At 44.1% G+C, this 144,179-nt stretch overlaps 2 protein-coding genes across 2 annotated transcripts; both read left to right on the forward strand.

The window, feature by feature from the left end:
• The first annotated feature begins 7,361 nt into the window (after positions 1–7,361).
• SELP (selectin P) lies at positions 7,362–48,559 on the forward strand. Its single transcript, XM_032863027.1, has 18 exons — positions 7,362–7,574; positions 7,718–7,801; positions 20,396–20,486; positions 22,095–22,481; positions 25,907–26,014; positions 26,476–26,661; positions 27,374–27,559; positions 28,051–28,236; positions 29,740–29,925; positions 32,226–32,411; positions 35,619–35,804; positions 39,643–39,828; positions 41,156–41,365; positions 42,351–42,536; positions 43,542–43,661; positions 45,892–45,922; positions 46,937–46,992; positions 47,870–48,559. The coding sequence occupies exons 1-17, from the start codon at positions 7,434–7,436 to the stop codon at positions 46,989–46,991; spliced, it is 2,715 nt and encodes a 904-aa protein (XP_032718918.1). The 5' UTR covers positions 7,362–7,433; the 3' UTR covers position 46,992; positions 47,870–48,559.
• A 2,825-nt stretch (positions 48,560–51,384) lies between these two features.
• Positions 51,385–120,610, forward strand: F5 (coagulation factor V). The gene is made up of 25 exons (XM_032863028.1): positions 51,385–51,571; positions 54,653–54,735; positions 61,667–61,789; positions 74,427–74,639; positions 76,661–76,804; positions 80,450–80,671; positions 82,045–82,210; positions 91,179–91,356; positions 93,198–93,297; positions 93,599–93,810; positions 94,893–95,043; positions 96,854–97,066; positions 98,182–100,831; positions 103,867–104,029; positions 104,781–105,017; positions 105,876–106,089; positions 106,914–107,093; positions 108,794–108,910; positions 109,827–109,898; positions 110,798–110,901; positions 111,308–111,463; positions 113,644–113,788; positions 115,501–115,652; positions 118,588–118,770; positions 120,089–120,610. The coding sequence occupies exons 1-25, from the start codon at positions 51,423–51,425 to the stop codon at positions 120,233–120,235; spliced, it is 6,474 nt and encodes a 2,157-aa protein (XP_032718919.1). The 5' UTR covers positions 51,385–51,422; the 3' UTR covers positions 120,236–120,610.
• Positions 120,611–144,179: the final 23,569 nt, after the last annotated feature.

The following is a 144,179-nucleotide window of genomic DNA, read 5'->3' on the forward strand; positions in this document are numbered from 1 at the left end:
GGACTGGCTCAGATGCAGGGAGTCTGATGTGACCTGCACTGATTTTTAGCGAGTCCACAGAGAGTCAGAGGACACGGAGACAACTGAGGCATGGTTCCTGCACTGGAGAACTTTATTGCCACTGAGGGGGACCGAGGTCCAGGCGCAACCAGCAGAGGCAGTGGCTTAGGGCGCCCAGGGAACCCGGAGACAAAGGGACAGAGCCTGGGGCTTCCATATCCATGCCTTCTCTCACGAGACAGTCTCCTGCCTGCAGAGAATGGTTTCTCTTCCACACAGCAGCCCTTCAAGGACTCGAAGAGTCCCCACCCCAAACCCTTTGCTACGTTCTCCTTTCAGAATGAAGTAGATGAGGTTAGCCTGGGTGGCTCAGTGGGTTAAGCCTCTGCCTTTGGCTCAGGTCATGATCTCAGGGTTCTGGAATCGAGCCCCGAATCGGGCTCTCTGCTCAGCAGGGAGCCTGTTTCTCTCTCTCACTCTACCCCTCCCCTCTGCTTGTGCTCTCTCTCTCTCTTTCAAGTAAATAAATAAAATCAGAAAGAAAGAAGTAGATGGTGTTTGCCTTTTCTGATATTCATCCTGACCCTTCTAGAGCTTAAACCAGGCCGACTGAGAAAGAGTATGGGCTCCTCTCCGGTGTCCCAGCCTGTCCTCCCGCTGTCCCTTGGCCTCCTCTCCCTTTCAAAGACTCTCCTCTCTTACTCTTTGCCTTGATAGTGTCTGTGGCCTCAGGATTTTGACTCTCAGACCTCCTTAAGGTCCAGACCTGCCTAACTCCTCCCAACACCTCCCTCATTTGGTTCCTCAAGATTCTGCCCTAATCTTTAACTGGCCCAGACCCTGCCAGCATAGTTCCATAGAACTCCGACTCTTCCCGCCAGTATGGCGAGGATCTCAAAGGAGGTCGTACATTTTGACTCTGAATTTAGGAATTTAGGGGAAAACATCAAAAAAAAAAAAAAAGGACAAAAACAGTTTTACGTTCACCAGACTCATAAGAAATTTATGATAATTGAAAACAATAATTAAAAAAAATTATATGTGCAGTGTGTGTGTGTGTGTGTGTGTGTGTGTGTGTATGTGTGTGTGTGTGTTTTGGGAGGAATGGTAGAATGCATTTCTCCCCATAATACCTCTCTCTGCTTAATCTGAAACTGCTCTATTTCTTCCTTCCTTCCTTCCTTCCTTCCTTCCTTTCTTTTTTTTTTTTTTTCTTTGAGAGAGAGAGAGTAGGCACGAACAGGGCAGAGGAGCAAAGGGAGAAGGGGAGAGAGAATCCCTACAGGCTCCACCCTCAGTGCTCAGAACTCAGGGTGGAGCCTGACTCAGGACTCAATCCCATGACCCCAAGATCATGACCTGAGCTGTAATCGAGAACTGGATGCTTAACTGACTGAGCTACCCAGGCACCATGAAATCGCTCAATTTCTAAAACCTAATAAATATTAGCATTTTCAGAAATCATAGGATTGGCTATCTAGGAAGGTTCACAGCTATATGGGATGTTGTGGGAAGCTGATGTCCTCTAGACTTGTGTTGTTGAGGCAGAAATCACAAGCGGCACCGCCTGTGTAGCCCGGCTTCTCAGCTACCTCGCTGTCTTGCTGCACGCTGGCCACCTCCTGGCCTGCGTGGGGGTGCATGGACTCGTGTCATCATCTCTCCTTTCTTTGCAGGTGGCTTCCATCTCCAACTAGGCCAACAGCTCCTACAGGCAGCATTCCGTGCAGACTCAGCAAACTGACTCGAATATCTGTGTCAAGTCCAGGTTCTAGAAAAATGCCCCACTCATAACAGCCAGTCAAGAGATTCTTTTGTTACATAGATGGATGCTTGACTGAGAGGTCTTACTGTATAATTATCTTAGTTCTCAATGGAAAAAGAGTTAATTAACTGGAGGAGCACTTTTCTGAACTACAGGAGGGGTCTCTGAATGCCAAATTAGTATTGTAAATTCTGTATTTGGTTGTCCTGCCTCGAGAATGCTGGAGGTGTCAGTAACTGTGAGGTTGTTACTAGTTTCAATAGCAGTTTGGGTCATCAAACCAGCTTTGCTGGATAAAATTTTGTAATGAAAATGTGTTATGTATATTTCTCCCAGTTTGATATCTATTTGCTATTTCAGAGATATATGCCCCCCCCCCCAGAATGAATGACTTCAGAGAGCAGATGTCATTGCCATTAGAGGTAACACTTCCCTGTGTGCATCAAAAGAAAGCAAATTATGTGATGCGAAGACCAACAGTTCTTTCATTTTTTATTGTACTTGATCTTGGGAAAGAGCAAAGCAGGATGACTAGGAACGTTGTGGGAAACTGTAAGAACTCTGAACTGCATAATCTTAGTCTCGATGATTGGACAAAGGGTCAGAAATCCATCTGTTCCCCAGTGTTTCTAGCAGCAATGTCCACAATAGCCAAACTATGAAAGGAGCCCAGATGTCCACTGACAGGTGAATGGATAAAGAAGCTGTGATATAGAGATATATATGTGCAATGGACTATCATTCAGTCATTAAAAAGAATGAAGTATTGACATTTGCAATGATGTGTATAGAACTAGAGGATTTAGGCTAAGTGAAACAAGTCAGTCCGAGAAACACAAATACCATATGATTTCACTCATATGAGGAATTTACGAAACAAAACAAATGAACAAAGGGGAAGGGAAGGAAAAATAAAATACGATAAAAACAGAGAGAAAGGTAAACCATAGAGACTCTTAATCACAGGAACCTGGGCTGCTAGAGGGGAGGGGTGATGGGCATTAAGGAGAGCACGTGATGTGATGAGCACTGGGTGTTCTATGCGACTGATGAATCACTGAAGTCCACTGAAACTAATAATATACTATATGTTAATTACTTGAATTTAAACAAAAATTTTTAAAAATTAGCCTGTTCTATCTCCCACCCACTCTTGCCTTATTTCCTCTGGATTGAACTGGAGCATTTTTATGTTTGCCTCATATTTCAGACTAAAAACACATTCCCCAGCAAACTGGCAACAACTTCCAACTGTTATCAAGGCAATTTTAACCCAGGCAGGCTCAGTAAAGCAGATCCTGACCTGAGACGTGACCTTGTGTCCTGACTCGGATGTGAGAAGTAGTTCGGTTCAGTCTCACTGTCGATCCATCTTTCGGTGCCAGAGCTCCTGAGCATAGAATACCCACAAGCCTGCCAAGGGACGGGGGTCAGAGGAACCTCTCCTTCCCTTGCCAGGAAGTGCTTTGTACTGAGGTTAATAGAACAAAAAACAACAAAAAAACAGAGTTTAGTGTAGTATTGTTTCACTCCTGGACTTGAATTTGAATCCTGTCCTTCTCGTTTGTCAGCTCCGTCATCTTGAGCAAGGCGTTTAACCACCCCCAAGTCTCAATTTCCTTTTCAATAAAATGCCAATCATAATAATCTCTGAGTAGACAGACCCACTGCATGGCTGGGATCTGCCTCAAAAAGCCACTGTGAGGATTAAGTGAGATACTGGTATTTAAATGCTTCTCATAAAGTTGTCCCAAGAATGAGTGCTCAGCAACCGTAGCTCACAAACCAGACAATGTCTCTGCCTCACTTCCTCGGTGACTTCGAAATAGTCTGCTCATGGTGTTCGTTTACAGACAGGTCACCGTTGGATTATGTTTCTAGTGTTCTAGTGTAGGTGACAACCTTTCTGTGGTTATCACAGCCTTCTGGTAGTCAAAGGGCCCCAGACACAATACGCTTTTGGAGGAGTAAAAAAATTTTAATGTGAGAAACCACTTCCTAACTCATCTGCTGAGCTTTGAGTATCTTCTGTGTGTACATATCCAACCATTGTGCTTGCACAGAAGAATCCCGCATCTTCCTCTCAGCCGAAGGGCCGTTGGCTCCCAGCACCTCTTCTAGCCACGCTCCGGGGCCCCCAGCAGGTGTTAGCGGTGCTCTGTGCAGTCTTGCGAGAGCGGGTCCGCTGGCTGGCTCCCCCTGCACTGTTGGAATGACCTGTCTATGGGTCTGTCTGTCCACTGGTCTTCGAGCTCCTGCAAGGCAGGGACTGTCTTGTTCCTTTAGTTGAGAGCCCAGCGCATATCCTCATGGAAACACAGAAGATGGATAAATGAACCCCGGGGTGGGGCTGCGAGGACATGAACACGGTCACGTGGACTCCGTCCCAAGAATCCAATTTCTATTTAAGGTTACGTGTGTGGACACGTTTATTGTCTGAGACCTTGGCCCAGATGATGGATTCCACTGCCTTTCCTTCCCTTTCAAAAACTGGAGAGCAAAGATAGAGAAAAGAAGTGCTTAATCACAACACCACAGACCAGTTTAATTGAGTTTCAACAGGAAGATTTAGAAGCTTGAGAACCTTGTGTGTGGTATCTTCGGGAAGCCGTCTGGGGAAGGTTCACATCTTGGTTCGTGACTATGGGTCAGACGCTTCAGGCGAATAAGCCACAGTAAGCTCCCTTGGTCTGGTGAGTTTTTTTCCTTCTCCCATTTCCCCCTTTCTGGGAAGTTTTGATATAAAGTCCGTTCAAACCATGGGAAGAGTTAACTTTATCCTCCACTGTTCATCTTTATGTTGTATGTGCAGCTCTACTTCCAGCTCCTTATATATTGGGGGTTTTTTAAGTAATTTAAAAAATTTTTTTACAAACATCTAATGTATTATTAGCCCCAGGGGTACAGGTCTATGAATCGTCAGGCTTACACACTTCACAGCACTCACCATGGCACAGACCCTCCCCAATGTCCATAACCCCACCCCCCTCTCCCTGCCCCCCTCCCCCCAGCAACCCTCAGTTTGTTTTGTAACATTAAGAGTCTCTTATGATTTGTCTCCCTCCTGATCCCATCTTGTTTCATTTATTCTTTTCCTACATATTGGGGTTTTTTTTGGTTGTAACTACAGCAGAAATAGATTTTAAAGCATCACAAAGGTTTATGATATCTCTCACCAAACAAAACAAAACAAAAAAGCATTCTATCAAGTGTATGATGAGATTCTAATTCCATTTCAGTTCCACAGTATTAGAGGATATCTTTTTTTCCTCTTCTTCGTGTTTTTCCAAATTTTCCTGTCTTTTTTTTTTTTTTTAACAATGAACGTATTATATGAACAATAAGGGGGAAGAGCTATGTGTTCTTTTTTCCGAGTTCTAGCCTGTCATCCTACAGCTGGTTATGTGGAAACTTCCCTAGTGTTCTCCGAGGAGACGGACCAGCTATATTGGAGGAATTACCTGCCTTCTATTTCACATGATGACAGGTGGTACACAGGCCAACAGCCAAAACGTGGCCTGAGACTGGGCACGGTGCAGGTGCTTCCTACCTGTCCAGCCTCCTTACCACCTGCAGCCACTGTGGCTGTCCTGGGGGTCCCAGGCTGCTCTAGTCCGTGACTGGCCTAGACTGTTCTCCCCACCTGATGTGGTAATGCTTATTCAAAGTAAGTCCTCAGCTCTGAAATCCCTGTCTCTGGGGAGACATCAAGCTTCCATCATATCCTTTCACTGCAACACATTTTTTTCTTTCTGCATTTATTCAGGTGATTTCTATTAATATCTAATGCCTCCTCCCTAAAAAAACAAAAATAAGTGTGAGGTCTATTAAGGTTTTACTGAATCCCCAGTGTTAGCATGCTTTCTGGAGCCTTGAAGGAACGCCAATATTTGTTGCATGTATGAATGCATCCATGTAAGAGGACATGTGGAAATCCACGTGGAGATGGGAGAACATTTTCACTACGTCTGCCCAGAGTCATCAATCTGATTAATGAATCAGTATTTGCTGAGTGTCTGTGTGTCCTCTACTAGACACAGTAGGAGAGGAAGACTAACATAGGAGAGGAGCCCGTAGACTATGAAGAGATGAGAAAACATATGAAACACATAAATCACACTACTAATTAAACTACTACACTGGCATCATATTGTATTTTTAATGGCCACATAAATAGAAAAGACCTAAATTTTCTGTATAGACGATATCCATTCGAGCAAATGGTATTCATGTTTTCTGCCTGAACAGCCTTTCAACAAACTCAACTGTTTTCCCACCATTCTTCTCCCCAGAAATCCTTCTCTACTTCCCTCATACTCCCTAAAACTTAACATTATCCAACTTAAAACATAATAGCAATAGGGACCTATAGTCTACAGAGCACCTTCCCTCATACTCATCGGAGAAATTTTTTTAAAAGGAGGCAATGCCAAGAACATGGTCTGGAGAGTGAAAATAAGTCCAGAGGAAAAGGAGGCAAATCTCAGGGGAAAATAGCCCCCGTGCACACGCTCTGTGTGCGCAGGTGCGCTCCAATCCTTTCCTGTATAAACCCATTAGTGGTCCTATCACTTCCATGCAGCGACTGTGATCCCTGCTTATTATGAAGCTAGCTGAAGGAACTGAGTCACAAGGAGGGTAGTAAGTTGCCCAAGACACACCACCAGTGGCTGGCAGAGCCCAGCAGTCTGGCTCCTGGGGCTGGGTTCCCAGCCACTGCATCGTGACAGCTGTCCCTGCCTCTCCCCTCTGAGTCCCAGGTTCCCCTCCCGTCATTCTTTCCTTGCCACCTCCTTCCCCAGGCTTTCTACCCTACATAATTAATGCCTTCCTCTTGGGCCCAAATTCCTCCATGCAAATGCAGCCCCAAGCTCCTTAAGTCATCGTTATCTTTGGACTTCCTTCCAGATCTTTCCATTTTTAATCTTATTCCATTTTTATTCTCCCACGAGATGCCTTTTTATAAGCTGGGCCACTCATGGAGCAATGAAGAATGGCCTGTAGCACAGCACAAGTACGACCCCAGGAAAGCAAACGGGAGGTCGGGTTTCTGACTCGACACCAAGTGCGTGATCTGACGCCTCTGGTAACAGCTCTGAGAGCAGCCACCCCGGCCCCCTTCGCTTGAGTTTTGACTGTGGGCCAGTTAGTGTTTCCAGCGCTCTCCCATATTAACTCACTCAGCCGCACAAACACCTGTGAGGTGAGTCCTGGCACTGTCCTTCTGCTTCACCATTGGAGAAAAGAGGCACAGAGAGTTTAGGTCATTTGCCAAAAGGTGGGACAGACGTGCAGCCGACATGGGTCTCCGGGAACTCGCCACGGAGCCCTGGCCTTCAGCGCTGAGCCCACAGCCTCCTACTCCTACCCACTAAACTTCCAGTTTTACATCTTTTTCTTTCTGATACAAGAAGCAGAAGCTCTTTTCTAATAATGACCCATGTCTGTTATATTTCATTTCAAGACCGTTCCCAGCAGTCACCCTGCCCCCCATTGCCGGATTTTCTCAGTGGCTTTTTTCCTTTCCTACCTTATTATTTTGTGTTATTATTTTTGATCCCTAGTCTCAGAAGGCTCCTGGAATTGTTAACATTCGCTGCGATTGCACAATAACTGGAAAATTTACACAGGAACGTTACGATTAAGACAGAGCATATTTTCCAAACGTATGACCTTAAATTGGGGATCGTATCATAATAAGAGGAAATTCGACTCCCGGGCATGTGGGCACTATTCCTGCGCTGCTCAGCCCAGGATGTCCAGGAATGATTCACACATGCCCCTGTCTCCAGACCAGCCCCCCATGGAAGTAGGTAACCTCCTGCCCCCACCCCACCCCCGCTGACCACCGCTAAGTATTATCAACGGCTCCTGTATTATCAACATCTAAATTCATGGGAAGGGCTGTGGTGAGTTTCTGGAACTTGAATAGGAAGTTGCTTTTCTAAACAGCTTGACACTGAGGGGAGGCAGCGAGACTATAAGAAGTCCGGGCTGGGCGGGCGGCCGAGAGGAAGCCCAGGCACAGAGGAGATGGTAAGTTCATTTCTCTGTATCTGGGACGGGGGTGAGACGTGGCGTGGAGGCTGAGGCAGGTGGGTGGGGAAGGGCAGTAGTTATGGTGCTTTGGGGAGAACAGTCCATTAGAGTACGAGCATCTCCAAACCTGCTGTCCACTTTGGAGCCTCTAGCATTCTTGGGGGTTGAGGCTGCTCTTTCCATGCTACGAGTGAAGCCGCCGATCCTCACGGAGATCAGGAGTTTCAATCACGGCCGCACTACTAGGCTCGACAGTGCTGGGATCTGCAGTTCTGTCCTCTGGTTCCACGCTGCTGTTTTTCCTCTTAGAGCTTCCAGAAACTCTCATGGCACAGATTTTGGTAAAGCCTTGATCACCTTCTCCAGAACTGCTCTTCTCTCTGGCTTGAAGGCAAGGCAGAGCAGGTGCCCTGGGACGACCTGAGATTGGATGTGTTCTCATCCCAGCCCTCCCAGTTCCCTCTCTGAGCCCTAGGAGTGTGCCAGGACTTACGTGGAGACTCCGAATGGTTTCCATTTCTGCCTTAAGTCTCCATGCTGTTAGTGACTCAGTTTCTCCATCTGTAAAATAGATAAAATTCCAGCACTCTATAGCGTCCTGGGGAAGATTAAATAAGATTGCACTGAAAAGCATTTAAACCTGAGGCTGGCACATGGTAACTGATTTAGTAAATGCCAGCTAGTATTGTGAAAATGAAAATATGTGCAGTGGGGATTTTCTGTGCTGGGGATAATAGAGAAGGAGATTGTGAAGAAAGCAGGAATGAGTTTGAGTCTGTCCTGAGTTTGAACTCCAATGACATGAGAATGTGAATCGCCTTTGTCTCATCTCCTGCATATCACACATTCTCTGTGCTGGTCGACTTACACGAACAAGGAGTAAGTCATCTCCTCCTTCTACTCAGTCTGGGATCCTCCTCTATTTCAGAAGTATGTGGACACATTGGATTGTGGGGTTCCTTGGGGTTCTAGCAAAAATACAATTCTTCATCCCAGATGAAAATGCAAACGTCCTCATAAACACAAGCTTTCTGGACAAGGACAGTGGGTTCCCCAACCCACACATGGGTCTTAGGTTAAGAGCCCTACTCTATTGCCCCCTGTGCTTCAGGCTTAGAAGCACCTCCCTTAGCGTCTTGAAACTGGGCTGGAACTCTGCAATCTGGAGCTGTTTTCCATATTCCAAAAGTAAGCCCTCTTCCTTTGGCCCTGGGCACATTTGGCTCTTGGGATTCAGGAACCTCAACCCTCTGTGTATGAATTTGGCTTCAAGTTCAGAGTGACCTCAGTGAACCTCTAGGACCTGAGGAAGGAGGCTCAGGTTTATCTGGTGGAGGGTTCTCAATCAGAGGAGTTGGGGTGTTCTCAATTGGATAAGTCTTGGAGAGGGGAGATTGGGAACTCGCAGTTAAATTGTGCTGATGTTAGAGTTTTTGTGGGCTAAGGAACAGTTCTAGAGTCTCTTCCATTTATATACCTCAACCATCTGAGGTCTGTGGCTTTTAGTTCTTTCTCTTCTATTACCTCTTTTTCAAAATGTAGCTATGGGGTTCACCTTCTCCTGGGCTGGCCACCGGCTCTTAGAATAGGTAACTTCAGAATTAAGTAAGTGGAAACTTAATCAAATCTCCAAAAGTCAAAATGACCTACTGCTTAATGGGCAAGACTGAGAAAAGACCCTGGAAATTAGGCTCATGGTGGTTTCATGAACAACATTTATTACATTATCTTCTAGGTGTCTCACTTCTTTGATTGAAAAGCAGACAGAAACTTTATACAGTCAAATACAAAATGATTCCTTCGTACTTGTAGGGATATAGCTCTATCATGCTCTAATGGACTTTTAAAAATTAGGTATGCTACTTTATTTTTAATGCTAGTAATTCAACCTAAATAATGGTGATTGGTAGTCAAATTTAAAATACACACTTGGATTCTTGGTGTTAATGTCCTGGGCTCCTTCCTGTTTTTATTTCTAATTTGCTGTTGGCCTAGAGACCTCTTTTTATTTTTTTCACTGTGCTTCATTTTCTACCTTTAAGCTGCTGGGGCTACTAACATCTGGGCTACACCAGCACCACTGCGTCGGAAACTTCAGGGAAGTATTTTGGCAGTTGTGATGCCTTGTGAAACCTGGACTTTGCCACCAGCAATGTGTATAGCTAGACTTTGCCACCAGCAATGTGTATAGCTCTGCCCCCTCCACAACTTTCACATCTACCTCCCTGCTCTTCATTCCCATTGGCCCTGGCCCCAGCCAGACCCCCTTTCCCTCCCACTGGCACTAGTACGGTAGCTTCCCCTTTGCGAGGCCCAGCCTCTCTGTGGCTAATTCATCAAATTCATCAAAACCACTATACTCTGGGGTGCCTGGGTGGCTCAGTGGGTTAAAGCCTCTGCTTTCGGCTCAGGTCATGCTCCCAGGGTCCTGGGATCCAGCCCCGCATCAGGATCTCTGCTCAGCGGGGAGCCTGCTTCCCTTCCTCTTTCTCTGCCTGCCTCTCTGCCTGCTTGTGATCTCTGTCTGTCAAATAAATAGGAAAAAAAAAAATTAAAAAAAAATACACTATACTGAAGTCCCTCTGCTGAGGACGCTTCTCCGTTTAGAGTCCTGGCAATTAGGTCCCTTCTGGGCTATTACCTCAGACTCACGAGACCTGGCCCCAACCTGATGTGGTTTGGAGGGGGTTGGGGGGGTGGTTGGAGCCAGCAGCCATGAAAGAATTCTTGAGATGTTTTCAGTGCAAAAAGAAGGTTTTTATTATAGCATGGGGACAGGACCCGTGGGCAGAAAGACCTGCACTGTGACTGCGAGGAGTGACTGCTGATAGAAGCTTTTCTGTCCTATGGAAGGAAGGGTGATGTTAGGGTTCCAGGAAATTGAGTCTATAGTTTTCTGAAGAACTTTTCTTATTGCAAATCATTAAAACAGTTGCAAATGGATGGAGACCCCGATCCTGCTGACTGTGATCTTTATCAGTTAACCCTTTGTTTCCCCTTTCCTTTGACCTTGGGTGCCAGGAGTGCCTGAGGAATGTCACACACAGCCCTCCTGGCAGAGAGTGGGTTCCAGGGTGTTAGCTTGTGCTGTGCCCTCAGCTCCCTTTTCTCACCCTCATCAAAATTCCCTTTTCAATTACTCTCCAGGCTCTCCCAGTTTTCGACAGCAATCAGACGACATCATAGCCTCTATTAAAATCCACACCTCCCTCCCCAGGCCTCTGACTGCTCTTTGCATGTAGAACAAAATCTTATCCCCTTGTTTTAGTTCCCAAAGGCCCAGAATGATCTGTCACCAGCTTCGTGTCGTCCTCTCTTCCCACTGCTCGTTCCATTCCAGCTACGCGGATAACACAGTGTACGCTCTGCACTTTGCTGCCACTCACAGCCTTCACACCAGCTTTTCGTTCCATCTTTAATTCCCTTCTTCCTGCTTCTCCCTGACTGGCTTCTTCTGGCCCTTCTGCTTTCAGTTAAAAATGACCTCCTTAGGGGCTCCTGGGTGGCTCAGTCGTTAAGCGTCTGCCCTCAGCTCTGCTTCGTGCTCCCTGCTCAGCGAGAAGCCTGCTTCCCCCTCTCCCACTCCCCCTGCTTGTGTTCCCCTCTCTTGCTGTGTCTATCTCTGTCAAATAAATAAAATCCTTAAAAAAAAAAAAAAAGACCTCCTTAGAGAGATCTGCCCAAGGTAACCACCCAGTCCCTCTACCTCACTTTAATTCTCAACCTAGCGCTTACCACTAGCTTCCAGGTTTCACCTTTATCTGTTACGAACTGTTCTGTATTTATTGGCATGTCATTGTCCATCTTCCTCAATACATTGTATATTCCACGAGGACAGGAATGATGTCCGTTTCTACCAGTTTAGTGCCAGTGCCTCAAAACGTACCTGACACATTGTAGGCCTTTGATAAATTAATAGCTACTGAAATAAGCAATGGGAAAGAACAGGGAATAACAGGGAACACCTGTCTTAGTGGGGGTGGCGACTCTGGTGATAGAAAAGGCTCCTTTCAGGAGGAGATTTTTGGATTTATAGCGCTAGGCACACGGAGAAGGAGAGGGTGCTCTGGGTAATTAGGAGAACAGAGGCACATATAGTACATTCTGGAAACTACAAGATGTTTGTATAAATGCATAGTAAAATTGTGTGGATGGTGAGTAAACTGAAAGTTAACGGCAGGAGAGGAGACTAGACAAAACGAAGAGGCCATGTTTCGAAGGGTCTTACCTGAGTCATCTTGAAGAGTTTGTATTTGTTGCTCAAGGAATGGGAACAACGGATGGACTTTAGGTAGTAAAGTGATACGATCAGGTTTGTGTGTTAGGAATATGATTCTGACTCCATTATAGAGAAAGAATTGAAGATGGGTAACTTGAAGATAGTAACTTGAGGCAAGACCAGATAGAAGATGTGCAAGAAGGAAAGAATTATGTCTGCACTAGTACCTTAGCGGAAATGGGAAATCTGGAGAAAGCCCAGATATCTGGTCCGAAGGTAAGGTCAGTAGGATTTGACGACAGGTTGATGTGAAGGGTTTGGGCAAAGGAGAGAGAGCCTTCATCTTCCCTCTATGGCCCAAAGGACTTCAGGGTCACGGGGTTCATGTCGGGGAGACTGACTGCTAGTAAGAACCTATGTCTCTTCTAGGAGCCCCTTTGAGTACTAAAGTCTTCCTGAGAGCCACACTCACTCCAGAGTGTTGGGTGGAAATTTGCTTTCTCATCCCCAACTTCTATTTATTCAGATATTTTTAAATATTTTATTTATTTATTTGACAGAGATCACAAGTAGGCAGAGAGGCAGGCAGAGAGAGAAGGGGAAGCAGGCTCCCCACTGAACAGAGAGCCCGATGCGGGGCTCGATCCCAGGACCCTGAGATCATGACCGGAGCCGAAGGCAGAGGCCAAACCCACTGAGCCACCCCGGCGCCCCTCTCGTCCCCAACTTCTAAGAGCTGCTGCTATTTGATGCCCTTCCCGGCTTTCCTGAAACACACCACCCACTGTCACAATTGCAGGTTTCCCCACTTCTCCACACATCCTTCTGTCTTACCCGTACAGTGTTAAGAGAGTAAGTCCTGCTCATTGTTCCCTCACACAGGATGTGAGCCATCATGCCCCTTGCTTCTCTCACACCCAAATAGAGTGAGACAAAGTACCAAGATCACTTTTTTTTTTTTTTTTGCACAGCTTTCTTGGGCTCTTCTGCCTCATCATAATATACTTTTAAATTTGATACAACCACTGCTGTAGCCTTTCGATACTGAGTTATAATCATCACATATTTTTTTCAGTGTTTTCTTACTCAGCACCCACTTCTGTCTTACCTTCAGTCATTCCCCTGCCTTTGTTCTTCAATTTATTTGCTCAATTATTCATAAAATATTTATTAAGCATTAAGCGTCTGCTCTCTACTATCACTGAGATTCAGACCTAAGTCATCTTGGTCTTGAGAAGTGTCTGTCAGCAGCATCTTCTGACTGTGCACACACAGGCTTGCTTTGTGCTTGGACTGCCGATGTCACGCTCAGGAGGGAAGTCAGGGGTGGAGATGCTGCCTGTGGGCCATCTGGCACACGGATGACCAGAAGAAGACCTCAGGAAAGCAGAGGAGTGATAAGAGAATAGGGTCATGGAAGCAGGAACCTAGGGAAGTCTCTATCTCTACAAGGGCAAGCAGTGGGCTGACATACATTCAGAGAAAGACGCATCAAAATTGCTCAAGATGTCAGATAAGAGGCAAGAGAAACAACGGAAGCATTTTCAATAAAAGGAAGTATTCAGTAGTATTTATTGGTGCAGAAAGGTCAAGGAAGATACGAAGGGAGAGTGTTCCCTGGGTTTGGTAATTAGGGTTTCAGTGGTAAAGTTAGCAAGAGCAGTTTCAAGGGCTGGTGGTTGGAGGAGGCTGGAGAATAAAGGGAAAGTAGAAAGTCCAAGAACCTCAACCATAGAGGAAGAAGAGAGATCAGGATTGGGGCAGAAGGCAAACAGTCCCGGCAGGGGCGGGGGGGGGGGAGGGCATTGTCGATTCTGCCTTTAAAAGTGCAAAGCTGTGGTCTACAATGTAGACAGGGGAATAGAATTCCTTCCCATGGCACCATTTCTGCCCACTTTGTACACCACCCTCCACGTTGGCAGCCATGGGACTCCTGCTGGCATCCAATACCTCTTCCTAAGCAAAGTGAGGACAAGGAAAAAAACACTTGGTCTGGCACTTTGTCCCTGCCCCTCTCCTCATTCCATTTTTTCAGTTCTTAGGAAAAGTAAAATTAAAGAGAACTATAGTGTAAAGCAGCTTTAATAAAGGTTTACAAGGGTACAGGATATGCTTCTAATGACTTAGTCACAGACTGTTTCCCAGTGACTTCCAGTTTGACGCCGACAGCCAGAGAACATTACAGATTAGCAGACTCGTGTCCATTTCTCTTAGAGACATTTGCTCTTGTTTCAACACTTAACTGGCTCAGTAACACACAGAAACAGCCCTTAAATCTCCAGGATCTTAGAGCTGAAGATGACAGCGCAGACCAGGAACAGAGGTGAGAAAGCCTGCCCGCCCCAGAGAAATTTCAGAGGAAAATGACCAGTCAAAGGAAGATTCTCAGGCATCATCTGTTCTCTATGCTCAAAACACACAAAACCCTTGTCCGTTGCTGGCGACTTACTCTGTGGCCTTAAAGTTCACAGAGATTTGAACTCGCAGTCCACTAAACGTGGACATGAACTGTCCATGAACTGTCTGAAATTGTCTAAAAACAAATTACAGCTGTGCATTTTTTTAAGAATCCTGACCAGCGCTCTTATCAGTCTTTCAAAGGAATTCAAATGTTCTGTAAGAATAAGAATCACTGTGTTAACCCAACATCCACCTTGAAATCCTTAAAATGTTTAAAAACTCTCTTTCTCTCTCAGTTCTGTTTAAACCATATTTCAACGTTTAAACAAGCTAGTTAAAATGTGAAACAGCTCTTTTGGGATAGTGGCTGGAGTCAGGCACGGACAGTGAAGCAGCAGCCTCCCCTGATCAGCCTCCCACACACTCCCTTGAACGTTCCCTAAAGTCAGAGGACCCTCTAGAAATGCTCGACAGAGAAATGTACAGGGAAACAAACACTTCCAATGGGCCCATGGGGAGGACCACTAGATCACAAATACTATACTCCTCCAGTCTACTGGAGAAGGAACCCAGCGCATGTTCAAAGGTGAATATAGGGGGAACCCAGCACACGTTCAAAGGTGAATACTGGGGTCCCCTTCATGAAATGTGCATGATGGTGTTCTTCAGCAGTAATGCTTTTGCTGATTGTGCCTCTGAAAGAATTTTGGAAAGTTGTGTAAACTCTCACACCTTTTTAAGTAGAAAGCTAACTTCTTTGGTCATTAAGTTTTAAAACTAATAACGGAGGGGATGTCTAATACATTGTAAAGATTAGTCTTTTATAGTAAATAGATGTCACATCATTTCTTAATATCCATTTCAGTGAAAGTAAATACTGTAGTGATCTTATAACCCTCATCACTTGAAAAAAACATAAATTCCAGATAGTAAGAAATTTTATATTATTTCTTTTCTCTCCTCTCATAGCTATTTGTATTCCACTTTCTTTGCAGAATTTTAACCTAATAAAATACAATTTTAAGCTTAAAGTCTTTACTTGATCACTATGTCTTACTTCTTTTCTTTTCCATTATCTCATTTAATTTTTTCCAATTAACATATAATGTATTTTTTGTTTCAGGGGTACAGGTCTGTGATTCATCAGTCTTACATAATTCACAGCACTCACCATAGCACATACCCTCCCCAGTGTCCATCACCCAGTTACTCTATCCCTCCCACCGCCCTCCCCTCCAGCAACCCTCAGTTCATTTCCTGAAATTGAGAGTCTCATATGGATTGTCTCCCTCTCTAGTTTCATCTTGTTTCATTTTTCCCTCCTTTCCCCTATGATCCTCTGTCTTGTTTCTCAAATTACTCTTTTAATAATTTTTTAATTTTTTTAAACACATAATGTATTATTAGACACAGGGGTACAGGTCTGTGGATCGCCAGGTTTATACACTTCACAGCACTCACCACAGAATATACCCTCCCCAATGTCTATCACTCAGCTGCCCTATCCCTACCCCACTTCCCCCAGTCCCCCTCAGTTTGTTTTGTGACATTAAGAGTCCCTTATGGTTTCTCAAATCACCTTATCAGTGAGATCATATAATTGTTTTTCTCTGATTGACTTATTTCACTCAACAAAATACCCTCTAGTTCCATCCACGTAGTTGCAAAAGGCAAGATTTCATTTCTTTTGATGGCTGCATAGTATTCCATTGTGTATACATACCACGTCTTCTTTATCCCTTCATCTGTTGATGGACATCTAGGCTCTTTCCATAGTGTAGCTATTGTGGACACTGCTGCTATAAACATTTGGGTGCACGTGCCCCTTCTGATCACTATATTTGTATCTTTAGGGTAAATACCCAGTAGTGCAATTGCTGGGTCATAGGGTAGCTCTATTTTCGACTTTTTGAGAAACCTCCATGCTGCTTTCCAGAGTGCCTGCACCAGCTTGCATTCCCACCAACAGTGTAGGAGGGTTCCCCTTTCTCCACATCCTCACCAACACCTGTTGTTTCCTGACTTGCTAATTTTAGCCATTCTGACTAGTGTGAGGTGGGATCTCACTGTGGTTTTGATTTGTATTTCCCTGATGCTGAGTGATGTGGAGCACTTTTTCATGTGTTTGTTGGCCATCTGGATGTCTTCTTTGCAGAAATGTTTGTTCATGTCTTCTGCCCATTTCTTGACTGGATTATTTGTCCTTTGGGTGTTGAGTTTGATAAGTTCTTTATAGATTTTGGATACTAGCCCTTTATCGGATATGTCATTTGCACATATCTTCTCTCATTCTGTCGGTTGTCTTTTGGTTTTGTTGACTCTTTCCTTTGCTGTGCAAAAGCTTTTTATCTTGAAGTCCCAATAATTCATTTTGGTACCAGTTGAGACCTGATTTGTGACCCAGGATGTGATCTATTCTGGAGAATGTTCCATGTGCTCTAGGGAAGAATGTGTATTCTGTTGCTTTGGGATGGAATGCTCTGAATGGATCTGTGATGTCCATCTGGTTCAGTGTGTCATTTAAGGCCTTTATTTCCTTGTTGATCTTTTGCTTGGATGATCTGTCCATTTCAGTGAGGTGAGTGTTAAAGTCCCCTACTATTATTGTATTATTGTCGGTGTGTCTCTTTGATTTTGTTATTAATTGGTTTATAAAATTGGCTGCTCCCATGTTAGGGACATAGATATTTAAAATTGTTAGACCCTCTTCTTGGGCAGACCCTTTAAGTACGACATAGTGTCCTTCCTCATCTCTTCTTATAGTCTTGGCTTAAAATTGAATTTATCTGATTTAAAGATTGCCACCCCAGGCGCCTGGGTGGCTCAGTGGGTTAAAGCCTCTGCCTTAGGCTCGGGTCATGATCCCAGGGTCCTGGGATCAAGCCCTGCATCGGGCTCTCTGCTCAGCGGGGAGCCTGCTTCCCCCTCTCTCTCTGCCTGCTGCTCTGCCTACTTGTAATCTCTGTCAAATAAATAAATAAAATCTTAAAAAAAATAAAGATTGCCACCCCAGCTTTCTTTTGATGTCCATTAGCATGGTAAATTGTTTTCCACCCCCTCACTTTAAATCTGGAGGTGTCTTTGGGTCTAAAATGAGTTTCTTGCAGATAGTGTATCAATGGGTTTTTTTTTTTTTTTAATCTATTCTGATACCCTGTGTCTTTTGATTGGGGCATTTAGCCCATTTACATTCAGTAACTATTGAAAGATATGAATCTAGTGCCATTGTTATTTCCTGTAAGGAGACTGTTACTGTATATTGTCTCTATTCCTTTCTGATCTACTACTTTTAGGCTCTCTCTTTGTTTAGAGGACGCTTTCAGTATTTCCTATAGGGCTGGTTTGGTGTTTGCAAATTCTTTTAGCTTTTGTTTGTCCTGGAAGCTTTTTATCTCTCCTTCTATTTTCAATGACAGCCTAGCTGGATATCGTATTCTTGGCTGCATGTTTTTCTCATTTAGTGCTCTGAATATATCCTGCCAGTCCTTTCTGGCCTGCCAGGTCTCTGTGGATAAGTCTGCTGCCAGTTTAATATTTTTACCATTGTATACTACAGACCTATTGTTCTGAGCTGCTTTTAGGTTAGGGTTTTCATTCTGTCTCTGAGACTTGTAAGTTTTACTATTAGATGATGGGGTGTTGACCTATTTTTATTGATTTTGAGGGGGATTCTCTTTGTCCATATTGATTAGGTCTCAAGCATTAGGTACTGCCTCTTATTCTTTTTTTCGAGGTGAATTTTTCCACTTTGTCATTTTGTCCAGAGAAGAATAGATGAATGAGAGAACAAAATGTTAAAAGGGTAAGATCAACCCCAGAAAAATATATACTAGAAAAATCAGAAAAGACTCAAAACTGTGTGAAAAGAAAGGGAAAAATATATATGTGTGTGTGTGTGTGTGTGTGTGTGTGTATCTATCTATCTCAGGCTGGTGAATAGAACAGAGCCACACAGTTGATTGTGGGTATATTTTCGTATGTTAGAAGAAACTGCCCCCCCAAATTTTAAAGAAATATATATATATATATATATATATATATATATATATACACACATATATATATATATGAACTTATATATATACAAAAATAAAGATAAACATGATGAAGGGATAGAATGGATAGAATATGACTGTAAAGGTGAAAATTTAAATATATTTTTAAAAAAAGAATTGATGAGATAAGAAGTTGGTTGAAAAAAGAAAGAAAAATATATATATAAAAAAAAAGGAGAGAATGTGATCAGGCGGGAGATAGAACAAAGCCATATACTAGATTTTGGTCTCTAAGAATCTGTATCCCAAAATTTTAAGGAAAGAAATACACTCACACGTTTCATGTTTCTGTGATTCTCAAATATCTTTGCCGGAGGCAGAACTGCACCGCCCTTGCCAGGGGCCAGGCTAAGCAATCTGCTCAGGTTCGCATCGGAACTTTTGTTCCCTGAGCGCTTTCCATACCACTTTGGAGGACAGGAATGAAGATGGCGGCTGCCCAGTCTCCAGCCAGAGGAGCCAAGAGCTCCAGACCCCGCTCCTCAGTGCGCCCTCAGAGAAAAGCCATCAGTCCCTCCTGTCTCCCTGGTCTCCGGCCATGCTCCGAGCTCCCCCGGCCTGTGACCGAGCATCTCTATCTCTGGTGCATGGCCCTGTTTGGAGTCTCCAAACCCAGCAGATTCCTGCCGCGCTCCCCCACCACTTCTCCCAGAGAAGAAAGGGGGGGGGGTTTCCCTGGATCTACCATTTGTGAGGTCTCTGCTAGAAGACCAGTGATCCGACTGTGCCTCAAGTCAGGGTTTATGGCAACCCCGAGTTGAGAGCTCCTTCCTCAGTGTCTCTGCCCCCGGCTTCCCTGCTCCTATAACTGGGAGCTCTGCCGCACTCGGACACACTGGGTCTTCCTGTAACCCTGAGGGACCTGAGACCACACTGTCCCCATGAGGGTTCTACCCCCCGCTTAACCTCTGGAGCGATGTCCCTTTGTGGAGCAGACTTCTAAACGTTCCAATATCAGGCCCCGCTGCTCTCTCACCTGCCAGTAAGTGGCTGATGGAGGCCCCTCCCCCCATGGTCTGTCTTCCCATATATCTCCTCAGGTTCACTTCTCTGCACGTCCGATCTTCCAGAAAGTGGTCGTTTTTCTGTTCATGGAAACAGTGGTCGTTTCCAGAAAGTGGTCGTTTTTCTGTTCATCTTCTCATCAATCTCCCGTTGGGTTCGTAGGTGTTCAGGATGGTTTGGTAACTGTCTAGCTGAACTCCTGGGACCAGATGAAATGTAGGTTTCCAACTCCTCCGCCATCTTGCTCCTCCCCTTGCCTAAAAACATTTTGAAAATGTTAACAGATCTGATGAAATCCCAAAAGAAGGGAACTCATTAGAAATAACACTTGCTATTGATCCAAAGGGAGTAAGTTTATTATATGTATAAAATATATATGTGTTATGCATATATATTACATATTGAATAATACTGTGGACATAGGCTGAAATTGACAAGCGAGAAGATAAAACATAGATCAATAACACAGAGTAGATGGTGTAGCACAGGATAATTCACTGCTGCCCCAGGTATCAAAGCACAGGTCAGTCAGGGAGTCTGTGTGCAACTTCCTAGTACTTCGGGGTGTGGCATACTGGTTCTTAAAGGGAGGTTATTGCATAATAACAATGACAATCTTTTTCTTATGTGAATATTACAGAATGTTCCATAAACAAAAAATATTAGTTGCACAGAGTAGTTACTTGACAAATATCTTGAATGAAAGAAGAAACAAGTTCTGTCCTCGGCTATGGTGCAAGGTACAACTTGGAAGCAGAGCAGTGAGAAACAAGAAGGAGGCAGAGGGCTTGGACCTCCACCCTCACTGGAAACAGGGAGGATTATAACTCAATATACTGATTATGGACAAGAATTTTTTTTGGCTTCATTGATTTCACATCGATGTTATAAAGTTTTCTTTTCTTGTTTCAGGCCAGCTGCCTAAAAGACATATGGAACCGGAGATTTCACAGAGTGGTCCTCAGAACGGCCCAGCTCCTTTGGTTCAGTGCCCTGATCTTTGGTAAACTTTATGTTAACCCATCACCTAGCCCTGAGTTAGGAGGGGACCTTCTCCAAGTAGGAGAAGTTAAGGATGGTAGCCAGTTGTTGTGAGGCATGGGAATACTCTTCTCACCAAATGCCTGGGGAAAAAATGCAGCCAACACCATCATACTGCTGGAAAAACTCTGGAAAAACTGAAATGGACATCTCCAGGACCAATTATCCATTAGCAGGCACTGGTCCACAGCACCGTTAGGGACTCACAAAAATGTCTTAGTATACAGTATTCATAGATGCATTTACTTATACCACTGCAACTGTAAAACATAGTTTTGAATATGTTATTATGGAAGAAGGGGCTGATTGAGGTAAAACTGCCTAAACTCCATGGAGGTCAGTATTGCAGCCGTGGTGACACCAGAATAAAGTTTTAGGGAAAAGCACTGCAATAGAGGAGTCAGTGAGGGAGAGACCAGCATGACCATCATGCCAGCAGCAGAGGACAGGGTTGAGTAGGAACGAGCCTCTATAAACAGGAAAGACGGCCACTTCCCCGGGCTGATTGCCTGCCCTGTACACTTCTTCACGTGGGATCTGGCCTCTTCTGGCCCCGGTGAGTTCCCACTGGCTACAAAAACATTATCTTCCCTCAGAGTGCCCCTTACACTTTTGAAGGGCACACCCCTTACTTCATTTAATATCACGAACATGTCTTAAAAGGCTTGTTTTAACACGTGAGTGAGCGGAAATGGACACAGCGTAATTTATCAGAGAGAAACAGTCAAGAGCGGCGGAATGAGTGAGACTGTAGATCAGGAGACTTGACTTGTGACCTGCCTGGGCCAAAAACTCGTTGTGTTTCACTCAGCAAGTATTGCCGGGATACCTGTGAGGTGCCACGCGCTGTGCTTGGTGTGAGGGACCCAGAGATGAAAAGAGAGCACTACCAGGATTCCTAATCTTGCCGTCACAGGAAGAGACATCCCCACACCCAGTGATGAGGGCGGTAGAGGCAGAGATGAGGTGCGGCAGGAGCCTGGAGGGAGGGGCAGCGAGCCTACCTGGGCGAGTCCTGGAAAGTATGGGGAGGCCCATTCTGCAGGCACACGTGGGGAGGGCAGCCAGAATAGCAGGAAGAGCACTGCAAAGGCACAGAGTGGGAGTCTATCCGCTAAGAAGGTAAATGTGGGGGGTGATGAGGCTGGCCGGCAGACAGGCTCCAGGTCATACAACATCTTATTTCCCAGGTGAGGCGGTAGAACGTGCAGAGCAAAAGCAGCCACCGAGACATTTTGTGTGTCACTTAAACTGGGCAAATTACTTAATAGGTCTGCCCCACTTATAAAAGGAGGAGACAATTAGACGGCCCAAGTCTGTTATCACTGTGATCACAAATTTCTAATCCTAAGGATCCTCAGAATACAATTTCCTATTCTGACTTCATGGGTACACGTTTAGATGAAAGATGGACACTCCTGTTCTTCCTTAGAACAACTAGGTTAGACAGGGAAGAGTCCTGTTTGAGGTCTTGCGGTCAGAAGCTCTTCGGGACTACGTGGAACTGTCTTTATGCTCAGGAACTGTGCTGGGTGAGGGCGCTAACCTGGCAATCTCTCTCTTTGCGCAGTCTTAATAAAGCAGGAAGAAGTGGCGGCGTGGACCTACCACTACAGCACGAAAGCGTATTCCTGGAACTACTCCCGGGTGTTCTGCCAGAAGCACTACACGGACTTAGTGGCCATCCAGAATAAAAAGGAAATTGCTCACCTCAATGAGGTCATACCCTACTCCAGCTCGTACTACTGGATCGGGATCCGGAAGATCGGTGGTACATGGACGTGGGTGGGAACCAAACAGCCCCTCACAGACGAGGCGGAGAACTGGGCTGACCACGAGCCCAACAACAAGAAGAACAACCAGGACTGCGTGGAGATCTACATCAAGAGCGCCTCGGCCCCCGGCAAGTGGAACGACGAGCCGTGCGCGAAGCGGAAGCGGGCGCTGTGCTACGCAGGTGAGAGCCCTCGGCCCGGCTCGCTCGCCGCAGCTTCCCCCGGGTCGGTCACGCGGCCGCCGGGTCGGTGACGTGCGGTCGCGGAGTCGGGGCTGTGAGAGCAGAGAACGAGCCACAGCAGGCCCGGCACTGAGCGGCCTGAGGAACGGAAGATGGGGAGGAGAGAGACCGGGTTTTTGAGACTCGAATTTTACTGCCTCGTTTTGCAGCTGGTGCTCAGGCGGTTTCGTCTCCCCAAACCGATGTCCAGAGCTTTCTTGCCCCTCGCTGCCCGAGCAGACGCGGAGAGGCGGCTGGGCCACCGCCCGGAGCCGAGGCTGCACGCCCGCCCGCCCATCCGTGCGGCGCGGGCCCTGCGGTCGGTTCGGGGCTCGGCCGTCCGCCTCGTCCAGTCCTGGGGAGAACCTCGTCAGCCGGACCCTCTGGTCCCCCCATGTCGCTGACGAGACAAAGGCTCGGGCTAGTGAGGAGCGGGCGCGGGGTTCCGAGCCACACGGCGGCGGAGCCGGTTCCAAACTCTTGATCGAAAGCGGGTGTTGCGTAGCCACAAGTGCCACTGTCCCCTCCGCTCCCCGTTCTCACGAGACAGCACGAGGCCGTGACCGAGAACCGCAGTGTGTTACGGCTTCCCTTCAGCAGCAGCAGCAGCATCCAGGGTGCTGGACGCGGGCGGGGGGCGGTGCGGCGCGGGAAGCGGTGACTGGGAGGGTGTCTGCTTCCGGGTGAGCGCACGCGCCGCAGCTCGGCCTTCCGGGTCGTCCTCACAGACGAGCCCTGCGGCCTCACGCGCCTCACCAACGCTGCGGCTGCGCAGAACCACGGCCCCGGCAGCACGGTCCGGCGCGCTCCGAGGCTGCTGCTTGCAAAATAGCCGCTCTCCGCCGTGTACGTTCTAAAACCGACACGGACGGGACCGGAGGGGTTAGGCTGAGTGAAGTAAGCCACGCAGAGAAACAATTACCACGCAGTTTCACTCCTGCGTGGAATGTGAGGAACGGCGCGGAGGACCACGGGCGTGCGGGGGGGAGCTGAATGGGAGGAAATCACAGAGGGAGACGAACCATGAGAGATTCTGGGCTCCGGGAACCGAACTGAGGGTTGCAGAGGGGAGAGGGGGTGGGGGGATGGGGGCATCGGGGGATGGGTTTTAAGGAGGGCACGTGTGGCGATGAGCACGGGCTGTTACGGCAGCTAATGAGTCGTTGAACACTACATCAAGAGCTAATGATGTATTACATGTTGGCTAATTGAACTTAAACAGCAAAACAAAGTAATAAATATATAAATTCTGGGAATCATAAACACCTCCCCTCAGAACTCCTCCGTTCTCCTCTACTTTTTCTCTCTTCTCATGTCAATCTCCCATCCGAGGGAAAACATATCCATAAATGCATTGCCATGTAGTCGGGTCTCATTTGATAAATAATTTATCGACAAATTAACAAATTTATGAATTTAAACAATCATGACCTGTTCATTGTAGGCCAGGACGAGCAGGACCAGAATCTCCGTGCATCCTGCTGCCTCCCGGTCAGCTCCCTACACTCCCTGGGTCATGCCGCCCTGGAACGGTCCCTGTGAGGTTCTCTTGTTGCTTGTAGATGTTTCCAGTTCTCCACTGCCTCCCCTCCCTGCCCAACCTTCAACATCCGTCACTCCGGATCGCCTTCCCCAGTAAACTGCAAAAAAATCACAAGGAAGGAAAGCGATTAAAAGCTACGGGCATGCGTGATACCTCTCCTCTAACCTGCAGGAATGGGGGACATGGCTAATGGTTGCAGTTTCACTGCATAGTCAAGTTTCTGTCTCCACCAAACAACACTCTAGGCAGCCACTATCCTGAGTGGCATGTTTTTGTCACGCAAGCTGGAAAGGGTGTAGGGAACCATCAGCTCTCTGTAGGAAACAGATGAGAAACAGACATGTCATCTGCAACAAGAAATTAAGTTGGACCACTTCTCTAAATGTCAGGATTTGTTACATCTCAGAACAGCTTAGCAGGAGGAAAAAAAAAAAAAAGATTCATTCAGTGAATCATCATTATGTCCTTTCCTGAGGATTCAGAGATGTAGACAATTACTAACCTGCCTGATTCCCTGAAGTGGAGTAGAGTACAGACCTGGGACTGTTTTCTCATGTAGAACATTCTGAGGTCCTGAGGAAGCTACAATCGGAACAGAATGTGCGTGTGCTAAGAGCACAGGACAGGCAGGTATTGCTGCCAGGAGACGGGTGAGGTCGCGGCAATAGGAGGGAAGATGTGGACCAAACATCTGTCTAGTATCTAGCGGCTGTTGCTTCCCCTGCATCTGCCCGTTCCTTGGAACCCTTTCTAGTGCCCCCGCGCAGCTTCACCACACTTGCCGGCTGCCTCGGGAACGTTCTCCTGTGGAATCTGCACGACTTCTAGAATTTTCGCATCTCAGAGTTGTGAGGGAACGTAGAGGTCATCTAGTATAACCCTCTATGTGACATATGAATTTTCTCTTGTAATGGACCCCAAAGTGGACCACATATGGCCACGGCTCGGTGCAGAGGAAACACCACCAGAAAATAGTCTAGTCTCAGACCTTGCCTCCACCTGTGACCTCATCAGTAAAAACATTCTCCATGCTTTCAGAGTACTGATTCTAATGCCAACCCTCCAGCAGGTGCCTAGTGCAGGGTGCATATGTCTGTCCCCAAGAGCCCCTTGCAGGAAAGAAACTCCAGCCCCTCTCCGCTCAGACTTACTGAGACGGGCCTGGCTGGCCAGTCATGCTCTCCACACCTAAGCCTGGCATACTGGGACCTGGGAAACACCTCTTCACGAGACTGTCCTGTGCCACAAGGAGGTCTTAGCGTCTCATTTGTTCCTCTGCTCCTCCGCCATGTGATGCTGGCTGCAGATTTGAAAGGAACAAAAGGCTAGAAGGGCTTTGGCCCTGATCTTGGGCAGGTTGGCCTCAGAGAAGTAACTAGTCTGAGTCCCTTAATAGTAGGTGGCAGAGCCAGGATTCTGATCACGTGTGTGTGGCCGCCTACATCTGCTTCCTAACCTTTACGCTGCGCTGTCACAGGGGCTTCTGTAATACAACTCTAAGAATATTCTTGGTTAAAAACCACAACCTATTTCATACCACATAGAGGAGTGTCTCTGTCCACGCATCTATCGGTGGCTCTTTGTCTCTCTGCCTCACATAGCCATCCCTCCTTAGGAAACACTTAGCTCAGCCTAAAATGGAAGCCAGGCAATGCTCTGGTGGGTTCCTACAACGTCCTTCACAGGGGCCAGGCTGGCCCACCAGAGGACACAGTCATTTTCTATTGTTTGGCCGGCTCAGTCTTACCCGAGAGGGGCTGAGTCTGTGGCCTGGGGAATAACCCCGCTTTTCTTCACGCCTCCTGGGAATGCCCATGATTCTGGTCCTTCTGAATCCATGCAGCCTCCTGCCAGGACATGTCATGCAGCAAGCAAGGAGAGTGCATTGAGACCATCGGGAATTACACCTGCTCCTGCTTCCCCGGATTCTACGGGCCAGAATGTGAATATGGTGAGGCCACTCTTTTGTTGATATTATTGTGGTCATTGGTCTTGTGCTGGAGGTGGTGCCAGGGAAAGAATCATCTTGGAGACTCACCAGTGAGTAAAGGCTCGCCCTGGCCCCCTCCATGGTCTGTGAGTCTGCCCCACTCCAGCTGTCCCAAGACATACACTCTGGGTAAAACATTTCCTTCTTGGAACTTTGGCTCATAAAATCCTAAAGGGTAAAAGAGAAACATAAAGGAAGCAAAGCAAAGGCTGATATTGCTCATTTGATAAAAACCGGTGAAAGACTGATTATTTCCCAAGATGCAGCTACTACCAAAGCGCCAAGTAAAGATGACCAGTTTGGGTTAGAAGCCCAGAGAGATGGGGTTCGGAGGGTTATACAAACAGCTTTCAACGTCTAGCAAACCTGACATTGTCTTTAAACCTGCAGTGAAAAAGAAAATCAATATTTTGTCCCCACAGTCAGAGAGTGTGGGGATCTCGATCTCCCTCGGCAAGCATTCATGAACTGCAGCCACCCTCTGGGAAACTTCTCCTTCACTTCAGAGTGCAGGTTCCACTGCACGGAAGGGTACGATCTGAATGGGCCCAGCAAGCTGGAATGCTTGGCTTCTGGAGCCTGGACGAGTGAGCCACCGCAGTGTGTTGGTATGTGGACCCTATTCTTTCCATCCTCACTGACCACTAGAATTTCAGAGGAGGAAAACAAGCTTTCTCCATTAAAAAAAATATGAGAAATCATGAGGATCCACATTAGATGGGGAATTCTGACTTTTGCTATTGCCCGTCAATGAGAGTAACACTAATTTTGATTTTCATGATGTTTTGTATCGGTAGAGTGAGGTAATCGACATAATTCTTGATTCTCAGGCAAAAGCATCACAAAGAGAGACAGGCTCTGTCTTTGTCAGTTGCAAAGCAAATAGAGTATAATAATGAGGTCTTAGGGCTGAGTATTATTAATTTGGTAATTTTACCTTGCTTCTTTAAAAAGTAAATGAACCATGAGGATGTTTGGGTCTTTCAAAACCATTGCTGAAAGGTTTTTTTTTTTTTTTTGACAGAGATCACAAGTAGGCAGAGAGGCAGGCAGAGAGAGGGGGGAAGCAGGATCCCCGCTGAGCAGAGAGCCCGATGCGGGGCTTGATCCCAGGACCCTGGGATCATGACCTGAGCCGAAGGCAGACGCTTTAGCCCACTGAGCCACCCAGGCGCCCCTGAAAGTACCTTTGAACCAACCAGGTCTATCACCTCGCCCATCACTGAGGGAAGGTTTCGATAGCCGCTGTAGCATCCCAAGCTTTCCCTGGCACTGGGCATAACCCAAGGGCTCACACCATTGCTCTGGGGTTGTTTGTAGCTGCCCAGTGCCCACCCCTGAAGACTCCTGAGCGAGGAAGCATGACCTGTCCACACTTGGCCGAGGCCTTCCTATATGGGACCAGCTGCCACTTTAGCTGTGAAGAGGGATTTGCGTTAGTCGGATCGGAGGTGGTGCAGTGCGCGGCCTCAGGGGTGTGGACAGCCGCAGCCCCAGTGTGTGAAGGTGAGTTTCTGGGGATTGGGTTTAGATAATGTCCACCATGCCCCGTTCTTGCTGCGAGTACAGATGGCAGTGGCCAGCTATGGAGACGTTGGCCTGAACTGCCACAACCTGACCCTCCTTCCACCCTCCACTCAGAAGTCCTCCCTTCTCCCAAACCCACAGCCCTCGAACAGTTTTAGAACGGGCCCCATTCATAAATTTCACACAAGATCTGGTAGAAGATCTACCAGGACAGGTTCTTAGAGGTAAAGGGAATGGAGGACGTTAGGAAGAGCTTGGAGGACTCCTTTTGTGTTTTAAGACAGAGGTCACCCTGTGGACTGGTCCCCAAGTCTGGACAAACATCGTGAGGGTCTCTGACCCTCACAGATTCCTAGCTGCACCTGGATTTCCTGAGGTAGTTTGATCATTGTCTTCCAGCGGTGGGCCTGGTTTTTCCTTTCTTAGTATCTCTCTCTCTCTCTCTTTCTCTCCTTGGTGCTTCTCTCCAGTTGTGCAGTGTCCACTCCTGGAAGCCCCTGGCAAAGGAACCATGGACTGTGTCCACCCCCTCTCTGCATTTGCATATGGCTCCAGCTGCAAATTTGAATGCGAACCTGGCTACCAGGTGAGGGGCTGGGCCTCTCTCCGCTGCACGGGCTCTGGCCAGTGGACCGCACCCTCGCCAGCTTGTGAAGGTAGGAGTTTCCTTCAGTTGCCCCCTTCCACCCAGGAAGGGTCATGGCACAGTGGCAAGATCAAGGGCTCTTCACCTCAGGAAAGCCTCCTCTAGGCTCTGACAGTGGAACAGGTGTTTCAACCTCCAGGAAGCATGGTTTCTTCACCCATGAAATGAGCTAAGAGTTCCCGGGTGCTTTGTGAGCATGAAGGATGTAAAAAGTACACAATGAAATAGCATTGGTGAAGTAGCTGGCATTAGACCGGTCACTCAATTTCTATCTCTTTTTTTCCCCTTCCTCCCTCGCTGGCAATACAGCTGTGGGACAAGTCCTCTGCTTGAGAGGAAGTCAGAACGTGGCTATTAGGACAAAGAGGGGGATTCCCTGTTGAAGTTTTTGGAGGTGACTTTGATACTGGAGGGAGGCAGGCTGTCCTGGCTGAGGATGTGACACAACCTTCTACCCTTGCACAAGAGCACAAGGCTGAATTCCATGCAGTTGCCTCATACCCTCAGCTCATTAGGCAGAAAGAGGGATAGGGCAGCAGGAAATTGAAGATTGGATGAGCGAGTGCCCAAGAGACTTGATTACAAGCCTACCTTGGCTACTGTCCAGATAGCAGAACTTGGAAGTAACTTAACATTTCTGAACCTCACTTTCTCATCCGTAAAGGAAGAGAGAAGAAGCACTAGAGGTACTTTGGTTCTTAGAGGCCCTGATTCTGTAAAAACCAGAAGTCTAAGCCTAGGGTTGATGGGAGCTTTTGTCTGAAAACAAAAAACAAAACAAAAAACCAACCAGGAATAGCTTGGAGTCAAAATGCTTTATTAAGGAAGTGCATAAAGAAATCCAACTTCATCAGAACTGGGATCACTCAGGGATTAATTTCATGCAGGAACTCTCCTTGGGCTGCACTCACTTGGCATTCGAAGTCTGATGAAGATGACATCCTGTGTTTCAGAGATATGACCCACTCAGGATCATTTTATAAGCCCGGGTAATAGTGTATCAACAATGGGCTCTATTATCCCAGCTTTTTCTTTAAAAGTCCAGCCTGTTCCATGTCAACTCTTTCCAGATCCAATTCCACAAATACCACCAGTAAATATTTAAAGAGTACCTTTGATCTGCCCGTCACTGCCAGGCCCTTGGATCCAGCTCAGAATGACTGAGCCCAGCCTCAAGGAGCCTGTGGTCCAAGGGGTAGTGCTTGGACAGTGTCTGCGGGTGCAGGGGGCATGGGGAGTGCACTAAAGGAGTCATTACTCCTGAGCTGGGGTGGGCAGGGAAGGTTTCCTAAGGAGAGTGCAGTCTAAGCTGAAATCAAAGGGCAGGTGAGTGACCCAGGCAAAGAGGGCATAGGAAGGTGTTCTAGGCAGTTTCCATTTTGGAAAAGGAAGGATTCAGGGCTCTGAACATGTGGGTAATTTTGGTAGGAAAGATGCATCTCTTGAGAGGTCTTCCTGAGAAGGAACTGAGCCCTTCCACGACCCAGTTTCAACGACAACTTTCTCCATTTAGCCATTGCCTGTGGGCCACTGGAGAGTCCTCTTCATGGCAGCATGGATTGCTCCCCATCCTCAGGAGCATTCCAGGACAACACCAGCTGTAGCTTCCGTTGTGCTGAGGGTTTCAGGCTGGAAGGAGCTGACCTAGTCCAGTGTACTGAGTTGGGACAGTGGACAGCGCCAGCCCCGGTGTGTCAAGGTACTGTGACATTGGAACGTTCCTTCTGTGTCTCTCAGTTGATTAGGCATCACACCTGCATTTGAAGTAAGGCATTTATGCATCAAACATTCACCAAGGACCACTAGTACCAGACCCTTTGTGTCGGCTCTAGGGAGGAAACTGTGAGCAAAGCGCGTGTCCATTACAGCATATTGGAGCTCAAGGCGAGAGTTGCCCTGACTGATGGAATGTGTTGGCATGACGGAAAGGAGACAGAGGTTGGGAGGAAGGAATGATGCACAAGGAACAACGTAGGACCGTAGAAGACTAATGCACAAGGCATTTAGTCTAGTTCCATCATTTCCTGGCAACAAGACTTTGGTCTCTCTGAAGTTCGGTGTTTCCTGTAAAATGGAAGTATTATTATCTGCCTCACCTACGTGCCTCATTCATGGTTGTGAATTAATGTGTGCAAAGAGAGCTTAAAACTGCTGAATTTACAAATGTATGTCAAATAACAACATTACCTTATAAATCCTATGTCTGCAATCTGATTTTACAAAGTAATCTTCCTTCGATAGTTCATGTTTTCCATATTTTGCTCTTGCAGGAGAGCAGAGGCATAAGGAAGTCACGAGGATTATGATTTTTGCGAGGGTGCCCCCCACAGAAGTCACGCCCCAGAAATGCAACATTGGCATTTCGTGTTGCTCTTTACTGGGATCCTTGGGCAATTCATGTGACCCCCCCGGATCTAAGTATGTCCTGATTTAAAAATGAGACAGGCATAGGAAAGCAGGGTTGCAAACAGAGAAAAAGGTTTGTACACTCAAGTCCATAGCAGCATTATTCATAATAACTAAAACGTGGAAGCAACCCAAGTTTTCATGAATGGATGAATGGAGAAGACAACTGTGGTTGAGATATTACAATGAAATATTATTTAGCCTTTAAAAGGAAGGACATTCTGACATATGCTATACCATGGATGAAACGAGGGACATTGTGCTTAGTGACGTAAGAAGACAGATGAGGATAAGGGATGAGTGACCTCATATGAGGTCCCTGGAGTGGTTCAAATCATAGACAGAAAGCAGAATGGTGGTTGCCAGGGGCTGAGAGGAGGGGGACTGAGGGGTTCCTGTTTAATGAGTATGGAGTTTCAGTGCACGATGAGGACAGGTGCTCTGTCGCTGGTTGGTGGTGATGGCTGCCCAGCGAGATGAGTGTACTTTGTATCAGAGAACTGTGCACTTAAAAGTAGTTAAGTGGTAAATTTTATACCATGTGTATCCTACCACGATAAGAAAAATGGAAAAATGAACCCAAAAATGAGGCAGTGAGGGACTAGATGACCATACACCATGAGGGCGAGGGCAATGGGATGTGTCGTGAATGTGTCTGAGAGACAGACAAAAAAGGGAGCTTTGCTGTGCTTAAAAGGGAGGGAGAGATCTTAAGAGAATCCCTCTGGGGCCATTCTTGTCTCCAGGCACGTAAATGTCTTATCACACCCCAAGATAGTTGGCTACTCTCTTTAGCTTCCTGAGATGTGGTCTCAATAACTCTGCGGCCAGGCTTCCCAGGTGTTTTCTGCAGAGATGGTCAGGGTCTGCTTCCGGTGGTGTTACTGCCATCTATCAGCACGAGCTGCTGCTGCTTGCTGCTGCCCCCGGTAATATCTATCGACCACAGATAATATTTATTGAGCACTTTATAGTCTCCATAAGGTAGTTAGAATTATTGTTCACATTTTTACAATGAGAAGAGACTTAGCATATTACAGTGCACCTGTTCTCTCTGACCATCTATTTTACATGATTGAGATCATAGCACATATGTAATTTTTATTTGCTTTTCACTGAACATTGTACATTGAGATACCTCCCATATCTTTCCAAGATGAAATATATCATTTTTAGCGACCTTTAGTACTCCTTTCATCGATCCACCATAATTTATTATCAGCCTCTGATCAATGGCTTGCCGTTTATTTTCAGTATTTTGCTCTGACAAGTAATGTCTTCATTCAAAAAAAAATCTCTGAATTGATTTTTTGATATGCATCTTGATTATATTCTTAGCATACATTCTTGAGTCTAAAAAATATGATCTTTTGAAAATTGTTCATGCATATTGCCAAAATGCTTAACAACGGCTTAGAGTTTTCCGTATAAATTCCTCCATGTGCCATTGTGATGGAGGCTTTTCTCATCCTCCAGTTTAAACAATCCCCACTCAGAAACCCCCGTTCTTGGTGCTAGAAAGGATTAAGCGGTCAAAATTAATGTGTACTCGTGTATTACTCTGTCCTCACTCGCTCACTTCCTTACTCGCAGCTCTGCAGTGCCAGGATCTTCCGGCTCCAAACAAGGGGCAGGTGAACTGCTCCCACCCACTTGGTGCCTTCAGGTACGAATCAACCTGCCGCTTCACGTGCAATGAAGGCTCACACCTGGTGGGAGCAAGCGTGCTTCGGTGCTTGGGTTCTGGGAACTGGAGCTCTCCTCCTCCAGAATGCCACGGTAAGGTGAATTCTCCTCACCTTCTCAGAAATCCACTGTAGGCTGTATTTTAAAAGGCTGTATTTTAGCGGTGGTGACTGTCTAGGGGCCAGAAGTTTGAAATGGACTGGAAAAGTAATAAACACTTTCACCCGTAACCCATTGATTCCAAATGCAGTCGCCTTCAAGGCCCAGGCAGATAACATGAATAGCAGGATGTTTGGCAGTAGGAGATAGGGAAGGGCTCCTATCAGCCCCTGACCAGCATCTGGAGGCTTCTGTCATGAGCCAGGTACACTGTTCTCCTGGCTAAAAACAATGCCTTGAAAGAAGGCCACAAGGGAAAAAATAGCTTCAGGATGGTTGCCCCAAGGCTGACTGGCATTTTGCTCCTGGGAACCAGGTGGAAGGCGGGCACCCTATGGGTATCATGATGCAGTGGGAGGGGCACTTGGTGTACTTGGCCGAAAAGAGAGCCGGGGTAGTCTGCCAATATTTTATGAAATAGAATGGGTTCTAATCCTTTGTGTTTGGGAACTGAAGCACAGATGTATGCTTTTTATACCCTCCCCCCGTTCCTTTTGCCCACTTGGTGTATCCAGTTCTTTGGTTATATTTATGAAAATATCACTTTTACAAAGCAAGATTCTTATTTGTAAAACTACAGGAAAATAAGAACATAAAGAAACAAAAAAATCCTCTTAAATACTCCCAGCCTGAAATAGGCATTGTTAGCTTTCTTAATGAAATCTTCCAGTATTTTCCCCATTCACTTTCCCTCTATGCAATTAGTATTTTTATGATGCATATATAATTTTAATAAAATCAAATAGTAAAATAATAGATAATCCTGAATTGTTTGCCTTTGCCTTTCTTTCACTTTGTACAGACTTTTAACATCTGAGTGAAAGCAGGCAGACACAGGTTTTTAATGAAGAGGAAACCACTTGCTATTCAGGTCACACACGTACACACACACACACACACACACGTCAGGTCAACAGCGAATAAATGAATGGTTGAATGAATGAATGAATGAACTCAACAGAATTGGACATCCTTCATTTCCAGGCACCAGAGCATGGCAAACCCCTAGTGCTGGGGTTGAGAGTAGCTTCCAAGCAGGGTCTAGAAAGACCAGAATGAGGCTTCTGACCTTGCCTTCTCAGCTTTAATTCTGGCCACACCGGAGCCTGGGTATATTACAAAATCCGAAGTTCTGGGGAAGAACTCAGAGTCCCTGAGGAGGGCTGTCCCAGGGACTAGGATCCTTCCCCAGAATTCTATCACAGTCATCAGAGTTACTTCATTGCCCCATACTGTGCTGCCTGTGGGTGTTGCACTGCAGGGAGGTTGACACTCTCCATGGCTTCCTGTGACCTTCTAGTTCCCTCCTGCTTTTAGCTCTTTGTTGACTCTGACTGAACTTTCTCCTGTTGTTGTTGGGTGAGCTTCAAGTGAAATACCCAAATGTGGGCTGGGCAGGAAGGGACCAGAAGGCTTGCAACCCGCTCGCTGTTGTAAGACTCCTGACAGTGTTATCGGACAATTTCCCTTTTCTAGGTCCCCTTTGCCCTGTTGCCTTCTGACACACAGCTCTCAGAGCCCCCGCTATCAGAAGGCAAGGCCATAAAAGAGCTTGATATGGATTCCATGGCACCAAGACCCTCCCAGTTGGTCCTTCCAGGTTACAGCCTTCTTGACGTGTGTCCTCTCCTCTCTCCCACCACCCACACCTGCACACTGAAGACAGGAAGATGTTTCAAGTGGCAGAAAATGACTAGGTCTTTGGAGAAGTTGATCAGTTTGAGGAGGATATAGCTGGAGAGGGGAGGGGGGAAAGGGAAGAGAAAGGTATAAAAAATACTTTTGGAACTTCAAGCAGTTCAAGTCAGTGGCTGAAGAGTGGCCATGGGTTCAGACCTCCTGTCACTGACTCTGGTCCGAAGCCGTACGCTACTCAGTCAAACCAAATAGTGAAGAAGAAAGCCCTAAACCACGCATTCTCTTAGTCTTCATTTTTTAATGTGGACATGTTGAATCTGGACATTATAGCTTCACTAACTGGCAGAGGGACATCTCAACAGCTACTGACATTTAGTTAAGAGTGTTTTTTGCTTTGACCCTTGTAAAAATTTTGGGAGTTAGGCAGTGCCATTTTCCTCATTTTAGAAGTGAAGATACTGAGGCTCAGAGAGGTTTAAGTGATTTGCCCCATCCCTCAGAGCATGATCTCCAACCCAGGTCAGTCCCCCAGCATCTCCAGCTTTGTGTGTATGAACTGTGGTAGAGAACCACAAGCTGTAATTTACCTTGTCTGTAAGTGGACAAGTCAGTCACTGGGGCTGGTCACCGTATAGGATGACATTGGTGGGAAGAGCATCTGCAGATGGCCAGTTCTATTACGTGCTTACCATGTGTCTGTGATCTTTAAGATATTTTTAAATTTAATTTTTTACATCTGATTTAATCTATTATTCTGTATAACTGAGGGCCCCTGCAAGGTGGGGAGTATCATTTTTCCCATTTCACAGATGAAACAACTGAAGTTTGGAAAGGTCTAGAGACACTGTGCTGGTAAGGACACAACAAGGATTTGGACCCAGATTCTTTCTACCCGTTGGCTGGGGAAAGGAGCTTTTGTGGGAGGAGAAAGTATTTTACTTTGTTTTCCTGTTTCCTATCATTAGTCAGTGTGTTCTGGCAAGGTCAATAGTTCTTTATTTTTTTTTAAGATTTTATTTATTTATCTGATAGACAGAGATCACAAGTAGGCAGAGAGGCAGGCAGAGAGGAGGAAGCAGGCTCCCTCCTGAGCAGAGAGCCCGATGCGGGACTCGATTCCAGGACCCTGAGATCATGACCCGAGCCAAAGGCAGCGGCTTTAACCCACTGAGACACCCAGTCACCCTGAGGCCAACAGTTCTGTTTCTAAAGGTGTCAAAGCCACTTCCATGCCTGTCCAGGGACACTTGAAGCTATCTTTCCAAACCACCAGCTCCCTTTTTAAATGACGTCTAAAGCTCTTGATGGAGGGGTTTCAGGATGCCGAGCAGCCGTTAGCTGCTGCTGTTCTCCACTTGCCTGACCTCTAAGTGGTGAGGAAGCAGCGTGAAGCTCAGCGATCGTTCCAGCCAGATGCTGGGGGTGGATGAAGGGCGCGTGCACAGGCTGATTGCAGGTTGCTGTGTTCTAACGACCCCGCTCTGCTCTCTCTGCCCCTGGTAGCCAGTACATGCGCAGCTCTGGGAAGCCCTCGCAACGGGACAATGACCTGCGTCCAGCCTCTGGGGGATTCCAGTTACAGGGCCACGTGCCGATTCGCCTGTGATGAGGGATTCTCTCTATCCGGACCGCAAGTACTGGCTTGCACTGCATCTGGACACTGGACAGGCTCCGCACCAACTTGCGAAGGTAAGATCGTGGCTCTGTCCTTTCGTATGGCTTCTCAGGTAAGAGGCCAGAAGGAAGACTCACCAGGGATTCGTGTAAAACTGTTCCCGATCTAAAGCGAAGCCCCTCTCCGCAGAGCACGGTCACTCTGTCTTGCTGTCTGCATTTCCCTGTACCTTGAAACGCTTCACGGCCTGGTAAAGTGCTTTAGTATCACTGCGAGTTTCGACGTCTTCCCTGTTCTGAAATCGTGGGGAAGGGCGGTGTCCTCTCCGTTTCCCAACCGAGGAAGCAGAGGCTCAGGGGGTCTAAGCGACTGGTTGCGATTCACACCCCGAGTAAGAGCCGGAGCGCGGCTGCGCCCCCGGACTTTCACTTCCGTACGGACCTTCACTTCCGTACGGACTGTTTCCACTGGCGGCTCATGGCTTCCTACACCGCCTTCACCGAGCCCTGCTAAGCCCCGCACTGAGCCGACGCGGCGGTGGATGTGAGGTCATCCCCGCCCCTCAGGACCTCGCAGGCCGCTGGGCCCCTCTCTGCGGGCTCTGCCTCCACGTGGACTGAGAGGTCCTCCACGGCAGGACCCAGGCCTCCTTCAGCTCTGTCTCCCCCGCGGCGGCGAGGAAGGCGCCGTGTGGCAAACACTCGCCAGCCGCCGCCTTTCATTCACTGTTGAATTTACTCAAGCACGAGCCCTGTGGACAGTGAACTGTCCCTTCAAAACGGGAGCCGGAGCCCGTCTGTCTTGGTCTCCCCCCGAGCCTCTGGCTAACAGAGCCCCAGGCCCTGACGGCTGCAGTGCTCTAGAACAGAGGCTCCCCGAGGCCGCTCTCCCGTAGCTCACCCTTACTCTCCAAGGGCGTCACGGGCCCGGGCCCTTTTCAGGGTGCTCAGTCATGACGAGACCAGCACCAACAGCCGATGTTTAGTGCCCACGGGACAAGGACCGGCTCTGTCGCAGACAGAATCCCATCCGACCCGCACCACAACCGTGAGCGTGGTTATTCTGATCCCTTGTAAAGACGAGGAAATGGGGGCTTTGAGAGGATGCCTAGATGGCAAAGGCCAAGGAGCTGGACTCCAGCCAGGTCCGGCCGTGCTGTCGTCGTGACACGGCACTGCCCCCCAGCGGCGGTGTCCCTAAACCCTCGGTCTCGCGCGCGCGCGCGCTTTCGGGTGGCTGGCGGCCAGGCTGCTGCTCTACCGGCTGCCGTGAACTTCAGACGTGGCAATGCCTGCTGGTCAGACGAGACGCTGTGTTGGTAGAAATCTGTTAGTGTTGCATGAAAGGGAAGAAAGCTGAGACGTTGTTTATTCCTTTTTGAGGCGTGAGCGCTAGAATAATACCAGAAGACCTGCGCTGCTCTTCCCAAGCCCTGAGCCGTCTAAGGCACATGACAGCCTGTGGGGGGGGGGCAGTTTCCTAGATTCCGAAAGGAGAGGAGTAGACATGCTGATGTCTTCTGGTCAAGAAGTCTGAGGTTGAGGACATAGAAGGCTGCCATGTGCCGTGAGAGCTATACTGCAGGCACCGGAGGAATCTAGAACACTCCGGGGTTAACACTAAGGGCTCAGGCTTCCCCACTCATTTTTCATTCACTCAGTCATTTGTTCCACCGACATAAGCTGTTTTCCCACATTCTGCATTAAGGCTAAAGAATAAAAAATGCCTAAGAATGATCTCACTAAAATTTTAGATCATATATGCCACCAATGTGGTTGTTACAGCTGTAATCTCCAAAGCCCCTGTTTCCCCTTGTGCCCGCCAGCCCCCTCTTCTCTGGGAGAGGAGGCATTTGCCTCCCACGGTTCAGGACGGCCCTGCCCAGCGCCTGAAACTGGTCCTGCCACGGCCAGCTGTGGGCCTCAGAACCAGCAACGCCGTCTGAGCCTGATCTTCAGCTCTGGTTGTTGGGTCTGTGTTTTCACCTCACCCTCCAAATTAATCCTCTGGATTTAGGCAAATCATTCCTCTTCTTTTCCTACATGCTTGAATCTATAACGTTTTAATCATCAGCATTGATCCAGAACCCTGATTTTTGCATAGAGTTTTGTGGAATCTAGGCTCTGTATCAAAAGGGCTTGAGGACCACTGAGTTAGCCGGACGGGGTGGCCGGTGGCGCATTCGGCCTCCCACTTCAGAGTGCAATACGAGATCTCATTTTCCAGTGGCTCTGCAGATATTTAATTCCTTTTTAGTCAGAACACCAGTCCCTTGGCCCTTCGCGACTTGGGTGCTGCCGTATATCCCAGTCTCCTCGCTGCCTTCCTCCCCCAGGACCTGAAGTCCTTTCCCGAATTGCTTATCTCTGGTTGCTATGACCTTTATGTCCCCAACTGCCGGGCCATTATCTTCACTGATTTTACCGCTCTCCTAATCACTTTGTCACTGACCCTCTGGAGACCACGTTTGGCCACTGGACCCAACTCCTAGTGACCATTCCCAGTCCCGTCTCTGCTCCGCCAGGTCCCTGCTCATCCAAGTCCTATAACATAGCACCCCGCTGTCCTCCGAACCCTGGCCCGGCTCACGTCTCTGTTGTTTTCTCCACCCTCCAACATTTCTCTGACTCCCCAGAGGGACGCAGTCTTTATCTCTAAAGTTTGAGTTTAGGAATTTATTATTTATACTGTATCTTCCTTCCAAGAGTTTCTTGACAAAAATTATATCTAACTCAAGTAAAAAGAGATAATACAAAGATATGGGGGAGAATTTACTAAATCTATTTAAGATAATATAAGCCAATCTGCTGTCAGTTAATGACAGAGGGCCAGTGAACTCAACGGTTCATGGATTTACATACAATCGCATACACCTGCTTCGTGGGTTACAGAAAACATCAGTGAAGGTCATTGTGACAGTACTGCCGAGTACCAGCTCTTGAGACCCAGCAGTGTGAACTGTGAAACACACAAAGTTTTGTGATTCTTGGGATTTTTTTTTTATTTTTTTCTTTTTTTAAGTAATCCCTATACCCAGTGTGGGGCTCGAACTCATGACACCAAGATCACGAGCCACATGGTCTTCCAGCTGAGCCAGCTCAGCACCCCTGGCTCTTGGATTTTACAAGTTTTCCATCCAGTAGGTGAGGGAAGCTACAGCAGAGGTATGACGACATGTAAGCCCAAACAGAAAACTGATGTGTTCAGAAGAGAAGTCCAGGCTACAGAGATCAGCAAAGTCTCTGTGGTCAGAGCAAAGAGGCTGTGGTCAGTTGTTTCCTACGGGAGGGGTAGGATTTTTTTCAGTGAAAAGAGAAAGACATTCAGAGCAGCATGACCAAGAACCAGAGGCAAGTACACATAAGTCAGTTCAGGGAATTTCCAGGGACTAATCTAGCTTGACCAGGAGGTTTTCAGTTTTCCTGTGCTAGGGGACTGTGGTATTTAAAAAAGAGCCTGGGGATCCAAACGGAGGAAATAGTTTAGAACAGAAGATCATCCTTGCCTTTTTAGATACGTTGGGTTTGAGGAGTTGGAGGAAAGGCAGACGTGGAATCGGGGACGCACCCGTCCAGACAGGACAGCGAGAGCCATGGGAGGCAGGGTCTCCGAAGCACAGGGGCGTAGAGAAGGAGATGAAATTGTGGGTTCTTACGTGTGACTGCTTAAACCCTTGACTTCTTCGTTTCTGTAACTTCTCCCTACACCTTCAGCTGTGAGCCTGCCATCCCTTCCCCGCCACTGCATTAAACGATCTGTCCTATTAATTGTGGAATACCGGCTGCCTAGCAAAACACCTGACCTAGTAGATGCTTAGTAAATATTTGTTAGAGACATGAATGAATGAATTCGGTGCGTACCTGGCTTCTGAATAAACTTGAAGATTGTGACATAATTTGTTTAACTCTCCAGCCATCAAGTGCCCAGAATTATTCGCTCCAGAGCGGGGAAGCCTGGCTTGTTCTGACACGCATAAGGAACTTGGGGTTGGCTCCACCTGCCGTTTCTCCTGTAACAAGGGCTTGAAGCTGGAAGGATCCAGTAATGTTGAGTGCACAGCTTCTGGAAAATGGACGGCACCTCCACCGACCTGCAAAGGTAAAATACTATACACTCACTGAGACAGCTCTTCTCCCGGAAATTTTCTTCAAAAATAACAAACACTTATAAAAGCTCTTACTATGTGACAGATACGCGTTATAATACTATTACTGTGAAAGCTCTTTTTCTTAGTCTAAAATGGGTCATCTACTGGAATCGAAGAAACACAGCCCATGGATTTAAAAGTTTGTAAGGAGTGACAGGACTTCTTATTTCTGTGATTAAAAAATATATGGATTCTTTGAAGATTTGCACTTATTTATGAAAGAGAGAGAGAGAGAGAGAGAGAGACAGTGCACAAGTGGGGGGAGGGGCAGACAGAGGGGGAGAAGCAGGCTCCCCCCTGAGCAGAGAGCCTGATGCGGGGTTCGATCCCAGTACCCCGGGATCATGACCTGACCTGAAGCAGATGCTGACTGAGACACCCAGGTGCCCCAAGATCTATGGATTCTTAAGCAGAAATTTTCTTTCGTAATGTTGGCCTCTTTTTCTCAGAGACCTTTACTGAGTCGATTGAATGGTCTCCTTCGCTTCATCACCAGGAGGGTCTGAGGGATGGAGTCACTGGTCCCATTTCTCAAATCAAGGAACTGAGGTTTTAGGTCAACAAGCATCCTCCTGCTATGTAGAAAATCAGTGACAAAGCTGGTGACGTCATGCACACCTCACATTTCATGTGACCCTTCAGCCACCAGACGATGCCACCTCCCAATAAAGCAGCAAGGGCAGACAGTTAGCTTATGGATATCTGGTTTACGGCTGAATTTTTTACATTTCTGCACCAACTCTTCAATTTTTGTTTTTTTATTTTATTTTTAAATGTTGGTAACATTGACATCATGTCCCACCTTCCATTCTTCCTCTGGTCTAGAGAATTATCTATCCAAGGATAGATAGATAGATAGATAGATAGATGATAGATTTTTTTTTGTTTTTTTTTAATATTTTATTTATTTGTTTGACAGACAGAAATCACAAGCAGGCAGAGAGGCAGGCAGAGAGAGAGGAGGAAGGAGGCTCCTTCCTGAGCAGAGAACCCGATGTGGGGCTTGATCCCAGGATGCTGGGATCATGATCTGAGCTGAAGGCAGAGGCTTTAACCCACTGAGCCACCCAGGCGCCCCCTCCAAGGATATTTTTAGGTACTTTTTTTCTCATCTGGTTTTTCATACCTGAGATGAACAATTCCCCTTAACTTCCTTGAGGAGCTATTGCTAGAGCCTCCCTTGCTACCAGGGCGGAAGCCAGTTACTCCGTGTCTGTCTTAACTCCATTATGCTCCTTTGAATGGGAGCTCTTTAAAGAGAAACATGTTTTCACGCAGGCACAGTAACGGCTCCTACTTCAGAGGTCCGATGCCCAGCCCTCATCACGCCAGAGCAAGGAACCATGTCCTGTAGGCACCATCTGGGAAACTTTGGCTTGAACACCACTTGTTACTTTGGATGCAAAGCTGGATTCACACTCATGGGAGACAGTGCTCGCAGATGCAGACCTTCAGGACAGTGGACAGGAGGAACTCCGGCATGCAGAGGTAACAGGAAAGGGGCATGCAGCTCTGCTGCTGCCTTCCGGCTGGTGGCCACACTCGTCGTCGCACTGCCTGTTGAAATCCCATCCAGCCCAACGACCAATCCACATGTCAGCTACCCCATGAAAGCTACACTAATCCCACTTGGTGGTAATGTGCCACAGGCATGTCACCTCTCTGCTTGCTGTGTCGCAAGTAAATGCCCTGGTCTCAAAGACATAAAGGAGGAAATGCTGGCAAATGCCCCAACGTGTGAAAGCAACAAGCATGCCCAACACAAAACCAACTGCAAAAATTGTGAAATAACAAGCTGCAATCCCATGAATGATGTGATAGTGTAAACATCCCATCCTTTCCTGATTGGAACCTAGCAAAAAGGACGAGCCACGCGCCATGTCCCTGGAAAGGCTGTCACCCAGTACAGAAGTACTGTGTCTCTTCCGTCTTTGGGTTCCCCGTGAGGACCCGGATGATGCTTCGGGAATGTTGCTCTTGCTAAGTAATGCTGGAGTCGATTTCCCGAGCTTCAGTTTCCATCCACGAGTTAAGGACGATAACCCGAAGTTCCCTGAAGGAAAGGTTAGCGAAGGCGACAGTCTCTACTTCCTTCGAGCTTCTGGAGGCAGCTGTGCTGAACAAGTATTAAATACTTTAATGACCACGTGCTGACATGCCGGCTAATTACCAGTGGTGCTGATGATCCAGTTAGAAGGGTAGTATTTTTGAGAGGTGAAATTCTGAGAATGGTACTTTTGTAGGCAAGATTGATGGAGCCATTAGTGGGTGTTCGGTGAACGCTCCTCTGCGCCCATCCTAGCTCTCGGGCTGCTGTTCTCCGAGCAGACATCGCAGCACGTGTGATGTTGGAGGAGTTGGTGTGACTGTCGAAGTGGCCCATCCCCTTTCGGATCTGCTGGCAATGCTGGCAGGTTACAGAGGAGACCGTAAGCTCTGCTATCCTCATTCAACGTGTTTGTTTTCCCTGCAGCTGTCAGATGCTCTGAGCTGCGCGTGACTGAACCCGGAGGCATGAACTGCTCCAATCCCTGGGGCGGTTTCAGCTACGGATCAACCTGTACCTTCTACTGTCTGGAGGGCCAGGTACTTAACGGCTCAGAGAGAACAGCATGCCAAGAGAACGGCCAGTGGTCAGCTCCCATGCCAGCCTGCCAAGGTATACTTCCCACAGGGCTTAGGAAGTCACTTTGATAAGGAACGTAACTAAATCAGTGTTTCTTTTCTGTGTATTTCTGACAGTGGTCTCCCTTTCCATCGCTGGGTTTCCCTGTGTTAATGAATGTTTCATGACAAATGGAGCAGAATGTCTTTGGCTTCCGCAGAGCAGTGGGAATTAAATTCAGTGACTCTGTGTAGACAATCACCACTCCTTTCTCAGAGCTCAGATGTGCCAAACGAATCCTCTCATTTCTTTATAATCCGTGTGTAAGACGTCCTAAAGTTTCAGAACGTTTTTAACCAGAGCTTACTTCATGCAGATTGCTAATTTACTATCTCAGAGAATTTTGTTTACCACACACCTCTAAAAACACATAGATCTTTTTAAATTTAGCTTCATGTCTTTGTAAGGTTTATTTCATACACCTTCTACGTTTTCATTTATTTCTCTACAGCTTGTCGCAACTACATTTTGTCATATACTGAATCTTTGGCCTCCAGAATTAACCATGGTTTATTTTACGTGCTTAAACTTCCACTTCTTTCATCATTTTGTTCACTTTATTTTATTTTTTTATTTATTTGACAGAGAGAGAGAGACATCACAAGTAAGCAGAGAGGCAGGCAGAGCGGGAGGGGGAAGCAGACTCCCCGCAGAGTGGAGAGCCCGATGTGGGGCTCGATCCCAGGACCCTGAGATCATGACCTGAGCCGAAGGCAGAGGCTTTAACCCACTGAGCCACCCAAGCGCCCCCATTTTGTTCACTTTATTAAGTCCTTCCCCTGACGCCTTTAGACATTGTGTTGATATTTAAGCATTAGGAGTAAAATTAAATGCTCCCCACACTGTTGGTGTAGTTTTATGGCTTCTAGACCTCTCCTGCCAGGACCTTTGATAATCTCGTATGGTCTCACAACTCACAGTCCTTGGGACCCTCCTGGAAGAATGATGGTCTTTGGTACAACGCGCTTCTCACACCCTGCTTGTGCGTCTGTTCCGTAGCAGGGCCATTGACAATCCAGCAAGCTCTGACTTACTTCGGTGGAGCAGTGGCTTCTACAATAGGTTTGGTGACGTGTGGGACACTCCTGGCTCTGCTAAGAAAGCGCCTCAGACAAAAAGGTAAATAGGAAAGCGTCTTCTCCTTCTTTTCTTCTTTCTTGTCATTTGGGGAGGGGCCGTCAAACCACGACGTCAGTAGTCCGTTTTGAAAAACATTCTCCCTTAAAGAAAACAAGCCCAGGAGAAGTCATCTTGAGAGCTGACTGCCCATCACAATCACCTTTGCAAATGCAGAGGTCCTCATGTAGGGAGAGCTAGAGGCTGGCCTGGAAATCTGAATTTCTCAAAAGCCCTCCCCTCTGAACTCTGATGAGGCCAGTTGACTCATTGGCATTTGAGGATCTCTGGTCTAGGTAGCCTTAGTTATCACCAGGACTATCTGGCAAGCGTCATGCTCTCCTTCTTCGTCATTCTCTTATGTGATGGTCATTTGTTGACCCAGGCTGTTAGGTAGTTAGTGCTTCTGAATCAAAATCAAGTGCTTCTGGAGGAAGGGAGAAATGAAGCCAGAGGTGTAAGGAACGGCTGCTCAGTCATGACCTGGCGTGACACACTGGGACATCTGTACGTTCCCATGAAAATGTGTGGAGCTAACACAGGACTGAAGCAGGGACATGACCCCATGGAGGAAGACTGTCTCTAAGGGAGATGTGTTTCCCAGGTTGTTCATCAGAGAAGGAGGTCTGGCTTAGGAGTACAAGAAGGGAACCATCTCTTAAGGGTTAAAGCAGTCTTTGTCTGTCTGCCCCAAATGTTCAGCCATGAGTTCAGAAACCTCTTTTCGTAGCTAACGTGTCTCTCCATCATTTCTCATGGAAGGGAACTAGGGGCATCTGAGGCATCAGGAAGGCTCAGCTTAGATGCCCCAGTACAGGTAATGGCCACTTCTGACAGCGGCACCAGCTCCTCCAACATCACACATACTGCGATGTCAGAGAACAAAGGATGGGCGCTAGGATGTGCCCAAAGAACTAGGACGGGCACAGAGGAGCATTCAGTAAATACATAGTAATGGCTCCATCAATCTTACCTATAGAAATACCATTTTCAAATGGTAAGGCTGTTGTAGCTGATGGGGTTCTCGCGGAACTAACGACTTGAGAACCGTTCTTAACTGCTCCACGGCAGAACCACTTGCTCTGTCATCTGAAGTTCTCTCCATGCACAGAGCCATATTGCACTGAGGCTGGTTTTCTAAAGTTCCTTCACACATTCTCCCGGGAAGGGGTGCGGAGCACAAAGGACAAAGTGTGGTGCTTTGACGCTCTGCTTGACGACCAGAGAGCCACAACCAGTCCTTTGGTGGACCATTTGTGTTTATTTAACCAAACCCGGAGGGTTGCAGAAGGGGCTCCTAGTCTCCTAGATCCTACTCTCCATAACCATGTCGGAATCACACTATTACTGCATTTCCCCCAAGTTCTTTCTTCAGTTTGGGGACATTGCTAGAGAACCCTCCAGACCATGAAGAGGAACCAGCAGCCACCCATCCTCCAACATCTTTAATAATGAATAAACTCATTTGTGAGATGGGGGATTTTTCCTTGACCTGTCCCAAGCTGATTTTAGCCTTTTTAAGATCCTGTGGTCAAATAATAGTAAAATGCTGCATACATTCCCTCCAAATTCAAAATGCATAGTCCCGGTCACCTTGAAGGCTCAATAATGCCCTGTAATGAATATACTTGTTCATCTTCATTTGATCTAATATTTTTAAAATTTATTTAGCCATGAGATGATTTTCCCCTCTTATCTATCCATGGGAGGTTGACAGGCCTGCTGCCATGTTAAAGCTTCCACTGTCGGTGTCATTGTTTGGGTTAAGATGGGAGGCCCTGTCCACCTATGTCACCAGAGAAGGCAGACACCCCTTGTTATGTTGGCGTGGATTTGTGTGATTAGCGGGGGGTGTGACATAGGTTGCAGTGATCGGGGGCCTCAAGGATCAGAGTAGTGGGTGTCAAGAACCGATGATCTCAACATCAACAACGACAAATAGCCAAGACGCTGAAGGCAGGAACCGGAGGAAAAGAGATGTTGTCACTGAATGGGAAGAGAAGAAGGGGGAGAAGACTCTGGGTTACAGACTGTCAAGTGTTTAATTTAGCCTAACAGAGGTCCTGCCTCTCAAGAGAGAGCTTGTTCTCAGTATACGCCTGATGATGGGCCCATCTGAAAATCAGTACGCTGACTTTCCCAGCCCCTCCTACCACTGATGACCTTTCTCCTCCTCCTCCTGGTTTTTTTGTTTCTTTTCAACTGATCATTTGTGTCTTCTTGCTTATTCTAGATGATGGAGAAAGCCCCTTGAACCCTCAAAGGTAAGACAGACCTGTTTCAAGTTTGAGTAAATGTGTCTAGTTTGGCTTTTTAATTCACTGTAATATGTCAGAATGATTACACATAATGCCCCCTTTCTGCAACAGAGTTTCTGCCCTGTCCCCTTTACTAATTCTAAAGTAAAATACACAGATAACATATCCTAACCACACATAGTGTTTTTTAAGATCAGTAAGTGCCCTAATTATAAAGTAAAGGAGAAATGAAAGGGAAAGTGACAGATAATGGAAATAAAACGCTAGAGCCGAGGCACTATTTGGCCGGTTGCTGTGAGCACCTTTGGGTCAACAACTGTAAAGTCCAATAGTCAGGACACTGTCTCAGACAGCGTCAGAGCCATTGCCAACACCAGCCTGACTTTTTCAACTGTTGAATGACTCTGGTAGAGGGTTGGAAAACCTGTCATAATCTTCCTCAATTCATGTGGCAATTGTATTCTAAAAGATGCCAAAAAATATTATTTATATGTAAAGCAATTAAATTCTAGGCTCAGGGGTTATTCACCTACAGGAATATCGAATAGATATTCTAAAATTATGAGGAATGCTGGATAATTCTTTTGTACCCTGTGCCTACCGCAGTATCCAGCGCCCCTGGCCCTTTCCCACTATGTGTGGGTAAAATTCTTGATCCCTATGAAAATTAAAAAACACCTATAGAGGGCAGCACTACCATTCTTTGAAAACTGTTGCCAGAGGATCAAACATCAAGCCTGGGTATTTTCTAAGGATTCCTTCTCACCAAGAAGAGGTGTAGCAGGTACTCAGGTACCTAGAGCATCAACAATAACTTTGCGTGGGTGTAAGTGCTGTGCCAATCACCCAGAGCTCCTAAGTGGGATCTCAGAAAGCTCTTGGGGATTTATTTTTGTTTCCCTTTTAAAGCAGAATTCCAGGGTGGGGTGGTACTCCGAGGTCTCCGCAGGAAGCATGTGCTGGACTGTGGGCAGGGACCAGCACTGCGTAGTGGGTCATTTTTGTATTTCTCTTCCTTAGCCACCTGGGAACATACGGAGTTTTTACAAATGCTGCATTTGACCCGAGCCCTTAAGGTAAGTTACCCCTGAAGATATTTTTGAAGGAAATGGAACAGTAGGGGAAAGAGAAAGAATGTTAAACCTTGATGTTTCATTATATAATTAAACTATAGGTTTATAATATAATATATATATAATAAATATAATATAATATATAATAAAATAGTTCAATTTTAAGTATGTATTAAGCTTTTAAGACTTGAAGGAAATTGTTTTGGCAGCTGGGGATAAGATATGTCACTAGAGTGACAATAGAAAAGTTAAGTTTATATGAGGGTTTCCATTTCCTCCAGGCTAGAAATGTTCTAACAAGATATAACTATTTTCAGGATGTGTGACATTCCCATTAATGGCTGCTTGGAGGTATTAACAACCCCATGGCCTTGCCTGATGGCCAGAAGTCATATTATTAGAAAAATTGTACCGACTTTTTTTTAAAGATTTTATTTATTTGACAGACAGAGATCACAAGTAGGCAGAGAGGCAGGCAGAGAGAGAGGGAGGGAAGCAGGCTCCCCGCTGAGCAGAGAGCCCAATGTGGGGCTCCATCTGAGGACCCTGACATCATGACCTGAGCTGAAGGCAGAGGCTTAATTAACCCACTGAGCCACCTAGGCTCCCCTTACCAACTTTTATGGAGCCAATTCCCTCTGTGACTTGCTGGGACAACAAAAATAATCTGACACTTTCTTTCTTCCCAAAAGGTCCGTGAGTAGTGGAGTTTCCTAAGGAAAGTCGCCTAGATGGCAAAATGTTTGGAATCCAGAAAGAGACTACGTGGATCTTTAGGGGACAGATATGCTGAGCGCTCTCTGTCTTGCTTACAAGCTTGCTTGCTTGCTTTCTTTTAAGGAAAATTGATTTAGTTTAATTACTTCTGTCTCGTTTTCAGAGACTATCCTGCTGATCTCCTCACTCAACCTCCACAGGATCCTATTTTTGAACATCAGGCTTCCTGCCAGACTTGACTTCAGCTGTAGCATGTTTGCTGCGGTTTTCTGGAAATACTTGTTTTAAAAGGACATGGGGTTTCCTGTAGATTAGTTCTGGGTGAGAGCAGAAGGATTGTGCCACAAGCCCAGACTCTCCAGCCACCACTCCTTCCTGCTCCACCTCTTCCTTAAGCCCCGGAAGCTGGGGCTGGAGATCTGCCGTGGTGTGGGTTTTGCTGTCCCTTTCTTGATAGACTCATTAACCAGAGACCGAAGCATCTGGCTTACCAGAAGATCGGACTGTGGAAAAATTAAAATGCCTCTTTATTTTTGGACTGGAGGAAGGCATACGCTACTGGTTGGAAGGCAGCTGGTGTCTGTGACTTGAGGGAATTTCTGTAAGACCTTCTGGGGTCTCCAGTGATTGCTGTTTATGCAGCCCTATTAGACCTGTGTCGCAAGGCTTCCAGAGAAGCCTCTGGAAGGCACCAGAGAGTCCAGAATCAACATAGAGACCAGAATCAACATTGTGCCAGAAGACCAAGAATCAACATAGGAAGCCACGTGTCCCCTTCCCTTCACTGGTCACTCTCCTCAAAAGAACCTCAAGACCAAAATTCAAATGTGCAATTAAAAAGATTCTTCCCGAATGCCATGCTCTATTATTTGATGTTTTGTTCAGTGGGATCTGTGTACATCATTTTGTTTACATCGATGTAAAGCACAATTACCGTTGTCCCAAGTACAGATTAACCTTTCAATCAGTCAGCAAATATATACCATATCACTGCCCACCCCCCGCCAGAATCAAAGAAGAAAAAATCAGAAAATTAGAGAAGCAGAAAAAATCCTCAACACTTGAACGTCCTATAAGGAAGAAGAGATGTTATTTATTAAATCACATGTTTAATATGTAGATTGTTGAAAGTTACATAGTAATCTGGAACTGATGTGAAAAGTAGAGAGCCAAACAATACAGTTATCTTGTCTCTGTGAAATGTGAGGCAATAAACGTATCGTGCACAATGAACGACTCATGGGCCAATATGCAAATAAAATTGTGAAAGAGTCTAACTAAAGGTTACAATAATTTTGCAAGAACTTTGGCAGTAAACTTGGGATTGAGGGACACACTGCTTTTTAAAGTTTCTCTCATATACTGTTGATAACACCTCTGCTTGTCTTACGCCAATCACTAGGCTGGGTATCATGGGACAGTGGTTACCAGCCCTGTGTCAGAGTCAGAATCTACAATTTGTGGGGCGCCTGGGTGGCTCAGTGGTAAAGTCTCTGCCTTTGGCTCAGGTCATGATCCCAGGGTCCTGGGATCGAGCCCTGCATCGGGTTCTCTGCTCAGCAGGGAGCCTGCTTCCCTCCCTCTCTCTCTGCCTGCCTCTCTGCCTACTTGTGATCTCTCTCTGTCAAATAAATAAATAAAATCTTAAAAAAAAAAAAAGAATCTGCAACTTGTGAAAGCTACCCAGGGAATTCTGATGGTTGTCAGCTTCTATGGCTCTCACAGATACAGAAGAGTAAGACACTGTTGCACTCTTAAACAGTTTATAATCTAGTCGGGAAACAATAGTTACCACACAAATAGAGGGCATTTGATATGAGTATCATATGTGAATATCGTGGTAGTTCATTAAATGGAAAAGGTCGGTTTGAGTCCAGAATTAAGGAGAGAGGACTCTGAACGGACACTGTTCAGCAACGAGGGAGGGGTGGGTATTCTAAGCGGACAGGGTATATCAGCAAAGGAGCAGACGGGACTGTGTGGAGGAGGAGTGAAGTGTGGAGAATCCGGACATCATGGAGACCTCATGTGAGGTGCCAGGTTACAATGTAGCAGATCTATTGAGACAAACCGTATTTACGTATTTACGACAGAAGCTGGGAGCATGCCTGGATGGCTCAGCCCATAAAGCATCTGCCTACCGCTCAGGTCATGATCCCAGGGTCCTGGGGTTGAGTCCCTTATCAGGCTCCTTGCTCAGCAGGGAGCCTGCTTTTCCCTCTGCTAGTCTCTCTTTCTCTCTGGCAAATAAATAAATAAAATCTTTTTTTTTTTAAAGACAAACTTGGAGGAATGCAGATTCAAGGAATCTCAGACAGTTATAATAATGCTCAGGTTTCTCAGGTTTTCTATCAATAGCAAAATAAGATCTGATTTTTTAATTATTATGTTATGGTAGTCACCATACAGTACATCATTAGTTTTTGATGTAGCGTTCCATGATTCACTGTTATTGTGAAACACCCAGTGCTCCGTGCAATATGTGCCCTCCTTAATATCCATCACCAGGCCAGCCCATCCCCCTACCCCCTCTCCTCTAAAACCCTCAGTTTGTTTCTTGGAGTCCACAGTCTCTCATGGTTCATCTCCCCCTCTGATCCCCCCACCTTCATTTTTCCCTGCCTTTTAATGTCCTCCATACTATTCCTTATGTTCCACAAATAGGTGAAACCATATGATAATTGCCTTTCTCCGCTTGACGTATTTCACTCAGCATAATCTCCTACAGTTCCGTCCAGGTTGAGGGAATAGTTGAGTGTTCATCCTTTCTGATGGCTGAGTGATATTCCATTGTGTACACATGGACCACATCTTCTTTATCCATTCGTCCGTTGAAGGGCATCTCTGCTCCTTCCACAGTTCGGCAACTGTGGCCATTGCTGCTATGAACACTGGGGTACAGGTGGCCCTTCTTTTCACTAGATCTGTATCTTACGGGTAAATACCCAGTAGTGCGATTGCTTAAGGCCGTGTGAAACAGCCAGATCCTCCAAGAAACCCAAGGGGCCCCTGAGGCAGGAAAACCCCAGTCATAGTAACACAGGTGTGCTCCACGCTCCGCTGCTAGGAATCAGAGCCCTCACAGTATCTTTCTCTCGTCCCAACAGGTGTCTCTGGAAAAGATTATCACCCTCTTGCGCAGATGTCAAAACTGAGCTCTAAAGACGTCGCGCCTCTGCCCACGCCGGCACAGCTAGTAAGTGGGACCGAGTCTGCTCTGCTGCCTCTGTGGCCGCGGCCGAACTGCGCAGGGGTGGGAACCGGGGAGCGGTCCAGGCCCACAGACCCGCTCTGGGCCGTTACGGACCCGTGCACTCATCCCCTTGCTTCCTCACTGACATGACGGTGGCTCGGTGCCCCTAACGAGGCATTACCCTTCCCCCAGATCCCGGGGAAACTGAGGCAGTAGAGGGCATGGGGTGAGGGTCTGGCAAACGTCAACTTGGCCCTGGCAGTTCACGGCGGGAGGTGAGGGAGGGGCCGCCGCCCTGGGGGCCCCCCAGGTGCAGGCGCGGGCACGGTTCTGCCTGCGCCTCGCGAGTCCACGGAGCCGGCGGGCTCTGCCCTGTCTCCACCTGCTCCCGCGCGCCGGCTCCGCCCCGAGGACCGCCCCCTGCCGCAGCCCCGGCCCCGCGCCAGCCGACGGCGGGAGGACACCGCCTCCCGCAGCCGCCGGAGTGCACGCGCGCCCGGCCGCGTCCCCGAGCAGGACAGCCATGGCCCCGCGCGGCCCGCGCCTCGGCGTCCTGGGCGTCCTGGCGGTCCTGGGCGCCTGCTGCGGGGCGGCGGCCGCGCGGCTGTGGCAGTTCTACGTGGCGGCCCAGGGCGTGGACTGGAGCTACCGGCCCGAGACCCCCGAGCCCAGGTGAGGCGCGGGCGGGCTGCGGGGAGGGACGGCGATCGCGCGCGGGGACGTGCCTCCCGCAGCTCCACCACTTAAAAAACAAACAAACAAACAAAAAACAAAACAGAAAAAGCCCAACAACTTATTGCTCATTTTTAACCAAAATCGCTATTTTGCTTCTGACCGTAGAGTGCACCGGAGGCTCCGCGCGGTCGTCTGCGCGCGGCTGGAAGGGTGGGTTGATGGGGGTTGTTGCTGGGGTCGTGGGCTTGATCTGCGCGTTGGTTCGGAAGCTCCAGGCACGACCCCCTCGCGAGCCCCGCTGTAGAGTCCCTTCCCGGGTCCGAGGCGCCCGGGACTTTACGGACCCCCGGGCCGGAGCAGTGACCGGGTCCCCCGCAGCCTCCGACAGCTGGAGACGCGCGCACCGTCCGCGGTCGAAGTGGGCTGTTCAGTGGCACTGGCCGAGCGGCCGTGGTTTCCGATTTGTGGGCTTTCATCGCCCACCGGGCCATAGACATGCCGCATTTTTGGTTTTTCACCTTTTCTTCCACTTCGTGGGACTCTTCGCTTCTGTCACATTCTTAGTCCCGGGGATCCGGTCTGCCCTGGCCAGTGTGGAAGGTCGCCGTGTAAGGAAACGGTGGCTTAAGTAACAAAACTCTATTTCTGAACTACAAATTGTTTTTCCTAATTGAAGGGCTAAAAACAAGACCTCCCAGAAATTAAACAAATTGTAGGACCTACTCATTATTTCCATTTGGTTATATTTTTATATTTTTTATTAGTAAACCTCTCAGTGTGACTCAGTTTTTTTTTTTTTAACTAAACATCACCATTTAAATGATTGTGAAAGACAAGTTCCTCTTTTATGATTACAAAACCAGAGCAGTCTCCCAAGAAATAATATTTTAAGTCTGGTAGTGCATAACATGAAACCCCTTAAAGAATTACTTTGTAACTGTGTTGTTTTGGACAGTATTACATATTACCTGGGTCTTGTAACAATAAGAATTTTGTTTTATTTTTTTAAAGATTTATTTATTTATTGGAGATAGAGGGAGAGGGATAGAGAACACAGCAGGGGGAGCAGCAGCAGGAGACAGAGAAGCTGGTTCTCCGCTGAGCAGGGAGCTGATGCGAGACTCGATCCCAGGACCCTGGGGTCATACGTGACCTGAGCTGAGGGCAGACGCTTAACCCACTGAGCCACCTAGTTGCCCCCCAAGAAATCCTTTAAAAAAATCATTTTAGGGTGCCTGGGTGGCTCAGTGGGTTAAAGCCTCTGCCTTCCGCTTGGGTCATGATCCGGGAGTCCTGGGATCAAGCCCTACATCAGGCTCTCTGCTTTGCAGGGAACCTGTTTCCTCCTCTCTCTCTGCCTACCTCTCTGCCTACTTGTGATCTCTGTCAAATAAATAAATAAAATATATATTTTTAAATCATTTTAAATATTGTCTTTTGAGTTGATGATCTAGATCATACCCATACCCTTACAGAACTGCCAAAACCCCAAAGAAAATCATAGGCTTTCCAACATTAATTTCTCTTGCTCATGGCCAGACATTATCATGCTGGCTATCTTTGCTGGGATACTCCGTGCTTATGCTTGGGAGCTTGTCCTTTCTTCTGTAGTTAGCTCTGAAAAATAACAAGCAGAATATTGGAAGCAGAACCACATAGAGAAAAAGCCTGACTCACACAGGGGCACTCCAAAGGGAACCATGACTGTTGATCTGATCCCCTCGATCTATGGTTGAGTTTCCAGAATTCTGGTAAGAGTCATACTTCTGGTGTCAATTATTGAGCCAAAACCATACAGTGACAACCTAGACCAACTGTCAAGATTTTTGAACTTCAAATCATATCATTTTCCCTTGGTACTTTCTCATGAAAAAATCTAACCTGTACATCCAGCTGCTTAAACTAAGAACTTGTACTAAATGTCCCGCACCTACAGTGGAATGATCCTTTCCGTAAGGATATCAACATAACCACCTGTTTTTTTGCCAAAGTGAGTTTCAGCACAAAGCAAAGATCTTTCCTCTTACTTCATCTAATATTAGCAGGAGAATACTTTTAGAGGTGGGATATATCTATTATTCTTGTCTGAAGTCTGAAGTAAATGTTTTTGGAAACTTCCCTAAGGAAACTTTTTCAGTCACTTACAGGTATGTGGCAACAGATATTGAAGTAAAAACATATATATTGGGCTGCCTGGGTGGCTCAGTGGGTTAAAGCCTCTGCCTTCGGCTCAGGTCATGATCTCAGGGTCCTGGGATTGAGCCTCGAATCGGGCTCTCTGCTCAGTGGAGAGCCTGCTTCCTCCTCTCTCTCTGCCTGCCTCTCTGCCTACTTGTGATCTCTGTCTGTCAAATAAATAAATAAAATCTTAAATATATATATATATATTTTTTTTTTCTTTTCCCTCTAGAGTTCAAGGGTCCCACTGTCCCTGCCTCCCTTTCTGTGAATTCTTTACCACGAATACAATGGTTTTACCTCTTTGAGTCTTGGCTCTGCCATTTATCCATTGTTTCTCCTCTGGACAAGAGACTTACATTTCCCAAGACTTGACTTTTTCATTTGGTTTGTCTGTTTTCAGTACGAGTGCCCAGGGCTTTAACTCTATTAGTCATCTCCAATTTCTCAACTAGAAATAGGGTTCACCAAAACAATGGTTCTTTACAATGTTCCCCAGTAATTTAAATCTGTATATGATTCATCATTTAAAAAATAGCCCATGTATTTATTCATAAAGGATTTGGTTATATTTTTAGTCATTTAAAATCTAAGCATAAAGTTTGGGTTCACACAATGATCTTAGGTTCTTTTCTTAGAAAATGGATTCTGAGTAAGGATTAGTTAAGGCAGACTAAGTTGGGATAGAATGGTTGCCACAATAAATATTCCTAAAGCGATCCATAATTATTTTTTTAACCCCATGTATTATTCATATTTACAAAACCTTGAGTTTCTGAAATGCAATTAAAATACTATTTTTCCTACTACGTATCTGAGGACATGAGAAATCCATTTGTTTTGTGATGTGAGATGTAGATGTATATGACTCTCAAATTAATTTCTGTATTTGATTTCTAGTTCGAATCCTTCCTTTAAGAAAATTGTCTACAGAGAGTATGAACCATATTTTCTGAAAGAAAAACCACGATCCAAAACTTCAGGTAAGCCGGAAGTACACTCTTCAGTTTTAAAGATGAATCTCTATGAAAATTGGCTATCCCTGGTCATCTAAAGTATCTGTTTGGTGACATTTTTTAGAAATGAGTGCTTTTGTTGTTTTTAAGCAGTACGGGCTGTCTAAGTTGTGGGGGTAGGTGAAAAATGAAGATGTGGGGCCTGGAATTCATATTTTTGAGAATTTCAAAACCGTGTCAGCAAAGCATGAAGCCAGAGGGCCCTTCTTGCACGAGGGTCTGTGCTCACGAAACCAGCTGTTTTTAACACTGATCAGAAAGCTAAACAAAACATTTAAGAGTTTGAGTTTTATTCACTTGTTGAACAAAGTACTGTTGAGCACTGGCTACAGGCTGGGCATTGAAAAAGGCACTACGGACGCCGCAGTGGTCAAGGCAGAACCACATCTACCTTCCTGGAGCTGACGGTCTAGTTCATGGAGCGCAGCTGAACCCTGGCAAGTGATGTTGCTTCCGGCCGGCTCCCTGCACTCGTTCAGAAGAACCATACATGGCTGGTTCTCTTGCATCTGTTTTTCCTTCTCTTCTCCTGTTTTTGTTTTTTTTAAAGATTTTATTTATTCATTTGACAGAGACAGAGAGGGAGGGAACACAAACAGGGGGAGTGGGAGAGGGAGAAGCAGGCTCCCCGCCGAGCAGGGAGCCGGATGTGGGGCTCGATCCCAAGACCCGGGGTTCATGACCTGAGCCGAAGGCAGACGCCCAATGACTGAGCCACCCAGGCGCCCCCTTCTCCTTTTTTATTTAGTGTGAAGTATACAACAGCTGTTGTTTTCAAAGAAAAAATCTTTTTCCTCATCTTTTCTTTTCTTTTTCTGAAGATTGTGTTTGTTTATTTGAGAAACAGAGAGAGAGCATGAGTGGGGGAGGGCAAGGGAAGAGAGCAGAGGAAGCAGGAGAAGCAGACTCCCTGCTGAACCCAAAGCCTCCTTGAGCCTGATATGGGGCTCAATATGGGGCTTGATCCCAGGACCCTGAGATCATGACTGAACTCAGGTCAGACCCTTACCAGATGGATCCGCCCCAACACCCCTTTCCCCATCTCCCCTTTAATCAAAGAAAGTGGGTTGAATGGGTTTTGGAGTTCTTGAATATGATACCATATTTCACAGGAATGGTAGAGGCCATAAAGAGAACTTCCTCCCTTGGGTCGCCTGGTCAGTAATTCACTCATCCTTCTGTACTAACCATGTGAAGACTGGTCACCTTTCCTGGACTCATCCTTCTACCTCTCTGTGCAAACTGTTTAGTCCTGCTTCCTCTGATCTCCCTTTGTCCTCAGTCTTCCTTGGCTAGAACCTTCCCTTCAGCCAAAACGCAACAACAGTAAAACAAAACACAACTATGCTCAGGCCCACCCCTTCCTAGAACAAAATCTCCCCTCGACTGCCTGCCTTTCCTTCAGGGCCGTTTTCCCACATGAGCCCTCCACTCCATTCTCTGTAATACTGTTTCCTCCCTGACCCTCTCTAACGTAAGTCCGCTAAAATGACTCTCAGAAAACGTCACTCATGACTCTGAGATGCCAGAACCCATGGTTTCTTTCCAGTTCTTTTCCTACTCGACGTTACGAGGATGCTTAGTGATCCCCCTTGAAGCTCTTCACTGCTTTCCCCAGTGCCACTTCCCTTGGTGAATGGAGGTGAAGGAAGCAGGAGGAACTTAGAGAAAACTGTTCCCCGAAGCTTGGCTCCATGTGCAAGGAGCGACAGGGAGGTTCTAGAAGGGAAAGAGGGGCTTAAATATATTTTGGACTTTTACAAACAAGAATACAGTGACTTGAGTATCCAGTAGAAAAGGGGAGGGTAATCACGTCGGAGGGAGAGTAATGGCCGGCGCCAGACTCAGAAGTAGGACGTGACGCGATTCAAGAGTTGGGCGGACTCAGCTTGAGGAAGAAGAGGGGTCACCTTCAGGGAAGATAGCAAGGCAGCAGACAGTAAGGTTACCACTAAAACCCAGTTTGTCATTGTGGGCGGGAAGTTGAAGGATCTCCTGTCCTCTGTTGGAGTCTCTTCGTGCTCAGAGCTCTGGTTCCAAGCTTAGTATGGACAGCAGATACTGAAGAAATATTTAACTAAATTAAACTGTAGCTGTGCAAAGGGAAAACGAGCTGGGAAACACACTCACTAGGCCTGGAAAAAAGAGGACTCAGACAGGTGTTTGGAGCCTTACCTGTGTGGCTTTTGCCAAGTTAACTGAATTTGAATGTCTGGGCCATGTAAGCCACTGTGCCGAGAACCGTAAGTGTTAGGCCAGGGCCAGGCTGGAGACTATCTTATGGGCAGGAGGGACTTATTGATAGTTTTTGGAGAGGAGAGTATGTGATCAGAACCCTTTGAGTGGGGGCGCCTGGGTGGTTCAGTAGGTGAAGCGGCCGCCTCCCGCTCAGGTCATGGTCCCGGGGTCCTAGGATCCCCTTGCTGAGCAGGAAGCCTGCTTTGCCCTCTCCCTCTGCCCGCTGCTCCCCAGGCTTGTGCTCTCTATCAAATAAATTAGTAAAATCTTTTTACAGTAATCTTTTGAGATTATTAGCTTTTGTAGAAATTTCCTGATTCAACCTCGTTAATTAGAAGTAGACCTTGATCATTAATTTACTTAAAACTTCACCTCTCTACCGACGCCTGTGTTTCTCATGTCACGTTTGTTTTCTGTGAACTCTGAGGCATTTTCACACCATTTTAAAGCAGCTTCTTCCGGAACTCCCAAAGTTACTTAACTATGAATCCTGGAAAGGCAAGGACTGTGGAGGTCACACTGTTCAAGTGGAGTCCTAGGACTCCACAGTCCTCTGTCCCTCTTGATGTCCGTCTGAGGCTGATGCAGCGCGGCGAGTCGGGGTGAAGCCTGTGAAGCTCTGGGTTCGGGCACCTGTGACCAACTCTGTGACCGACTCTGTGACCTGCCCCGTTCCCAGCCTGGGTCTGGGTCACTGGCACCTTTCCCCTGGTTCCGGCTCTTGGCGGGGGTGATTCCAGCTGAGCCCTGCACGAATGAGTCATGTGACACTTCTACAGCATGAGCCCAGAAGTCACTGTAATTGTGGGTGGGGGCGAGGCCATAGGACTGGGGGTCGGGAGGGGTCCCTGCATCGAGGTTTGCAGCCATGTGGACAAGTGCAGGGACTGGGCTCATTTTCCGGATTCCAGGCTGGGGCTTCGAAATGGCGAGTGTCAACTCTGAGTGTTTTCAAGGAAGGGTATGAAACGTTTGCCCCTGAAGGGGTTCTCAACTAGTACAACACTGGGCTTCCCTGTGTTCTGTAACTCATATGCACCCGAGCACAGGGGATGGGATTAGCAGACTTTATGTTGTCCTTTTCAACTCCAAAGCCGCATGAAATTGGGTACATGCTGTGCTACCTTCCTGGGACCGCAAGGTAGGAGGCCCCTTACCCCACGTCACTGCTGGGACCCAGGCCATTGGGCTGACAGAGGAGCTAACCAGCAGCTCAGGCAGCGCTCATGTGTTTGTCCATGTGAGGGAAGGTATTTGGTTTGCATTTATGAAAACATCCCTTTGTTTTCCCTTAATTCCAAGGAAACAGAAAGGGAGGCAAATAAATACTCCAGACCATTCATTGCAGCAAGAGGTCTTATTAGGTTAAATAACTGAGGAGACTTATCCTGGGCACAGGCATTTGTAGCCATGTGATGCCAGCAAACAAATCACCCAAGCAAGGCACCATGGCAACAAATGCAGCACACACTGTGACCACGTGGCCAGCACTCTTTTGGGCTCCTGGGCATCCCCGGCAGGTGGGAAGAGCCAGTGGGGGCTTCCTTCAGGAGCTAGGACCAAGGGTAGCAGCCAGAAGAGAGAGAGAGCTCAGCTAGTCCTGCCGGTTGTGGTCAGGAGTCACAAATGGTGTAGACATTGGAACTATTTCAGGAGTGGGGGCGGTTCTGAACCTGCTCTGTGCAAGGTGGTAGAGAAAGCTTTGGTTCAAGAGTCCAGAGCCCTGAGTTCTAACCCCAGGGGCACCACCCAATAATTGACTGACCTTGAGCAAGCCATCCTCCCACCCCCACATCCCAGGCTTTGTAAGTATCTCTAAATTGAAGATTGAACAGTGTGACCTCCACAGTCCTGTGCAGAGTGAACACAGAAGCAAACAACACGCTCCAGGCACAAGATCAGCATAAACTCCAGCACTGGGGGTTTGCTGAAAGCAGTAAGAAAACTGCAGGTAGAAAGATAAAGTAGGGAAAGGGGGTTCGGTCTCAGAGATCCTGTTTCCCCATTGCCAATAGGTAACAAATTACTGCAGACTTCATAGCTCAGAACAACACAAATTTATTATCTTGCAGTTCTTGAGGTCACAGGTCCAAAATAAGTTTCACTGGGTTAAAATCAAGGTGTTGACAGAGCTCTCCCCCTCTGGGGGACAGTCATCTCCTTGCCTTTTCCCGTTACCGGAGGCAGGCTGCATGTGCGAGCTCGTGGCCCCTTCCTCCGGTTCAGATCCAGCAGGGCTGTGAGCTCAGCTTTGCCTGTATCCCGTTTATAAGGATGCTGGATGACATTTCCCTCGGGATAATAATCTCGAAAACTCTATCATTTCAAATTTCTTTTAGTCACACCTGCAGAGCTCCATTGGCCACCCCACGTAGCGTATTCACAGGTCCCAGGAGTAAAGATGCGGACATCTCTGCTGGGCCATTATTCTGCCTACCATATCTACCAAACAAAACCTCCCGCAGTGTCCTCATGTCAAAGAAGGGTACCCTCCTGCCCCCGCTCCCCAGCAAGAACATCACCAGCCATCCACAGCAACTTGGTCTCCCTCACCCACCACCCGTATGCCATCCGTCAAGCCCTGACGTTTCATCTTCTAATAGCCCTCTAGCATGTTCTCATCATCACCTTACACTACGTCACCACATCACCCGCCTGTAGCCCTCTGTTCTCTCAGCACCTACTCTGAGTTCTCCCTAGCTCATCCTCCACCAGTGCCCCCAGAGATTTAAAACCCCAAATCTGGTCCATGTCTCACCCCTGCTTAAAACTCTTAATTGGCTTCCAGATACACTTAGAGGTAAAACTCAAAGATGTAGAAGGCTCTACATGATGGGGCTTCTGATCGTGCCTTCAGCCTCATGTTCTGCCTTTCTCTCTTACCTGTTGAACTTGACCTTCACTGTGGCCAGCTGTCAGTTTTTGAATAGGCCAAGTTTTCTGGTGCCACAGGCCCTTGGCACATGCTCATCCCACTCCTTGAAATGTCCCTGCCCATGACTTTGCCTCTTGGCCTTTGGACTTCAGTTAAAGCATTGCTTCCTCAAGGAAGCATGTCCAACCCCCGAGCTCCTCCCTTTCTCCAAGATTGGACACAATCACTCTGTCAGATGCTCTTCCATGTAAGCTGTGCTTTTCTCTCATAATACTTTCCGCAGATTGTAATTAAACGTTTGTGTGATGGTTTGTTAAAATCTGTCCTTCCTATTTTTTTGTAAGCTCTGCGAGGGCATCTATTTTAGTCACCATTACAGTTCTGTAAGTGGGGGCCCGATTAACGTGACCATCAGCCCTGCAAACAAATGCTGGTTGAACTCTGTGACTGCTGCCCCTTTCTCCTCAAGCTCCCGCGGTCTCTGCTGGGGAGAAGCAAACCGCACAGGGTTTACAGGTGGCTGGGAAATGAGAGCAGTCAACTTTTATGGCAAAAGTCACAAACATTTAATTTTGGGAAATTCTCATTTATGATTCTGCCGAAGCCTGACTCAAATATCACCTCCTCCCATAACCCCTCAAACAGAACTGGCCCTTCATCCTCTCCACACCTATAGCACTTTGCCCACATCTCAGCGGTGGCTCCTACCGTACGTTTGCCCCCAGATGAGCTTGCGAGCTCTTCGAGGACAGGGTCAGGGTCTTATTTATCCTTGTGGCTGCAGGACTCAGCACACCTGTCATGTAGGACTTGAGACGTCACTCTTGATATCTGCCCGTCTCACCTGTCATCCCACGGTGTCCTGCATTGAAGTAACTGGTCACGTTGTTTACCCCGTCGCTCAGATAAAACACCACAGGATCACCCTTGGCTTCCCTCTCTCAGAGGCCACGTCAGCCCACCAGCAAATCCAGCCGGCTCTGCCTTCAGAATCTGGAACCCAGTGTCTTCTCCCCACCTACCCGCCGCGCGTGTGGCTTCTCTGTGCCACCTGCTGCCGTTTCTGGTCCCATCACTACGCACACTGTTCTCCACACAGCAGCTAGGGGCTCCTTTTTTCCCCCGCAGAATGAACTTTTAAAACCATGTCTGTCTGCGGCACAAAGCCCTAGCAATTTTCCATTTCATTCAGAAGATAATCCAAATTCCTTACCAAAGCCCGTGAAGCGCCACGTGACCCGCCCCTCCCTCATCTGCTCGCATGCCGCCTGCACTCTTCCTTTCTGTTCTTTGGACGCACCACTCCTGCCTCAGGGACTCTGAACTCACCTCAGGACCAGCGTACCCTGTGACTTTCCCCCTATCCTCCCTTTATTGAGGTCTCTGAGATTCCCCCCTCAGGGAGATCTAACGGAGCCAGTCACCTTCCCTCAAATCATCCTGCACAACTGAAAGTGAACACCTTTCTTCTCTTGGCCAAAGACAGTAATCTGCAAGGAATGACAGGGGTCAGGACGGGGTAGACATGATCAGTACTATTCCTTCTCTCTCTTGACTTGTTTTGAGCCCATGCCAAACATTTCTACCTTCTTGTCCTGTCCTGACTGCATGCAATGTCGAGACAAGGGGCCGGCAAACCCTTCTAGATCAAAGACAAGCAGGCCAGCCTCAGGGCCAAGGGGGATTGACAGCCATCTCTCATGCGGTTCTGTGTTTCTCCATGCTTAGCAGCTCTGTCTTTGGTATTCCTGAACACAGATATATTATAAATACTTGTTTCTGTAGGACTTCTTGGGCCTACCTTGTATGCTGAAGTTGGAGACATCATGAAAGTTCACTTTAAGAATAAGGCAGACAAGCCCGTAAGCATCCATCCTCAAGGAATTAAATACAGTAAATTCTCAGAAGGTAAGAGTAATTTAATATTCCTCTGGCAGTGGAAAACATACAACTCTAATACCGGCGTCAGACATTTAAAACCAGATTGTTAACCACATGTTAGAGAAATCTCCTTTCCTTCGAGGGGTGACTATGAAAGTTGTTGCCTTTGTAAGTCTCAGGGAGGAAAAGGAACAAAATCCAGAGTCGTCTGGACCTCAGGTGTTTACCAGGTTCTTGCTCTTTAACAGCTGGATGGGAAAATTGCCTAATCTTTCGGAATTCCAACATATTCACGTGTAAATGAGAACAGCAATACATGCACATTTCAAAGTGGGTTAAAGCAGGGGGCGTCCACAGACTTCTCTGTGAGAAGCCAGGTAGTAAGTATGTTGGCTTTGGGATCTCTGTTGTAACTGCTCAACTCTTCCTTTCAATACAAACACCATCACAAACAATGTGCAAGTGAATGAGTGTGGCTGTGTCCCGATAAAACTTTATTTACAAAAACAGACAGCTGGCTGGATGTAGCCCAAGAACTGTAGTTTGAAACAGTGGCATTGGACTAATGTGGCACGGGTGGCCTGACACAGGAAGCGTGCTTCATAAGTGGTATTTGGTGGTGGCGGTGGTGGTGGCGATCGAAATCTTATCACAATTTTAGACGAAGTGAAATGGTTAAGAACTTACGCTTTGAAGGCAGACATACGTTCAAATTCCAGATGCGTCACCTCTGGTCTATGAGCATAACCTCTCTGAGCTTCAGTCCTTTCGTGTATAAAATGTGAAGAGTTACACCCACCCCATAAGATTGCTTTGAGGATTAAAATGAGACTGTTCAGGTAGTATCTGAAATAGGATTCCTGGAACATGGGAAGCCCTCAGTAAATCATGATGATGACGATGGCAACGACGGCAAAGGTCACAAAGATGAAGGTGGCAGAAGTGACCACATCAGCCACGAGACAGTAAGTACTGTTGACAACCTTGCTCGGATTATTTCCATCACGATGATGTTCAGACCACAACAAGCACAGCGGAGTTCTCTTAGGAGCTGATATCAGAAAATTGTAGCCATATTGTACTAGGTATTAGTATAATAACACTTTTAAATAACTTCAGTCCTTTCATGACTCACGAATTTTCTTTCTCCCGTATGTTCCAGCCGTCATACCTTTGAAGGGGGGCAATTGAGTAGGAAAGTGGTTTACAGTGCAGGTTCTGGAAGTAGACTGCTCAGTGCAAATCTTGGCTTACGCTTATTAGCTGTGTGACTTTTGAGAAGCTGCCTAACCTCTCTGTGCCTCATCTCTCTCTGTAAAATGAGACTAAGAATCATACTACCTCATATAGGTTTATTGTTATGAAATCTCTGGATAAGGCCTAGCATATAATGAACACTTGACAGATATTAGACGTGATAGTGAAGTTGATTTTTCAGTTAAAATGTATTCAAATTATGTTACATCTCAATTAAAATTTTTAAGTGTGTTCAGATAACACACCTCCTTATCTGGTAATTTGTGGATTACACAGTGCGTTTTACATTTATTATTTCTTATGTAAATCAGTAGTCGAACTCATTCCAACTAACACATACAGGACTGGTAATAGGTTAATGAACTACCCTTCCCTGGAGTATTTGCATCAGCCCTTAATCTTTGGCTTGAGAAAGAACAATGAGCATTAACTGAAATGTCAGACATCTTTAAGGGCCAATTTGGCAAGACTCCGAATGAGGCAGAATGTGCAGGATTCTCTCCTTTCTTCCTAAAATCATACAGTGGCATAACAAACAGCCATTTAACCTACTTATGAGGCTTCCGGACAACTACATTGAGAATTCAGCAATGTCATGCCGGAGGGAGGAACCCCCAAATGTCCCATCCAGGTTCCGTTTCAAATGTGGGAGGAGGTAAGGTTCATGGACTTTGTATTCTATCTGGGCTGTTTGCATAGGGAATGGACCTTGCAACATCATCCCCCTTTCTTTACTGTTTATTTGTTCCTATACTGCCCCCAGCCAGTTGTCTGTGAGCAACTGTTTAAGATGCTCCCACCACTTCCACTGGTCACCTCATTATTGCCCCTAGTTGCCTAAATCCGAGAAAGGTAAATACAGATTGGTGGGGAAAGTGAAATTTTATTTTGGAAATGAGAGACAAACTCAATCTATTTAAGATCGACCTATTTTCATCAGTTAGAAGGGAAAGACAGCCATGGAAAGAATGCTGACTTCAGAGCCAGAATGACCTGGCTTTAAATTTGGGCAATTTGGGGCAACTTTCTTTACCACTAGCCTTTAGTTTTACATCTGTGACACGGGCATAGCGATTCCTCCCATCGAAGGTTATGGCTGGGACCAGTCATAATATGTGTCAAGTTCTGGCCCCATGGTTGATGCATGACCATGTTACCTGCTGTTGGTGTGGTTATTTCGTGGCTCGTCATCGTGACTGCATTAAAATTTGTTCTCAGTAGCTTAGATTAAAGAAAGTCCCTGGCCTTGGATAGTCCTCATCATTTTACTTGTACTTGAACGAAATAAAACTCTCTCTTAGAATTGAGATGTCCAAATGAACTAAAATTGAACAGAAAACCTCAGTTACCCAGAGCACAGAGGAATGAGTCATTTTGAATTATTATATTTTCCAGATAGTTTGGAATTTACTTCTTAAATGTCTAAGATTTTTTTTAAACACTTTGGAGATGTATTTCCCAGACTCTTTAAAACAGAAGATGAGAAGTAAAACTCCAATCTCTTTCTAAGCCATTATTTCTAATCTACTGTGAGATTGTACAGACACCCACGGATATTAGAATTATGTACAGTCTCAGTAGGCAGACTTGAAACAGACTTGAAAATTATTGTCTGTGATATTGTCTATCGGTAAAGACCCTGAGCTTTCATTCGTGGGTTTTGTTTTTTAATATCTATTTTGGTTGGCCAGAAGTCGTGTTGCCTTGAGTGAAAGTCTCATGCTGGCCATTCATCCATAAATCGGCAGTGCCTGATACAAAAGCAAGCTTGTAGCTCAGTGTCGCCAAACCACTCCCACTTGCACCATTCTCCAGGCATGACTGGGAGACTAGTACTTAGGGCAAGGACGAGTAACCCATTTGATGGGCTGGACAAATCATGATTTGCAAAAATGCTCACAAGAACATTTCCTTTAGGCATGTGTTTGATAGGAATATATTCTGAAACCGGGAAATAAAATATCTGCAGCTATACCTGATCACTTAAAAACTTTCTATCACTAAGAGTTTCAATTTGAGGCTAAAATTTCAGAAGCTAGCTTGAACACACAGAACCGTTTCTAATATGCACTGTTGAGCAACTTTTGTTCTTCAGTAAGATTTCTGTAGCTTTTTTGGTCAATTAACTTTAAAAGTTTGCTTCAGAGGGAATCTTAATAGTATTTGTTTATTTGCTTTATGTAGTCACTTAAATGTGTGAGTTGCATGATGAGTATTTTATCACAAAATTAGTTTTATAATATTCAGCTGTCTGCTAGTGATCCAACTCAGAATAGAAATGATAGAGAGACAGACAGACAGATAGATGAGATGCATTTTCCATCAGATATTTTTTTTACATTTGGTGTTGCCAAATTCTCCATATGAAAACTTAGTGTTTTGGATTTTTCCAAAACATTCCAATGCTTATGTGGGCAGTGGTGTTTCACTTTTCATCCGAATATTTTGGCACTTCTTTGAGTATATGATAAATACCCAAAACAAACTGTAGTGGCTGATATAATTCTCATAAATGTCAGAAATGTGAACTCCCCTTCAAGAGAGACTTGCACTCCCCATGCAGTGGAATCCGTTTCCTTAGAAAACATCGGCATTCTACTTTGCCCGTTAAATAAATTACAGCTTCTGAAAGAAGGCTCCTAGTCTTTGAATGTACACTGATGTACACCCTAAGTTAATTAAATGGAGAGGAAAAGGGTTGTTAAAAAAAAATGAGTAACAAGGGAGGATCTCAAGAATGAGCACCCTAGTGGGTAACCGAAGTGGGTCTTTACGTAACTTCACTTTCCCAAAGCTTATACGTAGCATTTTACATTAAAAAAAAATACTGAGAACCTTTTGGCTAATAATTGGTTCATCATGATCAGTAAACAAATTGCAACACTGACTATGGGCAGAGCAGGCAGTGAACAAACTTGAGTAAATATAAAACGGAGGGTTACCCTTGGTGTGAAGAATTCATTCTCGCACAAAGCTGAACAGGGACTTCTTGTGCTCTAGCACAGTAGTCTTTCCTGTCTGTTTCTCCCCTCTTCAGTTAAGAGCTTAAACTTTTATTTCGATTACAAAGTCAAAGTCAGATTCACCAAAAATGTGTTTCATAAATGCTTCCTTTAAGTAGCTGCTTGTATTTCATGCTTCATATTACGTAGGTTGTGAAATCAAAGCTACCACATGCCTCTTTTATTCTAGACTAAATGTAGGATAAAATACTTTAAAGTTAAAAGAATAAAAACACTGATTAAATTATCCCAAGATTACCTCATAAGTAATCCTCACTCAGCATAATTAGAGAATCTTTCCCCATGCACATTTGTTCACTATTTCTTTCAAGATGCTCATTATCCACCTTTTAAGTTATATGGTGAACATAATCAAAACCATTCATTCAATTATTTTATTTTTTAATATTTTATGTATTTATTTGACGGAGAGAGAGAGATCACAAGTAGGCAGAGAAGCAGGCAGAGAGAGGGGGGGAAGCAGGCTCCCTGCTGAACAGAGAGCCCGATGCGGGGTCTCAATCCCAGGACCCTGAGATCATGACCTGAGCCGAAGGCAGAGGCTTAACCCACTGAGCCACCCAGGTGCCCTCATTCAATTATTTTAAGTTTATCTCGTATGTAACTTCGTATTCTTATTCATGTCAAATGAATATGAAATTCTCAATAATTTACTTTGGTCAACCAGACAGACACTTAAAAACCATTGTTTGTTCAAATAAAACTGAATATGAAACCCTGATCATTTAAAAATAAATTGGATAGCATTCAAAAATCAGTCACATTGCTATATCTACAATGTGTTAAAGTCTTTTAGGGTGATTCTTAGATATTGATATTGTTTGGTTCATATTATGATGTACAATGTGTTCTAATTGTGGCTTCTCCACTGAAGTGACCCTAAAAGAAATCTAGAGGGGAAACCAGTCACAACCAAGACACCAGCATGTACCCTCCTGTTAACTGAGCTGTGAGCCCCTCAGGTCTTACAGACTTCTTTGTATTTGTGTCTAGGAACCACCCTCAGCCCGGAACATGATCATGGCGATGATGATGATGATTTCTGGACTGAGGGACTGAGGAGTGGATTAGGGAGTAGAGCCTACACATTGTTTCCCCTTTGATCTGAAATTTATTAATTTTGCTGGTGATTATGAGCAATCTTATTACCAGTTTTTGCCACTTTTAGAGTAGATAAGTCACCACCTCTAATCTTTCTCACACGTGTTGACAGAACTCAAGGGCACTTAGATACACCTTATCAGAAGTACAGCACAAAGGAGAGAGGTTGTATCAGTTCTAAATTGGCTGAAAAAGAAAATAGTCAACATACTAAAATGTATTGTGACAGGCCGCCATAACATTGGTCAGGAGCCAGACATTTTACATATGTTTTTAGTCCTCATTACCCATCAAAAATGATCATATTATTGCTAGAGAAAACATTATATTGTTACAAACAAGAAAAGTGAGGCTAAAAGGGAGGTTGAAGAAACTCCCAAATTCACAGAGGCAGCAAGTGATTCAATCAAGAAATTTCAATTCTGGACTCTCTCACAATCCAGAGAGAGAAAGTATCATTAATTATATAATCTCATAAATATTTAATTAAAAATGTGTATGTATGATATTTACATCTAACTGTATTCATAAATACATGTAATATTCACCAGGGAATGGGGGAACTGCATTTAGGCTGATGTCTGAAGGATGCACATGCATTTATCCAGAGAAAGAGAGGAAGGACTTCAGAAGTTACTTCTCGGTCTACAAAGAATATTACTTTTTGTCCTTTTGAGAGCTTCTGAAGGCAATGGAAAGAATGCCACTTTCTACTATAGGAATTTCCTGTGAGGCTTTAACAGCTGGAACAGTAGACGCATCATGTCCAGAAACACCATTTTCTAACTTCATGAGGCCAAGAATCAGGAACATTGAATAAGGGCCATCGTGCTTGGTTAGAGTTAGCTCTAGTCAACAACTTGCCATGCCAGGTCCAGTCAGTAGACAAGAGGGCAACTCTCCTTATCAGACCTGTTTGTCCTTTGCTTCTATAATTATTTTGTAACTTCCCAGAGATTATCCTTCCTGTTTATTAGCAGAGACTCTTCCTTAAACACTCTTTTTTTCTTTTTCATTTAGACTGAAATAATATTATTACTGTCGGGAAATTGTTCAAACTTTTAAAATTTCTCAACTCCTGGGGGCACCTGGATGGCCCAGTCGTTATGTGGCTGCCATTGGCTCAGGTCATGATCCCAGGGTCCTGGAATTGAGCCCTGCATCAGGCTCCCTGCTCAGCGGGAAGCCTGCTTCTCCCTCTCCCACCCCCTGCTTGTGTTCCCTCTCTTGCTGTGTCTCTCTCTGTCAAATAAATAAATAAAATATTAAAAAAAAATTTCTCTACACCTTAATATTCAGACCCTTTTTTACTTCTTTAAAGATTTTATTAATTTATTTGACAGAATGAGAGCACAAGCAGGCAGAGTGGCAGGCAGAGGGAGAGGGGGAAGCAGACACCCCACTGAGAAGGGAGCCTGATGAGGGTCTCCATCCCTGGACCCTGGAATCATGACCTGAGTCAAAGGTAGCCACTTAAGCCACTGAACCACCCAGGTGCCCCCAGATCCTTTTTTAATATTCAGATCCTTTTCATCATCTGAGTGAAATTTCAGCCCATAGTCCATTTGGTTATCAATGTCAAGCTATCTTTGAGGGCAAAAAAAAAGATACAGTGTAATCCCATGTTAAGCTTTTCACTAGCACAAGTGTCACAACACAGATGCCTACAGCATTCAGGAGGCTAAGTCAATGAAAAAATATGTCCTTTAGGGACTGGGGACCACCGAGTCATTGTCTTATCTAAAGGAGGTAGCCAGGATTCAGGGCAGCAAATTCTATGCAGAAATTTGGTCACAAGAACAACATTTTAGTGTTGTTATTGTTGTTTAAGAAAAGACAGCAACTCAGATTCTTATATAGTATCTCCATAATGTTAATGTTGGCATGTAATTTGTTGTAATACCATGCATTCCTAATCACCTGTGAGCTAAGACATGATAACCTTGATTCTAGCCCACAGGATCTTAAGTCTTAGAAATTCAGCATATACTTGGTGAGCACCTTCTCCATGCCAGGCACTGTGAAATGTACCAGAGATATTAGCCAGATATAAACCAGCACCTGCCTTTGAGTTGCTCACTTTCTGGTGACAGAAACGTGCATGATGTAAATTGCTATTATTTAGTAGGAGAAAATGAACTAAATCATCCAGTGCCACACATACTTAATTATAAATTATCACAGGTTCTGTAAAAGAAAAAATAGGTAGCACAATTAGAGATCAGGAAAGAGGTAAGCTTGTATTTAAGGTGACATCTAAAGGATGAGCACATATTTACCCGAAAGAAAGACAAAGAGGGAGAATACTCCAGGCCAAGGCAGTGCTATCTGCAAAGACCTGAGGTTGGACGGAGCTTGGCTTGTTTGGGGAACTAAAAGGTGGCCCAAGAGAGTGTTACATAGTATCAAGGGGAAAAGTCATACACAATGAGAACGGAGAGAGAAGTGGGGTAGATCACATATGGACTTGTGGTCCATGTTAAGAATTTTGTGAAAGAAGAAGCTGTGGTTAGGATTTTAAACAAGAGTATGGCAAAGTAAGATCCAAAGTCTAAAGGCATCATTCTGTATACAAGTTGGGAAATTGATTGGGAGGGTAGTCTTGTACCAGAATCCCAGTGACCAGTTAATAGGCTAATTCTGGAGTCTAGTTTTATCCTAGGGTGATGGCATTAGAGACACAGAGAAGAGTGCAGACTTGGAGGTAGTAGGTAGCTGTTGGAGTACAAAATGTGCACAGCTTAGGGGTATGGAAGGAGATGACACTGGATAGGTAGACTGGGAAAATTCATAAATGACTTCAGCTGCCATGGTAACAAACTTGGACTTCATCTTATGGGTAAAGCAATGTTCTTGAAAGTTTTGTCGAATGAATTAATACAGCTGGATTTGTGTTGAGCAAATAGTAACCAGACACGGTCTCCTGTCAAGATTTTATGGTCCAGCCATAACTAGTATTCTTTTCCATATGCCATCAGTGTAATCACCATCAATAAATCGTCAGCTTCTAAGAGCATTAAAGTCTATCTTTGTTTCCTATCTGTAAGGCTGATATTACAACTGTCATTTCAAGTTTGGTTTTATTCATTCCCATTCATATAAAGAAGGTGTTCTGTCCGATGAAGATAAGTCAGTGAATCTAGATATATCTACTCAACTCTTCTATCTTATGGCTTCCATGCTCAGAACCCCATGCAGTACATGATGCATGTTGCTGCTGTGCCCAAATGCCTCGTTGATGATGGAAGCTTGTGCCTTGTTTCACACTCCCATCTGGAGAGCCCAAACATGCTGATGCTGTGCAAGCTCACATGAGTGTGAGTAGACCAGACTCGTCCTGATAATGTGCAGTTAGCTGCAACAGTAGCTAATATTCTGCAAAATGAAATAATCCGTATAGGAATTCAGCAGCTCAGCTTTGGCTTCCGGAAATGAGGGATTGTATCTACCCTTTTGCTTAACAATGAGACAGACATACAGACAAAACATATGGAATAGCAGTTTTCAGACACTGAACAACAGACGATGCAAGAGAATGCTCCATTGGAGGAGAATAACAAATGAGGTGGGTCTGTGTGTACCCAGGCTCACTGCATGGAGAGAGTTTCCAGGACAGCACGATGAGGGTGAACCCAAGCAGAATTCAATAGTCCTTTGAGTTAAAGAAACAGAGTTTAGACTTTTGGTAGGCCAAAGAGGCTGGATTTGCAGGATGGAATCCTCAAGAGGATGGTACAGACACAGAGAAGGAGTTCTTAAGAATCTACACAGAGGAGAGTATTGAAAGTATGGAAAATACCTCCAGAAAGAAACAGGCAGAACAGTCCCTGGACCACACACAGAGAAATAGTTTATGTTCCCATCATTAAACGAGGAAAGACCTAACAAGCGGGCACTGAGTAGAGGTAAGTCAACAGAAGGCACAGAAATTAGATAAAATTAGTCCAGACTGCAGACTACTCAGAAGGTGACAAAACTTTAAAAACAAGACTTGAAAGTATCCAAACAATTCCACATCTCTTCACTGTGTGCCAGTGTAACATATTAGTTACAAGAATGCAACAAAATCCAGAAACCAATATGTAAAACTCACAACGCTAATAAAAATTAACAAGCATTAGAAGGAGCAGAAAATGTACTACCCGTAGCCAAGAAAAAACTTAATCAATAGAAACAGACCCAGAGGGCGCCTGGGTGGCTCAGTGGTTAAAGCCTCTGCCTTCGGCTCAGGTCATGGTCCCGCGGTCCTGGGATCGAGCCTCACGTCGGGCTCTCTGCTCAGCGGGGAGCCTGCCTTCTCCTCTCTCTCTCTCTGCCTGCCTCTCTGCCTGCTTATGATCTGTCTGTCAAATAAATAAAAATCTTTTTAAAAAAAGAAAGAAAGAAAGAAACAGACCCAGAGATAAATGATAGACCTGGCCGGCAAAGACATTCAGACAGCTATTATCAATATTCTCCTTATGTTCAGAGCATGATGAGGAGAGAGATGGAAGACATGAGAACACACAAATGGAAACTCTACAGATGAATATAACGGCTGCAACGGGGAGTGCACCAGATGAGCTTAACAGCGGATATTATACATAACGATGGAAACTACCCAGATGAATCATGAAGATAAGAGAGACTGAACAAAATGAACAAGACATTGGTATTCTATGGGACGATATCCACTGATGTTACATATGTGAAATTGGAATCCTAGAATGGGGAGGAACAGAAGAAATATCTGAAAACATCAAAGCTGAAAATTTTCCAAATGTGGTAACGGCTATAAACCTACAATGGTTTGACAAAACCAAGAAGAAGGAACATGAAGAAAACCCTTACCAAAGCACATCATGATCAAGTTACTAAAGACTGTGATGAAGAGAAAATGTTAAAAGTTGTCAGACCAAAAAAAAAAAAAGAAAAGAAAAGACCCAGAAATGAAAATAAGAGTGACAGCAGACATCAGTGGAAACAATACAAGCCAGGAGATAATTAGGGATATCTTTAAAGTACTGGTGTGCAGTGGGGGAGGGCATTTTGTCCCCTTAGTATTCTGTACCACAAATATCCATTTAAAATGAAGAAAAAAGAAAGACTGTCTCAAGCATAGAAATAAGAAGTAATTTCCCATTTGCAGTCCAGAAAAACACATGAAAGGAAGTCTTTTAGTCAGGAAAAAAAAATGATATTAAAAGACTATTTGGATCCACAAGAAGGAATAAAAGGCTTCAGAAATGGGTAAACATAGAGAAAGTTTTTCCTCATTTTTAATCTGTTGAAAAGACAATCATCTAAACTTCAAGGCAAAAATCACAATAATTTATTAGGGGTGTAGTATATATGCAGAAGTAAACTGTATGCATGATGAACAGTAGCACAAAGACCAGGAGAGATGGAAATATACTATTGCAAGTGTCTTACAAGTGAAATGGCATCATATTATTTGAAGGTAGACTCTGATAAGTTAAAGTCATATATTGTAAACCAAAGGCACCACTAATAAAACAAAGAAAAGCTAATAAAATAATAGTGGAGATAAAAAGAGATACTTGATTAATCTAAAAGAAAGCAAGAAAGAAAAGAAAAAGAAAAAGAAATAGAAAACAAGAGGAAGACGGTAGATTTAAACTCAGCCATATCAGTGATTATATTATAAGCAAACGGAAAGAATACTGCAACTAAGAGATTGTAAGCCCGGATTAAAAGAATTACCTTACTATATGCTGAATTTGAGAAATCCACTTTAAAGACAAGGACAGGAAAAGGCAGAAGATGGAAAAAGATACACCACACTAACATGAGTAACACAAGAGGGTATATAATATATTGTTCCACTTCCATGACCTCAGAGGACAGAGGAAAGTAGTGGCAGACAGCAGATCGGGAGCTGCTGGCCCAGAGAGCAGGGGGAGGTTCTAACTGGAAATGGCACAAGGCAACTTCCCAGAGCGATAAAACTGTTCTGTACCATCATTATGATGGTAGCCATTCCACTGTACACATCTGTCAAAACGCAGCAAGCATTGTACTTAAAACTGGTGGATTTTATTGTACGTAACTTCAATAAAGATGATGAAAGGAAGAGAGTGGGGAGGCAGAAAAAGAGAGGAAGGGGGAAGAATAGAGAAGAAAAGGAACAGGAAAAGAGAATAGGAGTGAGGAATTAGTCATTTGTTTTAAAAAAGCACAATCACTTCAGTAAGAACGGTTTCTGCAAACCCTTCACCCCATCCGTGTAAAACATCTGAGCCCTTTTTTCCAATCCTTTTTGTCCGCCCATGTCTCCACTCTGATGGTCTCCCCTTTGACGTCAAATTTATCAAGCTGTTGTACCAAACAGAAGGTAAATGCATCCCCAAGAGAAATTCCTGCACCAGCTGATGACAGTGAAACTCACCTGATTAAACGAGGCATGGCTCACACATTCGCTGTCCATGACACTGACCTCTCCCTTCCTGACCTCACTTGCTCCATCTCTAGCCACATCTTCTTCTTGTTGTTGAAGTTCCACCCAAGTCTTTTCTCTCCATCTTCCACATCTCAATTCCCTCTCTCCACTAAGGAAGACCAACTTCTACATCCTCCTCGTCTCCCACCAGTCAGGACAGCCAGAGTATATGTGGGACTGTTAACGGTGGGTCTTCAGACACACAGGGGACAGGAGGCGGACATCTAAACATCACATGGTAGACACATTTCATAATCACAGTAGCGACCAGATGGCATAAGGGAGCTGGACTCCAAGACTCTGGGGATCGTTGGGGTGATCACAAGGTGGGGGGGTGGTAAAGTGAAAAAATAGGGCTGGGGTTGTCAGAGGTGGGAAAGAAGATATGAAATACAGAAGAAAAACAAAACAACATAGAAAAAGCTCTGAGTGTACTCACATCCAATGCTAACAGGCAATTAAATGAAAGAGATCTTGTCAAGCACTATAGAGAAAATAGAAATAAAACCCATTCTCCTATCTTGAGGTGATTTTCTGATCAATAGTGATTCAACTCTCTGATGATACCTAAATACTAATCATTTAGATACCCTAGAAAATCAACTTTCTAAACCTTACCAAATATACAAGTAGCTTTCTGATTCACTTCAAATCACCAAAGACCAAAGCCCTTATAATTGCATAGACATAGAAGTGGGTATATGTGAATTTTTCCAAATAATGAAGGTTCACTATTGAAAGGCATATATACCTCTATAGAGATGTTATGTTCCCCCAGATTTGAGGATGATAAAAAGTTGTCCTCAGTGACTATCCAGTTGTTTTCATGGCTCTTCTTCTCCAGGTGCTTCTTACTCTGACCACACATTCCTGGTGGAGAAGATGGATGATGCCATAGCTCCGGGCCAGGAATATACGTACGAGTGGAAGATCAGTGAGGACAGCGGACCCACACACGATGACCCTCCGTGCCTTACACACATCTATTACTCCTATGAAAATTTGATACAGGACTTCAACTCTGGGCTGATTGGACCTCTGCTCATTTGTAAGAAAGGTAAGGGAAAAAAAGAGAGCACAACAACTAAGATTGAAATGGTAAGGTATACTATAATGAAATGAGGATTGGGAGAATCTTGGAACCTTTCTGTAAATCAAAGGGAGAAGCACAGAAACCAGATCCTTGCTTCACATTGGTATTTGAGGGTTGGAATATTCCTGTTTCTTCTAATCCTTCCTTTTTCTCAGTCCTGGGAGACTCTCCCAAGTAAATCCCTGTCTGAGAGTATGTTCTGATACCAGGTCCATAAGATCTCTAACATTTACCTCAAGGCCAAGTCTTTTTGAAAGTATACATCCTATATATTGCTGAGAGTACTTGGAAAGAACTTTAACATATGACCCAGCAATCGCACTACTGGTATTTACCCTAAAGATACAAATACAGGTATCCGAAGGGGCACGTGCACCCGAATGTTTAGAGCAGCAATGTCCACAATAGCCAAACTATGGAAAGAACCTAGATGTCCACCAACAGATTAATGGATAAAGAAGATATGGTATATATACACATAATGGAATACTATGCAGCCATCAAAAAGATGAAACCTTGCCATTTGCAGCGACATGGATGGAACTAGAGGGTATTATGCTGAGCAAAATAAGTGAATCAAAGAAAGAGAATTATATGATCTCACTGATATGAGGAATTTGAGAAACAAGACAGAGCATCATAGGGGAAGGGAGGGAAAAATGAGAAGACAAAACCAGAGAGGAAGACAAAGCACAAAAGACTCTTAATCTCAGGGAACAAACTGAGGGTTGCTGGGGGCTGGGGGGATAGGGATGGGTGGCTGGGGGATGGACATTGGGGAGGGTATGTGCTATGGTGAGTGCTGTGACGTGTAAGCCTGATGATTCACAGACCTGTACCCCTAAAGCAAATAATTAATTATATGGTAATTAAAAACATAACCACAATAAACTACTCTGTGGGAAATGATGTGATAGACCCGCCCCCTGTCCATACATACGCACATACACACATATACACATTCCTAATTCATTTACTCACTGCACAAATACACATTTACATAGCCTGGTATATAAAAATACTGTGGTGGCGCTGAAAAAAATTCAAATTTATAAAAAGCTCTTACTTCATTTTACTTTCATTTACTGTCAGCTGCCTTTCTCAGCTGAGAGAATGAACTAATCTCGACTTCCACAAATTCTCTAACACTGCCTCACACGTACAAGCAAGGTGGCTGTGTGAGACTCGGAGGGTGCCTTGCCCGCTGAGCTGAAGTCCCTGTTTATTGGCCTCTTGACACTCGAGAAAATGAGTACTTTCACTAAAGCCCTGACCATCACCACAGGTATTTTCTTTGCGCCTGGTCAAGTTGACCTCTAAATCCCACTCCTCAAGGCTATGAGATGTCAGAGAAAATCCTTACTGTGGCACTAGGATTTTAGTAAGCCCCCAATCACTATTACTTGATAAAGATGCTATTTTTTAAAGATTTATTTGTTGGGTCACCTGGGTGGCTCAGTCAGTTAAACATCTGCCTCCAGCTCGGGGTGTAATCTCAGGGTCTTGAGTTTGAGCCTCTCATCAGGCTCCCTGCTCAGTGGGAAGCCTGCTTCTCCCTCTCCCACTTCTCCTCCTGCCTGTGCTCTCTCTGCCTGTCAAATAAATAAATAAAGATAAATAAATAAATAAATAGATATCTATTTATTTCTTTCTTTCAGAGAGAGAGAGTGTGTGTGTGCATGTGAGTTGGGGGAGGAGCAGACAGCGCGGGGAGAATCTCAAGCAGAGTCTGTCTGTGTCGAGTGTGGGGCCCAATGCAGGACTCGATCTCCGGACCCCGAGATCCTGACCTGAGCCGAAATCAGGAGTCAGCTGCTTAATCAACGGAGTTACCCAGGGGCCCCAAGATGCTATTTTTTAAAATAAGAACTTCTTAAAGTTATCATCATGATTGACTGTTTGCCTTAAGTTTTTTGCTGTCTTGAGTACCTAGTGAGAGTCTTCTGTCTGGGATGCTATTAAAAAGTACGTCCTTTCTTTCATAGGCACCCTCACTGACGACGGGATTCAAAAGATGTTTGATAAACAACATGTGCTGATGTTTGCTGTGTTTGATGAAAGCAAGAGCTGGAGCCCGTCATCGTCTTTAATGTACACAGTCAATGGCTATGTGAACGGAACAATGCCAGGTAACATGTGGCCGGATGCCATCCAGCCACAGCGGAGTCATCAGTGCCTTTGGTCCACTGCGTTCCTTGAAGTCCTACAGAAGTTGACCAAACTCATACACGCTATTTTTCTTTTCTTTTCTTTTTTTTAAGATTTTTATTTGACAGACAGAGATCACAAGTAGGCAGAAAGGCCGGCAGCGGGGGCGGGGGAACAGGCTTCCTGCTGAGCAGAGAGCCCGATGTGGGGCTCGACCCCAGGATGCTGGGATCATGACCTGAGCTGAAGGCAGAGGCTTTAACCCACTGAGCCACCCAGGTGCCCCCATACACACTGTTTTTCAACTCCCAGTCAGAAAGATAACGTAATCTACTTAAGTTGTTCTCAAGATCCCACCATCTGTTCTTTGTTTTGTTTTGGGTTTGGGCTTTTTTTTTTTTTTTTAAGATTTTATTTATTTATTTGGCAGACAGAGACCACAAATAGGCAGAGAGGCAGGCGGAGAGAGAGAGGAGGAAGCAGGCTCTCCGCCAAGCAGAGAGCCCGATGCGGGGCTCAATCCCAGGACCCTGAGATCATGACCTGAGCCGAAGGCAGAGGCTTAACCCACTGAGCCACCCAGGCGCCCTTGGGTTGTTTTTTTTTTTTAATGCTGACACTATTTTATTTGACCCAATATATCCAAAATGTTATCATTTTAACTTAGGATCAATATAAACAGTTATTAGTGAGATAGTTTACATTCTTCCTCTTTATACTAAATCTCTGAAATTCAGCACACTTTACGCTGATAGCACACCTCATTCCATGTTCATCAAGCGACAACCATCTTGGACATGCAGCTCCAGACTTTGAACTAATGGTGTCTGAAAGGGTAACAGCAGCCCCCCAGGAGGGCGACTTAAGTATTTCAGGGGTCAAATATGCAGACGGAGCACACGTACAAATGCTGCCCTACTTGGACTCTTGATTCATGAGCGGCCATGAGAAGAGATCCAGGAAAGCATTTCTAGAACATTCTTCAGAAGAGTATATTGTTATCATTTGCCAAATTCATGGCTGTTCGCTTGTCAAAATATTATTTTGAGAAAAGATGCATATATGGAGAATTTTTTTCTTTTTTCAAAAATTTTTATTTAAATTCAATTAACATGTAAAGTATTATTGGTTTCAGAGGTCAGCAATTCATCAGCCTTCTACAGAGAAAGAGTGTGCAGCTAATGTATGGGATGTAGGGATGTGAGCAGGTTCCACCTTGCCCTGTGCCTCTAGGAAGACCTCCAAGATACAAGCTCAGCATTCAGTGAGTTCTGTGGTTCCTCTGCATGATGACCATGCCTTCCTTCACAGAGAAAGCCTTACAGAATACAAATTCAAGGTCAATCCCTAGCAGGAAGCATCAACAGAAAGAATGCAAGGAGTGGGGATGAGTAGATAAGGAGAAATACGCCACATACAAAAATACTGGGAGCGTTTCAAAAGGCAGTGGATGAGTAATGCCCAATGACGTGTAGGACGGTGACTCTCCATTTTCATGGAGACTCTTGTGGAAAAGCAAAATCATAGCAACTGTTAAGAGAAAGAAAAACAGGGGCTCCTGGGTGGCTCAGTTGGTTAAGCATTTGCCTTCGGCTCAGGTCATGATCCCAAGGTCTGGGATCCAGCCCCGCATCAGGGAGCCTGCTTCTCTCTCCGCCTCTGCCTGCCACTCTGCCTGCTCATGCGTGTGCGCTCGCTCTCTGACAAATAAATAAAACCTTTTAAAAAAGAGAAAGAAAAACAACAAAACTGACTCCCATCCAGACTTCTTCTTCCATCTCTCTGATAGAAATGACTTAGAACCAAACACCCTAAGGAAAAAGAATGGAAAAATGAAAACATTATTTTGTTAAATAATTTCATACTTCAGAACACTAAGTTTCTCAGAGGCCATTCTCTGTATTTGACAACTGCAACTGGCTTACTTCCTAAAGACAAAACTTATCCAAGGTTGAGATCTGGACTTCATTTTTAAATTCTATTCTATTTCATTTGGCTCTCCCTTCCCACCTGGTTTATTACAGATGTACTCAGATGACTCTGCTTGTTACTCAGAGTCCCCAAAACTTTGTCAATTGACGTCTGTCTTAGGAGATCGGAGTCAAGCCTTGCTCACATCTCTAGCTTGGTGTGGTCCTTGGTAGTTAATTACCTCAATGTGCCTATTTACAAAAACGGATTAGCCATCCATCCTTGGGCAGAGATTGTTAGGAAGTTTCTTACATATAAAAGACATTGCCAGTGCTATAATCCTTAGAGGGGAGTGGTCAAAGACACATTGTATCTGTGTCCTGGCAGAGTGAATCATTTCTGTAATTTCTGTATTTACATTTTACATTTCTGTAAATGTATAGAAGTCATACAAAAGCAAGTCCTATGCAAAAAATTAATAACTTGATCAGGTCATAGAGTTTATGAATTTATAGTCAAAAAGACTAGTTGGGACTTAAGAGAGGCAGGATAGGGGCTGTCATTAGTAGAAACAGAAAAGTTAATGCTTCACAACTGCCTCATGGAGCAAGGTAAATTAAGTAAATATGACAAATGCTAATACAGATATGTTAAATGCTTAATTCAGTGTAAGAATTTCTTTGGAGTACATAAACACTTTCGTCAAAGCCTCCTACCTTCTAGCTTCTTGTTCACAGGTTCTAGCTTCTTGTTCTCACCCATGATTTAGGAATACCCGCCAGGTTACAGTGGTCTCCTAAAAAACACAAGCCCCTCAGCCTCTCTGTAGGTAAGGGACTGATTCTCAGCTCCATAATGTAGTATCTAGGGGTTATGAATCTGAAATTCAAAACCCAAGCCAAGGATGGGAGCTAGGGTTGGAATCTCCCACCAAGCACATTAGCATTTTCCCAGTTACCCTGAGCACAAAGATGGAACGAAACTCAGCTTTTATTCTGTTTCCATTTCTTTATCCATAAAATGCTCCTCGTGGCCTGGCATAATGAAAATTTGTCCATTGCATTTAAGGAGAGTCTATACCCCACAGAGTAATTCACTGCATTGTCATTTAAACAATCAACAAGTGGTTAAAGAAGCAATCAAGAATTCCTAAAGCCTCTTCACATCTTTCCCGTAGGCAGAGCTCTGACCTCTGTCCAGCTGAGAGGATTAGACCCCTGAACTCAGCCTTACCTGATTAGACCTGATTAGACCCCTGAACTCAGCAGGCTCCGGTGACACCTTCCGGCTGAGCGCAAATTGATTCTAGAGTGACCAACTGCCCAGGCTTTCAGACGGCTTTCCCAGTTTCAACACTGAAAATCCTGCACCCTGGGAAACTCCTCAGTCCCACGTAGACCAGGATGGTTGGTGACCTACTTGGTTCCCTCCTTGGCCTAATCCCTTAGCAATCAATCCTTGTGTTTCTGCACTAACTTTGCTCATCTCCAGGCTCTGTTGTTAGCTCTCCAGCACCACTCATTGCCGTGAGCTGTGACTGCTTGTTTGCCCAACACTCAGATGTCTGCTCTGCCAGGGCAGGAGGCCCAGCTAGAGGGTCTGTACCCCCAGAAACAATGGCTGATGCACAGCAGGTGATCAGTATGTATCTGGTGAGTGAATTGTTTATTACAGAGTGCTGACTGCCTGTTGTACCCCCCACCTCTCCCTCTCAGATATCACAGTTTGTGCCCATGACCACATTAGCTGGCATCTGATCGGAATGAGTTCTGGGCCAGAGCTGTTCTCCATTCATTTCAACGGCCAGGTCTTGGAGCAGAATCATCATAAGATCTCGACTATCACCCTTGTCAGTGCTACATCCACTACTGCAAACATGACTATGAGCCCAGAGGGAAAGTGGATCATATCTTCTCTCATCCCAAGACATTTTCAAGGTAAGAAATTCTTCCAACAGTTTTGCTTGTGAGTATAGGATCTTCCCATCCCAAGCACGAATTCCCTCATTTTCCTTTGCCTTTTCAAGCCACCCATGCTCCAGACATAGTGCCTTCGTCCTGAGAACAGAATTTCATTGTTCTGCACTTAGACTTTAACACATTAGTTGGGATAGAGGAAGTGGAGGAATTGATAAAGATTTCCTAAAATGAGGCAAAAGCTGAAAAAGGGTCCACTTCCTCAAAAGGAGAAAAAGGGAAGGAAGTAAATACATACATAGAGTTATTCTTCTTTGGGCTATTTAGTATTCAGCTAAAGAAAAAACCTAAGTGCGAGAACAAATCAAACATCTGCAAATTTATGGAAGCACTAAGTTACAGAAAGCGCAAAAGATTGAACATGGAAAGATTATCTTTTATAACAAGGTGGACACAAATCCTGGCACAAAGAGGAGCCCAATGGACGTATGTTGAATAGAAAAAGCATAGTATTTAACTAGCTAAGGAGTGGACTTTAAGGAACATCAGTAAGTTTTGGTGGGAAAAAGAGTCAGCCCAGGCTGTTACACGGTATCTTGTAAACAAAATACCTAATTGTTCTATTACACATTGTTGCTTTAAAACCATTGGGAATACCCCTGAAACAAATAATACATTATATGTTAAGAATAAATAAATAAATGTGTAAATAAATAATAAATAAAACTGTTGGGAAGAGGGTCTGTGTAAACAGAGACCAAAATGTAAGTAAGTGATATCACTACAGGAAATAATTTTCTTACCAAAACAATGTATGTAAAAGCCAGACACACACGAAAGAGACACTTCAATGGGACCATTTTGTTTTCTGTTTGCACTGAGCAGTCAAAATTATATTCAAAGTCATGAAATTGTCACAATACCCTCGGTAGAGTCCCCAATAATAATAAAACAACAACAGCAAAACTAACATCATTGACATTAAGCAATATGTATATTAACTTGTTTAATTCTTAACAATGATTTTATACAGTATATGCTAGCATCATCTCCATTCTACAAATAAAGGGACAGATGATGGGAAAAATGAGAAATCAATAAGACTTAAGTCATAAGATTTTAAGGATCTGGAAATTACATTTTTTTTCCTCTGAAAGAAATGAAATCTTTTCATGTTTTTTCTTTAACCCATCTTTTCTTTCCTTTGCTTTTAATTCTTACTCCTTTCTCTACGGCACTGAAAGAGCTGCATACTAAAATGTTCAGAAGTTGTCTGAGCAGCACTTTTGCTGTAATTACTTAAATCTTCCACAAATTTATTTAAAAGATAGACATTTGGGTTGGCTGTAATTTCTTCTTTCAAATCCTTTCATTGCCTTTGTATTCTAATTCAGCTGGGATGCAGGCTCACATTGACATTAAAAACTGTGCGAAGAAAACCAGGAATCCTAAGAAACTAACTCGTGACCAGAGGCGGCACATGAAGAGGTGGGAATACTTCATTGCTGCGGAGGAAGTCATCTGGGACTATGCACCGGTAATACCAGTGAATATGGACAAGTGAGTTCTGGGGTTCTTACCACTATGTGAAGGTTCAGGGGTCTTAGAAGCATGGGGTGAAATGCCATGAGTTGACTGCTCTCAGGGGTATACATGCATTGGATTCAGCTCTTTTTGTCCAAATCAATCTAGAATGACTCTAAACTCCCCATGGGAACTCAGCAGCATGAGAGTATTAACAGTAGTAGTAGTAGTAGTAGTAGTGGTAACAATAATAGTAGTAATAGTAGCAGTAGCAGCAGCAGCAACAGCAGTAGTAGTAGTGGTAACAGTAGTAACAGTAGGAGTAGTAGTAGTAGTAACAGCAGCAGCAACTGTCTTACTAGTAATAGCGCTACCCACTTGTTGGATGCTTGCTATTGCCAAGCACCATGTGAAACATTTGCTATGAGTTTTACTTCAACTCTCCAAGTTAGAAACAGCTTTTATTTTATTTTGTAGATTAGAAAAGGTGTCAGAGAGAGTAAGAAATTTGGAAATTCAAATAATCTTAACACTTGAAAAATGCTCAAGTTCACTCACAATAAGAGAAGTGCAAATTAAACTCCACTGAGACATTATTTTCCACCTCGCAGACTCATAAGACCTGATGACATAATCTGTTGGCTAGGCTATAGGAGACAAGTGCTATCATACATTGTTGGTGGGACAATAATCTGATACAGCCAGTCAAGAGGACGATTTGACAATATGTATCATCATTACAAACGCACGTGCTCACAATGATAAATGCGTGTGTCCTCGGACCCAGCAATCATGCTCTGGGAATTTGCTATGTAGGTGTATCGTTCACATATGAAGTGACGTATGTACTGGATACTCACTGCTGCACTGTGAGTAGTGGCAATGGTTTGAAAACAACCTGAAATGTCCTTCAGTAGGAAATGAGTTTAACAAATTATGACACATCCATATGATGGACTACTATGCATCCGTTTTCAAAAAAGGACGTAAACACTCCCTATATACTACTATAAAAAATTCTCCAAGTTATGTTATTAGATTAACAGGTCAAGGGAGGTAAAAATGGCAGAAGAGGTCCCCTGCCCATATCCCTCCACAGCAAGAGTAATTTGACAGCTATCCACAAACAAAAGTACTTCTGTGACAGCTTTGGGATCCAGGTAGATTTGAGAAATTGCAAGACCTTCCTAACAGAAGCCAAGACCAAGGAAGGATATTTTGAGAAGGCACATCATGCTTAGATGGTAGATTCACTGATGATGCTCCCAGCTACAAACTTGGAAGCAACCTTGTCCCATTATGGACTCAGCTACTGCCCCACTTGACCTTGGTCTTGACACCAGCATCATTTGCCAAAGGACCCAGAAGTCATACCTGACCATGACCCTGAAGGGTGGCCTACAGACCTTGGATGGTGTATGGATCTTAAAGTGGCCCTGTAACAAGCTCCAGCCCTGGAATAGTCCTGCCAGCTCAGGGACTTTCAGGGAATCCCATCCATCCATGCCCCAGGAGGCTGGTCTGCAGACCTCAGTCCCACAGTAAATCTTGAAGCATCACTGTAACCCAGCTCCAGCTCTCCCAACTGCAGTCTTGCCCACCAAGGGATATACCCAATGACCTGATGGGAACCTTCTCAAGGACCAGATGGGAGCCACACCCATCAAAAAACCTAATAACAGCACTGCCATTTCCAGACTCCACTATAAACCTTGAAATAAGCCACTATCTCAGCACTAGTTCTACTGACCAAGGTCCTAGAGACAGTTGCATCTGCCCAGAGACTAGACAGGATCCATGCCCACCTGACCCTCTGGTAAAAGGCCCACTAACCACAGATGCCACTCTAGGTTCAGAAGCAGCCACATGACCTGGTTCCAGCTTCACTCAGCTGTGATCACAGAGGCAATCCCAGCAGCCCAGAGACTTGACAGGAGACGGTCTTTACCTGACAAAATCAGTCAGTAAAGACCAGAAGAAGGTGTTTACTCCTTCAAATGTACATGAATACAAGGCTACACGAATCACAAAAAAATCAGGCAAAAATGACACCATCAAAGGAAACTTAATAAAGCTCAAATAACCAATGTGAAAGAAATCGAGATCTACAAATTGTCTGACAAAAAATTCAAAACAATCATCTTAAGGAACTTCAGTGAGGGACAAGAGGACAGGTAGGCAAAGAAATGAAATCAGGGGGGCGCCTGGGTGGCTCAGTCGGTTAAAGCCTCTGCCTTCGGCTCAGGTCATGATCCCAGGGTCCTGGGATTGAGCCCCGCATCATCGGGCTCTCTGCTCAGCAGGGAGCCTGCTTCCCCTTCTCTCTCTGCCTGCCTCTCTGCCTACTTGTGGTCTCTGTCTGTCAAATAAATAAATAAAATCTTTAAAAAAAAAAGAAAGAAAGAAATGAAATCAGGAAAACAATGCATGAATAAAATAAGCATAACAAATAAATTAAAACCATAAAAAATAACCAAACAGAGAACCTGGAACTGAAGGGTATAATGACAGAATTTTAAAAATTCAATAGAGAACTTCAGTAGCAGACTTGATCATGCAGAAGAAAGATTCAGCAAACTCAAAAATAGGTAATTTAAAATTATTTAGTTATAGAGACAAAAAAGGGGGTGGAGAATGGAAAAGAATAAAGAAAGCTCACATGACTTATATTTACCATCAAATATATGCATTATGAAAGTCCCAAAAGGAGAATTAATTACCATATATGCATTATGAGAGTCCCAAAAGGAGAATTAATAAAGGGGCAGAAAGCTTATACAAAGATAATGACTACAAAGTTCCTGAATCTTGGGAGAGTTATAGACATATAGATTCATGAAGCTCAGAGGACTTCAAGCAAGATCTACCCAAAGATCATCCTGAGATACATGATAATCAAGTTATCCAAAGTCAAAGACAAAGAAAGAATCCTGAAATTAGCAATAGATAAGCAACTTGTCATATACAAGGGGACCCGCATAAGACTATCCACAGATTTCTCAGAAGAAATCTTACAGGGCAGGAGAGTATGGGATGATATACTCAAGGTGCTGCAAGGAAAAAAATAAAAAACCCTCTGCCAACAAAGAATAGTATACTACACTCAGCAAAGCTTTTCTTCAGAAGTGAAGAGATTTCTTCAGAAGTGAAGAGACATTCCAAGACAAAGAAAGGCTGAGGGAGCTCAACATCACTGGCCTGCCTTACAGTGCCAAAGAGAGTTCTTCAAGTTGAAATGAAAGGACACTAAGTAACAATATGAAAACATGAAAGTATAAAAGTTTCTGGAAAAGGTAAATATATAGTCTAATTCAGAATACTCTAGTACTGTAATGGTGGTATATAATGACTTTTAGTTTAAAAAAAGACTTTAAAATAAAAATCTAAAGGCAAAAGTATTAAAATAACAAGGCTAAAATACTTTGTTAATGGATATACAATATAAAAAGATGTAAAGTGTGACATCAATAGCACAAATTGGGAGGGAGTAGTAAAAGTGTAGATGTTTTTATACAATTGAATTTAAGTTGTCATCACCTTAAAGTAAGCTGTTAGAACTATGTTTTATGTGAGCCTCATAATAACCACAAAGCCAAAACTTCTACCTCTAGTAGATACACAAAATATAAAGGAATAAAAACATGCAAATACAAAAACATCAACAAATAACAAGGAAAATAGCAACAGAGGAAGGAAGGAACAAAAGAACTACAAAAAAGTCAAGACAACAAAATAGCAATAATAAGTCTTTACCTATTAATGCTTATTGTAAATATAAATGGATTAAATTCTCCGATCAAAAGATAATAGAGTAGCCAGATGGATAAAAAACTAACATCTAACAATATACTGTCTACAAGAGACTCACTTTAGCTTTAGGGCACATATGGGTTAAAAGTAAAGGGAGACGAACCATGAGAGACTGTGGATGCTGAGAAACAAACAGGGTTTTGGAGGGCGGGGGGTGTGGGAAGTTGGGTGAGCCCCGTGGTGGGTATCGTGGAGGGCACGTATTGCATGGAGCACGAGGTGTGCTGCATAAACAATGAATTCTGGAACACTGAAAAGAAATTTTAAAGAATAAATAAAAATCTTAAAAATAATAATACTTGATAAAACAAAGTAAAGGGATGAAAATTTTCCATGCAAATGGTAACTGAAGGAGGACAGGATTCGCTATACTTACATAAGACAAAATAGACTTTAAGTCAAACTGTCATAAGAGACAAGGTTACTATATAATAAAGAGGTTAATTTTTTAAGAATTTATAACAATTATAAGTACATATATCCCTAACATTGGACCACTTAAATATATGAAGTAGATATGAACAGAAGTGAATGGAGAAATAGACAACAACACAATAATAGTGGGAGATTTAAATACCTCACTTTAAGCAATAGGTAAATCATCCAGACATAAAATCAATAAGGAAATAGTGGAATTGAAGAACACTATAGACCAAGTGGACCTAATAGACATGTAGAGAACAATTCATCCAACAGCAACAAAATACATATTCTTCTCAAGTGCACATGAAATATTCTCTAGGATACATCATATATTAGGCCACAAAATAAGTCTTAACAAAATCATATCAAGTGTCTTTTCTGACCACAGTGGTATGAAACTAGAAATCAATAAAGAAAGAAAATTGGGAAATTCACAAATACTTGAATATTAAATACACTTTCAGGAATGGTAAAAAACTTATCTAATGGGAAATCAAAAAAATATCATGAGACAAGTGAAAATGAAAACACAACATACAAAAACTTTGGAATACAGCAAAAACAGTCGTGAGAGAAGTTTATAGAAATAAATGCCTATATTAGAAAACAAAGAAAGTTCTCAAATGAAAAACCTAACTTTGTACCTCAAGTTGCTGGGCAGGGAGAAGAGCAAATTAAACCCAAATTTAGCAGAAGGACTGAAATAAAGATTAGAGGAAAGATAAATGAGGTAGACCCTGGAAAAATAATAGAAAAGATCGCCATACCTCTGAAGCAAATAATACATTATATGTTAATTTAAAAAAAAGAAGGAAAGAAAAAAGATCAAAATAACCAAGAGCTAGTTTTTTGAAAAGATAAACCAAACTGACAAACCTTTAGCTAAACTAACCAAGGAAAGAGAAGATTCAAATAGTTAAAATTATAACTGAAAGAGGAGACATTACGATCGATATCACAGAAATGCAAAGGATCTTGAGAGACTACTATGAACAATGATATGCCAACAGATTGGATAGTCTAGAGTAAATGCATAATTTCCTAGAAATATACACACTATCAAGACTGAATCTTAAAGAAATAGAACATCTGAACAGAGTAGTAATAAGTAAGAAGATTGAATCATTAATTAGAAATCTCCAAATAAAGAAAAGTTCTGAATCACATGGCTTCCCAGATGAATTATATCAAACATTTAAAGAACTAACACGAATCCTCAAATTCTTCCAAAAATTGAAGAAGAGGGAGCACTTCCAAACTTATTTTACAAGCCATTCTCCTCACATCAAAGCAGATAAGGACAATACAAGAAAAGAAAATGAGAGCCCAATATCCTTGTTGAACACAGATGCAAAAATCCTCACCAAAATATTAGCAAACCAAATACACAGCACATTAAAATGATCATACACCATGATCAAGTGAGATTATCGCTGGGAAGCATAGATTTTTCACCATGCACAAATCAATAAATGTGATAAATGTGATATACCACATTAACAAATTGAAGGATAAAAGTCATAATAGCAACCCAGTTGACGCAGAAGAAACAACTGACAAAATTCAACATCTTTCCATGATAAAAATTCTCAACAAGTTAAGTATAGAAGAAATGTACCTCAATATAATAAAAGCCATATATGACAAACCCAAAGCTAACATCATATTCAAAGAAAGCTGTTTCTCTAAGACAGGAACAAGACAAGAGTCCCTACCATTTTTAGTCAACATAGTGGTAGAAATCCTAGCCAGAGCAATCAGGCAAGGAAAATAAATAAAAGACATCCAAATTGGTAAGGAAAATATAAAATTATCTCTCTTTGCAGATGATATGATTTAATGTATGGAAAAAAGTTAACATTCCACCAAAAATCTATTTGAACTAATAAAAGAATGCAGTAAGTTGCAGGATATGAAATCAACATATAAAAGTTAGCTGTACCTATTAAATTAATGACAATCTATCCAAAATAGAAATGAAGAAAACAATCCCATTTCAATAGAATTAAGAATAATAAAATGTTTAAGGAATAAATTTAACCAAGGAGGTGAAAGGTCTATACACCAAAAACTATAAGATATTGATGAAAGTAATTGAAGAGGAGACAACCAAATAGAAAGATATCCTATGTTAATGAATTGGAAGAACTAATTTTGTTAAAAGGTTCATATTAATCAAAGCAATCTACAGATTCAATACAATCCCTATCAAAATTCCAATGGCATTTTTCACAAAAATAGAAAAAACTATTCTAAAATTCATATAGAACCACAAAGGATCCTGAATAACCAAACAATCTTGAACAAGAAGAGCAAAGTTGAAGGCATCACACTTTTTATTTCAAATTCTATTACAAGGCTGTAGCAAACAGTATAATAATGGCATAAAAACAGACACTTAGACCAATGAAGACAAATAGAGAGCCCAGAAATATATAGTCAACTAATCTTGGACAAGAGCACTGAAAATACACAATGGGGGAAAAACAGTCTCTTCAATAATTAATGTTAGAAAAACTGGATATCCACAGGCAAAAGAATGAAATTGAACTCTTAGCTTAGAGCATATACACAAAAATTAACTCAAAATAAATTAAATATTTAAAGATAAGACCTGAAACCATAAAACTTCTATGAGAAAACATAGAAGGAAAGCCCTTTGACATGGGTCTTCCCAATGATTTTTTGGGTATAACACAAAAAGTGCAGACAACCAAAACAAAAATACACAAGTGGGTCGACATCAAACTAAAAATTTTCTGTATGCCAAAAAAAACCTCAAAAAACCAAAAAACAATAAAACAAAAAAGCGATCTATGGAATAAGAGAAAATATTTGGAAACCATATCTCTAATAAGGTGTTGAAACCTAAAATAAAAATAGATTAAAAATAAATAAAAAACTCAATGGCAAAAAAAAAAAAAATAATGGGGAAAGGCAGTGCTGACTCGCTGACTGGCTCAGTCAGAGACGCATGGGACTCTTGATCTTGGAGTTGTGAGTTCAAGCCTCATGCTGGGTGCAGAGATTAGTTAAAAATAAAATCTTAAAAAAATAATAAAATAATTTTTTTTAAATCAGCAAAGACATTTTTCCAAAGAAGACATACAATTGGAAAATAGATATATGAAAAGGTGTTCAACATCACTAGTCATTAGGGAAATACAAATCATATCCACAATGAGATTATCACCTTACACCTGTGAGGATGGCTACTACAAAAAAAGTGGTAACCAGGGTTGGTGAGGCTGTGAAGAAAATGGAACTTTGTACAGTGTTGGTGAGAATATAAATTGGTACGACCATTATGGAAAATAGTAATAAGGCTCCTCCAAAAATTAAAAATAGAAGTACTGTATGATCCAGCAATTCCACTTCTGAATTATATCCAAGGGAAATGAAGTCAATATCTTAAAGAGGTATCTGCATTCCATGTCCACGGCAGCATTATTCACAATGGCTAAGATATGGAAAAAACCTGAGCATCTGTTGATGGATGGATGGATAAAGAAAATATTATACACACGCAGGAATATTACTCAGCCTTAAAAAAGAAGAAAGCCTGCCATTGAAGACATCGTGGATGAGCCTGTAGAAGATCATGCTAAGACACATTCCAGACACAAAATGACAAATACTGCATGAAGTGATGAGAGTGTTAATTAGAGTTAACTGTGGTAATCACATATACACACACATAAGTCATCACGGTATACTTCTCAAATATACAGCTGTCAAAATCACCTCAAGGAAGCTGGGAAAATGCAAAAAAAAAGTCAAGGTCCTTTTCTTAAAGGGATGAAGGTATAAGAATATTTATATTTGCAAGTAACATTTCCATATTTATGCATAAAAATGCTCTGGAATGATACATATGAAATTAATGCAAGTGAATATCTAGAAAATACAGGGAAGGTCAGGGAGGTGGGGTTGATGGGAAAAAATATGTGAGAGCTTTCTTCTGTAATCAAAATCATTTGAATGTATTTTCTATTCAAAAAATTTGAGAAAAAGAGCAAAAAAGGAACTTGCTCAAGATTATATGATACTAATTGATGGAACTGAGTAAGATTCCAGGGTTCTGACAATAGTGTGTGCCTTTTATTGTGCAAAATATATGCAGAAAATGAGTAAATTCTATCACAGAACTTCTGTTTTTGCAAACTAAGGCAATAAAGAGGACCAAGAGGAAAAGTGGTTCTTGTTGCAGCCCCAAGTCTTGTATTGAGTCGCTACAGGAGATGAGTGGAGGTGGTTGCTTTTTAGTTGGCACTTGGATTGGATGGATGATAGGAGGGTGAGCCCAACAGCACAGAACTCTGACTAGTGAAGATAGTCAAAGCTTCCAGGGGTGGGGCATAACTTTTAGAGATCGAGAAATACCTGGGAAGTCAATAAAGTTACCATAAATTAAGTCATAACAAAGCCTTGAGAAAAATTCACAGTACATCCTCTCCTTTCTTTTGGATAGACATTTTCCCAGAGACATCTAAGGTCTTTATAGTGACCAGAGTGACAGGAAGTTCTAAGTAGCTGTTTCTAACCAGGCCTGCAACTTGGTCAGTATTGCAGGAGACAAAGGTTTCTGGTTTTCCAGCTAAAGAGCAGATATTGGGACTTTGCAAACCACATTATGAATTTATTTTTAGAAAACTAGCATTTTTAGCTAATCCAAGAGCAGAACTTCTAAATACAAGGAGTTTCAAAATCGTAAGGGGTCTTTACTTGAGCAGATGGTTTTAATTTTTCTAAAAATTCATTTCACTTTAAGAAAATACAGATCTCTGCACTTGGATAATTTCTCAAACCAAATTGGAAAACATTATAAGAAGGTTGTCTACAAACAGTATCAAGATGAATCTTTCACTAAACGTATGGAGAATGATAATATCAAAGAAGATGGGATCTTGGGCCCGATTATCAGAGCCCAGGTCAGAGACACACTCAAAGTAAGTAACAGAAATATAGAACCGTGGGAGAAATTAAATAGAAAAGACAGTTTATAAACACTGGTTCTTTGTATTAAAAAGAAAAATATGTCCATGTAGTTTTTAATTCAAATGCAACTTTAGTTTCTATGTAGTATTTGCTCTGATTTATAGCCTACCTCATAATACAAAGAATCTGAGACAACTTATCTAATTATAAAGGAATAAAACAAAGAGCCAATGTAATTGAGGTGAAGGATGATACGGGGACAAAGAAAATAAAGCCATGGATAAGTATACACATGCCATGTGCTGCTTTATTTTTTTTAATCTTTCTCACTTAATCTTTTTTTTATTCTTTTATTAACATAGAATGTATTATTTGTTTCAGGGGCACAGGTCTGTGATTCATCAGTCTTTTACAATTCACAGCACACCGTATGCTTCTATAAGGTTGCCTATAAATTTTGTCCAAAGTTTTCTAGCATCCAAGTAAAATATGTCAGGGCAAGATTCACAGAAGTCATAAACAAAACATAATTCCCCTTGATAGTGAAACCGGTTTCCCCCATGGATCCTTAAAAAGAGGACACTGTATAATACAGTGGGTAGAGTCCGTGATAGCATCCCTACAACTGGTTTAATAAATAAGTTGCTGGGGCGCCTGAGTGGCTCAGTCGGTTGAGCATCTGACTCTAGACTTTAGCTCAGGTCCTGATCTCAGGGTCCTGAGATGGAGCCCTGCCTCTGGCTACACGCTCCGCCGCGGTCTGCTCAAGATCCTCTCTCCCCCTCTGCCCCTCCTGCACCACATGTCCACTCTCTCTCTCTCTCAAATGCATAAATAAATCTTAAGTAAATGAATGAGTGAATCAGTACATAGCTTTGTAAAATAATGTTTGTCATTATAGATGAGAACAGAACAGTAAATCCAATTGAGTATAAACGAGTCACCATTGTGCTCTTGGTATGTAGTTCTCCCTTGGCTGGTCTCTGATGGGGGTAAATTTAGATGTGACTCAGAGCACTAAGTGTTCTTCAGACAGCTCTCCTTAAAAATGTGTCCCATCTGTGATCTCTGTCTGTCAAGTAAATAGATAGAATCTTTAAAAAAAAAAAAAAGTGTCCCATCATCGTGCTTTTGGTAGGAGCTGGGCAGCAGAGAAGTGAAGGTGGCAAACGTTGGCAAGGTTCTAGAATGCAGGTCGTCTACAGATTAAGGGGGATCCAGATGCTTAGGCAGCCAACCAACGGAAGGCGGGAGAAGGTTCTCGCTTGAAGATTAAGGAGCCTGGCTGGGACCCCTGCGTAGATACTGCTCCTCCCTTCACCCCTTTGTCCCCACACAAGGCATTTTTGTGCGGTTAAACTCACTAAAGACGAGAAAGCAGCCTTTCTCTGTTCTTCTCTCCCTTCCCTCATTTCTGAGCTCTCCCATCCTTTTTCTGTACTTTCTAGCAGGTGTGCCTGTACCTTGCTGGCCATCTGTGTGCCCCTCAGAAGAGGACACCAAGGACAGTGTCGCAGGGGATCTGACAGGCTGGAGGGCATCTCGGTGTAAAGAGAAGGAACAGAGCTGAAGGCGCATGTGGTCGAACCCAGAAGAGAGGGGAAGGGAACGGGGTCGACTAGGAAGAGTGATAGGCTGTGGGGAAAACGTCACTTCGAAGTGCAGATTCTCCTTGCATTTCCCCCTCTCCCCGGGGTGGAGCGGCCTGGAAGGTTCGCGCTGGTGACAGCAGAGGTTGCGGCCCAGGGCAAGCGCGCAGGCTCCTCCGGCGGGGCCGGGCGGCGCCGGCGCCCACGTCCCTTGTCGCGGCCGGACCGGGTCCCGGAATAATGGGTCTGGGTCGCCTTTGTAGATCGTGTTCAAGAACATGGCCAGCCGCGTCTACAGCATTTATCCGCACGGAGTGACCTTCTCTCCGCACGAAGACGAGGCCAACGCGTCCCTCAGTTCAGGTGTGGACGGGTCCGCCCGGGCAGCTGCGCGCCCGCCAGCCGCCGGCTCTCCCCGCCCGGCCCGGGCCCGGCGACACACCGCGTGCGGGCCGCGGCGGTGGCTCCCACACGGTGTCCCACACCCTGTTCACCCGGGACGCGGTCCCCCGGGGCCGCCACCCGCGGTGCCGCGGCCGCCTCTCCGGGGCGTCCGGCCGGGCTCTGCGGCTCCCGAGCGCGGGTCGGTTCTGGCGCGAGCTCACGGCTCGCGGTTCCGCCTGACGCTCTGAGAAGGAAACGGGCGGCCTCTGTCTCCTTCCAGGCAACGAGACCGGGGTGCGAGCCGTCCGACCAGGGGAAACGCACACTTACACGTGGAACATCCTGGAGTCCGACGAGCCCACGGAGCACGACGCGCAGTGCCTGACGAGGCCCTATTACAGTCACGTGGACGTCGCCAGGGACCTCGCGTCCGGGCTGGTGGGCCTGCTGCTCATTTGCAAGAGCCGGTCCCTCGATAAGCGAGGCGTGCAGGTATCCGGCCCGCGAGCCAAACGGGGCACGCCGGGAGCTCGCGCCGGCCGAACAGCCTCGGCGGCCTCGCGGAGTGACGGGGCTTCACTTCTAGAGAACCGAATACTGTTGCCCGCTCTGACGCAACGGGGCGACCTTTGTTCCTTTGCCGCTGCTGCTGTTTTGCTTGTCTACTTCCATCCAGATTCTCACTCTAGGAGGCAGTTCTGCAACGTGACACTGTATTTTGTTTCAGTTTGAAATTCCAGGTCTTCTGTATGTCATCAGCAAGCCACTTAGCCTCTCTTAATTTCTTCCTTTTATTAAATGGGTAATATCCTCCTAAAAAAATTTTTACAGGGTTGTTTTGGGGCTCAGCAAGATGCCACCTGGTAAAAGTGTAAAGCTCTCTACCAATCCTTGTTCTCTTTAGAGACCTGGACCAGGGAGAAATAAAAGAGAGAATTCTTTGGAGACATAAAATCTGGTGAAGTTGGACCCAGACAATGGTCCATCTCTAGTGAGACTAAATTATAGAGACAAAAGTGAATAAAGATACAGGTCTTCACTGGAAAATAATAGTCCCATATTATTGACTTAAAATTCCTGATCAGGCTAAGTTATAATCAAACAAGTTCATCCTAAGGCCTACACAATAAATAAATGCCTGGAAAAATCAGGAAGGGACCTTTGGAAGACCTTAATTTATTGAGCGAGGAAAGGAAACAGGTACAGAGAGGTAGAAAGCTTTCCTATTGCAACCTTCTGTTTTCTCCTTGCAACTATGAGGAGCATGTCTAGTCAGTCATCGGGGTGGAAAGGTGTCCACTCACAGAGATAAAACAGAATTACAGCTGCCATGAGGAGATAGAATTTTTCTATTAGGATGTTTTAGTCTCTGAATTTTCTGATCTACTCTGTTTGTCTTTGCATATTACCTTCAGCTCTAACAAAGGCTTTGTACAAAATGGGCTGTCATAAATGCCAGACTTTGTGGCTGCGATGGCCCCAAGACTGTGCCTCTTTGGTTTCCGAGAAGAATTCAGTGCTGTGGGTCCTCTACTGGGACGTTGATCACTGAACAGGGCACTTTTCCCCTCCAGAGGGCAGCAGACATCGAGCAGCAGGCCGTGTTTGCTGTGTTTGATGAGAACAAGAGCTGGTACATTGAGGACAACATCAACAAGTTCTGTGAAAATCCCGACAAGGTGAAACGTGATGACCCCAAGTTTTATGAATCAAACATCATGAGCAGTAAGTCCCATCACTGCTTTTGTCCATCCGTTTTTCCCTCCCATGCTTGGAGGACGACTGTGCGTGAAGGCAGAGGCATGGGTTAGAGTTCACTCACCACCCAGACATTTGGTGATGAAGTTACTGGGGAACACGAGAGCAGCCGTCCTACGACCAGAGGCCAAAAGCTTTTTCTCCTCAAGAAGTCTTCTTGGCCTCAAGCTCCAAATGTGCATGTGCGTTTACACACATGCTCTGGGCTCCTCCGCTCTGGAGGAACAGGGTGAGGGCGGGGTGTTGAGGCAGGGGCTCTAGGCCTTTGTCAGTGGTATGTGGGGTTTTAGACCACCTGCAAGCTGAACGGGCTCCGTGGCCAGAGCAGAAACAAGGTAAGTAATCCAAAGCCGGGTGGTCACATCAAACGGAGGCAAAATGCAGATGGGGAGCCAGAATCTTAAAAAGCCAATTCATGAAGAGGTTTGAAGTGAGAGGTAGGAAGTTCAGGACAGAAGGAATTCCCTGAGCCAAAGTTCTGGCATTTGCTGTGGTTTTCAATCCCGGCGCCTAGAGCCACTGCTGTGAGAAGTCAGAGAAATTGCACTGAGCCTGCTAAAAGCAAACTTTGCCACAGTGGTCAGGGTTCCCACCACTGTTCCTCAGGGTCAAGAGCCATTATGATCACTTTCTCTGATATGAATGATTGGAATTCTCAGAACAGGCAGGGATCCTGAAAATAATTCCAAACAGGGAGTTACTCAGCTTTCTTTGCATAATTTCACTTTTGGCAGTGAATCTGTCATAGTTTTAGGCTAATGTTATCCATTAGAAATTCTGCATGAGCCACAAATATAATTTTAAAATTTCTAGTAACCATATGAAAACCTAAAGTGAACTATATCCCAAATATTATCATTTCAACATATAACCGATATAAAAATGGATGAGATTGGCTTTCTTTATTTCGTACTAGGTCTCTGAAATCTGGTATGTATTTTACACTTAGAGCACATCTCAATCTAGATTATCCACATTTCAAGTGCTCAATAGCCACTTGGAGTCAGCGCCCACTGTATCAGACAGGACAGCTACAGACCATTTAGAAGAGCCTCCTGAATGAAATGCAAACAAAAAACATGTTATGTCATTAAGTGCTCCCTGGTGCCAGGTATCGCTTTAGTATCCGGGCCAGAGTGGTAGCACAGGCAGAGGTGGGCCCTGCCCTTATAGAAATCACACCTGTGATTTGGCACCATCCTTAGAACCTAAGTAAATAAAGATACTGCTTAAAGCTGTGTTCCTTTGAAAAATAATAAAAATGTGTGAACTCAATACTTGAATAAAAACTATAGATTATCTCAATGTTAAGAGGGTGTAATTAAAGCTGCAAAATGTGCTAAATCTGCCTGCCTGGGAGGGACACTATCTCTTACTCACTAACCAGTGTGTCAAGGTGAATTTCTTATATTATGCTTTTCTTTCAGGTAGACTCATTCTAGATAATATTGTAAGTTGAGGTTCAGACTATCTTTAAAAGCAGAATGTGGAAAACAGAGAATTTGATACACACTTGACAAATGAATGAGTAAGTCAACGGGAATGAAAGGCTTTGTCTTTCTCCTGATACTTCTCCCTTGGCTAACATAGGGAAAATAAGTTCTCATTTGGGAAGTCGGAGTTTGATGTAGTCACATGTTAGACAGGCTGGTGACGCTTATCGTAATCACTGCTTTGCTACAACCAAGTTAATATTGGGACATTAATCGAAGGTACAGTTCGACACACATCCTTTTGTTGGCGGAGGCTTGCATGTTAATGGAATTTCCTCTTTCAGCGATCAACGGCTATGTCCCTGAGAGTATACCCACACTCGGATTCTGCTTTGATGACACCGTCCAGTGGCACTTCTGCAGTGTAGGAACCCAGGATGACATTTTGACCATTCACTTCACTGGGCACTCATTCATCTATGGAAAGAGACATGAGGACACCTTGACCCTCTTCCCCATGCGTGGGGAATCTGTGACGGTCACCATGGATAATGTTGGTAAGAGCCTGGACACTCGGAGAGGAACCTCTGATCTATAAAGCTCTGCTATAGCTTCCCAAGCTACCACAGTTTCTCAGTTTATCTTTCTGATCCCCTACAGGCTTTCCTTTCATACTTCTCATGATTTCTCTTTGGGGAATTAATTACTTAAATGGGTCCAGTCCTTTCATGTGGGTTCCATTCATCCTTTTCTGCACTAAGTGAGAAGGAAAGACGCAACAGCAAAAAGATAAGGCGTGACTTTGAGGAGGAGGCATGAACATTCAGCCACAAAAGAGCATTCTTTGATCAAAATGGCCTTTTCCATTTCTAGGGCTAGCCACGCCACTGTGGGTTAGTTAGTAATCAGATACAGTACCTCGGAGGCTGGGGTTTGGAGCTCCTCGGATGTGCTTGGGGACTCAGTGTCTGTGTAACCTTGGACAAGTTCCTTGACCTCACTGAGCTTCCCGTATTCATCTCCAAAACACAATCACACTTTACAGGGTTGCTTTGACTGTGAATTGTCATATGTACTAAATGCCTAGCGCTCAGCAGACACTCTACAAGTGTAACTGTTGGAGACTCCCCGGGAAATCTGTACATCAGGAAATAATGCCATTTCAAAGAGATTCAAAATTGCCTTCAAACCACCTGAGTCATTCATTGCTTAGAAATACATCTTCCATCATCCTCCCCGTCGGTCCAATTTTCAAACGAGATGTGCAGCCAACAAGATGCTTATGATAGTTAAAGCCCACTTTATTTTTAACTTTTTTCTTTTTAAATATATTCTAAAACAGTGATTTTTAAACTATCTGTGCTAAGAGTTTTCTCCCTCACTGACCAGTACTTTCAGTCTATATTGTTATATGAGATAAGGGCACTGATCACATATCACATTGGGCGCATAGCAATGTCAATTTGCTGGACAGTTTCCTAAACACCTTACACCTAACTTCTCTTCTTATGTGACTACAGATGATCAACAGTTCTCAGATCAGTGGTGACCCACAGACCACACTTGTTAACCCCCACCTGAGGTTTGTTGAAAATTATCTGCCACAATGAATCCTAGGGTTTTTGTATCTTTTTCTGGGCTTAGAGCTGTTTTCTCTGTCTCTCTTCTATAGGAACTTGGATGTTAACGACAATAAATTCCAATCCAAGAAACAAAAACCTAAGGTTGAGATTCAGGGATGTTAAATGTATCCGGGATGATTACGAAGACTCATATGAGATTATCTACGGACCTTCCGCATCTACAGCCATGACTACACGGAAAATGCGTGATTCTTCAGAAAACAGGGGTGAAGAGGCTGCTGATGATGATGATTACCAGAACAGCCTGGCTTCGTGGCTGGGAATTAGGTCATTCAGAAATGCATCACTTAATCAGGAGGAAGAGGAGTTTAATCTTACTGCCCTAGCTCTGGAGAACAATTCTGAATTCATTCCTCCTGATACAGCTCTTAGTTCAAATTCTTCTTCCCTAAGTAACATTAGCAGGTTTACTGTCTATAACTTTGCAAAACCTCAGAAAACTCTTCCTCACCCAGCAGCCACCATGGCTGGTCCCTCTCTGGGACACATTGGCTTAGACAAGAACTCAGCTCTCAACCGTTCGACAGCAGAACATTCCAGCCCTTATTCTGAAGACTCTGTAGAGGATCCTCTACAGCCAGACATCACAGGGATAAGCCTACTTCCATTTGATGCAGAAGGATTCAGGGGTCAAGAACATGCTAAGCATAAGGGATCCAAGAAAGGAAGAGAGCACACAGCGAAGGACAGGTTCTCCCAAGTGGGATTTTCAGCACAAAAAACTGGGAGATACTTAAGCCAAGGCAATTCTTCTCCTTCCAAAATGGGATCCTGGGAAGACCTTCCCAGTGATCCATTACTCTTAAAACAAAAGAATCCATCCAAGATTGTGAATGGGAAGTGGCATGTGGTGTCTGAGAAAGGTAGTTATGAAATAGTTCCAGATGCTGATGAAGACATGGCTGTTGATAAGCTGCTGGACAGCCCCTGGAATTCCTCAAGGACTTGGGGAGAAAACATCCCTCTCATTAAAAAGCACAGAAAGCAGAGTGGCCACCCCAGATTTTCTGGAATTAGAAATAAATCTCTCCAAGTAAAACAGGACGGAGGAAACAGTGGATTGAAGAAAATCCCTTTTTTCATTAAAACACGAAAAAAGAAAAAAGAAGTGAAGTTTGCACACCATATTCCTCTATCTCCAAGGGGTTTCCACCCTCTAAGAGGAAAGGCCAATACCACATTTTCAGACAGGAGACTTGATCATTCATTGTTACTCCATAAATCTGATGAAACATCTTTCCCCACAGACCTCAATCAGACATTCCCCTCTGTGAATCTGAGCCTGTTAGCCTCACTTCCTGACCATAATCACAATACCCCAAATGACGCCAGTCAGACGAGCTCCCCTTCAGATCTTTATCAGACAATACCCCCAGAAGAATACTATCAGACATTTCCTATTCGAGAGTCTGATCAAATACACTCCACTACAGACTCTAGCCACACATCTCCTCCAGAGTCTGGCCAGATGCTCGACTATGACCTAAGAAAAAAGCCATTCTCTACTGACATTGATCAAATGTTCCCTCCTTTGGAATCTGAAGCCTGGCAGGCAACTCTCTCTGCAGGTCTCAGTCAACTAACCATTTCTCCGGATCTTGACCATACAACCTTTTCTCCAGACCTCAGCCAGACAACCCTGTCCCCAGACCTCAGCAAGACAACCCTTTCCCCAGACTTTGACCATACAACCTTTTCTCCAGACCTCAGCCAGACAACCTTTTCTCCAGACCTCAGCCAGACAACCTTTTCTCCAGACCTCAGCCAGACAAACCTGTCCCCAGACCTCAGCAAGACAACCCTTTCCCCAGACTTCGACCATACAACCTTTTCTCCAGAGCTCATCCAGACAACGTTTTCTCCAGACCTTGACCAGACAACATTTTCTCCAGACCTCAACCAGGCAACCTTTTCTCCAGACCTCGACCAGGCAACATTTTCTCCAGACCTTGACCAGACAACCTTTTCTCCAGACCCTGACCAGACAACCTTTTCTCCAGACCTCAGCCAGACAACACTTTACCCAGACCTTGACCAGACCAGCTTTTCTTCAGACCTCAGCCAGACAACACTTTCCCCAGACCTCAGCCAGACACCCTTTTCTCCAGACCTTGACCAGGAGACTCTCTCATCAGACATCAGCCAGACAACCCTTTTTCCAGACCTCGATCAGATGCCACTTTACCCAGACCTCAACCAGGCAACTCTCTCTCCAAACATTAGTCAAACAGCCCTTCCTCCTGATCTAGATACATCACTCCCTCCAGACCTTGATCAGACATCGTACACCTCTGAATCTACTCAGTCATTGCTTCTTCCAGAATTTGGTCAGACTTCCCCTCATCCAGACATTGGTCAGGTGCCATCTCCTACCCTAAATAACACTTTTATGCCAAGAGAGATTAACCCACCTGTCGTAATAGGCCTCAGTGCAAATGATGGAGATTATATTGAGATTATTCCAAGGCAGAAGGAAGAGAGCAGTGAAGAATACACTGCTGAAATTGATTTTGTGGCCTATGATGACCCTTACCAAACTGATACTAGGACAGACATTAACTCCTCCAGAAATCCTGACAGCATTGCAGCGTGGTACCTTCGCAGCAACAGTGGAAACAGAAAATATTATTACATTGCTGCTGAAGAAATATCCTGGGATTATTCAAAATTTGCTCAAAGGTTTGGCCAAATTTTCTCCTTGTATATTCTCATGTTTCCACTACTGCTAAAAAGATTGCTACAGTCCAAGGAAAAAATTCTGGGCAAATTATACTAAGTATAATTTAGGTCCCCTATTACAACTTGTCCTATACAATTTCCTTTGTCAATTCCAAGGTTAGCTCTCTACATTTGGTGACATTTGGACAATGCAAGAACAATCACTATAAGAAGTCTATGATAATCGATAGTTAAGGAAGCCCCTCCTCTCACCACACGTGTTCCTACCATGTTTCCTTGCCTGAGTGCAGAGCCCAACCTATCCATAGCTATCTGCTAATCAACATGATTTCACTGAAGTTGGCTTCACATCCAAATTTGTGATATAGAAATCTCCTTTTGCATTTGGTTACCAAAAAATACGTTAAAGTTGTTTACTGATCAATGTAAAGTATACAGCATCTTGGTGACATTTGATTCAAATTACGTGAGATTCCAGTAGCAGAGGCCGAGGATACAAGCCAGTTTAGAAACAAAAATTAAGTTTATATCTTCAACTGAGGCAGTCATTCAGTGATGATGTACCTTAATTTAAACTTGGGCTTTAATTTGGCTCATAGAATCACTCCTCTAATAACTCTTTAATGAGTGCTTATTCTCTCCTAAGCGTTGTGGTAAGTGCTGAGACTCTAAAAGAGAATATAAACGTACATGACTCCTGCCCTCATAGAACTTGTGTCTAGTTGGGCAGGTGGATATGAATTAAATGCTCCCATAAATAAGTGTAAAATATAACCAGCTAAGGACCAAGAAGGAAAGGAAGATACATGCTGATATGAGACTTGAGGAATCTGACCCCGAGGAAGTGGTTTTTGAGCTGAGATTGGAAGATGAGTAGAAGTAAACTAGGCAGGAAGTAGAAAGAGGAGAACATTCTAGACAGAAAGAAGGGCATGATGAGGACCTGTGGAAGCAGGAAGCCCTGAAACCTGTAGCTGGAGCTCAAGAAGAGGGTGAGTGGTAAGAAAGCGTTTGGCTAGCTCTGCAAAGGCCAGATGCCACTAGGTTTTATAGGCCATGGGAAGAATTTTGGTGTTTATCCAAAGAGCAAAACTAAAACTTGAAATTGAAAATTTGAACTTGAAATGAAATTTAAAACTTTAGAAGTTTTAAGCCATTCCTGGTTTCCTAGAATATATGAGCTCCTTTCCTGGACTCCGTTACTTTCATTTTTTAAATGAAGATGTTACACTGGATGGCCCCCAACATCCTCTTCAGATTTAACCTTTCAGGATTCTAGTCACTCTTCAACCACGGAGTTGAAGGAGTTCATGCAGTTTTGCGAGTGGCCTAAATACAACAGAGAGTTTCTAAGGGATCCATAGACGTTTCTAAGAGTTTTCAATTCAGTTCAGCTTAAGGATAAATGCCATAATGAGGTGGACTCTGTATTCTGGGATGACGATATAGAGAAAGAAGAGAGGGAGGGACAAGGGGCAAGGCTTAGCTGCAGATTCTCAGGGACACAGCATGGTGACCATGCTTGAACTGTCTAAATATAGTACAATATAGCTTTTCCAAAAGCTAATGGGTATAGTAAAAGCCAAAAGCCAAAGGGTAATCAGAGTAAGCAAGCACAGTGCATGGTATGGCTTACAGAAATTATTTCATTAATCTGGTGCTGGCATTTCCATATTAGAACTCAGTTAGTTTAAAACACATTTTTGGGGCACCTGGGTGGCTCAGTTGATTAAGCTTCCAACTCTTGATTTCAGCTCAGGTCATGATCTCAGGGTTGTGAGATTGAGCCCCACATTGGGCTCCATGTTGGATGTGGAGCCTGCTTAAGATTCTCTCTCTCCTTCTCCCTCTGCTCTTCCTACCCCCCCAATAAGAATAAAACGCATTTTCCCATGACTTTCTATTTAAATGTAGCACCCATTGCTATATGAGAATAAATAGTTTATCTAGGGATTTCGAAGAGAGGCTCTGAAGGAGTAAGACTTAGGGCCTTTCCAAAGTGCAAAGGGATGGAACCAGCTCCTTCAAAATCTTATATACCATTCCAGACATGCAAGCCATGTGTATGGCAGTCAAAGTTGCTTTGCTTGTCCCCATGTGTTCTGTGAAACTCTGTTACGCTTAGGGTCTGGAAGGATGGGGTCAGTAGGGTAAGAAGCGGGAAGGAAGACAGAATGGGATCCTCTGTTGGCGGCTCACAGTGTGTGACGAACGTGGTACACGACGGAGGAGTTTTGGCGAGTTTCCACAGGCCTGGGGCATGGAGGAGTCAGTGAGAGAATACGGTGTGCTCTGGCTGAGACTGGGCGAGTGAACTACACAAGGAATAACCTGATTTTTAAAAGGGAAATGAGAGAAAAATGGCTACTTTCAGACTATAAATCTCCCAGCCACCTAGTGGCTTTCACAGGAGTGACCGTTGACACCTGACAGCCCCAAGCCCTGGCTGCTTCTGATACTAAAATCTGCTAGATGAGTATGTGGTTATATTTGTTCATTCACTGATGTATTACATACAAATCTAACAAGTCCCCACTATGTGCTGGATAACTTGCTAGATACTAGAAATAAAAGAATGAGCAAATTAGGCATGATCCCTGACCTCATGGTGTTTTCACTCTAGTATTAGAGTCAGATTCTAATAGATAATCTCACAAGTAAATAACATATTAAAAAAAACAAAGAAACAAATAAATAAGATAACTTACTATATATACTAGAGAAATATAAGAGTACTACAGGAATATACTATATATGCTTAGCAATACTATAGAAACTTATGGAATCATATAGACAGATTTGACCTATAAAGGTTTATAGGAAGACTTACCTAAGAAATGATATGTGAGCTGGGATCTGGAGGATATTTATTGGCTTAAGTTTTTACTCATTTGTATTTTCATTCATTTGTTCCTCGAGTACTAATTAAATATCCATGCAGATACTATACTCAGAAACAGGGATAATTCCCCCAATTCTTTGAATGGTCTTTCATTTGTTCCTTTAAACAAATACTATTCTTATTATTATTTCAGTGAAGACGTTGATGATGATCCAGAGAACACCATATACAAGAAAGTAGTCTTTCGGAAGTACCTTGATAGCACTTTTACCAAACGTGATCCTTTGGGGGAGTATGAAGAGCATCTCGGCATTCTTGGTCCTATTATTAGAGCTGAAGTGGATGATGTCATCCAAGTAAGTCATCTCGTGAGCGTTGCTAAGATCATCACGGAAATTTCCACAAGCACCAGAGGCTTTGTAACAGTGGAAGGGGCAGGAGGGCTATAGGTAATTTATTTTCCAAAGTTAACAAATAATTACACTTCTTTTCAGAGACTGTTTGCCAAGTGATTTGATAATCTTAAAAGAAATGATCTAAAAAAAAAAATGATTTCATGATATTATCTCTTCCTCTGTGGAGCTCCTGTTTTCTTCCATAAGGGCCAATTCTGTTTTCCCCAAGAAACTTTCTCCTGCACGCTCAGCCGAATTGCCATGCTTTCAGACATTCCGTCTAACCCCCTTCATACTTTGGTTATGGCCTTTTGGTCCCAGGTCTTTCACGTCAATCCCTACGTGCAGCTGCCTCTTCACCAAGGTCGGAGACTTACTGTGAGCAAGACCCAGAGCTCATTCATCTTCAGATCTGCAGCATCTGCTGTGGTCACTTCACGTGTGCCGAACACTTTTGCTTTACAGCCTAAGAACAAACATATTTTGGTGTTCCTAGGGTAGACTGCTTGGGCTCTATCTCACGGGATGTTGTAAAGATTAGATGAAGTAATATATGGGTTACTTTGTACTTGTAGGCAGCTAACATATCTCACTATATATACACATAGGTCTAATTTAATAACTGCCCATCTGCTTGGGTGTATAATACTGACTTTTTTTAATTTGGATTTTTGTTGGACTTAGTACCTTTGTGGGTCATTCTTTTTTCTAGGTTCGTTTCAAGAATTTAGCATCCAGACCATATTCTCTTCATGCCCACGGGCTTTCCTACGAAAAGTCATCAGAGGGAAAGACTTACGAAGATGACTCTCCTGAGTGGTTCAAGGACGATAATGCTGTTCACCCAAACAGCAGTTACACGTACGTATGGCACGCCACCACCCGATCCGGACCAGAGAGTCCCGGCTCTGCCTGCCGGGCCTGGGCTTACTACTCAGCAGTGAACCCGGTAGGTACATCCGTTGAAAGTTTTTGTCATTCGCCTAACCTTATAACCTGAGTCCACCAGATGGAAGGGTCAAGCTAATTTCTCCTTAAGTGTCTTGCTTTCCATGAGGAATTTGTAAGGGTTCTGGTCAACAGTCTGTCACAACTTGGCTTCAGATGACCATGAGAGAGAAGCATGTGCTCCGTGAAGAGGAGGGAGGGGTATGGAAATGGTTGAGCTCAGGCAGAGTGACTACTTTGTAGATGAAGACATGTGTTTGCAATTTCCTTGTGCAAGTAATAGCTTTGTTTTGCTCTTTCTTTATGAAAGAGCTGCAAAGTTGAGATGCCTTCATCTCGGGTGGGCTTGCTAGAGAGAAAGCACAGACTTCAATTTCAGTCCCTATCCTGTCACTTACTGGGGGCGCCTGGGAAAGTTACTTGACCTCTCTCAACCTCAGTTTCTAAAGTTAAAAATGAGGAAACAGTGGATAGCACACAATAGGCACTGGGTAATGTACATTTAATAAGTGAGCTTATTTTTAATTTACAGGAGTGTTTTCTGAATTAAATAAGATACTCCCAGCAAAATATTTGCTATAATAGTAGATGCTCAATAAATAGTAATTATAATGGCATTGATACTGTCATTGATATTATCATTACTGCCATGCTGAGATAAAGGAAGAATCAGAGGAAGGGACTATGAGTGCCACGGGATCCGATGATCAGAGATACCCAGGCCTACTGAGCTCTTCATTTATAAACTTCAAACTCAGAGCTCCTGAGGTTTCCTTTTCTACAGAATCAGTGATTGTCAGAAGAGCAAATGAAATCCTGAGAAAGAAAATCTGTGCATTTTCCTCCTACTGTCTTCCAGGAAAAAGATATCCATTCTGGCTTGATAGGTCCCCTTCTGATCTGTGAAAAAGGAGTCCTTGATAAGAGCAACACACCCATGGATATGAGAGAATTCGTCTTGCTTTTTATGATCTTTGATGAAAAGAAGAGCTGGTACTATGAAAAGAAGGCCCAGTCCCCCAGGCCTTGGAGACTTGCATCTTCAGTAGTCAAAAACTCCCATGAGTTTCATGGTATTTTCCTCTGACTTTGATCCAGTGTCTGAACGGAATCACATTGGGTTACTCTAGGTCTTCATGAGATTAGACGGGACGTGCTTCTGAGGAATCAGGAGCCTCAACCCGCACCAGGTCCTTAAACAGCTGCGGGCTGCTGTCCCCTGGCAGGTGGCGGGCACATGGAGGAGCTAGAGAAGGTCTGAAAGCTAACACGGGAGCTACTTTGAGAACAAACCCAACCCACCCACCCACCAACCAAAAGCCAGTGTGTACACTGTGCACACGTACACACACTTACATATGTTTCATGGAGCAGAGAGCGGATGAAGCCCGAGAGCCTTGGACGTTTATGCTGGAAAGGGAGCAGAGGAGCTCTCATAGGAATGAGAGAACAAACAGGGACCTCGGTCATCCACATTCCCAGATTTGCCCTGAGCTCTGTCTGAATTTAGGAGGCCTCGGGGTGACGTGCTGTGTATCCCCTCACTCTCTTTCCTCCAACCACTGGAGTTCACTTCTCTGGCTCATGTTCGTCTTCCTGTTCCTGTAGCACAGGCAAACCCACCCTGTTAAGGTCAAGGAGACAGAGAGCAGGGAAGTGTGAGGTGCGGGGTGGAGAGAGGTCAGCTCTGTAGGAAGCCGCTGGAGACCGACAAAGGGAGGAGCTGGGGTCCCATTTTAGCCTTTCCTTGATATCAGGGTACAAAGGGGTCCTTACTCTATGCCTGGGCAGAGCGGTAGGAAGATGGGTAGTGAGGTGGGAGGCCTCAGACCTCTTCGGCAGCCTCTCTGCTGGCGTACACAGATCTCTAACCCATTGCAACTTTCTGTCCTTTCAGCCATTAATGGGATGATCTACAACTTGCCTGGCCTGAGAATGTTCGAGCAAGAGTGGGTGAGGTTACACCTGCTGAACATGGGCAGCTCCCGAGACATCCACGTGGTTCACTTTCACGGCCAGACCTTGCTGGAAAACGGCACTCAACAGCACCAGCTGGGGGTCTGGCCCCTGCTGCCTGGTAAAGACCTGCATGAGGGAAAGAGGTCCCTGGTGAAAAACGGCTAGGGGAGCTGTCGCTGGCCCTCATTCCCTCCTGGGCATTACTTCCTGAGGGTCGGGCATGGTTTCTGGCATAGATCCTGGGCAGACACACACCCCCAGACTGCATACCGAGTGCGAAAAAGGCAGCTAACGTGTGCGCCCTTTGCAGCACCACGCGGGCTAGTACCCCCTTAATAATGAAAAGGCTTCAACAAACCAGTCATCGCCGAGGATTCTTAGGTACAAGTGGGTTGTAGGTCTCCCTGTGTGTCGTAGGAGTGGGTAGGGGTATGAGTGCCGCGGCGACTGATTCTGCAAGAGTACCGAGCACAGTGGAAGTCTGGGAAGCTGGTTAAAATGCGAACGCCAAGGTAGCGATTTGCTTTTGGAGCTTTTGATCTGGTAGATCTTGGGATCTTCAGCAGATGCCAGACACTCTCCTTTTTTTAAGATTTTATTTATTTATTTGACAGAGATAGACACAGCGAGAGAGGGAACACAAGCAGGGGGAGTGGGAGAGGGAGAAGCAGGCTTCCCAGGGAGAGCGGGGAGCCCGATGCGGGGCTCGATCCCAAGACCCTGGACCACGACCTGAGCCGAAGGCAGACGCCCTGCAACGGAGCCACCCAGGTGCCCTGAGCCTCTGCATTTTTAACAAACAGCCCATCTGCCACAAATGCTCTGAGAGGCTAATGAGGACAGTCGGTCCCTTGCCAGTACTTTGGGTGGAGAAGTTGCTGTGTGACTCAGCCTTAGAAGGGCACAGCAGTCCCAACAGGACTGGTTTGGTTTGGGATAGGGAAAAGGGTGTTCTTGTTTGTTTCATTCAGGCCTATGGTGCATTCATTAAGCTATAAAGACCCACTCTATTAAAATCAGAGACAAAAGGGGATTAGGTGAAACTCATTCCTGACTTTTCACCAGATGTAGATTGCCAGATCAGTCCTCCTTTCCGAAACACTGAGAAGCTGGAATTGGCTGGCCCATCCAAATCTTCATATCTAAATGGTCTGTATTGGACAGTGGAGGATGACCATACGCTATTAATTCTCACTCACAATCTGGAAAATAGACACGAATTACAGTCAGCAGAATTCACGTATTAACTAGCAAAGGGTAGCATTAAATATCAGAGTGGATAATCAGAAGTTTCAGACATGTCTTTCTTTCAGCAATTTTCTGAAGTAGTTCATGCGCCTCTCGGTTCAACTATGTAAACTTAATAGAAAACTTGAAAACATGGGAGAAGGATGCTTGATTTTAATTTTCTTATAAAAAAAGGAAAAACTAATGAAGTGAAGGGAGAGAAAGGAAACATGGATAGTTTTCTTGAGGCCCAGTCATGAGTCATTCAAGGTCATTTTCATCCTTAGGGCTCAGAAGCTGTGCTATGTATGAGTTAGCTTATAACTTTGTATGAAAGCTTCTTTCCTGTAAGGGATGCTGGAGATTTTTTAAAGTCCTGGGGCAAGTTGTTTTTACTAATGTGTGTGTGTCATTGTTTTGTTTTGTTTTTATCTGTTTGTTACACCTCTAGTCCTGCCTAAGAGAAAGGGGTCATTCTTAAATTCTTTTCTAAAGCCTCTTGTGATGCAGGGATTTTAGGATTCTTTGATAGCTGTCAACTAATATTGTTCATTAGGGGTGTGTAATATTGTCCTTCACTCTCTGTTTTAGGTTCATTTAAAACTCTTGAAATGAAGGCATCAAAAGCTGGCTGGTGGCTGCTGGACACAGAGGTTGGAGAAAACCAGAGAGCAGGGATGCAAACACCGTTTCTCATCATAGACAGAGGTACCACCCAAGAACCACGTGATGCTTTTAGCAGGACGGTCCCTGCTGGAATGTTCCTAACTTTTAGATTGGAAATATGGAACTCTGAGACTCTGCATGACAGGGGCAATAATGCTTTTATTCTAACTGCTAACTGATTTATTCTGACCCATCGTCTGATGGTGCCACAAGCATCAGTCTTCGAGGAAACTTAAACCCCATGTTTCAGCCCAAAGGCATTCTTCTCAGTTGGGGAATGAATATAAAGTGGCTTCCTTCATGATGTGTGATTCATGGGAAATGAATGTAAGAAATTTTCCAGAGGAGGGAAAAGATACCAGGAATTCAGCAATGACTGGGATAGTCTCTGAACTAGGCATTCCAGTATTTGAGAAATCATTTCCATCTGCCCATCCACCCAGCCAACCAGCTAGCCAGCATTTATTTAATATTTGCTGAGTACTTAATACTCAAGCCCTGTGTCAACATCCAGACATCTCAGTGGCTGGCATTTTCTTTTGTGATCAGGATATAAATAACTCTGTAACTTTCAGGTCAACTTTTGAGAACATAGACTTATAGGGGGTAATACTTAAGGTTATAAAATGACTTATTTTAAGATACGAGCAGATGGAAATCTGTATAAAACTAGTTGAATTTTGGGGTCTTCATGGTTTTCCTCTAGGGTGTCACTCTGTTAAAGACTAGCACCAATCACTAGTCTTGCTAGTACTAGTACTAAATATAACCAGACATGTTTAAGGCAGTGCCACAAAGCGAAGTGAAACTACCAAATGACTGACCCACCAAAGGTATGATCTCCTGCCATGGAGATTTTACACAGTTACATGTATTTTCTAAGCAAAAATTATTCATTGTTCTGTGTGTGTGTGTGTGTGTGTGTGTGTGTGTGTGTGTGTGTTTTGTCTGTTTTTAGAATGTAAGATGCCAATGGGACTAAGCACTGGTATCATAGCTGATTCACAGATCAAGGCTTCTGAGCATTTGGGTAAGTGGTAGCATCATCGTCTTTGGAAGCCATCTCCTACAATTGTGCAGTGTACAGCCTGAAAAACAACCCATGACAACCCCTACCTGTCGAATCTACGTGTCATTGCTCCTCCTTGGGCTTTGCTCATGAGGTGCTCATCTGGAAGAGGAAGGAGTGTATAATAGGTGCTAACATCCTCTCTGATGTATAAGGTCCCCGTAGAGACTGTCTCAGGGAAGACCAAAAACCAGGGCTCCTCAGAATCTCCACCCAGGCAGTCCAGCCTCTCAGCAGGGATTGAGCAAGGAGGGGATCCCTCACTCCCACGACCATGTTCCCATTTTCAAAACCCTCCCCATTCATCCCCTTTCCAGGTTTGATCACAAACATAATATTCCAGCCAGATTCACAAGGTCTCATTGGCCACATACTACTTTCCCCACTAATAGGGTTCTTTGTTGTGCCAACCATTCGTCTATTCAAGGACTTTGCTGACTACCCACTGGGTGTCAGGGTCTCCTTCTAAACTTCCTCACTCTGCCTCAAACCCCTTCCTACCAAGAGGTCAGTTGGAGGCTCCCATAATCCCTCCCACGTCCTCCCCTTAGGCAAGCACTCTGGGCAGCAGCCACATCAACATAACTGAGAAAAGACAAACAGAACCTGTATGCAGGAGAGGGGGTGGGCGGTTGTTGACAGCTGACCAAGCACAGACTGAAGCCAAGATTTCACCATCGTGAATGAGCCTCGTAGCTGAGGCCTTGTGTCAACGGCCTGGTCTCCTAACTTCAGCAGAAGACCCTGCAGAGCTCTGGTTGTCCACTAGGACTAAACTTACTCGGGAAATGGCCAATTATATGCTTTTGGTTTGTCTCTGTTTTAATTCAGAATAATTTTTTTTTCTTTTTTGGATTTAGGTTATTGGGAACCCAAATTAGCAAGATTAAACAATGGTGGGTCATATAATGCTTGGATCACAGAGAAACCTTCAACAGAACTTGACTCTAAGCCTTGGATCCAGGTATATCTTATTAACCTTACTAATATTTACAGCACCATACTAACAAAATGACAGTGATTTAATAATTTCTCCTCATTCTTGCAACATTCTAGGCACAACCCTAAGTACTTTACATACTCAAAACGAACCCTATGAGGTTAGTGCTAGTCACAGCCTAGAGATCCTTTTCACAGATGAAAAAGCTAAGGCAGAACGGGCCTAATTAAGTGCCGAATGTCTAGTGAGTGGTTGAACTTGGATTCAAGCCCAGGTCCTCCATGCTCACATGTGGGTTGTTTCTAGCCATTTTGTTAGTGCTAAGACCTGGGGTGGTTAGTCCCGAAGAAAGCCGGCTGCACAGTGAATCGTGGAAGCAGCACGTGACATGTTGACAAGGACAGTCTGTAATGGCTTTGCTGTGTGGCAGGTGGACATGCAGAGGGAAGTCGTACTCACGGGGATTCAGACTCAAGGGGCCAAGCAGTATCTGAAGTCCTACTACACCACGCAGTTCTCTGTGGCGTACAGCTCCGACCGCACGAACTGGCAGATCTTCAAGGGGAACAGCGCCAGGAACGTGATGGTCTGTGCGCCTCGTTTCTTTCCCACTCCCTAGACTCACCCTAGGCTCCCTGGGCTACTGTGACTGTGCCTGTCATCGTGTCTTTTTAAAAAATACCTTTCTGGGAGGTAGAAATGCAAATGGTTTTCGTAGGGCCTTAGGAAAGAAAGTGGTGTAACGGTGGGTCTGTTACTACAGAGTAAAGGATGAGCCTGACTTAGGACACTTCAAAACTCCACCAAAAACTCCCTTCTGGATCAAACTAGATACCCGGACCTCTCAGACGGCGCACAGCGGACGGCAGAGTGGCATATCTGGTCTTGGTCCTTTAGGAGCTCACGCTAAAAACGGGCTTTCAAGTTCTGTTTCTACTGACTTTTCCATCGTATTTTGTTCTTTGTTTCAGTGTACCTTAAAGGAAGCAGATAGCAATGACCACGCCAGTTCTGCTCTGGGCAGCGCGCTTTCCCTTCTGCTCCCTGCCCAAGGAGCGACAGGCCTGCCCCTCTTTCGGAAGCTCAGCCAGGATCATTCCTCCAAACCCCTGTGTACCAGCCCCAACTCCCCTTCCACCCTAATCCCCTTCCAAAGAGAGCTCGGAATGGAAGGACTCAGTCTGCCATTTTACACTGAGAACGTTGAATCTGTTTCATTTTTCCTGCAAATCATTTACTATTTGAGTAGTGTCTGTATTATCAGTAGGTATCTCTAGTAATAAGTTATTTACAGTATCCCTTTGAACAGATCATGAAAATCTCTAATTACAGCCCTTACTAATCGTCTTGGAGAGAGGGTACAGATTACAGTTACAGAGTTCATAACTTCAAGACTTTTGCCCTTATTTCATGAGGAATATTGGTGTGCAGTTCTATTTTTTATAATATATTTCTCTGGTTTTGATATCAGAGTAATACTGGCTTCATAAAATAATTTGGGAAGCATGTCTTTTGTTTTCAGGGAGAGATTTCTGGAATTGGTGTTAATTCTTGAATATTTGTAGAATGCGCCAGAGAAACAATGTGGGCCTAGAGATTTCTTTTCCAGGAATCTTTTAAATTATGAATACACTTTCTTTATTAGTTACTGGCTCTGCACATTATCTATTTCCTATTGGATAAGTTGAGATTGTGTTTTCCTAATCATCCATTTCCTCTAAGCTGTTGAATTTATGTGCATAGAGTTGGTGGTGATCTTCGCCTACGCTTTTGATGTCTGCAGGGTCTACAGCCATACTGATATTGGTGACTGTGCCTCTCTTTTTGCTTTGTCATTCTTGCTAGATATTTGCCTCTTTTTTTGATCTTTTCAAAGGACTGGCTCTGTTTCATTGGCTTCTGTCTGTTATTGTTCTGGGTTTTAGTCTTGCTGTTCTTACCCTCTGTTTTAGCTGCGCCTTCTGACTGCTCTGGCAAGGAAAGGGGCTGGGGCACACCTCACGCCTGCCAGGGGGGCTTTGAAGTCCAGGGTCCCCCCAAAGGAGGACCACTCTTCTTTGCTGGTGGGTGGGAATGGAGACACTCCATGATATACAGCAGTGGGAGCCTTATTAGGAACTGGTGGGGATGAAAGTCCTGAGTTCCTATTTGATCTTCTCTAATACAGTCCTGGTAAGGGTGCTGGGGTGACTCATTACAGTCTTACGAGCATGGAGGTCTAGGCTCCCCACTGGGTCTTTGCTGCTCTGGGTGGAGGAGGGGCCATGGTGTTTTCTCTGATGTTTATCTAGAAGTTGAGCAATTATTGTCTGAACGTTCTCCGGCTTGCTGGACTGCCCTTGCCTGGTCCCGTGGCTAGAGAAAAGAATCTTTCACCAGAGCTTTTTTTGTTTGTGTCCGTTGGCGTTTCCTGGTTGCCGGCTTCTTCACTTCGCAGTCTGGGATATATGAGACAAAAATGAAACCCAGGGAGCCCACCAACTACCATGTTGTTCTTTGGGTCCCGAGAACCCTAGCTGGTCTGCCTTCTTCTCTTCATCTTCCAGTGGCTTCTTGTGTTTTAGTTGTACTTAGCAGAAGGAACAAGATGAGGCACATTTACACCACCTTCCAGAAGTGAAAGTATCTCCAGTTTCTTAAGACCAAGTGATTTAATTCAGGCCACCTGAAAACTTAATATGACAATATTAAGTTAAACTGAAACTTTATTATAAAACCACTTCATAGAGAATTGTTCCATAACTAAGCTTTCCTCTTTTCCTCTAGTATTTTGATGGCAATTCGGATGCCTCTACGATAAAAGAGAATCGGTTTGACCCACCTATTGTGGCTAGATATATTAGGATCTCTCCAACGAGATACTATAACAGACCGGCCCTTCGGTTGGAGCTGCAAGGCTGTGAGGTTAACGGTAAGACGCTAAGGTGCATTACTGTCTTGCTGCCTCTCAGAGAATCAAGCTTTAGTAGATACAGAGGAATGGATAGAATTATTAGTACTATGCAGTCACTGAGGTGCCTCAAAAAACCTTGGTAAAACAGGTTCTGCCCAGGCAGACTCTCATTTATGTTGTGACCTAGAGCAAAACTGGTTCTACCAGCCAGCGGGTGGGCACCATCTCCAAACAGTGCCAGGATGGCACGGACACTGCCGTGACCCTCCAAGGAAAGGCCATCGCTTAGAATAACTCCCATTGGCCTATTTCAATAAGAACAAAGATTCAGACTAGCTCTGACTCTTCCAAAGTCCTACAGGTCACACTCAGACTTTAATGAAAGTACTGAGCAACATTACTGGTCTGTATTAGATGTTCAGTGAATGTTTTTGAGATCTAAACTACTTACCAATTCCTGAAACTTTTTTTTTTAAGATTTATTTATTCATTAGAGAGAGAGAGAGAGCAAGCTGATGGGGAGGGGCAGAAGGAGAGGCAGAGAGAAAATCTCAAGCAGCCTCCCTGTTCAGCAGGGAGCCCGAGGCAGGGTTTGATCTCACGATCCTGAGCTAAAATCAAGAGTTAGGTGCTTAAGCGACTGAACCACCTGACACCCCCAACTTCCAGAAACCTTGACTGAACTCTGTATTCTGTTTGGCGCTCTCTGTAGGTACTCAAGTTTTTTCTATGTAAGCTGCTGTTTTTCAGGGGATGTAATGTGACCGATGGTATAAGTAAGTCCAAGTAATCATAAATGGCCATAATGAAATTCCACTAAATAGAACAAAGGTGTAATAGAGTTACTGTTTGTTTCTTTCTATATAGTATATGTTGTAAATGGTAGTTTGTTCAGATCAGAGAGTCAAACTAAAATGTGACATTCAACTCCATTGACCTATTCAAAACATCTATTTTCTATTCAAGAGGCATGACTTAAAAAAAAAAAAAAAACTCTTCATTTTCTTGATATAATCAGAGTTAGCTGTAGGTTTTCTTTTTTTTAAGTTGTTTTTTTTTTTTTCATTGAGAGAGATATCACTTCAAGAAAATGCCAGCATGATTTACCAACAAGAACTAAGCATCATGTAGCTGATGGTGGTGACGGGCCGTCGGCTGGGCTCACTCGCGAGCTGTGTTTCTCACGGTCCCCGACCAGCTTTGAGGACTGACATGCAAGTGCGTGCCTCAGCAGATTTCTCAGTGGTACATCACATGAGTCACCCTCCACGGGTTGAAAACCATCTATTGAGCATGACTACCAAGGGTTCACCCTTTTTCTTTGTAGCTTTTTCTTTAGAAAGAGAAATAGGATATATTCTTATGTACATAGATAGTGAAGGAGTATTTTCTACCTCAGAGAAAAGACAGAAGTTTCCATGACTCTCCAAAGGAGGAAAATGGGTTTAAATATTCAGAACATGTGTCTGACTTCTTGGTCTCCAATTTAGTTTCTGATTCTTCTGGTAGTGTTGGTTACTTTTTCTTGCTGTTCTTTGCTTTTCTTACTAGTAATACACATAGAGCTTAAAAGCAGTATTTGGCCTTTGGGCAATAACATCATTGGTGGCAATGGTTGTTTCTGTTGTGACTTGGTAGTGATATTTTTTCTTGTCTCCTCTGCAAGTGAGAAACGCCATGCAGGGCATAGTGGTGGCGCACGATTAATCTCATTACTTCTCTCTTGACAGGATGCTCCGCACCACTGGGTATGGAAAGTGGAAAGATAGAAAACAAGCAAATCACAGCTTCCTCATTCAAAAAATCTTGGTGGGGAGATTACTGGGAACCCTTCCGTGCCCGTCTCAATGCCCAGGGTCGTGTGAACGCCTGGCAAGCCAAGGTAGAGAACGCCTGTGAATGGAGCTCCCTCAACCTTCCAGAAGGAAACACAGGCCCTCACTATGGGAAACACGGGGTCCTGGGAAGTCAGAATATAATCTCGCGTTTCTGCCGGTTGTGATCCTAGGTCCGAGAATCTAGGATGTCTGCTGGTTTGATAGCTTAGCTCTGATTTTGGCTCAGAGAGGTTATTTATCATCTCTGTGGTTCTTGGTCTAGTTTTGATTTTTATCAAGTGTGGGCAAATTTCTTCCGCAAAGGACCAGATCATAAATATTTTAGATTTTGTGAGCCATACATTCTCAGTCATAACTACTCAGCTCTGCCCTTGTAGCAGGAAAACAGCTATAAACAGTACATAAATGAGCATGACTGTGTTCCAATAAAACTGGATTTACAAAAACAGCCCAGGGACCGAATATGGCCCTTGGGCTAGAGTTGGCCAGCTCCTAACTGAGACAACTCATATTAGTGATAAATGATTTAGATTTGCGATACTTTCTTTTTTCACAATTTAGCAATACGTTTCATTTTCTTTTATTTCTAATTTTTAAAAAAGATTTTACTTATTTATTTGACAGATAGAGAGTACAAGTAGGCAGAGCAGCAGGCAGAGGGAGAGGGAGAAGCAGACTCCCCACTGAGCAGGGAGCCCGACGCGGGGCTCCATCCCAGGATCCTGAGATTATGACCCAAGCTGAAGGCAGCCGCTTAACTGACTGAGCCACCCAGGCGCCCCAATACTTTTCATTTTCATAATAGTGCTATTTAAATTTTTTTTGTTCCCATTTTTTGAGAACTTTGTGACATTCCTTTAGACAGTTGGAGGCACGGCAAAATGCAGCAAAACCAGGGTTATAGATCAGTGGCCTAAGTTTAATAAGCATCCTCCAGAGAGTTCTGTTGTCCTAATAATAACACATTGGATAATTCCAGTGACTTAGTTTTAGGGTAACAGTTCATAGTTGACACATTTTTATTTCCCTCTTCAACTGACTTAAAAAATCACAATGGCATCAGAGCTCAGAATGATTCTACCAGTCAACTTAACCCTTCCCTCTTTTCTATACGCCTCTGTCCCTCCCTTAAGACACCTATGTTCCAGTTCCCTGGACTCTGTAGAATCCCAGGTCCTATCTGTAGGTTAGGCTGCCAGCGACAGAAGGGGAGTTGTGGTAGGAATGGAGAAAATGGAAGAACTTGGACCCCCTACAGATAGTCTTGGGAACTGATATCTGTGTCTCGAAACTCATTTCTGGTCCGTCACAGTCTCACAGAATGTAAGAACAGCAAGGGGTTTGCTAAGCATCTGGTCCAGACTTTTCCTCTTAAGTTTAAACATGAAGGAGATTAAAGCATTTTAGCTTCGTTTGGTGGCAGAATCAGGAAGCCCATTCTTGCGATAAACAGATCAGTGGTCCTCCCACCATTGGAAACCACCCACATACCTCATTTTGCAATTTTGTAGAGGGAGAAACAGAGACCTAAAGAAGTTAAAATAATAAAAGTAATAATGTGATACTATATTACATTTCTATAATTATATAAATAAAATGTTAAATAATAAAAGAAAAAGTTAAGGAGAAATTTTTTCCCAGGTAACTTTGTCACCCTACCCTGTATTACAGCTTTTTGAGAAATTTTGCTCTGTATATAATTTGCTCTCAGTCTTTGTGATATAATAATGGATTCAAAGATGAAATACTAATTCTAATTTTTAAGGTCACCATTTTAAATCTGGAATTCTAAATCAGAACTGTTTCACTTAATCTTCTATTAGAATCCAATGTCTTTATGAGGTCTCTTTAGAGAGGCTAAAAATCTCAGCCAGACCTAGGCAGGCACACATGTAAATGGAGGCACGCCCACCTGTTTTATGCCTATGAAAGATCATTATGCCTCCAGATCTCTCTAGATCCCTACCTCTGTGTCACCAGTACAACCTGGATTGGATACAGACAGCCTGAACCACCAAACGTCACTAGAGAGTGCTACAAAATTAACAAAAATTAATTAATGTAATAATTTTCATTCAATTAATCTTTAAAAATACATGTAGTATATGAATTACACATATATCTGTGTATCAATATATATACATACATACATGTACACATAAGTGATGTTAAAGAAATAGATCAATATTCGTTATTTCATGTAGGACTGACTGAGACTATGGGGCATGATTAATCTCCCAAGGGTGAAAATCGGTCTCAGATTACTCCAAAACTCAGTTAGTCCTTCTGACCCTCTTTCTCCAATATGTGTCAGCAAACATATGATTAAGCATTTCATTAGGCAGAGACAGAACAGCTCCTGTACCATATCAGATCCTAGTCACGGCTTTATTAGGTCTCTCAGGTATTACATTTGTTTGAAATATCAGAGGACAAGAAACTGGACGACTCCTCCTTTAGTTGACAGAAGCAAGGGAAAGAAAAGTGTGACTTTTTTTAAATGAAGTTAAATAGAGAGAGGATACTCTCCAGTCCTTTCCCAGATAACCCATCCGCAATATCATCACGGCATTTAAACAAATTTGATTAAGAGAATAATATTACAGATAATTTAGCAATCTAATATTTTTTTCTCAAGTAATATTCATTTATTTATTCATTCAGCAAATATTCCTTGAACACCAACTCTGTGTCATGCAATGTGCTAAGTATCTGGAAACAAAATACAATAAATCCCGGCCTTCGAAGAGATACAAACAAGTAAACCATTATCGTATGATATATGAAATACGCCACTAAAAGTTTATATATGTCTGTGACAGCAAACAAGAAGGAACAGGGAAGTCCTCTAAGGGACAGAGAATCTTAAGGGATGATATAGGAAAGGCTTTTGAGCTCTGCACATTTCTGAGTATCTTGGTCTAAAAAGTGGGAGGTTTTAAAGTCGGCCTTGCTCATGTGTCCTCACCATCTTCACAGGCAAACAACAACCAACAGTGGTTACAAATTGATCTGCTCAAAATCAAGAAGATAACTGCGATTGTAACACAGGGCTGCAAGTCTCTGTCCTCCGAGATGTACGTGAAGAGCTACAGCATCCAGTACAGTGACCAGGGCATGGAATGGAAGCCTTACAGGCAGGGATCCTCCATGGTGGCCAAGGTAACAAAGCAACAGCAAAGCAACTCACATCCCCACTCTGGCGAGAGACATCCTTACCTTTGCAAGCAGCTCCTTGCTTCTGACAAATATGCACAGACATGCACCTCCCCTCTAAGAAGTCTGAACCCCAGTTCCACAGGGAGCTGCTCTGGGGACAGACACCACACAGGCTATCTTTCTGTGGAGACGGAGCCCCTTGAAATAGTGAGAATTTGAGGGCGACACAAACACGTAGTCTATAACGGGGGTCTGGGGGAATGTCCACTGTGAAATAGCATCATATTAGCTTATCTTGGGTCCGCTTGTTGTTCTTGACTGAGTAAATACCCACGGCCATAAAGCTTTCTGTGTCATATTATTAAGCAGGAGACAATGAGATAACCAATGAGGAACCCAATTTCCTGCAAGATGAACTACTCCATTATGCTCCTTGTTCCCCAGTCATGTGTTTTCAAAATGCTACTAGGGAAAAATCAGGGAGATGAGCCTAATATTCCAGGAAGGGAAACCAGGCTGGAGCCAATAGGAGGGACAACACAGGAGAAGAGGTGACCTTTACCAAATGCTCATCATGGACTCAGCACTTACCTCGGTGAATGCATTTGAACCTCTCTCTTTAAACTCCTGGGCTGTTTGTCTGGTGGGTTGTTTGGTTTGGCTGGTTTTACATGTCTCACCTGGATGTCTTTACAGCCCAGTAAGCATCAGTGCCATGAATGAAGAGTGGCCCAGCTGCTGCTCTGGGTAGATCTCGGGGAACTTGCCGGGACGCAAAAAGAAAAAAAAGTCATAAAACACTGTTCAGTTGAGGATAGAAGACATTTGTCAAAAAGAATAAGTAAAAGCCCATGCTTGCATTTTATTTTCAATGTCAGTGACAACTAACCATTATCTGTCACTCACTGTGCACTTGTCACATATTTATATACTTAAAAAGCTCTTCATAATGACTCCTGTGGGGTAAACTTTTATTATTTACCAGTGAGGACATGGAGAGTCGGAGAATATAAGACACTGGCCCAAAGTCACACAGCTACCGAGGAGCTAAGGGCAGAGATGGTTTCCCAGACACTTACAGCACCACATCAGAGGTCAGATCTCTCTGTTTTTCTGACCCAGATCACTGGGAGGTGGAATCCCTAAAGAGGTCTGTTAGGCATGGGATTTCATAATCGGCCAAAGACCATCTCCAGTGATGTTGTATGTGTTCCTTGATGCCCTCAGCTTGGACAAAAATTGCAGAAGAAAAGAAAATGATCTGTAAGATTTTTATAACCATGATATCATTTTTAAAGACCTTCTCATATTTTGTTTTCAGATTTTCGAAGGAAATAATAATATCAAAGGACATGTGAAGAACTTTTTCAACCCACCAATTATCTCCAGGTTTATCCGCATCATTCCTAAAACATGGAATCAAAGTATTGCACTTCGCTTGGAACTCTTTGGCTGTGATATTTACTAGAATTGAATATTCAAAGACATAGGAAGGACTCGTAAAGCTATCAACCCATTTAGAGCAGGCAATGTATTTTATAGCTATTTTAAACATTAATAGTTTTCAGTATTTTCCCTTTTTTCTATTAGAGAATAAAATTTTATATATGAAACTTTCATAATGTAAACTCCTTGCTACAATTCAGTGAGATAATAGATATTAATTCTTAATTGATCTGAATATAGATGGGAAAAATATCGAGAACCAACAAGCAAATGGCTTCTTTCACAATGATTAAAAATGCTATGTAAAGTAATATTTATGTAGTTAGCAATGCTTCATTATAGTTCTTTTACAACCTACACACACTAATAAAAAAGATACTACTTTAAAAAAAAAAAACATTTATAGACCTGGATAGTTTTCACTCCTACGTTTAAAAAACAAAACAAACAAAACAAAAATCCCTATGATTTAAGAGTAAAGGAAACAAGGTTTTAAATGGTTCATTTTTCTTAACATGGAAAGAAAAAAAAATCATACCATATGTAGGAATGAGTGCTTAAAGTACCCTATCTTACCCAAACAATGATTTTTCTGACCCCCTCTGAGTAAAGATGCAGTTGTCCCAACTTGTGAGTCTGGCCTGGTCTCCCTTGGAACTGATTTACCTACTGATGCTCAGAGTGGGGGGTCTTTAGACACGGAACACAACCAAAATAACCGTGGGAGAAATGAGTGTGTAACCTTGTCTTCATTCTAGCTGGCACTTCAATGGTTTACCTTTTCAAAACAAGGGTTCACCTAAGGGAAAGCAAAACCTGCAAAACGGCCTTGGAACCATTGGCCCAAAGGCAACTGTTCCTGCTGGGACTGGCAAGCCTCTGAGGCTCCCTTCAGTCCCCTGAAGGTGACCCCAACCTCCTGCTCTCCCTTCCTTAATGACTTCCCCTTTCTGCACTCCCTTCCCTGGCAACTTGGCATCCAATGACGCCATCGACGTTGAGAGACTGGGGAGCTTTCTGGCCTCCTGGAAGTCACGTGGAACAGTCACTGGTGAGGTTATCTTTCTGTGGAACAAACCACCCCAGATCTTAATGCTTAAAGCAGTAAGTTAATTCTCTTTGTCATGATTCTGGGTGTTGACTGGCCTCGGCTGGGTGGTTTTAAGGCTGACTTCATTTGGGTTTTCCAGTGAGGTTATAGTCAGATGCTCCTGTAGCCAGAGTCACCAGAAGGCTCCAGGAGATATTGAAACAGCTGGTTCTCTGTCACTCTCCGTGTGGTTTCAGTTCTTTTCCTCTTTACATGGCTTCCAAGTGGTCTATCCTTTGGATGTTTCCAACAGGGGAGCTGGACTTCCTGTAAAGTGATTCAAGCTCTTCAAAGCAAGTGTTAACAATTTAGGAAGCAGAAACTGCCAGTCCTTTCAAATGCTAGGCCCAGAATTGGCACAGCCTCACTCTGAGGTATCCTGCTGGTTAGCACAAGCCACAGGTGCATTCCAAGGAGTATAATTCATTGGGGACACCTTTAGACACGGTCAGTTACCTGTCACCTCTGTGGGCGGGCTGAGTCCTGTGAAGGCATATAGGAGTTTCAAACACCCACAGAACATCGGCTTCATTATTTTCTCCCACCTTTATTGAAATACATTTGACAAAATCATAATATATTTAAGTGTACAACTTGTTGATTTGACATACCTCTATGTTGTGAAAGAATTCCCATGATCAAGTTCATTAACATGTCATCATGTCATCACCTCACAGTTATTCTTCTTTCCGTTAAGGGGCCGACCAGAGCTTGATCTCCAAACCAGACCTGCGCTGCTCCTGAAGCTGCAGCTGATGGCACGGCCCGTCCCTACCTATTTTCGCCCTTGCTCATGCTTACTCTCCTATCCCATCCAGCCAACCGCCCCCGGGGGGCACGTTAGGCGCCCCTCGGCCTCTGCGGGCAGTTTCCGGGATTCCGGGCTTCGTCCCACTACAGCTTGGTCCCCCAGCGCTCCGACATGGCCACCTCCTTTGGGCAGGCAGACAAAACCACCCCAGCCACCACCACCAGCCCACCCTACATCCCAGCCGAGACCCATTTTGAGTTGATTTTTGCATATGGGGTAAGCTACCAGTCCAAGTTCATTCATTTGCATAGAGATACTGAGTTTGGCCAACACCATTTACTAAAGAGACTATTCTCTTCCTACAGTGTTTTTCTGCACCTTTGTCAAAAATTAATTGACCACGTATGGATGGGTTTATTTCTGGACTCTATTCTGTTCATTGATCTATGCCTGTGTTGTTGTTGTTTTATCTATGTCTGTTTTTATGCCAATATCCTAGTTTTGGATTACTGTAGCTTTGTAACGTAGCTTGAAATCAGTAAGTGTGGTGCCTCTGCTTTGTTCCTCTTACCCTAGATTGCTTGGATATATGGGGCCTTTTGTGGTTCCATATGAATTTTAGGATTTTTTTCCTAGTTCCTTGAAAAATATTGGAACTTTGATAGTGATCACACTGAATCTGTAGATCACTTTGGATTCTATGGATGTTTTAACAATACAAATTCTTATAATCCATGAGTAGGGAATGTTTATCCATTTTTCTGTGTCTTCAATTTCTTTTATCAATGTTTTATAGTTTTTAGTGTACAGATACTTAATCTCCTTGGTTAAATTTATTCCTAGGTATTTTGATACTATTGTGAATGGGATTATTTTCTTAATTTTTCTTTCCAATAGTTCATTGTTAGTATATAGAAATGCAACTGATTTTTGTATATTGATTTTATATCCTGCAACTTGACTGAATTTATTAGTTCTAACTGTAATATATATAACACTATAAGAATAGTGTTTTGGTGTAGTCGTTAGGGTTCTATATATAACATCATGTCATCTGCAAATAGAAACAATTTTACTTCCTCTTTTCTGATTTGGGTTCCTTATTTCTTTTTCTTGCCTAATTGCCCTGACCAGGACTACCAGTGCTATTTTAAATGAAAGAGGGAAGAGTGGGCATGCCTGTCTTGTTCCTCAATTTGTTCCTCTGAATATGTTTAGCTGTGAGTTTGCCATATACGGTGTTTTTATGTTGAGGTAGAGTTCTTCTATATCAACTTATTGAGAGATTTTATCATGAAAAGATGATGAATTTTATTAAATGTTTTGACTATGTTGATTGAAATGATACTACAATATAGATTCTTCATTTTGTTAATGTGGTATTTCACATTTATTGAATGCATACATTGAAATACCTTTGCATCTCAAGGATAAATCCCACTTGATCGTGGTGTTTGATCCTTAATACTGTATTGTCAAGTTTAGCTTGCTAATATTTTGTTGAGGATTTTTGCATCTATATTCATCAGTGATATTAGGTTGTAATTTTCTTTTTGGGCATATCTTTGTCTGACTTTCATATGAAGGCTCATACTCTGGCTTTGGTAGGGGCTCATAAAACGAGTATGGGAGTATCATCCTGTTTAATTTTTTGTGGGAGTCTGCAAAGGATTGGCATTAATTCTTCCTTAAATGTTTGGCAGAATTCACCCATGAAGCTAGCTGGTCCTGGGTTTCCTTTTGTTGGGAGTCTTTTGATTACTGCTTCAATTTCATCACTCATTATTGTTCTGCTCAGATTTTCTGTTTCTTCATAATTCATTCTTGGTTAGTTATATGTTCCCAGAAATGTGTTAATTTCTCCTTGGTTATCCTAGAAGAAATCTGTTGGTGTACAATTGTTCATAACAGTTTCTTGCAGTTCTTAGTATATCTGTGATATCGGTTATAATGTGTCTTCTTTCACTTCTGATCTTATATTTCAGTTTTCTCTCTCTCTTAAGTTAGTTAATGTTTTGTCAATTTTGTTAACCTTTTCAAAAAATCAGCTCTTAGTTTCATTGATCTTTTCTATTGTCCTTCTAGCCTATATTTTATTTATTTCCATTTTGTTTTGTTATTTCCTTCCTTATACTAACTTTGGGCTTAGTTCTTCTTTCTCTAGTTCTTTAGATGTCATGTTAGCTTTATGTGAGAGCTTTCTTTTTCTTAATGTAGGTGTTTATCACTATAAACTTCCTTCTTAGAACTACTTTTCCTGCATCCCATAAGTTTTTGGTATGTTTCCTCATAAGCTTGGTATGTTTTTGGTAGTGTTTCCATTTTTCATTTGCCTCAAGATTTTTTTTATTTCCCGTTTGATTTCTTTGTTGATTCACTGTTTGTTTAGAAGAATGTTGTTTAATCTCCACGTATGTGTGAATTTTTGCTTTCTTGTAATTGATTTTAAGTTTCATGCCATTATGGTTAGAAAAAGCATAGAGGTGATTCTGGCTTTCTTAAATTGATGAAGACTTGTTTTGTGGCTTAACATATGATCTCTCCTAGAACATGTTCCATGTGTGCTTGAGAAAGGTGTAGTCTGCTGCTGTTGGTTAGAAGGTTCTGTAAATGTCTGTGAGGTCCATCTGATCTACTGACTGGTTTGATGCCACCTGTCCATTGTTAAAAGGAGGGCACTGAAGTCTCCTACTGTTATTGTATCGCTGTCTATTTTCCCCCTCAGATCTGTTAATAATTTATTTCTATTTCTAGGTGGCTGACATTAGGTGCCTAGGTATTTATAGTGATTATATCCCTTTGAATTTACTCCCTTATCATTATGTAGTGATCTTATTTTCCCTATTGTTTTAGACTGAATGTTTATTTAGTCTGATAGCAGTTAGAGCTACCATTGCTCTCTTTCTGTTTGCATGGGAAAATCTTTTTTTTTAATCTCTTCTCTTTCAGTCTGTATGTGTCCTTAAAGCTGGAGCTATTCTTTTAGGTCGTGCGTGGTTGGTTTTTACTTTATGTCCATCAACCACTGTATGTCTTTTGTTTGGAGAATTTAGTCTTCTCACACTTATAGTAATTATTGTTACATATGAACTTAATATTTCCATTTTGTTCATTGCTTTCTGGACATTTTGGCATTCCTTTCTTCTACTCTTGCTCTCTTTGTGATTTAATGATTTTCTATTGTTTGTATGCTTTGATACTTTTATCTTTTGTCTATCTACTGAAGGTTTTGTTTTATAGTGACTATAAGGTTTATGCATAATATTTTGTGTATACATAACAGTCTATTTTAATCTGATAACAACTTAACCTCAAGCACATACAAAAGCTCTACATTTTTACATTCCTTCCCCCACATTTGGTTACTGATGTCCCAATTTACATCTTTTTAACATTGTGTCTCCATTCACAAGTTATTGTAGCTGTAGTTATTTTAAGACTTTTGTCTTTTAGGTCTTATACTAGTGTTGTAAATTATTTACATACGAGCATTACAATGTTAGTGTATTCTGAATTTAGTTATATATTTATATACTTACTTTTATCAGCAAGTATTATACTGTATTGTGTTTTCACGTTACTAGTTGGCATCCTTTCAGTTCTTCAGCTTGAAGAACTCTAACAGTTTTTGTGAGGACTGTGTAATGATGATGAACTCCTTCAGCTCGTGTTTGGGGAAATCTTCCTCTCTCCAGTTCTGAAGGATATCTATGTTGGGTTGAGGGTTCTTGGTGGCTATTTTGGTTTTTATTTTTTCACTTAGCACTCTGAATGTATCATCCCACTCTGCTCTGGCCTACAAGGTTCTGCTAACAATCTGATGATAGTCTTATGGGGGTTCCCTTATACATAACAAGTCATTTTATGTTGCTGGTTTTAAGGTTGCCTCATTTTCTTTAACATTTGACAATACAATTATAGTATGTCTTGGTGTGGGTCTCTTTTGGGTTCATCTTCATCTGAATATCTGTTTCTCTCCTAAGGTTTGAGAAGTCTTCAACCATTGATTCTTTGAGTTGGCTTCCTGTCCCTTTCTCTCTCTTCTCCTTCTCAGATATCTACGATGCATGTACTGGTCCACCTGATGGTGTGCTATGAGTACCTTAAGCTATCTTCATTCTTTCTTTCTTTTTTTTTTTTTTTGCTTCTCTCATGGGATGATTTTCAGAGTCTTGACTTTAAGTTTGCTGATTCTTTCTTCCACTTCATCTAGTCTATTGTTGAAGCCCTCTATTGAATTTTTTCTTTAAGATTTTTATGTATTTATTTGACAGACAGAGATCATAAGTAGGCAGAGAGGCAGGCAGAGAGAGAGAGCAGGGAGCAGGGAGCAGAGAGCCTGATGCAGGGCTCAATCCTAGGACCCTGGGATCATGACCTGAGCTGAAGGCAGAGACTTTAACTCACTGAGCCACCCAGGCGCCCCTCTATTGGATTTTGTATTTAAGTTATTGTATACTTTAGTTCTATGATTTCTATTTGGTACTTTTTAATATTTTCCATCTTTTTGTTGAAACTTGCACTTTGTTCCTTCATTGCTATCCTGATGGCAGTGAGAATTTTTATCATTATCTTGAACTCTCTGTCAGGTAAATCACTTATTTCTACCTCATTAAGGTTGGTCTTTAAAAATCTATCTTGTTCTTCTGTTTGGAAAACATTTCCCTGCTTTGTCATTTCCCTTGGCTCTTTGCCTCGTTTTCTGTGCATTAGATGAAACAGCCAACTCTCCCAGTCTTGACTGACTGGACTCTAGCCTCATCAATCAGCCTAGCCTGAGGTCCTAGTTGCTTCTCAAATCTTTGTGATTATCCATTCTGCTGTCTTTGTTCTTATGGGTCCCAGTAGTAGATTGTCCCAGAGATGTGGAAAATGTCCACATGCCTGTTCAGTTTCATGAATACTAATTATCTGCTCCATCATCTCACCAATGCAGGATAACTGGAAGCCTGACCTTCAGGCAATAGCTGGAAAAGTCAGGATATTAGAGGTACAGTCCAGTCCCCATCAAAACCACTCAGGTGCTGGGTGGTTTTGCTTACTCTGTTCTGAACCAGGGAGAATAGTTGCTAAAGGTGTTTGTACATCCATATAGCATCATTTCTTGGTATCATATTGTCCTCGGGGACTTGTGAATGCTGAACTCTGCCAGCACCAAGAGCTGGATGATTTGGGATCCATTCCCTTCTGTGGCAGCTATAACATTTGGGGTGCTAGATGTGTAGACATGCTTCTTCCAGGGAGAAGCTGGAGACTTGGTTTTACTGCTGGACAAGTTCAGGGGAGATGGAAGGGGGCATGCCCACCAGCTCTTCCAGTCTCCTGTGAGGATCCCAGTCTGCTCCCACATGCAGTCTAACTAAAAGCCAGGACCTCAAACAGCAGCTAGGAAAGTACACAGTCAAGTACCTTCTAGGAAGGAATGGGGAGATGAGTTTTCTTGCCTCTTCTTTCTATGATGAGCTGGGGAAGGGAGAGCTGCAAAAACTGCTTGTGTACCTGTTTAGAAACTGGTTTCTTTGTTTAATGTTGTCCTATGGGATTGTAGATGCCAAACCCTGGTGGCTAATGGAGTTAGGTGACTTGGGAACCTGCTCCCTGAGTGACAACTGCAAAACTTGGAGCACTTTATGTGTGGACAAGTTCCTTCCAGGAAAAGCTGGCAACTTGGATTGTTGTTGTTGTTGAAGTGAGCCAAAGAAAGACTATGGGACAAGTGTCCTCCAGCTTTTTAGGGCTCCTAGGAGGTCCCAGTCAGCAGCCAGATGCAAACTGATTAGAAGCCAGACCCTCAGCCAGCAGCTGGGAAATTCTGCACTCAAACCCCTTCCAGGGAAGAACTGGGAATGGGTACCTTTGCCTGTTCCAGCTGTATTGAGCCTTAGGGAATAGGTGGGGGAGTGTTCATGTGCCTGTTTAACAGCTGCTTCTTCATTTGCTATGTTCCTATGGGGCTTGTGAATGCCAACCCTTGTTGGCTCTCTGACGTGGGATATTTGGGGACCCATCCCTCACATAGTAGCCTTAAAAGTTGAGCACGGGATGTGGGGTCCAAACACTTCACTCACAGGGAGAAGCTGGGAATTGGGAGTTCCCTCCCGATTGTAAGGCATTGTGCCAGGGGTGGGGTTTATGGTACATGTCTCAGCATTTCCTACCCATCTTGATGTGTTTTCTCAGTAGGCTGATGTGGAGGAGTTATTCACATGGTTTTTAGATATCGTTCAGAGGGAAGTGATCCATATGCAGCTGTATAGTTGGCAAATCCGTAGGAGGAGGAAAAGTCAGGAGCCTCCTGTTCTGTCATTTTGGTCAATCTGAAACATTGGCTTCTAATACTGTATTCTCATAATTTCTTTCCTTTAATGATTCAGGTTACTGTTCCACCAAGATGTCTCTGATTTTCATTCAGTCAACAGCAAAAGAGAGCGTCTGAATGTAAAGAAAAATTCCTTTGTTCTCTCCAGGGCCAGCCTCATGGATTGCATGATCTGTTCAAGTCACAGAGTCCCCACACTCACAGGAGCCCCATGCTTGTTTAATGCTCTATTGTCACCCCCTTGAAATTCTTAGTAATTTTTTAACTAGGAGCCTACAGTTTTATTTTGCAATGGGCCCCCCAAATTTCGTAGCTAGTCATGGGTCCCTCTGCTGAAGTGGTGGGCAGGATCTCTCCTGCTCTATAATCTACCAAGATATAACAGGGATAAGAAAATCATATGGAGTAATAGGTAAGAGATGAGATGAAGAGAGATCGTGAGATCCAACTTTGTTACCCTATGTGAAAAGGGTAAGTCCCCAAAGGTTAAACAACTTGCCTGAAACTATTGCCTGTTTGTGTCAGAGCTGAAGCTGGAAGCCAGATGATCAGACTCCCAGCCTCTTTTTGAGTCTGGTTTCGTTTCCACAGAATGGATGTTGTAACATTTATAATTCATCCCCTCCAAACAGGTAGACATGAATTGTTAATTATTAATATATAAATATTAATTAAGAGTGCCTATTAATCTGAAAAATACTTGTCTGGGGATCAATAGGATGTTTGGTTATATCTGATGCTGTGTGGGAATATTAAAATGCCTCTTTTTTTTAAATAAAAAGGCATATTGGGGCACCTGGGTGGCTCAGTGGGTTAAAGCCTCTGCCTTCAGCTCAGGTCATGATCCCAGGGTCCTGGGATCGAGCCCCGCATCTGGCTCTCTGCTCCGCAGAGAGCCTGATTCCTCCTCTCTCTCTACCTGCCTCTCTGCCTACTTGTGATCTCTGTCTGTCAGATAAATAAATAAAATCTTTTAAATAAAAATAAATAAAAAAGCGTATCTATATTTTGGTTCATTTGAAGTCACTTAGATGAAGTTACAACTTTTGTTGCATAATATATCCTCCACTGACATCTCATTGTCCACTGTTTGTTATATCATAATTGGTTGCTATGCAGAGGAGCTAAGTGACTCACAGCAGAGTCATGTGAAGAAACTAACAGATAAAATCCTAAACATTACTAATAGTTCTAGTGGAAAATTAGAAAACAGTCTGTGGGTGTATCACAAAGATGAAAAGGTCAGAGGAAACATAGAATTACTACTCCAGGACTTTTTTCAAGTTGTTAAAATTGCAGAATTCATTGTTTTTAGGACTAACTTTGAATAATCACAGTTATTTGATTTTACAACCACTTTGGCAAGTGCAGGGAAAAAATATTAACCAAATAGCTCGAATCATCAAAAGAGCCATAAACATAAATGGTAAACATTTACTTCTCCAGATAGGCCGAGAAAGATGGGTCAGTGGATTTGCTTCTATAACTGGCACGTGCCTGAAGATAGTGAGCCTAACATACACTTAAAAATATCTGAGGGGCGCCTGGGTGGCTCAGTGGGTTAAGCTGCTGCCTTCGGCTCAGGTCATGATCTCAGGGTCCTGGGATCGAGTCCCGCATCGGGCTCTCTGCTCAGCGGGGAGCCTGCTTCCCTCTCTCTCTCTCTCTGCCTGCCTCTCTACTTGTGATCTCTCTCTGTCAAATCAATAAATAAAATATTTAAAAAAAAATATCTGAGATTTCCATGCTACCATTTTTCTTGGCATTTTTTCCTAACAAAAAGTGATTTTATGGAAAATTCTCAATGCCTAATTCTCCTGAGTTCTACGTTCTCAGAGACTAGAGGTGGGACAAGCAGTAAGACACAGGCAGATAAAATGACTTTGCGTGGATTGACAGTTACATTATCAATGCCCAGGTAATAAGTTTTTCATATCTGGGTACTATGCTGTAAGCTTTAAGATTTGCTATCTCTTGGTTGTATGAAATGTCCCCACCAAAGATATTTATGTATTTTGTATTTAGTATATGAAAATAAAAAATAATATTAATATCCCTGGTCATAGCACCATGTTAATTTGTTTTTTAAAAATATTTATTTAGCTCATCCTATCTATACAATAAAGCACAATGATAGGCATTAAAGGAGAGAGTATATTAAAAATGAAAGACACTGCTTTGGCTTTTTTAACATTTATTATCCAGTTGGATAGAGAAGACAAAAATAAGAAGCAAATAAAACACCAAAAGAAAACCTTTTGTTTAGCAGAGAAAACCATCCACAAAACAAAAAGGCAACCTCCTGAATGGGAAAAGGTATTTGAAAATGATATAGCCAATAAGGAGTTAACATCCAAAATATATAAATAACTTACACAACTCAACAACAAAAAAATCTGATTAAAAAAATGGGCAGAGGACCTGAACTGTTTTTCCAAAGAAGACCTACAGATGGTCAAAAGGCACGTGAAAAATGCTCAATATCACAATCATCAGGGAAATGCACATCAAAACCATAACGAGATCTCCCCTCACACCTGTGAGAACGGCCAGAGCAAAAAGACAACAAAAAACCAGTGTTGGCAAGGACATGGAGAAAAGGGAACACTTGTGCAACTGTCAGTGGGCGTGTACATTGGCACAGCCACTGTGGTAAACAGTATGGAGGCTCCTTAAAAAATGAAAAATAGAATTACCATATGATCTACTAATTCCATTACTGGATATTTATCCAAAGAAAATGAAAACACTAATTTGAAAAGATATACACACCCATGTGTTTATTGCAGTATCATTTACAATTGCCAAGATACGGAAGCAAACCAACTGTCCGTCCGTTCATGAAGGGATAAAGATGTGGTGTATGTATACAATGGAATATTACTCATCCTTAAAAAGGAATGAGATCTTGCCATTTGTGACAACATGGATGGACCTAAAGAGTATTATGCTAAGGGAAGTGAGTCACACAGAGGAAAGCAAATACCCTATAATTTTACTTACATTTGAAATCTAAAAAAATAAAACAAAAAGCAAAGTGGTATTAGACCCATAAATACAGAGAACAAAGTAGTGGTTGCTAGAGAGGGGAAAGGGAGATAAGCAAAATGGGTGAAGAAAAGTGGGGACTACAGGCTTCCAGTTACGGAATAAGTAAGTCACAGGAATGAAAGGTACAGCTTAGGGAATAGTCAATCATGTGACATGTGGCAGTTGTGTTTGTGGGGTGTACAGTTGTTGAATCACTATGTTGTACACCTGAAACTAATGTAACATTGTGTGTCAACTGTACTTTAATTAAAAAAAGAGAGAGACAAACAGAGACAATGGCAGATTAACTCCGAGTGATATAAAGTCAATCAAAGAGCAGTGCCCGTGTAAGACAGAGTGAAGCTTTTTTTGTTTTTTGTTTTTTTTTTAAGATTTTATTTATTTATTTGACAGACAGAGATCACAAGCAGGCAGAGAGGCAGGCAGAGAGAGAGAGGGAAGGAAGCAGGCTCCCTGCTGAGCAGAGAGCCCAAAGCGGGTCTTGATCCCAGGACCCTGGCATCATGACCTGAGCCAAAGGCAGAGGCTAACCCACTGAGCCACCCAGGTGCCCCTGGAGTGAAGCTTTTGAAGGTCATTTGACTCCGTTCTTGAAGATGTTGGATGCGAATCAAGACAATCTATGCGGAATGCCAAAGCAGGGGATTGGGGTAAAGGTCAGTGAAAACCAGGGTAATCTAAGAGCTTTATGCTTAAGGGCAGTGTCCTGTAAGCCTTCCCCAGCCTGTCCACCCCTTCCCCTGTGTTCTCTGTACAAGATCTGATAATGCCTTACCCATCTGTCTCCCTCCATGCCCTGCTCCCTGCCCAGAAACCCAGTGTGTTTGCAAAGTCACAAAACACAAAGGCAGCAGCCACCCACGGAGATCCAGTTACCCGAGGTCGGGGTAAGAAACGCACACGGATACCAAGTACATCCCTGATCGGCAAACCGTGAATGATGGGTGGTGGCAACCAGATTAAAAGTAGGTTCCCTTTGAGGTGGGACAGAGGATGCCGACCTTGGACGGGATTCTAGCTTGCTCAGAGGACGGGGCCTGCTGGTCAGAAGGAATGGTGCTGGCGTAGAGCCCCAGGTGGGCACAAGGGAATCGTATGTGGGACACTGACCCGCTGAGAGATGAGGCGACCCCACAGGTCTGTTTGGGTAAGGACAGGAGTCCTCACGGCCGAGATGACGCTCTGCTTCACTGTGTTTTTTGCTCGCCCCCGCCAGGGCCTCCTTCGGCTCACCGGCCCTTGCACGCTTTCCACGCAGGGGTAACCTCTCTACGCTCTGGAGAATGTCATACACCCCCCTGCTTTTGGCCGCACAAAATTTGGCAATGGGTTGACCGTTCTGTTTGCCCCAATAGCCTTTTCTCGAGGTTCCTTCTTGCGGACTGAAGAGGCTTCCTGAAAGTGGGGAATGTGGCAAGCCTGTTTCCAGATGCCACAGATAAGAAGCTGACACTTCTCTGCTCCCAGTAGTCTTAGGGAAATAGTGACAAAGACTGTGTTTCCATGTAAAATGCCTAGAGTGGTACCTGGCACATATTAAGAGCATGTACACAGGCAATGATTATTACTAATAACGTTGATCATGTAGATATGATAAACTATAACATCAATGCAGTGCTATTATTATGAACAATTGTTACTAATTACTGTTGTGTCGAACACCTTGTTTTAGACCACTCATTACTTTTTAAAAAAAATTGTGGTAAAATACACATAACAAAAAATGGTTGACGTGTACATTTGAGACATGTAAACTCACTGGCATTAAGTAGGATCACAGGGCTGAGCCCCCCATCCTTACTGGGCACTGGGGCTCTAAGCTCTGTAAGCCCACATCTTCCTAGTGCATGGTGGCCGGTTGGGCTGCCCACGCTCTCCCAGGCTCGCCCAGAGGTGGAGCCTTACGATGGGGCTACAAGACTTGAACAGCTTGCATAGGCTTCCTTCAGTAGGCTTAACCCGGCCTAATCGTGTTTTTCCTCGGGGGCAGGACTATTTAACATTTGCTTATGTCCGGAGTCCACAGGGTTAGTACGGGATCCAGAAATCATTGTAAATCCTCCAGAGACAAATTGGATCTTTTTAAATGAAACTAAGTAAAAATTTTGTGAGTGTGCAGTGCATTGGTTGCCTGTGAAGGAGGCATGAGATGGGGAGACGTGAATCAGCCGCACCAGAGACTGAATGAGGGAGAAGGCCCACTATGCTACATCCTGACGTGTCATGAAGACTATACTTGGCTTCAGTGCCCCTTAAAGGGCCTCACGAACTATTGGCTGGTGAGGACAGTGTGGTTTGATATTGGCCAGGTATGACACAGCATCTTTTCTGCCCTCCTAAGTCAAAAAATCTCCTTCTTCCAAGGCAAAGTAATTGAGAGCACCACGCTCTCAGTGAAAAAATAAAACTCAAGCAATTAAACACAACATAATTTGATGTATATAGGAATGAATATATTTAGCTCTCGACTTGTTCCCCTAAGAGATCTAAGGTTGGGATTCTTGGGTGGCTCAGTGAGTTAAGCCTCTGCCTTCGGCTCAGGTCATGATCTTAGGGTCCTGGGATCAAGCCCTGCATTGGGCGCTCTGCACAGCAGGGAGTCTGCTCCCCACCCACCACCACATCCAACTGCCTTTCTGCCTTCTTGTGATGTCTGTCAAATGAATAAATAAAATCTTAAAAAAAAAAAAGGCAGTAGGAGAAAAAGCAAAATAAGTGGGAACATAAATGGGACCCAAGAAAGAGGGGAAATGTGGACCAGAAACCCCTGCAGCTTGCTTTGAGTGGGCTTGGGTTTAGTGGGAAGTTTTAAAATAGCAGATGCAAAAACCTTAACAGCTATTAGGTTGGGTGTCCCCACAAAAATGTTCATCCAAAGCACTTTTCTTGATACTGAAATTAAAAATAAATTTCACCCAAAGAACCACAGAAAGAGGTCATCATGTAGTGTGCCCAGAACCGACAAGAGCAGACTTTAGACGGCCGTTTCCCATGCGCCCCTCAGGAATGGCCGAGCCATCCTCAGCGAAGGATAGCTCAGTGAAAGGTCAGTGCTGTGTGATCCAAGGGCATGGCTCTCTGATGGTCCAGCTTAAGGCAAAGGTAGATTTCACGGTCTCTGAAGGAAAATGATTTTCCTTTAGACAATAGCTCATATCATAAACCTTGTTTTCTCTAAGTCATGATTCTGGTGTTCATTTGGTAGCAATGAGCTCAAGACTGTACAGGAGAGCTCGGCAGAGCTCTTGTGCCAGATTCTATCACAAGCGAATGGTGGTAGGATTTGGTTTCAGAACAATTTACGGGAAAGAAAATGGAAACTGAGAAAAGTATTTCCATTAATCTAATTTTTGCCTGTAATCTTGGAATAGAGACCATTCTGTTTGGGTAGTAAAACACCTTAATCCAGCTCACAGAAGGATACCATTGGTAAACGCGTCAACAATCAAACATCTTAAGTACAGACATAATCTGAATCTTATTTACAATTTATTTCATTTAGTACAGATTCATCACTTCTCATAATCCCCTTTCCTGAAAATGAATATAACATTTTTGGCATCATTCAGTTCCATTAAACAAACATTTATTGTTCATTATTTACAGTAAACAAGTAGCTAACTTCTTATATTTTAGGGTGTGTTATCACATTAACACTCAGTCCCATGGACCCTAAACAAAATGTTTCCCTCAGAATTTGGCATCTATGGCCTAGATTTTGACAGAACGATGTTAATGAGCCTCCTAGATAAGGTATTTGCTTTAAGAAGGTGCCATTTACCAAGATTAAAGCTTTGCAAATAAAACCAGGTTTATATTTAACTACCTTCCCCCATTCTTTCCTTCATTCCCACAGTGCTATTTCCCTCACACTTCACTGTCTGTACTGCCAGTGCTCACCAGATGCCAGTTTTTCCTGTTTTCATGTTAGGAGGACGTCTTTCAAAGAAACCCTTTCTTACTGCCTATTTATCAAGACATTTCTTGCCCTTCCGTGTTTCACCTCTCAAAGTACTGGCCTACCTAAACCCAAGGCCTCACTTCAAAAAATGCCTTCTCACCCGGGGCCAAAGTTTCTCACAATCTCAACCCGTTTGGACGTGGAGGGATGTTCAGTTCAAACGCAGGCTTCTCTGCTGACCCCTAACCCCTACCCGGAGCCTTTGTTTTGTCTCTGACCTGTGATCTGTCCCCTGCCTTGGACGAGTAAGGATCTGTTAGAGAACACTAGTCGCTTGTTAAGTTTTTCCTTCTTCTATCTGTTTTCATTTTCTCTTTCCTCTTTCCAGAGAAAATGACCTTTTTCATCACGTCTCTCCTTTTTGTCTGTGCTGACGCTTGTGTTCCATTAAAACTTCACCTACAGTCACGAGCAGGTTTGCTCGTTTGGAAGTGCCCCACACCTGAACAAAGAGACAAAGTCCGTCATCTAATGGCATCACCCTCAAGCTGAAAAAGAAAGACAGTACATAATAAGGAAACCTCTAGGACATCAGACATTAGGTCCTAAGGCAAAAATAAACCAGAGGAGGGAATGAGGAAGAAGGTCAATATTAAATAGGATGGTCAGGGGGTATTGTTTAAGCAAAGACCAGAAGGAGGTGAGGCAGGGAAGTAAACACCACAGGTACCTGGGAGGGAAAAGCAGCTGGCAGGAAGGACTGAGAGTGCAAACACCCTGCAGTAAACTTGTGTCCTGGGGTGGGGGGGTGGGGGTGATCCGGCAACAGCAAGGAGACCAAGGAGGCTGAAGCTGACTGAGCCAGAGGGGGTGCAGGAGAGAAGGTGAGATCAGTGGACAGTAAGATGGGACGGTAAGGGGTGGGGGGCGGGCAAGAAGGTGGCTACACCGTTCTAGAAAGCCCAGGGGTTTTTTTGCTGAATGAGAAAGGGAGGTACACCCAGGAGAAAATTTATGACCTGAGTTATGCTTTAAATGACTCTTTCTGGCTGCTGCGCACTGGAGAGGAGCAAGGATGTTCAGAGCATGACCAGTGTAGATGCGGTCACAGGTACCCCTGTAAGCGGGCGGTAGCCGTCGCGGTGGCAACGGCGCGGGGACCGTGGACCCGCTTCAAGCGGCGGATCTGCGGGTGCTGCAGGCAGTGTACAGCGTGCGGCTGCGCCCCGCGGGGACGGAAACACCCACCGCGGGGAAACCCGCGCCCGCTTTTTGAAAGCCCGGGGTCTGTCCAAACGATCCTCTCGGTGTCCTCCGCCCGTTGCTAACAGAACACCGCGTCGACCGCGCGGAGCTCACGGGCGATGCTCCGCCCAGCCGGCCCGCAAGGCCCTGCGGTTCCCGCGACTCGGGGCCGCCGGCTCCCAGACCGGCCTCCCGCCCTCTCAGCGCCCGCGTCTTCTCCGTGGGCTCCCCCGGCCTTCGCTTCTCCAACGCTCCTTGCAAACCTGCCCAGGACTCTCGTGTGCGCCCGTCTGTCCTCCGTCCCGCGTCCCAGAGTCCCCGGCCCGGACTGCTCCAGCCCCGCGTCCCGCCGCCCACTGCCGGGTCTGCCCAGGGAGGCCGCGGTCCGCCGCGCCTGCCGCAGCCCGTCGGGTCCCGCGCCCGCTTCTCCGCGCGCCGAGCTTCCCGCGCCGGAAAGGAACACCGGGAAATGCTTCCAAGGTCCCTCCCGCCTCTCCCCTGTGCCGGGCCCGGTGTCCACGCGCCTCACTCCTGCCCCGACTGGGAGAAACGCCTCCTCCTCCCCCGCCAAGGCCAAAGCTTACACCGCGGTTCTGGGCCGCGGAGCCCCCGCCCCAGGCCTGTGTGGGAAACCGCTGATCTCAGGCCTGCGTCCCGTGACTGTCCCCGTCTGCGTAGCTTCCAGACCTACACGTCTTACTGTTCGTTCGCTCGTTGTAAGGTTTTATTCGTTTATTTGACACAGAGAGAGAGCGGGAGAGGGACCACAGGCAGGGGGTGGGAGAGGGAGAGCAGCTTCCCGCCGGCAGGGAGCCCGCCGCGGCCGATGCGGGACGCGGGGATCGTGACTTGAGCCGAAGGCAAACGCTTAATGACTGAGCCACCCGGCTGCCCTATGGAACCACACGTCTTAAATGGATGATTTGGGGGGATAAAAATTATATCTCGGCAAAATTAAAATGGAAAACAAACCCTGCATCTCTTCTGCCCTTTTCTCCTCTGCTCCCACATACATTCTCGTCTCTGACAAAATAAACAAAAGCTAAATTCAGAAACGCAATCTGCAATGCCTTGCCACACAAGCATTTAAAGAGCGCCAACTGTGTGCGGGGTCTCTCCCAGGTACTTGGAAGCTGACTCACTATGGTACTTAGCTAATGACAGATCTTTCTTTGAGATCAGTTTTGTGCCTGGCACTGTGCAAAGCTTTTCATCCTCTCAGCTACCCTAAGAAGGAGATTTTATGATCTCCATTTTACATAAGAAAACTGAGCCCTAGAAGGGGTTGGTAACTGGCTCAGGCTGGCCCCGGGGGGTACAGTGGGGACTGAACCCCAGACCCGGGTCTGTGCAATGTACCTCACCACCAAGCCCTTCGTATACTAAGCTGCGTGAGGAGGTTTTAGGTTGGGTGGGAGCAGAGAGGTAAGAAATCTGAAAGTTCGCTGCTCCCAAGTTTCATGCGTTCCTCCATCGCGTGTGAGCTCCCTGTCCTGATTGCTGGGCCCAGCTGCGTGCTTCCAACCCAACCGCCCCTGCTAGAACAAGGGACTGCGGCGCCCAGTGCGAGTGTCGTGTTGGGGGAACCGTCAGACACAGGACCCTGAACCTGTAGCTCCTCTTTCCTATCTCACAGCGGAAGGAACATCAGCCGGGGAACCCGGGGTGGGGCGGGGGGAAGGTGGGGGCTAGGGAAGGTGAGAGGAGAAATAAATCTGAGTTACAGGCAAAAGTAGGGATGAATTGCTCTCCTTCAAGGGTCTTCATCCTCTACTACAGAGAGAGGCCTTTTCTCACCCTGTGGTTTTTAACATACTCTAAAGTTGGATCCGTCTGAAGATCTTACATCAACATAGCAGGGAGTCACGTTGGCCAGGATCGGAGAGGGCGGAGTTTCAGATGCTTCCAGGTAGTCAATACTAACTCCCTGAGGGACTACAGAAGCTCAGTTTTCTTCATGTTTACTTTCAAGAGTGGGGGTGGCCACTGCCTTCGGCTCAGGTCATGATCTCAGGATCCTGGGATCGAGTCCCAAATCGGCTCCTTGCTCAGCCAGGAGCCTGCTTCCCCCTCCCCGCCCCACTCTCTCTCTGCCTGCTTCTCTGCCTACTTGTGCTCTCTCTGTGTCAAATAAATTAAATCTTAAAAAAAAAAAAAGCGTGAGAAAAGTGCTGGGCTCCCACTTATTTTCTCCCTGTGATGTTTTGGAGTTCTGCTCCAGAGCCACCAAAACCTAGCAGCCCACTGCTTTGAGGTACACATGCGACAACAGTGCCCTTCCCTCCCAGACAGAGCACTACCTGTTTAGCGCTGAACCTTGAGGCCACACACAACAAGCCACAGATTCACCCTCAGGAAATCACCGAATTTGCTGTCCTGAATTTCAGAAGGGAATAGGGAGGATGGCACAGCTCTACCTCCAGAGTGTCCGTTCCCAGCCTGCCCTGTGGGCCGGTGCCCTGCATCCGGGCTGGGCCACTTGGCCCCTGTGGAGCAGACACTTTGTGGCCTCCACCACAACCCCTCAGCCTCAGCCCAGGCTTAGTCCCTCCCCTTGTGGGTCTGGGCTAGGGGCACCCAGGCGCTCACTACCTCCTCCCTGGTATGCAGACTTCTGCCGGGGCCATCGATCTCCCCTGGGGCCCCCACCCATCTTTTGTGCATAGTGTGGGGGTGCCCCCCTGCGCTCCAGGACGGACCAGGCCCTGCCTCGGGTCTACTGCCATCCGTGCTGTGAACGTACCGCTCGATAAAGTCAGGGCAAATGGAAGAAACAAAGGGAAGAACTGGGCTGTGAGCATAAAACACAGCTAACTGTGGAGTCCTAGTACTTGTAAGGAAGCAGTGGAAAAGGGTTAATGAAGGCTGGAAGTGTAACTCGTGAGATGGGGAAGTGTCCACCCGCAGACTTTTACTGAACCACAGCCACGCTCGAAATGCCGGAATAGGCAGAGGGAACAGAAAAATAATGACCACAGAAAGCCCAAGTTGGTGAGAAGAGGTTATGTGTACAAAACTGAGAAGTCGTTTACCAGGCAGCATGGGGCGGGACTTGGCATGAGTAAATGGAGCTTCAGTACTCACGTCCCCCAGTACCCGAGTACCTCACCCACAACCGAAAGTATCTTCTCTGCTGGGACGAATTCCAGCCGAGAACCTTCACCCTCGGAACCGGGAGGACAGGGAAGTTGAATATCTTACGGGAGTTTGGACTATGAAAGCCGGTACGGGAGGTTGGGTTAGTGTTCAGATAAAGAGCTGAGAAGAGCATTTCCTTCATAATCTCTTCTATCTGGGTGGACTCCACATCAAATGCTTGGAACCTTCCATTTCGGAGGGCGTTTGAAAACACCTCACCAAATCCCATGGAGAACACATGACTGAATGGGAGGAGAGGGAAGGAGTGTGTGATTAGGCATTTGCATGTGCTTATGCATTGTTGAGAAGGAGGGGAGGAGAGTGACATACCAGAAACATTTTAATAGAGCCTGACTCTGGCCCTGAGAACCTCTTAAAGCCCTCGATCTGTTCCTTGTGTCAGTTATGCCGCCACAGATGAGTATTAGATGAGAGGAATCAACATGCCCTATCTCCCTGCACTCAGGATTTCCTAACTAATGACTCATTCGCCTGTGACTGTGAATGCTGTTTTTGGAGGTTGCCGTAAAATGTTACACGTGTTGCTAGAACAGGACAGTTTTCTAAAAAGTTATATGTATTCTTTAAAGAATATAAAGGATGGACAGTCCCCAATTTATGATGGTTGGACTTGGGACTTTTTTACTTCATGGTGGCACAAAAGCGACACACATTTGCAATTTGAATTTGGGTCTTCTCCTCAGGAGCCATATGTGGGGCGATCCTCTCTCGGGACGCTGAGCAGAGGAAGCGAGGCACAGCTCCTAGTCAGCCCCATGATCCTGAGGGAAAACAGTCGACACACAACCATTCTGTACACACACAACCATTCTCTTCCTCAGTTTCAGTGCAATATTCAACAAATTACATGAGATACTCGACACGTTATTATCAAACAGGCTTTGTGTTAGATGATTTTGCCCAACCGTAGGCTAATGTAAGTGTTCTGACCATGCTTACCATAGGCTAGGCTAAGCCATGATGTCTGGTAGCTTAGGCGTATTAAATATTTTCAACTTAAGGTGGGTTTATTGAGATATAATTCTCTCTTATGTAAAGGAAGATCTGTGTATGAGAAAATAAATGATCTCATCATGTGGCTTGGCTGACTAATCTTGGCTGTTCTGGCCTCAGATGGAATTCATTCTGTGAGACTTGAGGAGGTTCAATAGCTGAGTCACAGAAAGGACTTCCCAAGTGACTGTCAGGTCCCAGGGCGCTTCTGGCAAACTCCAGAACCTCCCAGGACCTTCCCAAGGGCACACCCTGAACCCTGGGCCATGTGCATTCTCGTTCTAGTGTGGTAGCTCAGAGAACTGACAAAGGTGGTTATGGTGGGGGAGATGAGGCTTCTGAACTGCATCTTCAAGAATGGGTGAACAGGGGCGCCTGGGTGGCTCAGTGGGTTAAGCCTCTGCCTTCAGCTCAGGTCATGATCTCAGGGTCCTTGGGATGGAGACCCATATCGGGTTCTCTGCTCAGCGGGGAGCCTGATTTCCTCCCTCTTTCTTTGCTGGCCACTCTGCCTACTTGTGATCTCTGTCAAATAAATAAATAAAATCTTAAAAAAAAAAAAGAAGAGGTGAATAGCTTGTAGCTAAACATGGTCAGTGTACAGGTGAGTGGTGGATGGTGTAACTGGGGTGGGCGGCGGTTAGCCAAAGTCAGAAAGAACAAGTTCCAGCTTTATTCAAGAAGCACCCCAAATTCTTGAACAACCAGAACGAAGGACAAGGGTAATATTCGGTGTTAGAAAGATTCCCCAGACTGTGGTATGGAGGAAGAGACTAGAGGCAAATGAAACAACAACCCTATAATCAAAGAAATGCAAGTTGGAGGATTAAGGTAATGGTTCGTTGATATGTGAAATAAGGTTAACAATATGTTTGTTCTGGTAGGGTGTGTTGCCTTTTCACACAGGATGAGATGTTTTAAGAGTGGTGAGTGATGGTGCCATCCCAGCTTAGACAGAAGGACGGCAGCAGGCTGACAGAGGCAGGAGGGAGGACGGCTTCCACAAAGTGTATCCCGAACCACCTCAGGGACACTTTCCCAAAGGGCCCTGTTGGTGTGGCCATGCCTCATCTGTCTGGAACCGCATTCCCAGCCCACACAGGCTGACCAGGCCCTTTAGATGGGCTGCTCCATGACTCAGCTCAGCGGTGGGGTGAGGCCTTGATGAGTCCATACAAAATTCTGGACCAAGTATTTAAGAAACAGGGAGGAGAGGGGCACCTGGGTGACCCAGTGTGTTAAGCCTCTGCCTTTGGCTCAGGATCATGGTCCCAGGGTCTTGGGATCGAGCCCCATATGGGGAGGGGGGGGAAAATCTCTGCTCAGCGGGGAGCCTGCTTTCCCCTCTCTCTCTCTGCCTGCTTCTCTGCCTACTTGTGATCTCTGTCAAATAAATAAATAAAATCTTAAAAAAAAAAAAAAGAAACAGGAGAATTGCTCGTGAACTGACTTGGCCTTTTACTGGAGAGCACAGCACAGTCATTTACTTGCTTCCGTTGTGTGACAGTGGTTGCCAGTTTGGGAGCCATTCAGGGGCACAGGGCTGTGTAGGATTTGGATGACTGACTTACCACCAGTTCATCAGATGAGCACCCCAAAGTTGGGGACTGTCTAGTCATTGTTTCTCGATGACACCAAGTACAATGTCTTGGACAACGGGCTCTTGATAAACTCTTGTTGAGGGAACAAATGTGACCTTGATGAACTGAGATTTCCTGCCCCTCAGTCTCCATCCAAAAACTGAGAAAATCGTCTCTTTATACCCATCTGTTTGTACCTACCATATTTCTGAAAATGAAGTAAAAATATAAGTAAATATATTTGAAAGGCATTTCAATACTCTGCTTGCCAGGATAACTGCTTTGTGGTACATTATATTGAAAACTAAAAAGAAAATATAACTACAAGAAAGCATAAAAGTCACATGGTATGGAGGATTAGTATTAGACTGCGAGTCTACAACCAAAGACTGTTTTGAGTCTGCCTCTAACTCTCTTGGTGATCTTGGTAAGTTGATTTACATTTCTTGGCCTCGGCTTCAATATTATTTTCAAAATTAATGCTGTATGATTATAATTATGTTTTACTGAATTCCATCATTATTTCTCCTGTAAAACAAAGCTCACACTGGGCCAACAGGCATGTTTCCAATGTCATCATATCATACCACATGTCCCTTAAAGTCTCTATAACGCAGTCTTCTTCTGGAAAGTGGTGCCATAGACAAGCTGATCTTAATTCTTACCTTTGCTCTAAAATTCTGTGTCACACAAGGCGTAAGAATCAGTGCTCCTTTCCTAACTGCACTTATACCGTAGGTGAAAAAAATGTTGGACTCCCTCATGCTGTGTAGTCACTGCTTGCAGGGACAGCTGTCCTTGAGATTTCGCAATGGGTCATTTAAGGGATTAGAATCAGTGATCTGTAGAAGGCCATTCATTCACCAAGAGTCATTAAGTTCCTTCAACTTGCCAGGTACTGTGCCAGGAAAACAAGAGATTAAGACAAGACGTCAGCTCTCAGTCTCCTCAATAAGATAGACCAAGTAAATAAATATGATCATTTAATCCTTCACTTTATATTACTTCTATTTTATTTTATATTAGTATGTTTCCATTCTTAAAGGGTTTCCTTTACGTCCTTTAAAGCACTAAAGTACCATTAAGTACTAAGTACTGATACTTTCCTAGAGTATACATGTCTCTGAGATTGTTTTTGGAATATCAGTGTTACTTAAATTTAAGTCACTTCTAAATCTAGAATTTGTTTTTATATATGCCATAAGACTTTTCCAAGTTTGATTTCCTTCACATGGATCAACAGTTTTGCCAGTTACATTTATTAAATTATCCATCCTTTTTTTCACTTAATTGAATAAAATAGTTGTCATTTATTTAATGTTCATAGATAGTGAGCCCTATTTCTGGATTTTTTATTTCACTTACATAGTTGGCTATTCCAATAACATTACCAATTTTTTTATTTTAATTTCAGCATCTTTACAGTATGTTCTGATATCTGATGATATAAGTATACCTTGCTAGTCCTTCTTTGCTAAATTTTATTGGCCATTCTTGTACATTTCGTATTCCATATAAACTTTCAGATAATTTTGGAACCTTAATTGGGTAGTGTTTGGATTCCAGTTGGAACCATATTAAAATTCACTTTGGGGAGCAGAACATTTTTATGATGTTTCCTATCTAAGGGCATAGTGTGACCATTTTTTTCAAACTTTGCTTTATGTTCTTCAATAAGATTTGACTATTTGGCAAAAGAGAGTCAGTAAAAAGTATATTTAAAAAATAATATTTTCAATGAGGAGACAAAGGGTTTCTAAAATATAAAAGGCTCTTATCAGTTGATAAGATAGGGATAAACAACCAAAATAAAAATGAGCAAAGGACAAAGATAGGTAATATACAGAAAAGTAAATCCAAACAGCTTACAAACATAT

Source organism: Lontra canadensis, unplaced genomic scaffold (assembly GCF_010015895.1).
Source record: "Lontra canadensis isolate GAN:19392208 unplaced genomic scaffold, GSC_riverotter_1.0 scaffold24, whole genome shotgun sequence".
Taxonomy (NCBI): domain Eukaryota; kingdom Metazoa; phylum Chordata; class Mammalia; order Carnivora; family Mustelidae; genus Lontra; species Lontra canadensis.

Bases quoted from the DNA above. Each gene is read 5' to 3' on its own strand.
- SELP (XM_032863027.1), top strand. From the start codon at position 7,434: ATGACCTTAAATTGGGGATCGTATCATAATAAGAGGAAATTCGACTCC. The intron at 26,662-27,373 runs GTATGTGGACCC...GGTTGTTTGTAG, and splicing joins TGAGCCACCGCAGTGTGTTG to CTGCCCAGTGCCCACCCCTG. The intron at 32,412-35,618 runs GTAAGGTGAATT...TGCCCCTGGTAG, and splicing joins TCCTCCTCCAGAATGCCACG to CCAGTACATGCGCAGCTCTG.
- F5 (XM_032863028.1), top strand. From the start codon at position 51,423: ATGGCCCCGCGCGGCCCGCGCCTCGGCGTCCTGGGCGTCCTGGCGGTC. The intron at 93,811-94,892 runs GTATCCGGCCCG...TTTCCCCTCCAG, and splicing joins TCGATAAGCGAGGCGTGCAG to AGGGCAGCAGACATCGAGCA. The intron at 111,464-113,643 runs GTCTGTGCGCCT...CTTTTCCTCTAG, and splicing joins ACAGCGCCAGGAACGTGATG to TATTTTGATGGCAATTCGGA.